We start from the raw sequence: 144,179 nt of genomic DNA on the forward strand, positions 1-144,179 counted from the left end.
GAGGGCTTATAGAGTTTTCTCGTACTATCAACACCTAAGGCCCAATTTTCTGCAGAGTATATAGGGCAGGCTGTATATGTATAGTATATACAGGCGGACCCCTACTTTCAAACATCCGACTTACAAATGACTTCTACTTACAAACGGAGGGTGACAACAGGGAGTGAGAGTAAATCTACCCCTGGGAAGGGAAATTCTCTCCTGTAAAGCCCCATACACACTATCAGTTTTTTTGCAGGTTTTTCTCTTCGGGTTTAACAAAACCATGTAGTGCAAGGGCATGCCTGATTGCATACGAATTGAAACTCATATTAGATGGTTTTGACCTCATATTAGATGGTTTTGGTAAACCTGAAGAGAAAAACCTGCAAGAAAACTGATAGTGTGTATGGAGTTTAAGAGTTAATATGGGAAAAAGTTGTCACCACTGATGCTTTATCACCAATCCTTGTTTCCCTAAAAAAAACAAATTTTCTAAATCCAATTGTCATTGGGAAAGAAAGTGAGGTGAAATCTTCTGAACAGGTGCACAGACAGAAAAACAAATGTTACAGGGGAGTGATAACCCTTCCCTATGATATCCAAAAAGCTTAAAAAGAGATAGTTTGGCTAGAACTACACTTACAAAATATACCTGTTCCAAATTACAAACAGATTCGACTTAAGAACAAACCTACAGTCTCTGTCTTTCTTGTGACCGCCTGTATACTGCTGTTCAGAGTATATAGGGCCTGGGGGCCCCACGCCTTTTCTTTTTTTAATTTGGTTGCGGGGTTCCCTTTAATATACATACAAGACCCAAAGGGCCTGGTAATGGGCTGGGAGCAAGGGGGTACCCATGTCATTGTTCTCAATAATTTGCATCTATATTGTCGGAACCCAACATTACATTAAAGCCGTAAGCAATTTTAAATGACTTTTACTCCTTTAGAAATGTAATTTTGTGCAGGAACTTTTCTAAGCACGAGAAACACGCGCCACTTCACAGGCATACTATAGACATCCCCCCAGGTACAATATTTGTTGTTGAAAAGTACAAATCAGGGTTAGGTTATAAAAAATATCCAAATCTTTGATGATCCAATCCCTAGGAGCACCATCAAATCTATCATAACCAGATGGAAAGAACATGGCACAACAGCAAACCTGCCAAGAGATGGCTGCACACCAAAACTCACAGACCGGGCAAGGAGGGCATTAATCAGAGAGGCAGTACAGAGACCTAAGGTAACCCTGGAGAAGCTGAGTTCTGTACCTAGGATGAAAATATGCCGTACGCTCCATAGAGTTAAGCTTTATAGAACAGTGGCAAGAAGAAAGACATTACTTTCAGCAAAAAACAAAATGGCACGTCTTGAGTTTGCGAAAAGGCATGTGGGAGACTCCCAAAATGTATGAAGGAAGGTGCTCTGGTCTGATGAGACTAAAATGTAACTTTCTGGCCATCAAAGAAAACGTTATGTCTGGCACAAACCCAACACATTACATCACCCAAAGAACACCATCCCCACAGTGAAACATGTGTAACGAATCAGATGAAACGCTGCCTATGAGTATTTGGGAAACACATAAATGCTACCTGAGAGGGGTGCTAATATCATTGGGAGCGCATAGAAAACGTACTCTGAGTGCTAAACTGGATAGTTTGCTGGGGGAAATCCAACTACTGGAAACAGCACATAAGAAATTACAGACGCACCAGACAGGGGAGAAGTTGGCGGGTCTGCGGGAAAAATTTAATCTCATGTTAACGGATAAAGCAAAAGCCAAATTGAGTAGATGTAAAATAACTTTTTATGAATATGGGAATAAACCCAGCAGATTACTGGCGAACGCACTTAGAGATACGAGAGCCCGCAACCAGATCGAAAAAATTAAAACGCAGGGAAATGTGCTGGTGAGCTCAACGCAGCAAATAGCTGAAGCATTTAGAGAATATTATTTAAACTTATACAATTTGGAGAAGCAGTGTGGAAGAACTAATACCTCAGAAAGGGAAGAAAGGGCCAAGGAATATCTAGTGTCTTCAAAAATGCCAAAGATACCCATAGAAAATGCAGAGAAGATAGATGGCCCGATCACAGTTGAAGAATTTTTGGGAGCCCTTGGAGCATTAAAAGCGGGAAAGGCGCCGGGTCCCGACGGATATACATTGCGTTACTACAAAATCTTTGCGGAAAAACTGGCGCCTAGGTTTGTCGCGGCCTTCAACTCGATCCGCGAAGGACAGAGGATGCCAGCTGAAACCTTAATGGCCGAGATCGTAGTGATTCCCAAGGATGGGAAAGATCCTGCCGAGTGTTCAAGCTACCGGCCAATATCTTTGCTAGACGACGACGTAAAGATTCTGGCGAAGATACTGGCAGATAGACTGCTGACGTATGTCCCCGCACTGATACACCCGGATCAAGTGGGTTTCACCCCGGGTAGAGAAGGTAGAGAGAATACTCAAAGGATAATAAGCACAATATATTTAGCTCAACAACGCCACCAGTCTGCAGTTCTGATATCCGCTGATGTGGAAAAAGCCTTTGACAGGGTGGAATGGGGATATCTAAAAGCTATGCTATCACATATTGGTTTGGGGAAGGGCTTACTGAACTGGATCACAAGCTTATACTCCTGCCCATCGGCAAGAGTGAGGATAAATGAGAAAAAATCAGACCCCTTCCCTATCCATAATGGAACTCGACAGGGATGCCCCCTATCCCCAATTATATTTATCCTCTCTTTGGAGCCCTTTTTAAGAACTATTAGAGCAAACAGTGACATACAGGGTATCCGGGTTGGGGAAGACGACTATAAGGTGGCAGCCTATGCTGATGATCTACTGTTCACCTTAACGTCCCCGATAACATCGCTCCCATGCTTACTAGCAGAGATAAAAAGATATGGAAAAATTTCCAATTTCAAAGTTAATTACAACAAATCGGAAGCAATGGGAGTTGAGGTGAACAGTGGATTACGGCATCAATTAGCCGGTAGCTTCTCTTTCAGATGGACAGATTCCCATGTGGAATATTTAGGGACGAAGATACCAAGGAAATTGGGCAGGATCTTTGAATTAAATTTTCTACCCCTAATAAAACAAATAAAGTTAGACTTACTAAAATGGGATAAAGAAATATTCTCATGGTTTGGCCGAATAAATATAATAAAAATGAATACGATGCCAAGGTTACTCTATTTATTGCAGACTCTTCCCATAACATTGCCGATGGGATTTCTGAGAGACATGCGAGCTAAGTTTATGAAGTTCATATGGGCTGGAAAACCGGCCAGAGTCCGGAGAAATATATTGATTCTACCTAAAGAAAAAGGAGGAGTGGGCCTCCCAGATCCAATGGGGTATTATGAGGCCTCTCATTTAGCACGAGTAGTGGATTGGTGCACACACCAGGATGATAAACCCTGGGTCAATCTGGAACAAGAAGTAAGCAATATACCCATAGAAGGTCTGGCGTGGTTAGGGGAGAATAAGATACCTCAGAGTGCAAAGAAACATCCAATGATAAAGGCTACACTCAGAGTTATCAGACGGGTATGTAAGAATACGAATCTGGTGAAATGTATCGGCCCTATGACACCTATTCTGGGAAATCCGAGCTTTGTGCCAGGGATAAAAGACCGATATTTCAATAATTTAAGACGGAAGGGAGCCAGTAGGCTGATACATTTCATGAGAGACAATCACGTAATGCAGAACGAAGACTTAGAACTGGTATATGGAGAAGATATTGATATATGGAGACGTAATCAATTGAGAACATTTTTAGGTTCTCTGAAGATTCATGAGGTAGAAATAGGGACCCCGTCTAAATTTGAGGAAATTTGCCTAAAAAAAGAACCATCGAGACATATGCTATCATACATGTATACTTTATCGATCGAATCAAATGCGCCACAAGAGCTCGTTTTCATACAGGCATGGGAAAGGGATCGGGGTATCAAGCTCTCAGACACTCAGAAAAATAAGATCTTTTCATTTATACATAAAGCCTCAATTGCATCTAGGTACCAGGAGGGGGGATATAAAGTTTTGACAAGGTGGTATAGGACACCTACAATATTGAACCGGTTTTTCCCCAACACGTCTAAAGTTTGCTGGAGATGTCAGAAAGAGGAGGGCACCATGGTACACATATTCTGGGAATGTCTGGTGATAAGAGAATTCTGGAGGATGGTCTCGGAGACAATCCTGGAAATTACCGGGACAAATTTAGGAGACAGACCTGCGGCATTCTTGTTACTCGACATTCCCATATCAATGGAAAACTATAAACAATCCCTACTACGCCATCTTATAACAGCCGCAAAGGCGTGCATACCAATCCTATGGAAGAGTACCGCCTCCCCAACAAAACTGCAATGGCTTAGCAGAATAAATGAGATACAGATGATGGAAAACCTCACAATGGGAATACAGGAACGAGAGGAGATTTATTGGAGGACTTGGACTCCATACATTGAATATAGGGAGCGGAGCTTATAGGGGGGGGGAAGGGGGAGAGACCAGGGCTGAACGGATTTTTTTTTTTTTTTTTTTTGGGGTGGGGAGGGAGGATTCAGGGTGGGTGATTAATATTTCCTCGGGCTCAGGGTACCTCTCCGAGGATGGTAGATGAAGATCGTGGGGCCATGAAGGATAGGGGACCTTGGCCAGTATAGAGGATATTAGAAATAAAATAGGAGGCTGTAACATAGAGTTCATGAGATGTTAAGGTGAAGATTTCAATGAATCTTATAATGGTGAAGATATTGTAAAAGCTGTACCTGTTGTTATATGTTTGTGGAAGGAACAGAGGAAAAGAGAAAAAAGATATATAAAATAAAGAATTATAAAAAAATAAAAAAAACATGTTGGTGGCAGCATCATGCTGTGGGGATATTTTTCAGCAGTCGGGACTGGGAAACTGGTCAGAGTTGAGGGAAAGATGGATGGTGCTAAATACAGGGATATTCTTGGGCAAAACCTGTACCATGCTGTATGTGATTTGAGGCTAGGACGGAGGTTCACCTTCCAGCAGGACAATGCCCCAAACACACTACTAAAGCAACAGTTGAGTGGTTTAAGGGGAACATGTAAATGTACTGGAATGGCCTAGTCAAAGCCCAAACCTCAATCCAAAAGAAAATTTGTGGTCAGACTTGAAGGTTGCTGTTTACAAGCGCAAACCATCCAACTTGAAGGAGCTGGAGCAGTTTTGCAAGGAGGAATGGGCAAAAATCTCAGCGGTAAGATGTGACAAGCTCATAGAGACTTATTCAAAGCAACTTGGAGCTGTTATAGCTGCAAAAGGTGGCTCTACAAAGTATTGACTTTAGGGGTGTTAATAGTTATGCACATTGGCCCAGATTCACAGAGAGCAAGGCGCACATTACGCCGCCGTAGAGCAAACACCGTACGCAAGCCATTCAGCAAGCCAGTGCTCCCAACAATTCGCCAGCGTGGCGTGGATTTCGAAGGTGCACGCCGGCGTAGGTGGAAGTGGGCGTGACCCCATGCAAATGATGGGCCGAGCGACAGACAGGTTCGTATCACGAACTGCGCATGCACCATGACGTGGACACATGCACAGATCCCCCCTGCGCCTGCTCACAACCACGCCGGCACAACTGCCTAAGCTATGCCGGATCACCGTGTACGCCGTGAACATAACATACGCCCAGCCAGACAAACGTCCAAAGCACAATACGCCTGCCTGTGTTCCCTGGTGCAGACCTGTACATGTCTGTTGCCAGGTTGCACCTCATTTATGGGGAATAACTTTACGCCGGATGTACAACTTACGCGCATCTCGCGTAGCATGCGCCAGGGGGCACGCAGGTTCGTGAATCGCTGTATTTCCTGCATTTGCATGTTTGAATGGCTAATCAATGGGAGCAGCCCCATGTATCCAGCCCATATGTGCACCCACCCTACGCCGGCGTGTGCACGCTACGTCGGCGGGGTGTAGCCTGTTTTTAGGCGCATGTTGGTTCGTGGGTCTGCCGCACACATAAGCCGGCGCACATTTGCACTTACGTCGGCGTAACGTGCTATACATCGGCGTAAGTGCTTGGTGAATCTGGGCCATTGACTTTTTCTGTTATTCTGTCCTATGTGTTGTTTGCTTCACAATAAAAATAAAACATCTTCAAAGTTGTGGACATGTTCTGTAAATTAAATTATGCAATCCTCTAACAATCCATGTTAATTCCAGGTTGTGAGGCAACAAAACACGAAAAAAGGCCAAGGGGTGAACACTTTTGCAAGGCACTGTACACTTTAATTGTTTGCATATTTTCACATCATTATTTAGTACTGTACTTTATTATCATTTCTTCATACACAATCTGGGCCAAATCCAAGAAGCAGTTACGCTGGCGTATCTATTGATACGCCGCGTAACTTCTAGGTTGCTCCGGCATATCTTTGTTTTGTATCCACAAAACAAGATACGCCTGAAGCTGGGCTAGATCCGACTGGTGTACGTCTTAGTACGCCGTCGGATCTAAGGTGCATATTTACGCTGGCCGCTAGGTGGCGCTTTCTTCAATTTCCGCGTCGAGTATGCAAATTAGCTATATACGCCAATCTACAAACGTACGTCTGTCCGGCGCATTTTTTTACGTCATTTCTCTAAGGCTTTTTCCGGCGTAAAGTTACCCCTGCTATATGAGGCATAGCCAATGTTAGGTATGGACGTCGGGCCAGCGTCAAATTTTCCGTCGTTCACGTCGTTTGCGTAAAACGTACGCGAATAGGGCTTTGCGTAGAATTACGTTCACGCCGAAAGCATTGGCTTGTTGCGGGTTAATTTGGAGCATGCGCACTGGGATACCCCCACGGACGGCGCATGCGCCGTTCAGAAAAACAGTAATTTACGTGGGGTCAAGACGTATTAACATAAAACACGCCCACAACTTAGTGATTTGAATTGCGTGCCCTTACGCCGACACATTTACACTACGCTGCCGTAACTTACGGCGCAAATTCTTTGTGGATACGGGAAATACGCTGTAAGTTACGGTGGCGTAGTGTATCTATACACTACGCCGGACTTACAAATGCGCCGCGCTACGTGGATCTGGGCCTCTGTCTATTTGAAGTGTTAGCAGCGTTTCTACTTATTTGGTGGCACAGTAATGTTTTAATTCTACATCTATGGCAGTAATACGTTTTGTTTTTATTTCTGCAGATTATTACATAGTTATGTAGTTAGTGTGGTTGGAAAAAGTCTATATAGTTCAACCAATAAAAGAGAAAAACAAAATGTACAATTCTATATACACAATCCTATACCCATAGTTGATCCAGAGGAATTATTATTATTGATGCATTGCCTCGCTGATATTTTGGTAGTACAGAGTTTCTTAACAGATGCATGTGTACAGGTATCTGTACTTAAACAACAAATCAAAATATATTTGACTAATTTGTAATTTGTCAGTTTGTAAGCATAGCCCATAGAAATTTCCAAACAAACAGGTAACTTTGGAAAGTATACATTTAGGCCTCGATCCACAAAGCACTTACGCCGGCGTATCTCGAGATGCACGGCGTAAGTGTATATATGCGCCGGCGTGACTATGCGCCGTATCCACAGAACTAGATACGCCTGAAAATAGGCTTCTTCCGACCAACGTAACTTTCCTACGCCGGTGCAGCATGGGCACATATATACGCTGAATGCATCTTGGGGTTCCCATTGATGTCCTATTCAAATATGCAAATGAGGGAGATACTGCGATCCACGAACGTACGTGCGCCCGACGCAGGCTACGCGCGCCGCGTGTAAGTTGTACGTCCAGCCTAAAGTTACCCCTCATAAAGCAGGGGTAAGTCAGCAGCAGACATGCACAGGTCAGCCGGAGAGCAGCTGCAGCAGCACCGTTACGGACGAGCTGAGCATCCACACTTGCAGGACAACAATCTGTATGCCAACATGCCAGGGGCATCCATGGGCATAGCTATACTATTAGCTTCACAGGCGCGTAGGAGGAGGGCACGGGAAAGGATATACCAACCACGCCTAAACGTCTTTGGCATGGGGGAATCGGAGGTGTATCGCATCTTCAGATTTAGCCCTGATGCCATCCTGAAAATAGCCACAACCCTGCAAGATGACATCACCAGCAAGACAGATCGCTCACAAGCAGTGGAGCCACTGGTCAAGGTAGTGGCAACACTCCATTTCCTTGCCAGTGGCTTGTTCCAGCGTAAAAGTGGAGTTGTGTCTGGGATGGCACAATCCTCCATGAGCAGATGTGTGCACCAGGTTGTCCCCGCAATCCTCAGACGCATGTCCCACCACATCATCAGACCCACCCAGGAGCATCTGCGGCAGAAGGCAATGGGGGATTTCTTCAGAATTGCAGGATTCCCACGCACAGTGGGGGCCATTGATTGCACACATGTGGCACTACGGCCAGCCACGACAGCTAAATATACCGTCAAAGCAACATCCCAACAGAATTTGAACAGAACGTGTACGAGAACAGCTGGCTGGTTGGTGAGTGACATGGGAGTCAGGCATGACTGTCCGACCCCATGATGCAGACATCACGAGGGGCACATGCACGACTAACATCCTCCTGTCTTTTCCCTTCCAGGTGACTCTGCATATGCACTTGGGCCCCATCTCATGACTCCATTCCGGAATCCCCAAACCAGAGGAGAGAGAAAATACAATGCTGCACACATACGTACCCGTGCAGTGGTGGAACGCACATTTGGCATCCTGAAGTCCCATTTCCGATGCCTGGATAAGTCCGGGGGGACCCTGTTGTATTCCCCAAACTTTGTGTGCCAGATCATCTGTGCATGTTGCATGCTGCACAACTTCGTAGTGAGAAAGGGCCTGGAGATTGACATACGTGAGGACCTGACCCCCGAGCCACACAGTCCCCCCCTAACCGAGGCTACCCCGTCTGCTGAGGGAACAGCAGTTAGGAGATGCCTCGTGGAACGCATCTTTGCACGTTAAACACACACATTCATCATGGTACAAGGAGAATGCAAGCATGCACACCACTGTGGTCCCTAGCTCACACACACCACATCCACATCACATTGGATTAGCCCAAGTCCACCATGCAGGACTTGGGAGCAGCAACACCACGCCAAGGCTCCAATTATGTCACTGTCCATTCATACCACATTCACACGGCCGTGGGGATAAATTCTCCCCAACGAGCCAGGGTGACACCCCTTACTGGCAGGAGTGTCACCCCCACATTCACACACCAGTCACACTGTAGCCAGCACTCCTCATCGTGTGCTGGGTCTACAAACCAAAAAAACTCATAACCTGAGTAAACCAAAAAAAATGCACTCATCTGCGCTGTTGTGGCCCACTCCTGGTGCCACGGCCACGGCTCCTCATGGGAGCCTCATGGGGGGGGAATCAGGAGGAGGAGCATCCCCTGGTCTCTCAATAGCTGGCTGCCTGCCCTCCAACGCCAGGGCGATGCGGGTGAGGACCGCATTGGTCTCGGCCTGCAGCAGCCTTGACTGCCTCCCCTCCGCCTGGATGGCAGCAGTGTTTTCCTGTACGGCCTCTGCCAGGGTGTGGACTTCTTCCATGAGGCCTGCTGTGGTGGCCTGCAGATCCCCCAGGCAGGTGACCACAGCAGCACAGTTGGCATTCACATCCTAGACACTCTCATTAATGTTGGCAGAGGAGGCCATGCTGTCTGCCACTCGCCGCATCTGGACGGCAACCTCACCCAGATGGTGGGTCTGGCGGGCCTGTTCCCTCTTGAGATCTTCCGGGAGGAACTCAGACACCCCCCAAGTGTTCCTGCTAGCCTTCCTGGGGCCAGGAGAGGCTTGGGGCCGTCTAGAAGGGGAGACCCTTGAGGGGGTAGAACTGTTGGGGGAGGACCCTGAGGGGCTACCCCTGATGGAGGTGGAGGTCTGAGTGGTCCCGACCAAAGGGGGAGACTCCTCCAAGTAGAGGGAAACCACATTGTCACTGGTCACCGTCTCCTCCTCAACCTCCCCCTGAGCAGAGGTGTGGCTACTCCCCTCCACCGATGACTCACAGCTTCCCAGGGGGTCAGACTCAGACTGATGTTCGGGGGATGGTGTGGAATGGCCACCGGCATCAGATGGCCCAGCTCCCTCCTGCACATCTGTGGATGACACAAAACATTCACATGTTGGTGGAGCCACACACTTGTCACATGTTCCCTTCCACCCCCACACATGCTACACACCATATAAAACACACTTACCTGTCCTCAAGGCATCCTCAATGGAGTCAAAGCCCTCCACTCCCTCCACTTGATGCCTGTGGAGACACTGGGCAACCACCTGCTCATCAGGAGTGAGCATGAGAGTAGTGGCTGGTCCCCCTCCAGTGCCACTGGTATGAGTCCTCATCTTGGCCAGCTTACCTCGGACCAGGCAACGCAGGTCATTTATTTTTTAGGATGTCGTTGGAGGACCTGACCTCATGTCTCAGGGCATTGACCTCTGTCGCAATCTCCATCAGGATCTCCACCTTCCTGGCCTTAGTGGTGTTGCCACTCTCTGCACCATGGAGGTACACATCATACCGGGACATGGCCCTGATGAGCACATCCTTCTCCTGGTCCGAAAAGTTAAGCTTCCTCCTCTTCTTCCCAGAAGCTGGAGAAGACATGGCTCAAAACCAAAGAGCAAAAAGTACCTTGCTTCAGGGGGGGAAACAAGCGGATGTACTTTTGCGCTCGACAGGCGCATGTCTGGGCGTATTTAAGCCCTGGGCGTGTCTCAGGGGCTACGCCGGGCCGAGTTGTGAGCATGCGCAGAGGGGAGCGAGACAGACGTCCACGTCACGGCGCATGCGCCGTTCGTTCGGCCCTTCATTTGCATAGGGTCACGGTTCATTTAAATGGAACACGCCCACTTCCTTCCTACTTTGAATTACGCCGGCTTACATCTACGAATTTACTTTGCGCCGGCGCAAGGTTGGAAGAAAATGCTCTGAGGATACGGTGCTTGCCTCTCTGAGTTGAGCCGGCGTAGCGGAAATGAGATGCGCTACGCCGGCCTATATATGCGCCGATGTACGTGGATCTGGACCTTTGTGTGGAAGCATACAAGGATCCTGACAGGTGCTATTGTATCATATGAGTAGTAATTTGTTATAAATAAATTAGCTATCGTTGAAGAGCTCCAAGCAAATCTTCAAACAAAATTGTTCCAGTACAAATTTTATCATCAAATACATTTAACAGCTCAACCCACACAATAATACAAATAATGAACATGTTCGCTAAGTAATACAATAAATAAAAACCTAGATTGAATTTAGACTGTTTTGAAATTCAATTAGGTAATTTTTAATTGTACTAATTGTTTCATTTAGAAAAGGTAACATGGTAGCATTAAACAACACGTTTTTTACATTTTACAATCTTTATAGCCTTTAACAAACTTCCTGACATAGTGTAGAAAGCTCAATTACTCCAATGAATCTATGGAGAGAGTCATGGTTGTCACTACAAAGCCCTTTTAATGGACAACAAATATTTCTTTCCCACTTCACCTCCTTTGCATAGGGCTGGAGCCTCCAAACTTTCTAAACAAAGGGTAATTTTGTTGTCTTTCAGACGATTAGGGGCTGGATTTGGCAAATGGGGGTGGAAAATAACTCAGGCTTGGTGGTCAGTGGGAGTAAAAAAATTAGATAGTGCCTGTGGTCAGAAGGAGGAGGAATAATGCCCCATCATTGGTATTAGTCTGAGTAATAATGCCCCTTCACTGATGTCAGTGGAAGGAATATTATTATCCTTATTATTATACAGGATTTATATAGTGCAGAGCTTTACAATATAAAGAGAGACAATGCAAAAATAATTCAATACAAGGGGTTTACCTCCTGGGGGCTTGCAATCTAATAGGGAGGGGCTAGTGAAATAAAAGGTAATAACTGTGAGGGATGAACTTGTAGGAGAAAAAAAAGATTCCCTGAAGAGAGTGTTCAGGGATCACCTAAAAGTGGACAGAGTAGAAGATAACCAGACGGATTGGCGTAGGGAGTTCCAGAAGATGGGAGAGGCTGTGGAAGTGGAGAAAGTTAGAAAGTTAAAAGTAAAGAAAAAAAAAACAAAGACAGGATGAAAGAGTATTAACGAGACTGACAAAGTAGACTTGTTTGGCAGCATGGAGGGAGAAATTGTATTTTTAAGTAATCAGATTTATGTAGAGTGAATGCTTGCTGGGATCATCTAAGGATGATGGTGATATCTGCCACCAATGAACACTTCGCTGTAAACATAATTCCCTGTGATTAGTTATGGCTCTGAATAGTACTGAATCCCGGTTTAAAGGAGTTGTAAATGAGAAAAAAATGTCACCTTAATGCAATCTATGCATTAAGGTGAAAAAACATCTGATGTTGCATGCCCCCCTCCCCCCGAGCCCGCGTTTTACTTTCCTGACCCGTTGAAAGTCCTGTGCGGTCCCGAGATCCTCTTCGCCACTCAGCCTGGCCGCTGATTGGCTAGAGCAGATGGATTGAGAGCAGCGCAGCCATTGGCTGGCACTGCTGTCAATCACATCCAGTGACGCAGGGCGGGGCCGAGTGATACAGTGAGCGGCTATGGCCGCTCGCTGTATCACGGGAGCATGCCCGCAATTACTCACCACCATGCGAGCTCTCGCATTACTGTGGTCAGTAATTGTGGGGAGGACCAGAGACAGCCGCCGAGGGACCCCAGCAGACGTGGATCGGGGCCACTCTGTGCAAAACGAACTGCACAGTGGAGGTAAGTATAACATGTTTGTTATTTTAAAGGAAAAAAAAATCCTTTACAACCGCTTTAAGTTCAAATATTCCACCTGATTATCTAAAGAATGAGAAGGCATAGATAAGGATGAAAGATCAAGAAAGCAACTGTGCTTCTTACCCAAAACTTGAAATGGCAAAAACTTTTTTTAGAGTAAGGCACCAGACGCTCACAGATATCCATGCTGGGAAAATTGGTGTGAACTGTGTCATTTCTGGGTTCACGCTAATTGCTTTTACACATCTCTCACCTTTACCTCATTATCTTCTTTCTAGTAGGTATTATTTATTACTGATAACACCTGATGTACACAATTTCAAGCACATTACACATAAAAATATAATACTATAGGGCAGATGAACACTTAAATAGTTATCATCAAAATGCAGTCAAGGCTGGAGAGGAAAATAGAAGTGTATCTATACAATAATAACCACAAATATTTGTAATAATATTTTTGTTTCTATTTATTAGTTCTGATTTTTTTTTAACCTCAGATAGCTACATTTTTGTACATTTCCTTAACAGTAAGGTCCAGTTACATGTATTGTCTAACTGCTGGATAAATCAAAGGGAACAGAGAGAGAAAGAGATGCCTGCTAACCTACCTCACACAATATTTTATAGTGTGAAATGATGATATTTTTTATGCATGGTCACAAAATAATAACGCGATAAACAATAAGAACAATATAAGTTGATCATTAATGAGAATTGTGCAAAGCTTAAATAGGATTAAATGTCTTAATTATGGACAAACCAATGCATTTATGCACTTGTTTACACGGTTGATGTTGGAGAATTGGTTACAAGTCATTCTTAGCTGTCTCTGCCATATCTCAGTGGTCTGCACATAGCACTTAGTACGGTAGTAACATAAAGCAGGGTCACTGACATTATCTAATAGGAATGCATCACACCTAATAATGACTTGTAGCACTTTGTATCCAAAGATCTCAGTGACTCCCTGACAAGTTACACATTTTCCTTGCTACACTATTGGAATTGGTTCTCATTTTCTCCAGAGGATAAGTATATAAATTGACCTTGTCAGAATTTGAACAAGTAAACTGCAGCTTAGACAAATATCAAACGAAAATACCAAGTTTATAGGAGATCTGTCATCGCTTGAACTTCTCATCCTTCTAAAAAAAATGTAAAAAAGAGAGAAAAAAAGAACAATGAAATTACTATTTAATCCTAGTACTGAGCTGCAACATTTCAGTTTAGATAGAGTGTTAAAGATTGTTTTGATGCTTAAGTTGCCACACTGAGTCATTCCATCAAAAACTGACAGGGGCTAAGCTAATGCTACTTGTTGATAAATAATCCATCTGGAGATCATTGCTAACATAGTTATTAAGTGAGCAGGGAAAAACACAGACATAATTATGATCCTGTGTCCTATCTCTAGCATACATTTTCCTCCTTAGCTCTTGTTAAACCCAACGTCAATCAACATGTTAACTGTGCAGTGTTAGAACTCCAAATGAAATATTAAAAAAAAACGTTATATTTCTAAACTTTTCCACATATTTATACACTACTAGTTTGGGCATTATCAGTGAACTTAAAGCGGAGTTCCACCCATAAACACAACTTTTCAGAAATCAACAGCATTATACATTAGCAAAAACATTTACTCACCCCTTTAGCACTGTTGCTTTAGGGTTCCTTGTATTCTGCCACTTCCTCTCTGTTGCATCTGAAGTAATTTCCCTCGGCGCCTGTGCTTGCTTGTGATCCTGGGTGATGCTTTTCATCATTTCCCAGGAGTCAGTGGGCAGCGGCAAGGGCTATTATCGTGTTTCCAGCGATGTGATGTGTCCATACTGCGCATGCACAAGAGCTGGCAGCGGCACCATATCCCGGAAGAATATCCATGTGGGCTTCACCTGCCCACAAGCAAGATGGGAACACACAAGAAGAAAAAATATAAGGTATTTTTTTATAGATAATCTAAACTATAGCGCCGAAAATTAGAAGACAAATGTGTGCCACATTAGAAGACTATGCTGCTAAAGGAAGGATTTCTTATAAAAAGTGCTATATGTCATTGGAACTCCACTTTAACCCAGCTTCAGCTTGTCCCCAGAGGCTCAGTTTTCCCCCACGAGGGTTGTTACAGACAAACTTTTAAGACATCTCAGCTCATCCCATTATAGCCCAAACCCAATTGGCAGATCATAGAGCTGTTACGATATAGCAGTCTTTATCAATCCCTAACATAGGTATTCTATTGCAGCTCATGGTGATTCTAATAACATACACTGCTCAAGCCCAAAGGAAGGGGGAGGCCTTACCCCCAAAATGTGATTTATGTATTTGATGCTCTTAACCAATAAATGTTCAAAAAGACCCTGTGATATAAACTTTTGTACTAGGTGTCCCTCAACATCCACCCCAGGTTTTATTATAGTCATGTGTTACTGATTTCTGCATACTTCGGCAGCCAGGGGCTGAGGATGAAGATGAGGGCATGGCAGCATACTTTTGACAAAGTAAAAATGTACACATTAGTAACAGCTGTCTTTGGTTGGTCTTCTAGCCTGTATGTTTTTAGGAAATTAAAGGCCTCGTACACACGACCGAGGAACTCGTCGTAAATGAAACATCGTTTTCCTCGACGGGTTCCTTGTTAGGCTTGTCGAGAAACTTGACAAGCTTTCTTTGCGTATACACTGTCAAGACAAAATCTCGTCGTTCTCAAACGTGGTGACGTAAAACACGTATGACGGCACTATAAAGGGGAAGTTTGATTCCACTGGCGCCACCCTTCTGAGCATGTGCGGGTTTCTAAGCATACACACGAATGTTTCTCGTCAAAAAACAGCCAGACAAGGAACACGACAAGGAAATTGAGACTCTGTCGGGGAAACCGGTTGTGTGTACGAGGCCATAGACATTTGTTTCATAAAATGGATGTGAGATCATGTGCGGGAGCTCCAAGATGGCCACTTAAGCCCAGAGCTCAGCATCACTCCGCACCCATAGCACACACAGCCCAGCTCAAAACACACCGAAGGGACACCACAGCCCCTGAAATCCCGTGCACACCCCTGGATGTCCAGACCGGCCGCCAGACGAGATCTGAGCCGCAGTTCGACACATCAGCATGGGGTGGGTGTACCAAGATGGCACCACCTCAGCAGCAGCACAGCGACACACGGCATACACAGAGGAATCCCAGGATTAGAGGCAAGTCTTAGCCCTAGCATTCCTCACCTACTCCCAGGTTATCCACGGGAGTCCCCAGCTCCCCCTGGCTCCCTCGCCAGCCTCCACAGAATCCCTGCTGGGCCACACCATGGAGGACTACACACTTTCCCCAGTCGGGCCTTCCCAAACCCACCTGCTAGAGACCCCATTCCCAGGCTTCCCAGGTCAGGACCCAGCTACACCACCAGCGGACCTATTCCTCAAACTCCCTGACCTCCTAAAGAGGAGGCTAGCCAACACGGTGGCAAAAATCACAACAGATATTAAATCTGATTTTCTAAACCTGGGATCCAGAATGGAGGAAATAGAAAACAAACTGGACATTACAGTATCCAGAACCAATCAGAATTCAGCTCACACCCAGGCCCTCCAGGACCAGCTTAAAACAGCCCTTTCCACAATTGATGACTTGGAAAACAGGTCCAGAAGATATAACTTCAGAATTTGGGGCCTTCCTGAGACCATCACGGACATTTCCCCTGCAGTTCAAGAACTTATCAACAATTCAATCCATAATACACCCCTGCACCGCCTGGAGTTGGACAGAGCTCACAGGGCCTTGGGACCCCCCAGAAAAGATGGTACCCCTAAGAAACGAATCGCAAAGCCACACTTCTATGCGGTAAATGAAGAAGTCATGTGACAATCATGCACCAAGCCAAAGGGGACATGCCAGGGGCATCAAATAAAAATATTTGCAGATCTCTCCCCTCAACAATCCAAAAGCAGAGAGATATCAAACCGCCCCTGAAAGTCCTCTCACAACAGGACATTAAATATCGCTGGGCCTTCCCATTTTCTGTGAAATTTACACTCCAGGGCAAGACACACTCTTTCTCAAACTTACCGGATGGCGAAAAGCTTTTCCTAAACCTCAAGCTCACATCGCAGGAAGCACCCATGGACTTTACCATTTAACCTGCTTAGCGGTATCCCCGAGCGTGACTCGGGGTTGTTTTTCTATGCCAAGATCGGTATCCCAGAGTCACGCTCGGGGTAGATGTGCAGAGCGTGCAGCGGCGCGGCTTACCTGCTCGCTGAATCCACAGACAAGTTACTCACCTTGTCCCTGGATCCTGCAATGCATCCCCGCTGTGTGAGTGAGTGGGACCTCGCTCGATTCACAGTGTCCCAGTGTGCCGCCGATCTCCATTCCCTGCGACTTTACGATGCACGGGGGCGGAGAACGGCGCCAAATTAAAAAAAGTAAACAAACACAATACATACAGTATACTGTAATCTTATAGATTACATTACTGTATGTAAAAAATACACACCCCCCTTGTCCCTAGTGGTCTGCCCAGTGTCCTACATGTTCTTTTATATAATAAAAACTGCTCTTTCTGCCTGGAAACTATAGATTGTCCATAGCAACCAAAAGTGTCCCTTTATGTCAAAAATGGTTTTAGAATTATAAATTATAATCACTTGCAGAATTGTGCGATAGCGATTCGTGGGGAAATTCGTCATAAAAAAAAAGTAATGACAGCGACAATTCTGCAACTGAGCAAATTTCAGTGATTTTGAGTTGATTACATTATTGAATACTTTTTATTATAATTATATTATTATTTGTTATAGTTATTTATAATTATTTATTATATTATAATTTATAATTTTGTTTTAAAAAAAAAATCATACCTGGGATGCCTACTAGACTCTTGTTTGGTCAGATTTAAATGAGTTATGGGCCATACAGACGACCAAACATGTCTGCTGAAACTGGTCCGCGGACCAGTTTCAGCAGACATGTTCGGTCGTGTGTAGGCCCGAGCGTGCAGGATTCCAGCAAACATTTGCCCGCCGGGCCTTTTCCCAGCGGGCAAATATTTCTGGACTTGTTTTAAAACAGCCCGCTGGAATCCTGCCCGCTCAGACATGTTCGGTCGTCTGTACAGACCTACCGTACATGTCCGAGCGCCCGCCATCCCTCGCATGCGCCGAATGACTTTGACGCATGCGTGGAAGCATTTAACTGGCAGGGCCGCCCACGTCGCTGCATCATCGTCGCGGCGACGGCGCGGACACGCCCCGCGTATTGTTTACACGCGGATTTCTGTACGATGGTTAGTACAGCCATCGTACAGAAATCCCCGGGCAGACATGTACGGTGAAAACGGTCCGGCGGACCGGTTTCATCATACATGTTTGCCCGTGTGTACGCGGCCTTATTCCTAAGAATTGCAGGCCTACAGTATAAAACGCCAAATTTCCTTGCAAAATAATTGTACCGCTTTTGGTACGTAATTCCAGACAGAATAATACCGCCAGGGAGGTTAGATCGTAGGCTCCAGCAAGCGTCCCCCTCCAGCAAGTCTGGTCTCCCCCACTGGAACAAAGAAAAGAACAAGAGATCCAAAGATCAGGCAGGCCGCCCTAAGACTGCAACTCGAGTCCACAAACACCCTACTCTCATTTGTTCTCCTCTTCCACGATAGTGGTTCTACCTGTTGATGGAGCTACTCGCTTCTAACTTACGTCGCCAAACTGTTTAGCCCCTAGTTTATGCATTTCAAGTTATTTTCCCATTGCTAGTTACAACCAACAGACAGGACATGACAACAAGTGTTTCTATATTTTCTAAAAAACTGTCCTAAGTGCCGTCAATGTTTATATGCTACCTCCAAGGCCATAGATATTGAGAAGTCTAGAGCTCCACTCTGGAGCTTTCCTGATCTCCCTCGAGCACAGATCCAGGGGTGCCGGAAACCTGGATTTTCCCATGGTCTGAAGGATAATGATATTTCTCGCATTCAGAGCCCGAAACAGGCAGTCTCAGTGCCATGAGCACGCTCCGTGCTCTTTAAAGGGGCCCTCCCTCTCCCCCCATGAGAGGGGGATGGGAGACACCCCAGAAGTTCTGGGGCTTTCTCTCCTTTTATTTTTATTTATTTCACCCAATGTTCCATAGATAAGATAATATTAGTTGTGTTTAATTTTTGTTACAGTTTCACATAGAAGTAGGGGTCCGGGGTGACCCCTTGAGCCTCCACCTAACTCATAATAACAGCATCCCTGTTTCTGTGTGATGGGTTGTCAGCCCTCATCATGGGGTAGACGATTTTTTTTGGTAGGAGTTTGGCAGGAGTGTTCTATGCCAAGCCTGATTGGACTTCCTAGAAGACGCTTCTCGTTATTCTGTCTACTTTCCTCTCTCCATCTATCACTAACTCTTCATCTTTTTCTAGCCAATCTACAGGTTGTGATATGTACTTGGTTCTAGACACAGATCGAAACCCACCATACATACAGAACAATTTCCAACGATAGAAGACGGCAATAGGTAAGTGACGGTAGTTTAGACAGCATTCCACCCCTCTGTTCTCATGACTAACTCAAACACAACAGGGAGGAATTATAGGATAGCTACACTTAATGCTCAGGGACTAAACTCCCCCCGGAAACAGAGGAAAGCATTTGAAAACAATGGACATAGTTATGCTCCAAGAGACACACTTCCTGGCCCGATACAACCTCAAATTCCTACACGCCTATTACCCAACATTTTACTTAGCGAATGCAGCAAACAAGACCAAGGGGGTAGCAATATTATTCTCCAAACATAGTAATTTCTTCCCTATCGCGGACTATAGAGACCCGGAGGGAAGATTTCTCCTAGTAAAGGGAACTGAGGAGGAACGGTTATATTCCATAGTATCCTACTATGCCCCCAATAAGGGACAGACTAAATTCTTCCATTCACTCTTCAAAGCCCCGAACCCCCTCTTGGAAGGCATGTCATCTATGGAGAGGACTCAAACATTGCTTTTGACCAGGGACTAGAAAGGTCCAAACCCCCTACAGTTCAGTTGACACTCCCCACTTAGACGAGCCTCAAAATAGCTAGACTTCTTAACTCACAAGGCCTTGTTGACATTTGGAGAGAACTGAACCCCTTGAAACAAGACTATACTCATTACTCCTGCCCCCACCAGTCCAATGCCAGGATCGACCACATCCTAGTTTCCCCAAGCCTAATCCTATCTGCGCAAAAATCGACCATCACGAATACAGTCTGGTCAGATCACTCATTGGTAACACTCTCCTTACATAATACACTTACAAAACTTCCAGGAACGCACTGGCGACTAAATGAGTTGCTCCTTAGTGACCCCATTGTCAGGGCTCGGCTCAGCCCTTCCTTCTCTGAGCTGGCCACTCAGCTGTCAGCTAATTGTTAGCTCTTTTCTCTCCACAGTGACTCACCTGTTGATGACCTGCTTATCAGCCCTGCCTTTAGTAAAGCCTTCCAGCTCACTTCACCTCTGTCTATGCCTTTGTCAACATCACAGAGATTTTCTCCTGCATTCCTGTTGTGGACTTGCTCGGCTGGCGTTCCTTCTGGCTACTGATCCTGCTTGTTGGACTACTATGTTTATCTCTGGCTCTCTGACATTGGCTTGGCTGACTACCTGATCCGGTTACTGAACTCTGGCTAGGTTTTGACTATGCTAACTCTATTTACCTTTTTATTATTATTATTATTAAACAAGTGTACTTCTGTCTTGGTCTGATTCATGGTTTCTGACAGTAGGCGAAGGCCATTAATTCAGAAGATGCAGCCAATCCACTTGTTGATAATATTTTTTCCAGATTTTCCAGATTTTTTCCAGATTGGATGACCTGGATCACTGCATGGATCAGTTTGCCATGGCGTTACAGACGCTCCTGAGTCGCACGGCTCGTCTGGAATCTCTCACTGTGGCTGCTCCGGTAGAACCTGTGTTGCAGGCACCCACCTCGAGTATTACCTCTAAAAGAGGTATGTCTGTTTCCACTCCGCTTTCCCAGCAATTTGGGGGTGATCCAGTTCAGTGCAGAGGGTTTCTCAACCAGGTTGAGATATACTTTGAGATGCTGCCCCAGGCGTTTCCCACGGACAGAAGCAAAGTAGGTTTTGTGATATCTTTGCTTTCTGACAGAGCCTTGGGCTGGGCAAACCCTCTTCCTTCAAAAGGGAATTTGATGTTCCTGCATGCTCCGCTTCTGCTGCCACGATCCTCATGTCCATCAAACAGAGTACGAGGACGGTTGCCAAATACCCCATTGAATTCTGTACTCTGGCAGCAGAGGTTGATTGGAACAATGAGGCCCTCGTGGCTTTTTCTCATGGTCTCTTGGATAACATCAAGGATGAGATAGTAGCCTGAGATATACCCACTGAGCTGGAGAGCTTGATCACATTTGCCATCCTCATTGACTCCAGACTCAGAGAGAGACTCTCTCTTAAGGAGCGCTTGCGGAAGCCTCCTGTATGTTTGTCTCCTACCCTTGTCTCCCTCACCTCCCATGTCTCCTGGTACCGAGTCGGTCTGTGAAGATGAACCCATGCACTTGGGCTTCACGCGTCTCTCTGTGGACGAGAGAGCCCTTAGGAGGAGGGAGAGATTGTGCCTTTATTGTGGCCAGGCTGGTCACTTTTTGAAGTCTTGTCCAGGGAACGCCCAAACCTTGTCACAAACAGACCATCGGTGGCTTCGTTTCGTCTCCAGTTTCCCAGAAGGATAAGCCCCTGGTCTCTGTTACCCTGTCTTGGGCTGAGTCGTCTGTCAAGATACAGGCTCTAATGGACTCCAGGGCTGCAGGCATGTTCATTACTGCTGCCTTTGTATCAAAGCACTTGATTCTGCTGCAGCTGTGTGACACTCAACTTGCCATTGAGGCTCTTGACGGGAGACCTCTACAGCCTGCCCATGTGACTCATGAGACTGTTCCATTGTCCATGGCTGTGAGGGCTCTTTACCATGAGATAATCCAATTCCAAGTTATTTCCTCACCTAAGTTTCCGCTGATTATTGGTTATCCTTGGTTACAGAGGCACAGCCCATCTTTTGATTGGCTCTATGCTGAGGTTCTGTCCTGGTCACCACAATGCAGTTAGAGATGCTTACAGGTCCTGTGCACCGCTTCACTTTCTTCCCTGCCGGAGGAGTAATGCGATTTTAGCGATGTCTTTGACAAAGGTCAAGCCGGTACTTTGCCTCCACACTGGTCGTATGATTGCACAATTGACCTTTAACCTGCCGCCATACCCCCTCGTGGCCGGGTTTACCCTTTTTCGGTCTTGGAGGATAAGGCCATGGAGGAGTATGTTGTAGATGCACTTTATCATGGTTTCATCAGAAAATCCTCATTTTCTGCTGGTGCTGGTTTCTTTTTTGTGAAGAAGAAGAGTGGTAAACTGAGACCTTGCATTGATTATATCGGTCTCAATTGTCTCACCATTAAGAATGCCTATCCGTTCCCATTGATTATGGAGTTATTTGACCACCTCAAGGGAGCAACGATTTTCACAAAGCTTTATTTGAGAGGGGCATACAATCTCATCAGGATTAAGGAGGGTGACGAGTGGAAAACTGCGTTTAACACCAGAACAGATCATTATGAGTATCTCTTAATGCCTTTTGGCCTCTGTAACGCTCCGGCAGTTTTCCAGGAGTTTATTAACGATGTCCTCCGAAATTTTTGCAGTTATGTGTGGTGGTTTATCTCGACGATATCCCCAATATTTTCCAAATCCCTGGAGAGCCACCACACAGATGTCTGTCGAGTGCTTCAGAAAGAGTGAACAATCTCTATTGTAAACTAGAGAAGTGTGAATTCCATCATGAACAGGTCAAATTCCTGGGTTATGTAATTTCCATGGCTTGGTTTTTGATGGACCCAAAGAAACTTTCTGCTGTCCTAAAGTGGCCTTGACCCGTGTGTTTACGTCCTCTGCAGCGTTTTCTTGGCTTTGCCAGCTATTATCAGAAGTTTATTCGTAACTTCGGTAACCCAAAGAGTTGGTCTCCAGACTCCATTAAGGCTTTTGAGAGTCTTAAGGCTTCTGATGATGTGTTGGCGCATCCTGATCCTATGTTGCCTTTTATCCTTGAGGTTGATGTTTCTGAGATTGGAGTTGGCACCCTTCTGTCTAAATGTGTAATCTGTCTAAATAAAATGTGAAAAAAATTATGTGATAAGAGAAAGGGAATGCTGCAGCCTATATAAGTTTAAATACCTAAAACTCAAAAACACATACATACAAAGAATAGGTGCGCAATTCCCAAGCAATTACAAGTACAAGTGATAAGTGCTAATTGAAATAATGTGAGCGTGTGATATACACATAAATAAAAAGTTTGTAAACCAAAAGAAGTCCCAAAAAAACAATGGCCCAGATTCAAGAAGCACTTGCGCGGGAGCAAGTGTGATTTGCGCGGCGCAAGTACTGATTTGCTCCCATGCAAAATTGCGGCTGATTCTGTAAACCAGTTAAGCCTGTTTTGCGGCCATTTTCCCGCGCACGCAGCCTAGTTGCTCCGGCACAATTTGCGTGCAATTTTGGGCGGGGTGTAAGTTGCGCCTTCATGGAATTCCCTCAGCGAATATGCAAATTAGGTACTGCCGATGATTCAGAAACATGCGCGTGTGATGCGCATCTTGCGCTGGAAGCGTGCAAGCTCTTTTCCCCGGGCAAATTTGCTCCTGCTAAAAGCAGGGGCAAGTTAGCAAAAGATGGCCAAATGTCATCTGAAGGAGCGCGCAACTTCAGCAGCACCTAGACAGACGAGCTGAACAAGCAGAGCACCCACATTTTCGGGACCTCACATCTGTGCACCAACATGCCAGGGGCAGCTATGGTTCTTGATATTCTATTGACTGAGCCGACTCGTAGGAGGGAACGGGAGAGGATTTACAGAGGGCGCTACAACCTTTTTCATATGAGTGATAATGAGGTGTATCGCATGTTTCGCTTCAGCCCTGAAGTCATCCTTGAGTTGGTAACAATCCTGCAGGATGACATCAGCAGCCCGACCCATCGGGGACAGGCAGTGCAGCCACTGGTGAAGGTAGTGGCAACCCTTCATTTTTTGTCAAGTGGCTCATTTCAGCGCACAGATGGAATGGTGGCGGGGATGTCCCAATCCAGCATGAGCAGGTGTGTGCACCAAGTGATCCCTGCAATACTCAGACGCATGGGCACACAATTTATCAAACCAACCACGGCTGACCTGCGGCAGAAGGCAATCAGTGATTTTTATGCAATAGCCAGATTTCCACGCACTGTGGGTGCAATAGATTGTACCCATGTGGCACTACGCCCCCCCTGGCTCCTCGAGCATATCTACTGCAACAGGAAGCATTGGCATTCGATAAATGTGCAGATGATTGTGGATGCACATGGCCTCATATGGCATGTCCGTGCCAAACACCCAGGGTCAAGCCATGACAGTTTTATTTACCGACACAGCCCCATCCCAACCGAGTTTGACCAGAACATGTATGGAGACAGCTGGCTGATTGGTGAGTGACATGGGTGTCAGGTATGACTGCCCCCCCCCCATGATGCAGACATCACAAGGGGCACATGCACGACTAACATCCTCCTGTCTTTTCCCTTCCAGGTGACTCTGCATATGCCCTGGGACCTCACATGATGACCCCATTTCGTAACCCTCAAACACCAGGAGAGGAAAGATATAACGAAGCCCATGCACGTACCCGTGCGGTGGTGGAGCGCACATTTGGCATCCCTAAATCTCGATTCAGATGTCTGGATAAATCAGGGGGGACCCTGTTGTATTCACCCAACTTTGTGTGCCAAATCGTCGGGGCATGTAGTATTCTCCACAATTTAGCTCAAAGAAGGGGCATGCACATTGAGCTACGCAATGACCTTACCCCCGAACCACGCAACCCCCCCCCAAGAAACACTACCGGATCTTCTGAGGGAAGAGCAATCCGGAATGGTCTTGTGGAACGTCTCTTTGCACATTAAACACACCCTGATCTTGTCACAAGTATAATGCATGTATGCACACCACTGTAGTCCCTAGCACACACCCGACACATGCACCCCAAATTGGATTAGACCCAACAATACCCCATGGTATTAGGGAGCAGCAACGCCGCGTCAAGGCTCCAATTATGTTGCTGTCCATTCATACACCTTTCACATGGCAGAGGGTGACACCCCTTTTCCAGAAGGAGTGCCACCCCCCCCCATTCACACACCAGTCACACTGTAGTATACACTCCTCACCGTGTGTAGGGACTACAAATAAATATAAAAGCTCATATCCTGAGCATATCTCAACAAAAAAAAAAACATATTCTGTGCATAAAATAAATGTTGAAATTATATTATTTTTTTGTTGTTTTCTTTGGGCCAAGGGTGCCCCGGCTCTGGCTCCTCAATCTCCGTGGTGCGGAGGAGGCATGGGGTGGGGATTGAGGGGGGGGGGAGCATCAACCCCTACTTCCAGACTCCGCGCAGGTGGTGGCTGCATGCCCTCCATGGCGTTGGCCAGGCGGGCGAGGATGGTGTTGGTCTGGGCCAACATCCTCATTTGGCGGGTGGTGGTATCCCGCTGATGACGGCGGGTCATTCTCCCCTCCTCCCGCACTGCAGCGGTGTTGGCCTGCACAGCAGCGGTATTGACCTCCACCGCAGCTGCCATCCTGCTTAATAAAGTGGGTGTGGTCTCCTGAGCCACCAAGCAGGTGACTATGGCCTTAGAGTTGCCACTTATTTCCCCCAGGCTCTGTGAGACATGTTTGTCCCGGTCCGCATGCAGGGTGAGGGCATGCTGCACAGAGGTGGAGGTGGATGCCATGCTGTCCGCCAGATGACGCACCTCTCCCACCATGGCCCCTATATGGCGGGTCTGCAGGGCCTGCTCCTCCAGCAGACCGTCACGGAGGCTGGAGGATAAATGCCTCGTTTTGGACTGAGCCTTCCTGGGAGGAGAGGCTCGGGCATGGACAGAGGGAGAAGGGGAGGGGTCCACAATGGAGGGGCTTGCCCTGGAGGGGGATGACGTGCTGGGCGGGGGGGTGGTGGGTTGCCCAGGGATGGTGGTATCCTCCTGGAGGGAGCCAGAGTCCTCCTGGATGAGGAAAAAGGAATCCTCCTCCAATACCACTTCCTCCTCCATACTTGGCCCTGGTAGGATCTCCTCCTGGACCAGCATAGACAGAATGTCCATGGGGCCTGACTGGACCCCTGGCTCTGGTATGGATGGGCTGGGTCGACCCGCAGCCGAAGACGGCCCAGCTTCATCTTCCTCATCACCACCTGTGGATGACACCAAAACGAAATATTTTGCTGGTGCAACACACTGCTCACATGTTCACTTCTACCCCCTCCCATGATGCACAGCAGATATGAAACAAAAATAATAGTTCCATCTTCACTTCTACCCACAAATATGTTCACTTCTACCCCCTCCGATGATGCACAGCAGATATGAAACAAAAATAATAGTTCCATCTTCACTTCTACCCACAAATATGTTCACTTCTACCCCCTCCCATGATGCACAGCAGATATGAAACAAAAATAACTTACCAGTCCCCAAGTTCCCAACAGTGGAGTCGTACCCTTCAAGTCCCTCCACCTGCTCCTGTACGAAAGTTTGGGCAATAAGCTCCTCCTCATGATTTAGCCGGATCTTACATTGCGGCCCACCTCCCGTGCCACCGGTATATTTTTTGATAAGAGACAGTTTATCCCGGACCCTGCGCCTCATATCGTTGAGTTTTTTTTGGATGTCATCCCAGGTACGCTCTTCATTACCCAGGGCATTGATGTCCAGGGCTATGGCTTCATATATAGCCCTCCTTTGGGCAACGGTGGTGTTTGCCCGCTGGGCACCATATAGAACTTCTTTATGTTGCTGGAGTGCAGCAATTAAGATGTCCATCTCCGCAGCCACAAAGTTGGCCTTCCTTTTTTTAGTGCCTTTGGGAGGTGCCATCTCTTGAAAATGGGCTGAATTTCCTTGCTCAGGGGGGGTAGGAAAAAGCAGGATGAAATTCAGCAAAGAACCTGCGCAAGTCTGCTCCTATTTATTTGCTCAGTGCAAGCAGCTGAGCAGGATTTGCCCTGAAATTATGCTAGGCGCAGTTTGACGCATGCGCAGACGGCAGCGCTCTAACTGCGCATTCGCGCGCCCGGCGCAAACCTCTGCTGAGCTGAAAATTCCTCATTTACATAGGGGCACACCCACTTTGACTTGCACGGCCTTGCGCCCTCAGCTTTGCCTTAAACAGGAGCAAATTAACTGAACAAACGATTCCTGAATCAGGTGGCAATTTGGCAAAATTGCTCCAGCGCAGAGAAATTCAGCTGAGCAGCTCATGTGTAAGTAATGGGCAAATCTACCTGAATCTGGGCCAATGTGTGTACGCTCTCATAAATGAATATATAATATATATTGATCAGGTGAAAAAAGTCCCATAACATATATCCGTGTGAGATAAGATAAGTGGGTTCTGATGACAGAATAATATCCAGAAATCAGTTCAATGATCACTGCACATTTCAGCACGGTATCTGGAAGCAGTTTGATTCTTATTTCTCAGCCCAAAGGGAATGTAAATAGTGACTCTTACCGCAAAAGTTGGACCCCGGTTTTAAGGAGGTCAAAACAGCATGTGCATCACAGCCTGCCAGCCCTGGTAGGAATTCACTCAACTCAGGGAGGGGTGCTTCAATCTTGCAAAGGAAGAGGAGGCCTTCAGATATCTCTTCAGGCTGGATCATGCAGACAAACGGTAATCAAATTCACTTGGGATGATATCAGATACTGGATACTGATTCAGTTCACTCAATGGAAAGAAAAAAGGGGACAAATCCTCATCGTGCAGTATGTCCAAAAACAGTCATTTATTAAAAATCATAAAAAAATCACAGCAGATAAAAAATCAAGAAAATATCTCACAGCAGGTCAAACAATCCACAGCAACAATATTTCTGAAGAGGAGAAAAAAGACCAAAAAAAAAACGCACAAAAAAAAAATATATATATAAAAAATTCATATATATAAAAAACAGCCAAGGATCAAACCATATGGGCTGTATGTATGAGTGTGATGGCGATGGAATTGCTCCACCTGACTAGTTTCCCCAAAACTGTCTTCAACTGGGAATGGAGGCTGATTTCCCATGCCAGCACATCACACTTAAATACTTCCTGGGCAGTCGTGACACCGGAAGTGAGATTTTTCAGTCCCTCCTCTGGGGTCACCAAACAAGCAAAATCAGATTACAAAAAAATAGTACAAATAAATTATAAATAGACCTATGGTATCTTAAAACAATACAATATATATATATATATGCAGTGAAGCATCTGGAATGAAAAATTAGTTATAAAAAAACTATAACATTTTTTTTATATAAAAAACCCCCTCCCCCGTCCATACGGGCAGGAAGAGGAATGATTCATAAAAGATGCTTTAAATATCCCGCAACACACAAATATTTGGACAGAAAAAAAGGACCAACTATACAAAAGTTGGAAATCATAATTGTACCCCAAAAAATATATATAAAAATATATATAAAAATATTTAAAAAATAAAAGTCAGGAATTGTGTCAGAAGGAAGGAAAAAGGCATGTTTAGCTATTGTCAATGTAGCAATTAACATCCCATTCCGCATTTAAGCCAAAGGGTCGGTAACATTGGAGGTCGTATATCCAACAAATTTCACGTCGGGATATATGTCTAACCATGTTATCTCCTCTCCAATGTGGGGTGTATTTCTCAATGGCTATAACTTTTAATACAGAGGGGTCTTTATCATGGTGTAAAAGAAAATGTTTTGAGACACCGTGTTCTCCTATTCTAATGTTTAACGCTCTCTTTGTTCTACCAACATATTGTAGCTCACATGGGCAAATGAGAAGGTATATTACTCCCTTGGTTCCACAGGTAATGAACTCCTTGATTTTATAGGACCTAGATGTTACATGTGAACTAAAAACAGATGTTCTAATAGTTTTAGAACTACTACACACTTTGCAATTTTTGCAAGGAAAAAAACCTTTTAATACAAGATGGCTATCGAACTATCCAGTCTTAATGTTGAGGAAGATGTCCTATTAGTAACGGCGGATGTCACCTCGCTCTATACTAATATTCCTCATGAGTTAGGCTTCCAAGCTGAAAGATATTTTTTAAATAAGAAAGAATCAATGAAGAAGCCACTTATGGAATTTGTTTTGAGATTGCTGAAATTCGCTATGGAGCATAATTTTTTTCTCCATGATGGAAAGTTCTATCTCCAAAAGACTGGTGTGGCGATGGGGGCAAAATTTGCCCCCAGCCTCGCCAATCTCTTTATGGCATTGTGGGAGAATGATCATATTTTTTCCTGGAGATGTCCCCCTCTACTATACTGGAGAAGGTTTATTGATGATGCTTTCTTTCTCTGGAAGGGTGACACTGATTCCCTTAATACCTTTATGGAAATGGTTAATGATAACCAATGGGGGATCAGATTTACCCATGAAGCAAGTATTGCCTCTGTTAACTTCCTGGATCTGGTAATCACAAAGGCAGAGGGAAAGTTAGTCACAAAAACTCTCTTTAAAACCACAGACAGAAATGGGTTGGAAGCTGTCATCATCCCAGGTGGTTGGAAGCAATTCCTAAAGGGCAGTTCCAAACGATAAGAAGGAATTGCTCCAAAATAGAAGATTTTAATGAACAAGCGAATATACTCAAAAATAGCTTCCTAGACAAAGGATACACACTGAAGAATGACCTTATCGAGATCACCAATATCGAAAGGGAAACACTTTTAAACCATAAAGCAAAAAACATACATAATAACAGTAGCTTTGAATGGGCATTTGTCACTACCTTTTCGTCTCATCATTGGTGGGTGAATAAAATCATGAAAAAACATTGGAAAATCCTAAAAGGAGAGGAAATATTGGGGGTACATCTACCCAGTAAGCCCAATGTTATCTATAGGAGAACGGCTACTTTGAAAGATAGATTGGCACCCAGTGCCATTGACATACACCCTGAGATTAGCATGTTTGGCAATTTAAAAGGTTTTTTTCCTTGCAAAAAGTGCAGTGTGTAGTAGTTCTAAAACTATTAGAACATCTGTTTTTAGTTCACATGTGACATCTAGGTCCTATAAATCCAAGGAGTTCATTACCTGTGGATCCAAGGGAGTAATATACCTTCTCATTTGCCCATGTGAGCTACAATATGTTGGTAGAACAAAGAGAGCGTTAAACATTAGAATAGGAGAACACAGTGTCTCAAAACATTTTCTTTTACACCATGATAAAGACCCCTCTGTATTAAAAGTTATAGCCATTGAGAAATACAGCCCACATTGGAGAGGAGATAACATGGTTAGACATATATCCCGACGTGAAACTCATTGGATATACGACCTCCAATGTTACCGACCCTTTGGCTTAAATGTGGAATGAGATGTTAATTGCTACATTGACAAAAGCTAAACATTAGAGTTGAGCGAACCCGAACTGTAAAGTTCGGGTTCGGTACGGACTCTGCGCAAAAAAAATGCGCGGAGGTCCCCGCAAATTCAATAACCAGACCCGCCGACCTCCTCTCACCGCTGGACACAGCCCAGCGAATGATGCGCTGAATCTGTGACATTACTTATATAGGAGAGGCAGGGCCACCCGTCACGTGACCCTGCACCCTCTGACGTACCCTCTGCTACGTCACTGGGTAAGCCCAGTCTTCCCTCTTCCTGGGCTTCCCCAGTGACGTAGCAGAGGGTGCGTCAGAGGGTGCGGGGTCACGTGACGGGTGGCCCTGCCTCCCCTATATAAGTAATGTCACAGCTTCAGCGCGTCATTCGCTGGGCTGTGTCCAGCGGTGAGAGGAGGTCGGCGATGCTGCGCTCTGGATGGATGGATCTTCTCATCGCTAGAGATCACCCGTCGCTGGATCAGGACAACGTTGGAGCAGGAACCCGGGAACGAGTGGATTATCACCGCTGGAGTTTTTTTCTTTTTTTTTTTATTAATAAAGGACTTTATTCTACGGTGTGTGTTTTTTTTTTACAATAATTTACACTTCCTTCGTGAAATGGTAGGGGTACAGTGTACCCCATTACCATTTCACACAGGGGGGTCAGGATCTGGGGGTCCCCTTTGTTAAAGGGGTCTTCCAGATTCTGATAAGCCTCCCGCCCGCATTCCCCCAACACCACCGGGCAAGGGTTGTGGGGATGAGACCCTTGTCCCCATCAACATGGGGACAAGGTGCTTTGGGGGGCACCCCAAAGCACCCTCCCAATGTTGAGGGCATGTGGCCTGGTACGGTTCAGGAGAGGGGGGGCCGCACTCTGTCCCCCCCTCTTTTCTGCGGCCGGCCAGGTCAACGTGCTCGGATAACGGGTCTGGTTATGGATATTTAGGGGGAACCACACGTCATTTTTATTTTTAATTGATGGCTGGGTTCCCCTTAATATCCATACCAAACCCTTTAGGTCTGGTTATGGATATTTAGGGGGAACCGCACGTCATTTTTTTTTTAAATTGATGGCGGGGTTCCCCTTAATATCCATACCAGACCTAAAGGGTCTGGTTATTGAATTTGCCGGGACCTCCGCACATTTTTTTTTTTAAATCCGTGTCCCATTGACTACAATTGGGTTCGGAAGTTTGGGTTCGGGTTCCCGAACCCAAACTTTTTTTTTAAAGTTTGGGTTCGGACCCGAACCCGAACATCCAGGTGTCCGCTCAACTCTACTAAACATGCCTTTTCCTTCCTTCTGACACAATTCCTGATTTTTATTTTTTAAATATTTTTTATATATATTTTTATATATATATTTTTGGGTACAATTATGATTTCCAACTTTTGTATAGTTGGTCCTTTTTTTCTGTCCAAATATTTGTGTGTTGCGGGATATTTAAAGCATCTTTTATGAATCATTCCTCTTCCTGCCCGTATGGACGGGGGAGGGGGTTTTTTATATATAAAAAAAAAAATGTTATAGTTTTTTTATAACTAATTTTTCATTCCAGATGCTTCACCACATATACATATTGTATTGTTTTAAGATACCATAGGTCTATTTATAATTTATTTGTACTATTTTTTTGTAATCTGATTTTTCTTGTTTGGTGACCCCAGAGGAGGGACTGAAAAATTTCACTTCCAGTGTCACGACTGCCCAGGAAGTATTTAAGTGTGATGTGCTGGCGTGGGAAATCAGCCTCCGTTCCCAGTTGAAGCCAGTTTTGGGGAAACTAGTCGGGTGGAGCAATTCTAACGCCATCACACTCATACATACAGCCCATATGGTTTGATCCTTGGCTGTTTTTTTATATATGATTTTTTTATATATATATATTTGTTTTTTTTGTGCGTTTTTTTTTTTGGTCTTTTTTCTCCTCTTCAGAAATATTGTTGCTGTGGATTGTTTGACCTGCTGTGAGATATTTTCTTGATTTTTTTATCTGCTGTGATTTTTTTATGATTTTTAATAAATGACTTTTTTTGGACATACTGCACGATGAGGATTTGTCCCCTTTCTTCTTTCCATTGAGTGAACTGAATCAGTATCCAGTATCTGATATCATCCCAAGTGAATTTGATTACCGTTTGTCTGCATGATCCAGCCTGAAGAGATAGCTGAAGGCCTCCTCTTCCTTTGCAAGATTGAAGCACCCCTCCCTGAGTTGAGTGAATTCCTACCAGGGCCAGCAGGCTGTTTTGACCTCCTTAAAACCGGGGTCCAACTTTTGCGGTAAGAGTCACTATTTACATTCCCTTTGGGCTGAGAAATAAGAATCAAACTGCTTCCAGATACCGTGCTGAAATGTGCAGTGATCATTGAACTGATTTATGGATATTATTCTGTCATCAAAACCCACTTATCTTATCTCACACGGATATATGTTATGGGACTATTTTTAACTTGATCAATATATATTATATATTCATTTATGAGAGCGTACACACATTGGGGCAGATCCTCAAAGAAATTACGCTGGCGTATCTGTTGATACGCCGCGTAATTTAAAATTTTGCGCGTCGTATCTTTGTTTTGGTATCCACCAAACAAGATACGACGGCATCTGTGTTAGATCGAACAGGCGTACGCCTTAGTATGCCGTCGGATCTAAGATGCAATTTTCCGGCGGCCGCTGGGTGGCGTTCACGTCGTAATCCGCGGCGAGTATGCAAATTAGCTATTTCCGACGAACGTATGAGCGGCCGTCGCATTATTTTACGTAGTTTTCGTTCGGCTTTTTCCGGCATATAGTTAAATCTGCTATCTGGTGGCGTACTCAATGTTAAGTATGGTCGTCGTTCCCGCGTCCTTGCGACGTCATTTGGAGCAATGCACCCTGGGAGTTTTGACGGACGGGGCATGCGCAGTTCGTTCGGCGCGGGGACACGCTTCATTTAAATAAAACACACCCCCTACTCGCCGCATTTGAATTCCGCGCCCTTACGCCGCGAGAGATACACTACGCTGCCGTAACTTACGGCGCAAATTCTTTCTGGTTTCAAACCAAAGCCAGGTAATTTACGGTGGCGTAGCGTATCTCAGATACGCTGCGCCGGTGCAGATCTTTGTGAATCTGCCCCCTATTCTTTGTATGTATGGAATTCAGGAAGCCAGTGCTCCCCAAGCTGCGTCGGCGTGGATTAGATTTCGAAGGCGTAAGCCGGCGTAGGTGGAAGTAGGTGTGACCCCATGCAAATGATGGTCTGAGCATGGAGCAGTGTTTTACGCCCGGGGTATATCATGAACGGAGCATGCGCAGTGACGTAGATGTATGACCACACCCCTGTGCACATGCTCACAACTACGCCGGCGCAACTTCCTGGGATACGCCGGCCCACCGGCTTACACCGAGCGCATAAATACGCCCAGCCATACGCCCGTCTGGCGCAAAAGTACATCCTGCTTGTTTCCCCCCGGAAGCAAAGTACTTTTTTGTGCATTTTCTTACATGCTAGCTATGAGTAAGCACTGATTGTAGTGCGAAACATCAGCTGTATGCCCCTGTCTTTGCTGTGATGTGTAGTGTTTGAATACTTTTATCAATAAAAGGCAACCAAGAAGGTTTTTCCAGAGTGCAGCTGTCCAAATATTTCTTTCTACAATTAATTTTTTTGAGCGATGGCAGCTGCTAAGGAGAGGAGGAAGAGGAATTTTTCTAAGGAGGAGAGGGCTATCCTGATTTCGGCAATAGCCAAATTTGATATGTACCTCCATGGTGCCCACAGTGCCAGGACCAGCAGGGCACATAAGAGGGAGATCCTGGAGGAGATCACCCTGGAGGTCAATGCCCTTGGGCATGAGACCAGGACCCCCGACAATGTCAACAAGAAGATTAATGACATGAGACGTCGGGTCCGTTATAAGCTGGCCAGCATGAGGAGGCATGCCAGGGGCACGGGAGGAGGACCAGCTTCTGCTCTGCGGTTGACTGATGAGGAGGAGGTCATCGCCAGCTGTCTGGAGCGGGAGCAGGTGGAGGGCATGGAGGGCTTTGACTCCAGTGACCAGGCCTTGAGGACAGGTAAGTGTGTTTTATCCCCTATCCGGTGTGTAGCATGTGAGGGGATGCAAAGGGAACATGTGACAAGTGTGTGGGTCCACCAACATGTGAATGCTTTGTGTCATCCACAGATGTGCTGGAGGGAGTGGGGCCATCGTCAGCTGCTGGACGACCCACGCCATCCCCGGAGGAGTGTGCCCACACCTCTCCTCTAGAGGAAGTTGAGGAGGAGCATGGTGACCTTGAGGAAGGTGTCTAGCTCGAGGAGGATAACTTTGGGAGGATGGACCCTCCCAAAACTCCTCCCCCATCAGGGGAAGACCCTCACCCTCCCCCCATCAGGGGAAGCCCCTCACCCTCCCCCCCATCAGGGGAAGCCCCTCACCCTCCTCCCCCATCAGGGGAAGCCCCTCAAGGGCCTTCCCGTACAGACGGCCCCAAGCCTCTCCTGCCCCCAGGAAGGCTACGCGGAAGACAAGGGGTGTTCCGGAATCCCTCCAACAAGGGCATGCGAGGGAACAGGCCCGCCAGACGCGCCACATGGGTGCTATTGCCTGTGACCTGAGCCGTGTGGCAGACAACCTGGCCTCTTCAGCCAAGACCCAGGCAGAATGCACAGTGGCTGTGCAGGGCACCGCAGCCACTGTGCAGCAGTGCCTCACACAACAGGCTGAGCAGAGCACCTCAATCTGTGACAGCCTGCAGGATGTGAGTGCCAACTGCGCTGTTATAGTGACCTGCATTGGGGAGCTGCAGGCCACAACATCAGACCTTGTGGCAGAGGTGAAGAGCCTTGGAGTGGCTATACAGGCCAACACGGCTGCCATCGAGGCGGAGGGATGGCAGACCAGGTGCCACCAGCGGCACACCACCACCCGCCAGCTGCGGATGCAGGTGCAGACGAACGATGTGCTCACCCGCATTGCCCTTGCGTTGGAGGGCAGGCATCCAGCATCTCCCAGGAGGGACAGACCAGGGGATGATCCTCCTCCTGATGCCCCACTCCCCCCACCCGAGGCTCCCCCCAGACAACTGAGGAGCCGGATCCGTGGCACCATGCCTGGCCCACGACAGGGCAAATGAGTGCCTTTTTTTTATTTTCTTTGCTCAGATTAAGAGCTTTTTTATTTTTGTTGTGACTGCACACGGTCAGTAGTGCAGGCTACAGTGTGACTGGTGTGTGAATGTGGGTGACATTCCTGCCAGCAAGGTGTGTCACCTTGGGTCGTCGGGGAGAGGTTATCCCCACGACTGTGTAAATGTGGTATGAATGGACAGCAACACCATTGGGGCCTTGGCGTGGCGTTGCTGCTCCCAAGTCCTGCATGGTGGACTTGGGCTAAACCAATGTGAAGTGGATGTGGTGTGTGTGAGCACAGGACCCCAGATGTCAAGTCACCTTTTTTTTTATTTTTTAGAAAACATTTTATTTTTTGGATATTTTTACATTGATTTTTGTATTCTTTTGAGTTCCTTTTTTTATATATATTTTTCTTTTTTTTGTCTTTCTCAATTCGCGGCAGCACCCCCCCAGGCCCATGCCTGAAGCTGTGTAAGGGGCCCCATAGTTCCTGATGGCAGCCCTGCCTGGCATGTTGGCATACAGATGTGTTGTCCTGCAAGTGTGGTTGCTCAGCTCGTCCGTAACGGTGCTGCTGCAGCTGATGTCCAGCTGACCTGTGCACGTCTGGTGCTGAGTTACACCTGCTTTATGAGCAATAACTTTAGGCCGGACGTTGAACTTACGCGCACCGCGTGTAGCCTGTGCCGGGCGCACGTACGTTTGTGAATCACCGTATCTCCCTCATTTGCATATTTGAATAGAAAATTAATGGGAGCGCCACATGCATCCAGCGTAAATATGCGCCCACTATACCCCGGCGTAGACAAGTTACGTCAGTCGGATGAAGCCTATTTTCAGGCATATCTAGTTTTGTGGGCACAGCGCATAGATACGACGGCGCATATTTACACTTACGTGGCGTATCTCGAGATACGTCGGCGTAAGTGCTTTGTGAATCTGGGCCAAAGACTATATAGACTTCAAAAGTGGGTACAATAACAAAGTACCCATTCACATTACAGACACCCTATCAATGTAGACTACCCTTGTGGTCCAAACCCCTGTTAAGATGTTCAATTATCACAAATTTCTTGAAAGTTGTTACATGCTTGAAAGTGGATTGTGTTAGTGTCATGTCTATCCCAAAGCAGGTGGTCAAACACTATAGCTGACTACTGTGTTCTTCACCTATAGCAGCCCCCTTTCCCATAAGGCAAGCAGGCCTACCGGTACTCAGTTTCCCCCAGGACTTATACACAGTGCTATAGTACCTGGCCACCATGCCAGGGCAGACGCAAACTGAGTAAAGCAAAAGGTTCTTGCTGTTGGCAGATAGGCAGAGTGTTTCAATGACAGTCCGGGTAAAAGGCAGGCTAAATTCAGGGAATAGTCCAATACATAGGTGTGCACAGCCTATTGTATTAGGGTGTGCATCCCAAAGCTCAAACACACGTGTGTGTGTGTGTGTGTGTGTGTGTATGTGTGTGTATGTATTTGGCCCTGGCAAATTGCTCTCCCTGCCTTCTATTATGGCAGAGATGGTTAAAGGGAGATCTTTCCCATCTCCCTGTTGCTACACAGAGCAATAATGCTAATGCACACTAGGTGATTAGGGTGTGCCCAGGTCTTTTAAAATCTACTTTATCACAAGTCACACTGATGACTATTTCTGTATTTTGTGTATTAAAAAAAGGATGATATGAGAACATCAAAGCATTTGATTTATACAGTTGATTGATCTTCTGTATCCAGTACTCCAGGGTGTTTTCAAGAGCTCCAACAGGTAAACTGAGAGGAAATGGAGCACAAAGAAGTCAAAGTAGTATGGAATCCTCAGTGCCATTTTGAGTTTTCCCTTTAGGTCAGTGTTTCTCAATTTTTTTTATCTTGCGGCGCACCAAAAAGATCTAAACATTTTCATGGCACACCTGAAAAGATTTAACAATTTTTGTGATGAAGATCCTATCTATTTTTACATATATATTTAATTTTAAATTTAAGTTAAAGGATGTGCCTGCTTTCGAGAGCAAATCAGATTGAAGCAATTGTTATCTTCTTTGTACTTAGGCTTGATTCCTTGCTTTTCATTTAATAGTTTCTCTTTCAGAGTAATCAGAGGACATAACTTGTATGACCTAATAGTCTAAAGAGCCAAGGCTGCTTGGCAATTCCATAAACATAAGTAAAAAAAAGGGGGGGGAAGGAGGGGGGAGGGACTTTCACGGCACTGATAAGAAACCAGGTAAGTGTAAAAAACAAAATGTATTTACATAAAACGGTTTACACGTTAAAAACATTTGGGAACAGACCCCACAAATCAACATTGGGTATACAACCAATTATGACAGATAGGTGGAGCCACAAGGCCTCGACCTGTTTCGCGGCAATGCCGCTTCTTCAGGAGGATTCTAAAAGATAGTAGTGACAAGGAATAAAAAAACAAGCACAAAGAATATATGTATACATATAAAACAATATAAATAAAAATTAGTATTAAACAGCAATGCACTTTTCTGAGGGAGTAGAACTCACCCAAGCTGGTCAGTAGATTCAAGCACCGGGTCTGGCAAGTTACCCCTGGCGCATGAAGGGGGAATAGCTTAGAACGGACTCTGATAAAATGAACAAGGTCATAAATATTAATACTGGTAAGGGTAAATGAACGGTCTGTGATAAAGGGCACCAGGTAGTGAAGTGGGGAAGGTGGATGGGGTGAGAAAGGGAAAGGAAAGGAGGAGAGGGGAAAAGGGGGGGCAATGAGAAAAAGGGTGAATAAAGGATAGGACGGGAGGGGGGGCAAGAGGGGAGGGGATATTAACTGAGGGGGAAAGGAAGGAGGAAGGGAAAGGAGAGGGGGGGGGGAATAGAACAAGTAATGGGATAAAGGCCAGTTATGGCAAGGAGATGACAAGGGACAAGGCAAGGGATAGAGGGAGGGGAGGGGGGAAAGCGGAGGAGGTGTGTTAGAAGGGAAAGGAAGGACTAGGAGAGGGGGGAAAGGAAAGAAGGGGAAAGGGAAAGGAAGGGGTGGAAAAAGGCAAGGGGTGAAAAAAAAGGGGGGGAAAGGGGGGGCAAGGGGAAGGGAAAAAGATGACACAGGAATAGTACAATAGGGGGCAGAGTTGGGGGAGAAAACAGGGGGGGGGAATGGTGAGGAAGTGATAGGTCAAGGGTTATGAGAAATGAAGCAAGGGGAGGAAAATAAAAAGAGGGGGGAGGGGAAAAAAGGGGAGGAGGGGGAAATAATGAGGGATGGGTGTGGCGGGGGTGGCGGGGATGGATTGGGAGGAAAAGAGGTGAAGTGCAGAAGGGGGTGGGGGGGTTTTATTTAGGTGAAATAAGAACGGGGAGGAGAGAAAAGGGGGGGAAGGGGGATGGGGGGCAGGGGCAGCAAGACAGGGGGAACAGGAAGAGGGGATACAAGGTGGGGAAGAAGGAAAGAAGAACAAATAAAGAAGTTGAAGTGAGGTGGTAAAACAAGATATGGCATATAAAGGATAGTGATTCCAGGAAAGGGGGGGGGTGTAGTGAATGGGGTAGAGGATGTGGTGAGGAATTAAGGTGAATGTGATTACAAGCAATGAAAGTTGAAAAACGTGAAGATATAGGATGTGCAATAAATTGGGGAATGTGAAGAGGGCTGATGAACGCCGTGAAAGGATGCAGTGTGACAGCTGTAACCAATTGAGAAGTGAATGAAGATAATTAGACCTGAGAAGGTCCTTACCATAAGAATTGATATGGATCTCATGAGTACTGGGGCACAAAAGAGCAGGCAGAGCAGAGTAATTAACAAGGCAGAGGATAAGCAGGTAATGCTTAATCAGCAAAGGGTGATTTGGTCTGGCTAGAAAGGGAGGATTCAAAGTCAGGACTAAGGATCGTTTTTAACAGCAAGGATATAAAAGTTTCTTATGTAAAAGTTTTGAGAGATACACAGTCAGTCTATAGAGTACTGGCTGGTTTGCTTACCTTTAAACTAATGCTGCACCGCATGTCCCCAGGGAGAGCGTCCACGCTGTCTCACTGAAGGCAGCTGAATGAGCTGCTTAAATGAGAGATCCCAGAACCAGGCCAGACGTCATGTGATCACGACGCTGGCTCGGTCCTCCGTCCCGCCCCCCATGCTCTGATTGGAGTGAGTGGGAGTGCAGCTCTGGCCCAATGGCATGACGCCAGGTCAGAGGCTGCAGACAGGGTGCTGTGATTGGTGCTCCCTGCTCGGGACGGACACTTCATGCACAAATCAGGGGAAGAAGCCAGCACCAGAGCCAGGATCTGACCATGAGAGGAAATAAAAACCTCTCAGAAGTGCACCGCTGCATATAGTACAATTTAACACTTTAGATACCGATATACAACAATAGGTATACTGTATATGTACAGAAAAAAACATTTCTTGTACATATACAGTATACCTATCTTTTTTTTTTTATCTTAATAGCTTCCTTTACCTTAATGCAGTGCTGTTTTCATTGTTTGTTTTTGCTCTCAAGTTGCTGTAATTCTTCTCTAATCTCCACACTTCCTGGTTGTCTGTTTCCTGATAACCACAGTGCTGGGAGCTTTCTCTTTGTAGTCACTAATCAATGAGGTGTGATTACTGTGTGTCTAAAACCCCACAGCACCAATCAGTTTCGTTTTCCAAACCATCACTGCTCTGTATTGGCTCTGTGGCTCTGTACAGCAGAGAGGCAGGAAACAACATGCAAAAACGAAACTAGAAACTACAGGTACATTATATGATTGATTTTTATCTATTTTTAATCATTTTTAAAAGGAATCAGTTAACTATTATGTCTCTATACCCTGTAAACAGTCATTTCAGCATACATTTCTTTTTTATTTACAACTCCTTTAAGTATTTCTCCATCGCTAAATAATTAACAAACTTTATTTATCAGCATTAAAGTTGGAATGGAACGGTTTCTATTACTATAATACAATAAAAGCGATCGAGTTCTCCCGAAATCCCCCACAAGTCTCGCGTTAAGAGAGTAACCAATGAATAATAGACTGACAGAGATTGCGTTTTTGTATATGTTACTTTTTTTAAATTTTGCAACATTGATTTACAGTTTAATTTTTCGCAATGTTAAAGATTTCAAAACGCTAGTAATTTTAAATATTTTTCAAAACTCCCAGGGCACACCTGCAAATCTCACACGGCACACTAGTGTGCCATGGCACACAGTTTGAGAATCACTGCTTTAGGTTCACCAAAGTTAGTGAAACTGTTAATTGCTTCTTCCGTTTATCCTAAAACACTTACTGTTCCATGTTTGAAAAGCTCCTCGCTCAGTATCTTTTAGCGACCCCTCCTCGAACTTCTGGTTGGGGAGCGTGTATCACATCACACTTATGTTTTTGCAGAAGGCACAGTCATGAATTGCTAGCTGCTGTCAATGAAAACCCTGGGAAGAGAAGCAAAGCAGTGGCTTAGAATGTGAGGCTTTGAAACATCTACATGTCACAATGTAGCCCTGATCAGTAGCATTCACAGGTGTCTACATTGGGGACCCCAGAGGGTCCCTATAAGGCACCATAGCCAACCTGGGAGTAGAAACTGAGGACACAGAACTTACCTTTATAATGGTAACACTTTCATTAACTTTTTGCGCCCCCACAATATAGCTACTATGTTAGTTCATCTGCTGTATCAGAACCTGAAAGATAGAAAAATATTTAGTATTTTGTTTATGCTCATTTATATATTTTCTTCAAAATTATTTTCCTAGTTCCCCATGTGTTAGCCAAGTGAAAAAGTCCAAAAACTGATCTAGACATATAAAAATAAGAACTGAAAGCTACAAACTTTGCACAACATTGACTATATTGTGAAGTTTAGACCTTAGATAAAGTTCACATACTCCATGAAGGAATATAAAAATCTATTTGGTATAAAATATTTTAAAACTGCTCCCAGATTGCAAAATACCTTAGAATATTTATCAACCTGTTAAACTGGATATAACAATTTGGTTTACCAATGATGAAACTTATTTTCCATAATTCAACACTTCAGCTTGTCACTCATTCTGACTCTTTTGTGCAATCTATTTTCAGTGTTTGTCCAATAATAGATAATTTGAGAATATGCAATTGAAGAATGTCTATAAAGAGTTTTCTCTTGTCAGCTCATTTCTTGAACCTTTGTGGAATATGGTTCCAGTGGTATCATAAACAATCATCATTGCATTGTAAAACAGGGAAATCTTCACTAAAACAGTGTTTTGATTTGGGTTGCCATAGTAATAAGTTCATGCTCACCTCTTTGGAGGCCTTATTATATAGAGTATCAGTGATTTGTTCAGAATGACTGGAGTTCATCTGTCAAAATGGGTTCTCCTTTTGTAAAATAATGATCTGGTGAATTCCTGAGTGGCAACAAATATTTTACAGCTTTAACGAGAAGAAGTATATACTCAAGCTCCAAAAAATCTATGCCATTATTAAATTAGAATAAATCATTTTGTACAGATATATCACTAAGAAATCTGCAATTCTAATGGGAGCATTTATATTTCATGCAAAGAGAATTATTAACTTTTACTTCAAAAATAAATTACATTAAATTTTTCATGGAAACTCCCCAAAGCAAAAAATAGCTTATATGTTGCAAGCACAGGAAATGTATGGTAGTATTTTTTTCATGTTTCACTTGTAATACCATTACTGGTTATGCAATCACTTACATGCAACAAGAATACATATTTTCTGAAATAGCAAAGGGTATAACATTAATGGATATATATATATATATATATATATATATATATATATATATATATATATATATATATATATATATATATATATATATATATATTGAAGGTAACAAAATATTGGTACAGAGGCAATTATGCAGTATATAATGTCAAATGATTATTATCTATCTATGGGGTGGATAAATAATGGAAGATCCTAATAATATATTAGTATTAATTATCTAATAAAGGACATCATTTGCCTTTAGAACAAGCTTTAACTCTTCTTTAAATGCTGCCATGCAAGTAGTACATTTTATGTAGAAGGATATTGTGCTATTTTTGAAGGGCAAAACTTCAAGTTCATGTAGGATTTAAGTGGGCCAGAAAAAAAATTAAGTTTTGCTATCTCAATAGGGACATGCAAAAATTTTAATTATACCTAAGCGGTACTGTAAAAGATTAAGGTTTAATTCCTCCTAAAAAAATAAAGTGCACTTCTTGTGGCTAGGCATCCCTATGCTGTGAGTGTCATAACTCTATATCTGCAGTGTGAGATCATTTAAGACACTATGCCTGTGGATTTGTCTTTTCTCTATCTCTTTTGCTGCTTCTTAAATATTGTCCCACTAGTTATGAGGTGTCATGAATCAGATGTGACCAGAACTGTGTGGACTGCACATGTGAACCAGACGTATATAGGTGAAGAAAGTAATAATTTATTAATAAAATGTGAATAATATGTAACACAACCACCTCCAATAACACAAAGTGCACAACAAACCAATATTAGACAAGACCCTAAAATAACAATAATCAGACGAATAAATATAGCCAAAAGGGAATACCGGAATCATAGTCTAGCTAAGCCATGGTCATAATGGGAGATCAGCAAATGGGGGACAAGGAGCAATAGACAGGGAGAGGGTGAAAGGGATCAGATAGCAAGGCAGGGAACCAGGGATACAGGACTGACGAGAACAGGTACAAATAGGTTTGGGATCAGGATCAGAGTTAGGTTCAGATAACAGGTTCAGGAACAGGTTCAGGATCAAAGTTCTGATCAGGGCACAAGATGAAGCCAAGGCAAAGTGTGTTGAACTTGCCAGGTTGTTATACCTTGACCTGCTATCAGGTTCAGGTGATTCCTAATTGCAGGAGAGATATCTGCTCCATCCTGCCAGGAACCACCCACTGGTGGACGCCTGTACTGTGGCCCAAAGATCACATAATACCAGCAGGGCAAGGCTCTCCTGACAGTTCCAAACTGCCAGGAGACACCTGCTGGTGGACATCAGTACTGCACGTCAAATATCAGATGGTATTACCAGCAAGCGGAACCTTTCCTGACATGAGGTCTAGGCAACAATTGGGCAGCAGAAATACAGAATCAAAAACCAAGAGCAGAGTCAGAGTCAGGCCAAGGTCAATAATGGGCAAACAGAGGAGGTATGGAAACAGCAGGCAGGAGGCAAGGTGGGGTCACGAGCCAGAGTCATCAACATGGGTTCAGGAACAAGCAGAATCAACAAGCAGGTTAAATATATGGATGTACTCAAGGGATTAGATCACAGGCAAATGGAACTGATGACCACTCAGCAATGATCCTGGGTCCTGTAGGGCTGCCAATGTCCTAACAAACATGCGCGCTTATGTTCATTAGTGCAGGCGGCATGCTAATGCTCACGCACACATGCATGCGCACATGCTCATGCCATTTATGCTTGTATCTGATCATCCGTTGCTGACCAGGCTTGTCTGACCCTGCATCCAGTTATCTGTCTGTCCTGCTCAGCATGATGCCTGGCAATGCTGGTCCTGCATCTACTGTTCCTGCTGGCATCTGCTGCTTTAGCTATCCAGCCCAGCTCTGGTGATGCACCTGACACACACCTCTGTGACAAATGGAAGATTTTGCAGGCACTCTAACCTCACCGTGCTCTCGCTGCCACTGTCACAACACCAGTGGCCCTTGACCCGAGGCTGTAGGAGAGGTCTCCCTCTACACGTCAGGTTTTGCCATAAGGTACGTGACACTCTTATTCAAGCATGTATCTTGGTAAGCCAGGAAGGGGGGCAAGCATGTTCCCACCCTTTACCATACCAGGACACATGATGTTAGCATTGGGGTGGGGGGGTACCTTACCAGAAGCGACCCCCTGGCTAAATACCTTGTCAATATGTTGATGAGGACAAGGACCTCTTCCCAACAACCCAGGTCTGTTATTGAGGGTCTGCAGCCAAGGGGCTTATAAGAGTCTGGCAACTGCCATTAACAAATAGGGGACATTCAGATAACAACCACCCATGTAAATCAATAATGGATACATAGTACCCCTACTCAATCACAAAAAAGCAAGGTATAAATAAAACACAAATAAAATCTTGACAGGTCTCTTCATTTAAAAAAAATCCCATCACGTAGATCCACATCAATCACGATGTCCAATGCCCACCAAAAGAAAAAAAATGTCAACTCCCTGAGCTGTCCGCAGCAATATATGTGAGCGGAGGGAATAGTGACATCATTGATATCATAACCCAAATGGGACCATGTGGCCATATTTAGGCAGTGATGTAACCCCCTTTTCCCGCTCCTTTGCTTGGCTGGGGATTAGCCAAAATAAACTACAGTATGCATGAATGTTTTGTTAACTAAGTAAAATCTTTAAAGGGGTTGTAAAGGTTAGTTTTTTATTTTCTAAATAGGTTCCTTTATGCTAGTGCATTGTTGGTTCACTTACCTTTTCCTTCAATTTCCCTTCTAAATGTTTTTTTTCTTTGTTTTCTTTGTCTGAATTTCTCACTTCCTGTTCCTCCTCAGTAAGGTGTTCAGTAAGCTGTTCTAAATGACTTTCCACCGGTCGGATGATGGTGGAAAGCTTACTGAGGAGAAACAGGAAGTGAGAAATTTATAGCTTAAAGGAACCTATTTAGAAAATAAAAGACGAACCTTTACAACCCCTTTAACAAGATACTATGCTAATTGGAAAACAAGGGTTTTTGTTATTGTCATTTGAAGCCTTGTTAATGACTTTGGCTGCTACTGTTCAAATCTGTAAACAATTTCTGTTTGTTACTAGAAGGTACCAACACAGATCACTATACTATATGTCTTATAATCTAGGGAACAGGTAGCAGGTACAAAGATCCCTGGGATAAGCAGCCTCTCATGCACAGATACCATAAGTCTATATACAGGTGCTGTACAGTGTTTCAGAAAACCAACAGGAACACAATTAGCAAAACAAAAACCTAGCCATGTCTCGGCACTAACTATACAAAATACAGGCCCTAACAGGTTGAGCAAGCCTACAGCTTGTCAGCTTCCACATATACAACTTGTCAGCTTTTACCAACCTCTTGCTCTGACAGACAGGAGTTGTCTGATTTTCCCAGGCTGAGAGCACTGGCTGGCTGTCTCAGGTGAGCATAATTTGGCCTGGGGCAAAGGACCAAGATCCAAACTTCATTGTGGATCAGAGATCCCTGAACGTGTATGAGAGAAGCCTGAGCGATGTATAAACCCCTAAACAGGACTTTCCCTGGATCTCTGGGATGCTCTGCTATAGTCTTAATTTCCTAAGGTCAACCCACTTTTTTTTAGCAGAAATCTCTGAAAGGTTATTAGCTATAAAATGCCCTAGAGTTGAGCACATAAACAGGTAGGGAGAAATACTTGTATATACCTTGGTTTAAAATGATTCTGTGATGAATAAAGTATGGGGGCTTCCACTGATAACCTCTACCTTGAAAATATTAGTTCCATGGCTGTCATGCTGAGCCTTTGGCATTTAAGCTTCCTAAAGCTCCAACCAGGAGCAAGCATCGAGAAACAGTTTTCTGACACTAATTTATAGCATACTTGTTCAAAGTCTGTGACTGAAAAGTATGTAAGCCAGACACAGTCAATATTTTCTTTTCTTTTTTTCAAAAGAAGGATAGTATTGGAAGCCAATAAACTTTTTCTTATGACAGAATATCTTTACCAGCCCTAAGTGTGCAATGACAGCCTGCAGATTGTTAGATGGGGTTCTGTCACACCTACTATATATCTCTTTGACCAGTAGGGACAACCATTTTGGTATGGTATGAGAAAGCTCTGACTTCTATGCTAGAAAGTCAATATGTGCATGCAAACCCCAAGATGAAGCTATATCGATTAAATTGCATTTAAATACACCCACAAAATGATGTCCTCAGCCTCAGTCTTAAAGTCTTGAAGTGAGCACTTACTCCTTTTACAATAATAAGTGGATTAGAAATCAGATTAAACCTAACACCAACGCCTAGTTATTTAACTGTAAATAGTGCGGCTATTGCTTTTCCTTATTATTACTACTTATTATTACTAAATATTTTTTTATAAATATAAATATGTAGAAATTACTCAATCTGTGGGTTTTGCTGGGCCTATTTAGAGTGATATTCAGCAAGGTATTTACACATTTTATTCAAGTTATCTCCTATTTGTGAAGAACCTATAAAATATAATGACCCGTCAGACTGCATATAAACAACTAAATTTATTGTGTTCAAAATTCTGGAAATGTCAATATTCCAAAAGGTAGTTTTACGGTTCATTCAAGCACTGATAAGAAATCATTACACTTTTTAAGAATATTGACAATTGTGAAGCGGCATTTAATGGATAGAGAGCCTTTTATTCAGTTCGTTAGTCTGGGCATAACTAATTGACTCTTCAAGTCTCCAGTGCCCGAATCTCTAAACCAACTTTAGCATCAAACTTTTAAAACCTCTAACTTTGTACTTTAAATATTTTAAATATTTTAAATAAGTAGGAGAATTGTTTATGATGGAATCAAGAAACACTTGTCTCTAACATCTTTTTTGGTGTATTTATAATTTTAAATATTCTACTGGCTATCTATACTAACCTTAAATATATTCTGTCAATTTGTTTTAAATTGGGCAATAATAGTTAACAGTTAATAACAGTTAACAGTATCTGTAGCACAACTTGTTCAGCTAGGTCAATTTTAAAGGCTTAAATTAGCATTTTGTTAAATTGTGAATGTCAAAAAATGCTACAATGGATTTAGGGGAGAGAAAGTTGAATTATAGAATAAGACATTTGACTTTATCGATCTTTTTATGGTCTAAAAATATAGTGGGTAATTATCTGCCTAGACTCATTAATTGATTTAGCTCTCCATGGGAAAGTAAAAATCAAAAATAAATTGGTTCTTTTCCAATAGTTTTTAATGTTTCTGCCAATAGTACATAGTGTTTTGTTAATGGAGGCTTGAGACATTATATGATTTTATGGAAACAATACGATAGCAACTTCTTGAGAAAAAAAAAAATCTAAAGTTTGGCTTATAACTGTACGTAGCAAATTTGATGTACCAACCAAATTCATTCATACTGTATTTATAAATAAATTCTAACACATTTTTTACTACTTTAACTACACAAAAAGGTTAAATTGCCTGTGTAGTATATTATGTTAATCTTTAGTCCTCAAAATGTCTTTTCTTTGTTTCACATGTGTTAAACGGAGATGATAAAACAAGCAGTTTGCAAATTAAAGATATTGAAAAGTTTCTTCTAGAAAGTGGCAGGTGACATCTCTAAGAGATGTTTGCTCTCTCCCACAAAAATATGTTTTTATCGAGATAAGTTTGAAATGCTTGTCCTTTTTATTTCTTTGAATCCTCCTGCTCTGAGCAACTATTTCTTGATCAATAATTAAGGAACATTTGTCTTTCAGATCTATACAAACCTATTGATATTTTTCCTAAAAAACAATCAATAAAGCAGTATAAAACATCTGAGTGAGACCTTTTAATGGCTGTATTTTGACAGTGAGAAGTAAATTAATAGATTAAATCAATAGGTACTATTTTCCCTGTTTCCCCAAATTACCTTTAAACTTACTAATATTAAGTAATACTCATAAACATATAAAGTGCTATTAATTTTTTGGTCATAATTATTTTCTTTCTCTAGTACCAGCAAAAATAATTATACATACCCTGTTTTAGTTACATTACTGACTTGTTGAAACTTTTATGTGAAAATAAATTAATTTGTAATAAAATAGCTGCATATTTTTAATATTTTACAAATATTTTTTCAAATATTATTAATATATTAAGAGACATGCAAAATAAAAATAAGTTGTGCTACGGTAAAAAAAAAGTATATATATATATATATATATATATATTTACATACATACATAATATATATACAGTATATCACAAAAGTGAGTACACCCCTCACATTTTTGTAAATATTTTATTCTATCTTTTTATGTGACAACACTGAAGAAATTACACTTTGCTACAATGTAAAGTAGTGAGTGTACAGCTTGTATAGCAGTGTAAATGAGCTGTCTCCTCAAAATAACTCAACACACAGTCATTAATGTCTAAACCGCTGGCAACAAAAGTGACTACACCCCTTATGTGAAAATGTCCAAAACCGGCCCAATTAGCCATTTTCCCGCCCCAATGTCATGTAACTCATTAGTGTTACAAAGTCTCAGCTGTGAATGGGGAGCAGGTGTGTTAAATTTGGTGTTATTGCTCTCACTCTCTCAAACTGGTCACTGGAAGCTCATGGCAAAGAAATCTCTGAGGAACTGAAAAATAAAATGTTGCTCTACATAAAGATAGCATAACCCCTGAAACTGAGCTGCAGCATGGTGGTCAAGACCATACAGCGGTTTAACAGGACAGGTTCCACTCAGAACAGGCCTCACCATGGTCCACCAAAGAAGTTGATTGCACGTGCTCAGTGTCATATCCAGAAGTTGTCTTTGGGAAATAGATGTGTGAGTGCTGCCAGCATTGCTGCAGAGGTTGACACTTTGGGCCCAGTTTGGACATTTTCACTTATTTATTTTGAGGGGACAGCAAATTTACACTATTATACAAGCTGTACACTCACTGCTTCACATTGTAGCAAAGTGTAATTTCTTCAGTGTTGTCACATAATAAAATATTTACAAAAATGTGAGGGGTGTATTCACTTTTGTGAGAATCTGTATATATATATATATATATATATATATATATATATATATATATATATATATATATATATATATATATATATATATATATATATATATATATATATATATTTATATATATAAACTGTACATATATGTACATATATATATTAAACTATCTTTATTTGCATTACTGACTTGATGAAGCTTTTATGTAAAAATAAAATCATGTGGGGTGCATGCGTGGAGCTGACGGAGCAAGACAAGCTTGCCTAGTGCTTTGCTTTTACTGGGCTAAAGACTCTGGCAGCTCTCAAGACCAAGGCCAAAAAGTGTCAGACCCCATGCCATCTTTAGCCAAACAAGGTCATGTGTGACAATAGAATTTTTTTTACATTGCCTTACTATTTGTCTAGCCCAAATGCTGCATGTGTCGAAACGAACAGGGGTCCATTCGGCCCATCCCTAGTCTTGATATACTGGACACTGAGGGCTCAACAGCAGTAGGTAGAAAATGATTTGGGGCTGTTTCAGGACTAGCAGGATCCTTTACAGGTAAAACACGAAAAATTTGAATATCGTGCAAAAGTTCATTTATTTCACTAATGCAACTTAAAAGGTGAAACTAATATATGAGATAGGCACATTACATGCAAAGCAAGATAGTTCAAACCATGATTTGTCATAATTGTGATGATTATGGCTTACAGCTCATGAAAACCCCAAATCCACAAACTCAGAAAATTAGAATACTGTGAAAAGGTGCAATATTCTAGGCTCAGAGGCCCAGATTCTCAAAGGGCTTACGACGGCGCAACGCCATGTACGACGTCGTAAGTCCTAATCTGGGCCATCGTATCTATGCGACTGATTCTTAGAATCAGTTACGCATAGATATCCATTAGATCCGACAGGCGTAAGGCTCTTACGCCGTCGGATCCTAACTGCAATTTTTTTTTGCCCGCTAGGTGGCGCATCCGTCCTTTTCCCCGTCGAATATGCAAATTAGCTAGATACGCGAATTCCCGAACGTACGCGAGGCCGTAAAGTTACGACGTTTACGTTAGGCTTTTTCCAGCGAAAAGTTGCCCCTGGGTCTATGAGGCGCAACCAATGTTAAGTATGGCCGTCGTCCCCGCGTCGAAATGTATAAATTTACATTGTTTGCATAAGTCGTCCGTGAATGGGGCTGGACGCCATTTACGTTCACGTCGAATCCAATGACGTCCTTCTGACGTCATTTAGAGCAATGCACACCGGGATATTTTAGGGACGGTGCATGCGCAGTTTGTTCGGCGTGGGGAAGCGCTTCATTTAAATGAAACACGCCCCCTACCCGCCTAATTTGAATTAGACGGGCTTACGCCGGGTGATTTACGCTACGCCGCTGCAACTTTACACGGAAGTGCTTTGTGAATGCTTTGTGAACACTTGCATGAAAAACTTGCGGCGGCGTAACGTAAATGAGATACGTTACGCCCGCCCAAATTTACTCCATTCTACGAGAATCTGGGCCAAAGTGTCCCACTCTAATCAGCTATTTAAGCCAAAACACCTGCAAAGGGTCCATAAGCCTTTAAATGGTCTTTCAGTCTGATTCAGTAGGAATCACAATCATGGGAAAGACTGCTGACCTGACAGTTGTGCAGAAAATCATCATTGACACCCTCCATAAGGATTGGAAATCTTAAAGGGTAATTACAAAAGAAATTGGATGTTCCCAAAGTGCTGTATCAAAGCACATTAATAGAAAGTTATGTGGAAGGGAAAAGTGTGGAAGAAAAAGGTGCACAAGCAGCAGGGATGACTGCAGCCTGGGTAAGATTTGTCAGGAAAAGGCCATTTAAAAGTGTTGGGGACTTTCACAAGGAGTGGACTGAGGCTGGAGTCAGTGCATCAAGAGCCACCACACACAGACGGATCCTGGACATAGGCTTCAAATGTCGTATTCCTCTTGTCAAGCCGCTCCTGAACAACAAATAACGTCAGAAGCATCTTACCTGGGCTAAAGAAAAACAGACCTGGTCTGTTGCTCAGTGGTCCAAAGTCCTCTTTTCTGATGAGAGAAAATTTGTCATTTCATTTGGAAACCAAGGACCCAGAGTATGGAGGAAGAATGGAGAGGCACACACTGCAAGATGCTTGAAGTCCAGTGTGAAGTTTCCACAGTCTGTGTTGATTTGGGGAGCCATGTCATCTGCTGGTGTTGCTCCACTGTGCTTCATTAAGTCCAGGGTCAATGCAGCCGTCTACCAGTAGATTTTGGAGCACTTCATGCTTCCTTCAGCAGACGAGCTCTATGGGGATGCTGACTTCATTTTCCAGCAGGACTTGGCACCTGCCCACACTGCCAAAAACATCAAAACCTGGTTCAATGACCGTGGGATTACTGTGCTTGATTGGCCAGCAAACTCGCCTGACCTTGCCCCCATAGATAATCTATGGGGCATTGCCAGGAGCAAGATGAGAGACAAGAGACCGAACAATGCAGAAGAGCTGAAGGCTGCTATTGAAGCATCCTGGTCTTCCATAACACCTCAGCAGTGCCACAGGCTGATAGCTTCCATGCCACACTGCATTGAGGTAGTAATTGCTGCAAAAGGGGCCCAAACCAAGTACTGAGTACATATGCATGCTTATACTTTTCAGAGGTCTGATATTGTTCTATGTACAATCCTTGTTTTATTGATTGCATGTAATATTCTAATTTTCTGAGATTGTGGATTTGGGGTTTTCATGAGCTGTAAGCCATAATCATCACAATTATGACAAATCACGGCTTGAATTATCTTGCTTTTTGAGGACACTGTCCCCGGACCAAGTCTGTCCCTGGTTTTGTCCCCAGATTGGATTTAATAGGGGGCAGGGGCAATTTCAAAGACAGTCAGTGCAGAATTAAAATAAAAAAAATAGAATTACACACCCGCTCCGCCGTGCCTTCTAGCATAGGGGGGTTGTATTTTCCCATTATCTGTGCCCCTTTCTGATGATCATGTGCTGGTCGGAGTGGAGGGAATATTTCTTCAGTTTCGGGTGCATGCCCATTCTGCTTCGCTCGCATGTTCTTCTGCCTTGGCTCAAATCCTGGCCAGCCACCTGCCTATCTCCTTGCCTTCCCTGGCAGAGTGATCTTCCTCCGCTCCCCACCCAGTAGTAGCCGAGGCCCGAAGAGTAAGACTTGAGAGGCTGTGAGGCGGGCTGCGACGGGCAGAGAGTCGCTGATTGCCGCCATTACTAGTAAAGAAAAAATATGTCCCCGGATTTCATTTAAAAAATCTGGTCACCTTACTTTAAGTGTCCAGCCGTGGGTCGCGGGCGCGCGCCAGCTGAAGCTCTGTGACCACGGCCGCGGGACCTGCGGACTCGATCACCGCCGGAGTCTCGCGATCGGTCCCCGGAGCTGAAGAACGGGGAGAGCTGTGTGTAAACACAGCTTCCCCGTTCTTCTCTGTGGCGCTGTCATTGATCGTCTGTTCCCTGATATAGGGAAAGGCGATCAATGACATCACACATCCAGCCCCGCCCCCCTACAGTTGGAAAAACATATGAGGTCACACTTAACCCCTTCAGCGCCCCCTAGTGGTTAACTCCCAAACTGTAATTGTCATTTTCACAGTAAACAATGCTTTTTTATAGAATTTTTTTGCTGTGAAAATGACAATGTCCGATGTATCCTCCATAATACCGCAGTCACGAAAAAAATCGCTGATCACCGCCATTAGTAGTAAAAAAAAAAATATTAATAAAAATGCAATAAAACTATCCCCTATTTTGTAAACGCTATAAATTTTGCGCAAACCAATCGATAAACGCTTATGTGATTTTTTTTTACCAAAAATATGTAGGAGAATACGTATCGGCCTAAACTTAGAAAAAAAAATGTTTTTTATATCATTTTGGGGGTATTTATTATAGCAAAAAGTAAAAAATATTGGTTTTTTTTTTAAATTGTCGCTCAATTTTTGTTTATAGCGCAAAAAAAAATGCAGAGGGGATCAAATAGCACCAAAAGAAAGCTCTATTTGTGGGAAAAAAAGGACGCCAATTTTGTTTGGGAGCCACATTGCACGACCGCGCAATTGTCAGTTAAAGCGACGCAGTGCAGAATCGCAAAAACTGGCCAGGTCCTTTACCTGCGTAATGGTCCGGGCTTTAAGTGGTTAAGTTGCATTAGTGAAAAAAATTAACTTTTGCACGATATTCTAATTTTTCGAGTTTCACCTGTACTTTTTGCCTTTATACCTTTAAAGGCAAAGGCTCTAGAAAGCAGAGGAGAAATTAAATGAGGGGGAGGTTTCAGGTGCTGGTGGTGGGGAGGATGAAATGGGATGGCTTCAAGGTCGAGATTTTACCTTTCCGAAACTCTTGCAGGTGAAGTTATTGAGGACAGTGTTGTCCTCAATGACACAGAGGACTTCGCTGCAGATAATTGTGTGATGAATGGGATATTTTCAGCCCAAATGCCTTCACAAAGATTCTGGCCATCAAAGAGAGGGACTATTGGTTGATCACCCAATTAATTCCCTGAATCAAAGGAAAATTATCAGCCTACTGCTGCTATCCTAGAGGGAGCCCAAAATGCAGCACTTTAAGTAGGTTCTGCATAACAGTCTTGTTGATGCATTTCCTGATGGTGGCAGGATCCCTCCTGATGGCCAACATGCCTCTGGTCTTCTGATCAATGAAAATAGAATCAGCAGTGACAGGCTTCCGCACCATTTTTTAGTTATTTTTTTTCTTTTAAACAGATGGGCCCAGATTCAGGCAATACTTACAGGAAGCTCTTGGACCACATGATTGGTTAATACATTAGGTCCAAGTCTGAGGTGTAAACTCTCAGAAGTGAGGATCTCATGGACTATTGAGCAGGAACGTTCCAAAAAACAATACAATCAACTACTACCTTTCCTGGACTGCGACTTTGTGGTGGACAAATGTGACCCACAATCACTGGGAACAGTAGATCTCTGTCATGTCTTCTGTCAGAATGGGAATCCGCCTTGGTTACAAATCTTAGTATGCCTGTGAAGTAGTGCATCTGTATAGAACATGACACAGCAATAATGACATTTTCTAAAGGGTTCTGGTATGGATTTTAGGGGAACCACATGGACTTTTTTATTTTTTAAAGCGGCATGGGGTCCCCCCAAAACCATACAAGACCCTTATAAAATCATGCAGCCTGCAAGTCAGGAAAAGGGGGGACGAGCGAGCACCCCCCTCCTGAACCATACCAGGCCACATTCCCTCAACATGGGGGGTTGGTGCTTTGGGATAGGGGGGCTCTGCACCCCCCACCCCAAAGCACCCTGTCCCCAATTTTATGGGGACAAGGTCCTCATATAGACAACCATTGGCTGTAGTTGTCGGGGTCTACGCACATCACATGGCATCAGAAGGAGGAAGGGACCCCCGGTTATGGGGGGGCAGGATCTTAGGCCCATTCCAGATTCCGATAAGCCCTCTGCACGCAGACCCTTACAACCACAGCCCAGGGTTGTCAGGAAGGTTGGGGACACTCCAAAGCACCCTCCCCATGTCGAGGGCAAGCAGCCTGGTATGGTTGCATGCTCGGATAAGGGTCTGGTATATATTTTTTTTGCATGGCGTTCCCCTTAAAATTCCTTACCAGACCCTTAATTATGTCATAGGATTCCCCTTAACTTCTTCAATACACTGTATTATATAATCTGCCCTTCTCTATATACTCTGCATTATATACGCTGCACTGTATTATATACTCTGCACTGCACTATATACTCTGCACTTTACTGCATTATATACTCTGCATTACGCAGTAATATATACTCTGCACTGCGTTATATACACTACACAAACTGCACTATATACTCGGCACTACGTTATATAAACTACACGGACTGCACTATATACTCTGCACTGCATTATATACACTATACTGACTGCACTATATACTCTGCACTCTGTTACATACACTATATTGACTGCACGCTCAATCCACTAACTACCCTGCCTAGTTTCTCTCTATTAATGCACACTAAACACGGTCGCCTTTGAAAACAGCCTTATATAGTGTGAGACACCCTGCCTTCAGTCAATCATGGCTCTCACTTTACATCATGCTGTGATTGGCCAAAGCATACAGGTCAGGTGCATGCTTTGGTCAATCAGCAGCCACCAATGCACTGCTCCAGGATTTTTTTAACATTTGCTGCTCAGTCAGGTGGAGTGACCTCCTTTCTTAGCATGAGCACTACAAGGTTTCAACAGAGGAAGGCAGGAGCCTCTGCATCCTGCACTGCTGCATCCCATCTCTCTGCCAGTTTCTGCAGGATCCTCTCCAACCCTTAGACCTCTTTCACACGGGCAGATAGAATTCAGCTTTTAGCTGCGGAGAGATCAAGTTATCAACCCAGCTAAACTCAGAGAATTCTTTCCTATGGCCCCATTCACTGCATTTAGCAATGGTTTTGTTACATGGGGTTTGGTGCGGTTAGAAAAAAAATATTTGACTGCGTCCAGGACCGATTTATTGCAGCTATAACTGTAGGTCATTGCAGTGTACTATTTCACTTGCAGATAGCAGTGGCAACAAGGAAAGAAAAACAACAGGAAGCACGTCAGAATTGTCCAGAATGTAAATGCAAGTAGACACAGCTAATCACAATGCACAAAATGCAAGTGATCGCTGTGCCTGGAGTCTTGGAATTTCAAAATAAAAAAACATGCTTTTAACAGCATCAGAGCAGATGCCAATGTGAAAGGGGCCTTGTAACAAGCCCCTGCTCACTTGGTTCCACTCTCCCGACACTCCTCTGCTGCTATTGGATCAGATTACAGATCGAAACGTCTGATAGTTTGGTTGTCTGATGCTCCAGGATTCGAGCTACAGCTATGTGCCCTTTGAATCCAGTTGTTATAGCTCTGAACAAACACCAGGCAGGCTGTATGTAAGTTCAAACAGGAATCTCACCTTTATTTGATGCACACAACACACTTTAATACACAGCAGTTTGAACACCCCACCCAAACTACCACCTATTGGTAAATTGTAAAGTACACTCTAGTCTTCACTTAGGTCCTCTTGGTCATGCAAATGAGGACTTGAAACAGGGTCAGTAGGGATTGGTCCGATAGTTTGAATAGGAGGGCTGATATGTGTAATGGCATAGAGAAGTCCCAGGGGATAATTAAGGTACATAAACAAACGGTCAAACACAGAACAATGCCTTCCTTCCAGACCACGGAGCCCTCTGGAGGGGGTTAGCTTTAAGACAGGGTGGAGGACCCACCACTGTGTAAAACAATCAGGGAGAAATACTTCAGTATTCCAAGGATCATAACAGGCCTTATTCTCACTATAGAATACTTGATGCATTGATGCTGCTCTGGTGTTCCTACTAACAATGCTGTATAGAAACGTTCCCCTCAGCACACCCAGTCCCCTTGCATCCTGATGGCCTATTTCAAGCTGCTCACTATTCTGCTGTACCTGGGGGGGAGGCTGCTGATCATCTACCTCTTACTTTAAGCAGCAGTAGCACCCCATTAGGACTCCAGTCCTGTCTGCCCAGAGCAGCCCTTTACTCCTGCACACTAGGGATGAGCCGAACACCCCCCTGGTTCGGTTCACAGCAGAACATGCGAACAGGCCAAAAATGTGTTAAAACATGTGAACACCGTTAAAGTCTATGGGACAGGAACATGAAAAGTCAAAAGTGCTAATTTAAAGGCTAATATGCAAGTTATTGTCATAAAAAGTGTTTGAGGACCAGGGTCCTGCCCCAGGGGACACGTATCAATGCAAAAAAGTTTTAAAAACTGCCATTTTTTAGGAACAGTGATTTTAATAATGCTTAATGTAAAATAATAAAAGTGAAATATTCCTTTAAATTTTGTACCTGGGAGTGTTTATAGTATGCCTGTAAAGTAGCGCATGTTTCCCATGTTTATAACAGTCCCTGCACAAAATGACATTTCTAAAGGAAAAAAAGTAATTTAAAACTGTTGTCGGGTTCCGGCAATACAGATAAAAGTTCATTAGGGTCTGGTATGAATATTAAGGGGAACCCCGAACCAAAAAAAATGCGTGGGGGTCACTGCAAATTCCATTACCAGGCCCTTCAGGTCTGGTATAGATATTAAGGGGAACCCTGCGCTAAATTTAAAAAAAAAATGGCGTGGGGTTCCCCCCAAAAATCCATACCAGACCCTTATCCGAGCATGCAACCCTGCAGGCCACAGGAAAAAAGGGGGGAGGCCTCATCACAACAACCCTTGCCCGGTTGTTGTGAGTGTCTGTGGATGGGGGGCTTATCAGAATCTGGAAGCCCCTTTAACAAAGGGGACATCCAGATCCCAGCCCCCCCATGTGAACTGGTAACGGGGTACATTGTACCCCTACCATTTCACCCAAAAAAGAAAAAAAAACACACACACACAAAGTTGGGACATTTAATTTAAAAAAATAATAATTCCATTGCCGTAATTCTTCTATGAGTCTGACCCACCGCTACAAACAAAACCACCTCCATATAAGGCTCCTGGCCGAATGACGTGCGACCCATCTGACAGCTCTTTTATAACCGAGGGCGGGGCCACCCGTGATGTGGACGGGTGACCCCATCCCCTCTGACACAACAGGGGTTTACAGTGATGCATCAGAGGGGGCGGGGTCACCCGTGACACCACGGGGAAACCGCTGGAAACCCTGTTGCGTCAGAGGGGGCGGGGTCACCCGTCCACATTTCGGGTGGCCCGCCCTCAGTTATAAAAGAGCTGTCAGACGGGTCATGCATCATTTGGCTGGGAGCCTCCTGTGGAGGCAGTATCGTTTGTCAAGATTTTTTGTTTTTTGGGGTTTTTTTCACAACATTTTTCATATTAGCAGGTTATTTCTCACACACAGCATATGTATACCACAAATTATACCCCAAAACACATTTTGCTATTCCTCCCTAGTATGGCGATACCAAATGTGTGAGACTTTTACACAGCGTGGCCACATACAGAGGCCCAACATTCAGGGAGCACCATCAGGCGTTCTGGAACACCCAGACCAATTCTGACATTCCTCTCCTACATGTAAAAATCATCATTTATTTGCTAGAAAATTACATAGAACCCCAAAACATTATATATGCTTTTTTAGAAAAGACCCTAGAGAATACAATGGCGGTCGTTGCAACTTTTTATCGCGCATGGTATTTGCACAGCAATTTTTCGAACGCTTTTTTTTTGGAAATAAAACAGTTTTGTGCTTTTAAAAAAAAAAAGATTAAAGTTAGCCCAATGTTTTTGCATAATATGAAAGATGAAGTTACGCCGAGTAAATAGATGTCATGTCACCCTTCAAAATTGCACAAGTTTGTGGAATGGCGCCAAACTTCGCTCCTTAAAAATCCCCATATGTGACGCTTTAAATATTTTTACTGGTTACATCCTTTTAGTTGGAGAAGAGGTCTAGGGCCAAAATTATTGCTCTCGCTCTAACATTCGCAGCGATACCTCACATGTGTGGTTTGAACACCGTTTTCATATGTGGGCGGGACTTACGTGTGCGGTTGCTTCTGTATACGAGCACACGGGAACAGGGGCGCTTTACATTTTTTAGTTTTTTTTAATTGTTAATTTTACTTTATTTTAGTTTGACACGTTTTTCCCCAAAAATAAATGTTTTGATCACTTTTATTCCTATTACAAGGAATGTAAACATGCCTTGTAATAGGAATATAGCATGACAGGTCCTCTTTACAGTGAGATATGGGGTCAATAAGACCCCACATCTCCCCTCTAGGCTGGGAAGCCTGAAAAAAAACAAAAAAAACGATCCTGGCTTTGATCGTAGCGGTGAGTCGGAAGAAGCACTGGAGGGCGAAGGGAGGGGGGATGTCCCCGTTTGCCTCCTGTAAGAACGATCAAGAGGCGGAACATGATGGTTCTTATGGTGTAGGGAATCGCCGGCTGAAAAAGATGATATCTGAATGATGCCTGTAGCTGCAGGCATCATTCAGATATCCCTTCACAAAGTCAAGGACGTCATATGCGGGCGGGAAGTGGTTAAAACGCATTTTTTTTCCCAGAGTATTTTCCAGGTATTGCAGAGTATTGTGCGGGGGTATTGCAGAGTATTGGCCGGGTATTACAGAGTATTTTCCGGGTATTGCAGAGTATTGTGCGGGGATATTGCAGAGTATTGTGCGGGGGTATTGCAGAGTATTTTCCAGGTATTGCAGAGTATTGTGCAGGGGTATTGCAGAGTATTGTGCGGGGGTATTGCAGAGTATTGTGCGGGGGTATTGCAGAGTATTGGCCGGGTATTACAGAGTATTTTCCCGGGTATTGCAGAGTATTGTGCGGGGGGTAATGCAGAGAATTGCGCAGGGGTATTGCGCAGGGGGTATTGCAGAGTATTGCGCAGGGGGTATTGCAGAGAATTGCGTGGGGGTATTGCAGAGTACTGCGCAGGGGGTATTGCAGAGTACTGCGCAGGGGGGTATTGCAGAGTATTGTGCAGGGGTATTGCAGAGTATTGCACAGGGGGTAGGGGTATTGCAGAGTATTGTGCAGGGGGTAGGGGTATTGCAGAGTATTGTGCAGGGGGTATTGCAGAGTATTGCGCAGGGGGTATTGCAGAGTACTGCGGAGTACTGCGCAGGGGGTATTGCAGAGTATTGCGCAGGGGGTATTGCAGAGAATTGCGCGGGGGTATTGCAGAGTATTGCGCAGGGGGTATTGCAGAGTATTGCGCAGGGGGTATTGCAGAGTATTGCACAGGGGGTAGGGGTATTGCAGAGTATTGCGCAGGGGGTAGGGGTATTGCAGAGTATTGCCCAGGGGGTAGGAGTATTGCAGAGTATTGCACAGGGGTAGGGGTATTGCAGAGTATTGCAGGGATGGCTTGATCTGTGGCTGCAATAGTCACAGATCCAGCCACAGCGTTGCTGACACCCGCTCTCCCCCTCTCCTACTGTACCGATCGGTACAGAGAGAGGAGGGAGGAACCGGTGTCATCAAATGACGCCGGTTTGTTTACATGTGATCGCTCTGTCATTGGACGGAGCGATCACGTGGTAAACCACCGCTATCAGCGGCGATTTACAGTGATCCGTGATCCCCCGGGTCCTCCAGACCCGGCGGTCATGGACATTCCCGTGTGCGTGCCCCAGGCACCGCGATTCTGGGAGGATGTCCCTGCACAAAATGACATTTCTAAAGTTACTCATTCATCCCTTAAAGAAAAAAAAGTAATTGAAAACTACTCGCGGCTATAATGAATTGTCGGGTTCTGGCAATAGAGATAAAAGTCCATAGACGTCCTCCCAGAGTTAAGGAACCGCCTTGTAGCCGTAATTCGGCTATGAGGCGGTGATTAAGTGGTTAAAGGACTTGTCCCAACTTTATGTGTGTGTTTTTTTCTCTCACTTTTTTGGGTGAGATGGTAGGGGTACAATCTACCCCATTACCAATTCACATAAGGGGGGCTGGGATCTGGAGGCCCCTTTTGTTAAAGGGGGCTTCCAGATTCCGATAAGCCCCCCGCCTGCAGACCCCCGCAACCACCGGGCAAGGATTGTGGGGATGAGGCCCTTGTCCCCATCAACATGGGGACATCATCCCCATGTTGAAGGCATGTGGCCTGGTACGGTTCAGGAGGGGGGTGCTCTCTTGTCCCCCTCTTTTCCTGCGGCCTGCCAGGTTGCATGCTTGGATAAGGGTCTGGTATGGCATTTTTTTTTATTTGGTGCAGGGTTCCCCTTAATATCCACACCAGACCTGAAGGGCCTGGTAATGGAATTTGGGGGGACCCTCACGCATTTTTTTTTTTTTTTTAGTTCGGGCTTCCCCTTAATATTCATACCAGACCCAAAGGGCCTGGAAATGGACTGGGGGGGACCCATGTCGTTTTTTTTACAATGACTTTTATCTCTATTGCCGGGACCCGACAATTCATTATAGCCGCGAGTAGTTTTCAATTACTTTTTTTCCTTTAATGAATGAATGAGTAACTTTAGAAATGTCATTTTGTGCAGGGACTGTTATAAACACAGGAAATATGCACTACTTTAAGGCATAATATAGACACCCCCAGGTACGAAATATAAAGGAATATTTCACTTTTATTATTTCACTTTAAGCATTATTAAAATCACTGCTCCGGAAAAAACTGCCGTTTTTAAAAATTTATTTTTGCATTGATACATGTCCCCTGGGGTAGGACCCGGGTCCCCAAACACTTTTTATGACAATAATTTGTATATTAACCTTTAAATTTATCACTTTTCATTTCTCCCATAGACTTTTATAGGGTGTTCCGTGGCTTTCGAATTTTCCGCAAACACCCCAAATTGGTCGCTATTCAGCGAACAGGCGAACAGCCAATGTTCGAGTCGAACATAAAGCTCATCCCTACTGCACACTATAAATTCATAGAGGAGCATGAAGCTCAGAAAGAGCCCAGGCTAAGGGAAAAAAAGAGCAATGTCAAAATAATTAAGATAATAATAATGCTTTGAATGACAATTCTTTGCAAAGGAGCAGCTGCTGCAGAATCTCTTAGGAGAGTCAATTAATATAGAACATCTTGGCATCTGGCTGAGAGTCATTCAATGATTGACAAACATGATTTTCTGCCTTTAAATTTGTGGCTTCTGCAGAACAGTTCAGCAATTGCGTGGGCAGCTGTAGTCTCGCACAGGGTCAGTCAGTGGGGACCTTAGATGTCAGGTCAGCAGAAGTGCCGGGGGACACCAGGGCTGGACTGGGACAGAAATTTGGCCCTGGACTTCATCCAGACTGGCCCACTTTGACAGGTCTCTTCCATGGCAGCTGGGCAACTCCCGCACCCCCCCCCCAGCCACCCAAGCCCCCTCTCCCCCTTCACTAGCTACTAGCCGTTCTACTTGTATTAGAGTAGAACGGCTGGTACTGGTCCTCTTATAGGCAGTACCACTGGGGAAGCTAGACATTATTTAACCCAGGGCGAAGAATCAGTTCCGTGCCCCCCTTATTGGACAAGATTAGGCAGAAGTGAGAAACTCCCAGGCCATAGCTGTTGAGTCAGCTGTCTGTCCCCTCCCCCATGCTCCTCTGTCGTCCCCTCTGGTTCTCCTCCTGCTTCTCTGTTCCCCCCAAGTGAACGCTGCGGGGAGGGAGAGGAGGTGAGAGCTGTGGGAATGGAGAGACAGAGGAGCAGAGGGGGGCGGCAGTCCGCTGTCACTGAAGCCGGCCCACTGAGCCATCGGCCCACCGGGAAACTCCTTGTAGTCTCAATGGCCAGTCCATCCCTGGGGTACACAGAGTGTGGAGTAAGTAACCTAGCACAGCGTGTTTATGTATAGCTATGTATACCTCCCAGCAGTCCCAAATTCAATCAGACTGTCCCAGGTTTTTAATAGAATCCCAACAGTGTCCCATTGGTATCACCTCATTATTCTTTCTCTCTCCCTCTCGCTTTCTCATGGTGCTAGTGGAAGACAAGCAGCTTTGTGTTTTTGTGCAAGTTCATAAGAGGGCACTCTCCCTGTGCTGTGCTTCCAGGCTCAGGTTAGCTGTGTGTGCATGCAGCCACTCTTCATTTGCTGCTGCTGTCTATGCACAGAGACTGGCACTGGGCTTTCTCCTCTCCCCCACCAGCAATGGGAAGTGTTATCATTACTGCTGGGAACCAATATGAGAGCTATCTGTGTTCATCTCACATGCCGTATTTGCCGGCGTATAAGACGACTGGGCGTATAAGACGACCCCCTAATTTTCCAGCTAAAAGGTTGGTTCTGGGATATACTCGCCGTATAAGATGACCCCTTTCATACTAGTCTGTCTGGAAGCTGAGGGATAGCCAGAACAACCGCTGACAGGAACAACCGCTGACAGAAACAGGCTTTTTTCAGATCTCACTGTGCCATTACATTACACTACATGCCTCACTGTGCCATTACATGTCTCACTGTGCCATTATACATGCCTCACTGTGCCATTAGTAACATGCCTCACTGTGCCATGCCTCACTGTGCCATTAGTAACATGCCTCACTGTGCCATTAGTAACATGCCTCACTGTGCCATTAGTAACATGCCTCACTGTGCCATGCCTCACTGTGCCATTAGTAACATGCCTCACTGTGCCATCAGTAACATGCCTCACTGTGCCATTAGTAACATGCCTCACTGTGCCATTCCATTCCCTGCCTCGACGATCTCCCTACCTTCTCCTGTTTGCAGAGTATGTCAGACGGCGGGCATCCATGATTCAAAAGCCGCGCCTCCTCCTCAGGCTGTTCCGTGATAGGCGGAACACTCAATTTCCCAGCAGATCCTATCACGGATGTCCTCTCTCTCTCAAAGGCTGAGAATGAGAAGGCATCCGTGATAGGCGGAACACTGAACAGAGGGTCTGCTGGGAAAATGAGTGTTCCACCTATCACGGAACAGCCTGGAGGAGTAGGTGCGGCTTTTGAATCATGGATGGCCGCCATCTGACAGACAGGTACCCGGCGTATAAGACGACCCCCGACTTTTTTGGCATTATTTTACATGCAAAAGGTTGTCTTATATGCCGGAAAATATGGTAAATAGGCTGGTATTGTAATACTACTAATCTACTGCTTAGCAAGAGTAACAATGCCCCTCTCCCCTCCACAGAGTTTTAGTGTTCATGTTTTTAAATTTTGCACAGAGAGGGTGCAAAGTAAAGGCTGCCATGGACTAGGTACTGTAAATGAGAGATAGGCACATTTGGATGGCTTGGGCAGAAAATACATTAGAAAATGCTTTTTTGTTTATAATGATATATGAAATTCTGCCTGAACAGGTGAACTTAGCATTTAAGGTGGTGCTTTTTTTCACTCTTGAAGCTGCATTTAAAGGACCTGAGTTCACATTCTATATCTTTTTGTTATGTGTCCCACATGGCAGTGCCAAGCTTCCCATGCCCTCCCCACACAAAGACACACAGACACAAAGGCTTCAATGGGCAATGTTCAGGTTTGCAAACTTTGGACTAGATGCACCAAATCCTCTATGAATCAAGCCCAAGCAGATTCACTCATCAATGGTAAATAGATGTGTTTCCAAGATTTAAATACACGCAGAGCACTATAATTGGTATGATGGCCTGAAAGATTGGCTCAATGATGATCATATGACAATAGTTTATGCGGTTTTGGACTCCTTAGTTATATAGAAACTCATTTTATCCAATACCCAAAAACTCCTAACCCCTAGTAATGATAAATCATACCTTCTGTCTACCATTGTTTGTCTTTCTGTTTCCATACATTAAGACCCCATTCACACCACCGTATTGTGTTTGCTGCATTTTTTGCACGGTTTTTATATAACACCCGGTGGGTGTAGGCATATGCGGGCGGGAGGCTTATCAGAATCTGGAAGACCCCTTTAACAAAGGGGACCCCCAGATCCTGACCCCCCCTGTGTAAAATGGTAATGGGGTACACTGTACCCCTACCATTTCACGAAGGAAGTGTAAAGTATTGTAAAGAAACACACTGACACCATAGAATAAAGTCCTTTATTAAAAAAAAAAAACCTCCAGCGGTGAGAAATCCACTCGAACCCGGCTTCCTGCGTTGTCCTGATCCAGCGACGGGTACGGGTGATCTCCAGCGAAGAGAAGATCCTGCGTCGGGTGATCTCCGCTCCAGCGATGAGAAGATCCATCCATCCGGCGCAGCAGCATCCCCGACCTCCTCTCAGCGCTGGACACAGCCCAGCGAATGACGCGCTGCAGCTGTGACATTTCTTATATAGAGGAGGCAGGGCCACCCATCACGTGACCCCGCCCCCTCTGACGTACCCTCTGCTACATCACTGGGGAAGCCTAGGAAGAGGGAAGCCGGGCTTACCCAGTGACGTAGCAGAGGGTACGTCAGAGGGGGCGGCGTCACGTGACGGGTGGCTCTGCCTCCTCTATATAATTAATGTCACAGCTGCAGCGCGTCATTCGCTGGGCTGTGTCCAGCGCTGAGAGGAGGTCGGGGATGCTGCTGCGCCAGATGGATGGATCTTCTCATCGCCGGAGCGGAGATCACCCGATGCAGGATCTTCTCATCGCTGGAGATCACCCGCAGCCGTCGCAGGATCAGGACAACGCAGGAAGCCGGGAACGAGTGGATTTCTCACCACTGGAGTTTTTTTTTTTTTTTTTTTTTAATAAAGGACTTTATTCAATGGTGTCAGTGTGTTTTTTTACAATACTTTACACTTCCTTCGTGAAATGGTAGGGGTACAGTGTACCCCATTACCATTTCACACAGGGGGGGTCAGGATCTGGGGGTCCCCTTTGTTAAAGGGGTCTTCCAGATTCTGATAAGCCTCCCGCCCGCATACCCCCACAACCACCGGGCAAGGGTTGTGGGGATGAGACCCTTGTCCCCATCAACATGTGGACATCCTCCCCATGTTGAGGGCATGTGGCCTGGTGCAGTTCAGGAGAGGGGGGCCGCACTCTGTCCCCCCCTCTTTTCTGCGGCCGGCCAGGTCAACTTGCTCGGATTACGGGTCTGGTTATGGATATTTAGGGGGAACCGCACGTCATTTTTGTTTTAAATTGACGGCGGGGTTCCCCTGAATATCCATACCAGACCTGAAGGGTCTGGTTTTGGATATTTAGGGGGAACCGCACGTAATTTTTGTTTTAAATTGACGGCAGGGTTCCCCTGAATATCCATATCAGACCTAAAGGGTCTGGTTATTGAATTTGCGGGGACCTCCGCACATTTTTTTTCCCCCGAACTCCGATCCCGGACCCAAACTTTTTTCAATTATTCGGGTTCGGGTCCGGGTTCGGGAAAAACCCAAAGTCTGTACCGAACCCGAACTTTACAGTTCGGGTTCGCTCAACCCTATCCAGGACCTTTTCCATGTTGAGTTTTGCCCTTTTTTGGCCACATGACAAAACATGTGTTTGTTAGTCGTGTTTGGGGGTACAAGTAGTGGTAATGTAAGAAAAACATGTGTGTTCTGCACATGTTCATGAAACACATTGGCTTGAATTGCAGTCTTATGCTGCGTACAGACGGTCGTTTTTTGTGATGAAAAAAAAAACGACGTTTTAAATCATGAAATAAAACGACTTTATTTTCAAAAACGACATTTCCTACACACCATCGTTTTTTCAAAATGCTCTAGCAAAGCGCGGTTACGTTCAGCACTTTTTTCCATTGAAGCTCGCTTCATAACTTGCTTCTGAGCATGCGCGGGTTTAAAAATGTCGTTTTTAACGTCGCTTTGCCCACACACTATCATTTTAATTCACACAAAAAACTACGTTTTGAAAAACGACACAAAAAATTCAAGCATGTTCGATTTTTTTTTTGTCGTTTTTCAGAAGACATAAAACAACGTTTTCCCCACACACGGTCATTTTAAATTACTTTTTTAAAAACAACGTTTTTTTTTTCATCACAAAAAACGACCGTCTGTACGCGGCATTAGGCCCAATTCACACCTCCAGTTTTCATTTCTTGATTATGTTTTGTGCATTTTTTGCACTTTTTGTACATTTTTCACACAACAGTATAGAGTAGCTCATTCATTAAAATGACATCTGCGCCAAAAGAAGCTCCAGGATCTTTTCCAGCTTTGAGCTTCATGCTTTTTGGTGCATATTTGCTGCGAAGCTCCAGGATCTTTTCCAGCTTTGAGCTTCACGCTTTTTGGTGCATATTTGCTGTGTGACAAAATGCACATTTGCTAGCTGCTTTTGGACTTGCATGTCTTGCACATTTTCAGAGCATACCTAGAATGCACAGGTTTGAATGCAGCCTTAGGCCACGTACACACGATCAGTCCATCCGACGAGAACAGTCCTAAGGACCGTTTTCATCGGTTAACCGATGAAGCTGACTGATGGTCTGATGTGCCTACATACTATCAGTTTAAAAACCGATCGTGTCAGAACGCGGACACGTAAACCACGTACGACGGCACTATAAAGGGGAAGTTCAAATCCAATGGCGCCACCCTTGGGGCTGCTTTAGCTGATTTTGTGTTAGTAAAAGACGATTCGCACTTTTCTGTCTGTTACAGCGTGATGAATGTGCTATCTCCAAAACTAACGCTAGTTTTACAAGAACGAGTGCTCCCGTCCCCTCATTTAGTCTGAGCATGCGTGGATTTTGAACCAATGGTCATGCGTACTAACGACCGGTTTTGACCTATCGGTTAGGCGTCCATCGGTTTAATTTTAAAGCAAGTTCTCTTTTTTTGGACCAAAGAACAACTGACTGATGGGGCCCACACACGGTCGGTTTGGACCGATGAAACTGAACTTCAGTCCCTTAAAGGGTTAGTAAAGGAAAAAAAAAATTATTTTAAAATAACAAACATGTTATACTTACCTCCACTGTGCAGTTGGTTTTGCACAGAGTGGCCCTGATCCACATCTTCTGGGGTCCCTCGGCGGCTGTCTCTGGTCCTCCCCGCAAGTACTGACCACAGTCATGCGAGAGAGCTCGCATGGTGGTGAGTAATTGCGGGCGCGCTCCCGTGATACAGCGAGCGGCCATAGCCGCTCACTGTATCACTCGGTCCCGCCCCCTGGCGCGCCGCGTCACTGGATGTGATTGACAGCAGCGCCAGCCAATGGCTGCGCTGCTCTCAATCCATCCACTCTAGCAAATCAGCTGCCAGGCTGAGCAGCGAAGAGGATCTCGGGACCGCGCGTGGGACTTTCGAGGAGTCAGGTAAGTATAACAGGGGCTCGGGGGGGGGGGGGGGGCGGCAGCATAAGATGTTTTTTCACCTTAATGCATAGATTGCATTAAGGTGAAACAATTTTTAACTTTACAACTTCTTTAACCACTTAACCCCCGGACCATATTGCTGGTCAAAGACCAGAGTACTTTTTGCGATTCGGCACTGCATCGATTTAACTGACAATTGCGCGGTCGTGCGACGTGGCTCCCAAACAAAATTGGCGTCCTTTTTTTCCCACAAATAGAGCTTTCTTTTGGTGGTATTTGATCACCTCTGCGGTTTTTAGTTTTTGCGCTATAAACAAAAATAGAGTGACAATTTTTAAAAAAATGAATATTTTTTACTTTTTGCTATAATAAATATCCCCAAAAAATATATAAAAAAAACTATTTTTTTTCTCAGTTTAGGCCGATACGTTTTCTTCTACATATTTTTCGTAAAAAAAATCGCAATAAGCGTTTATTGATTGGTTTGCGCAAAAGTTATAGCGTTTACAAAATAGGGGGTATTTTTATGGCATTTTTATTAATATTTTTTTTTTACTAGAAATGGCGGCGATCATCGATTTTTTTCAGTACTGCGACATTATGGCGGACACTTTGGACACTTTTGACACATTTTTGGGACCATTGGCATTTTTATAGCGATCAGTGCTATAAAAATGCATTGGATTACTATAAAAATGCCACTGGCAGTGAAGGGGTTAACACTAGGGGGCTGGGAAGGGGTTAAGTATGTCCCTGGGTGTGTTCTAACTGTGGGGGGGGGGCCTCACTAGGGGAAATCACTGATCTTCTGTTCATACATTGTATGAACAGAGGATTATCATTCCCCCCCCCCTGACAGGACCGGGATCACACACAGCTCCCAGTCCCCGCTCTGTAATGAGCGATCACGTGTGCCCGGCGGCGATCGCGCCTGCCGAGCACGCTCACGGGAGTCGGGGCGAGCGCGCACCCTGGTTACCGGTGAGAGAGCCGACGTAGAGCTACAGGGTTCTTGCGCAGGAGAGCCAACCTGCCGCCGTAGAATGACAGCGGCAGGTCGGCAAGTAGTTAAATAAATAAAATGGCAGATGGGCAGTGACCCTGAATAATAAATTAAGAACCGCAATTGAAAAATAAGGAATTGTCAGATGGTCACTTTTATAATGTAATTATTTGTACATTAACCACTTCCCGTCTGCGCTATAGCCAAATGACAGCCACAGCGCGGACCTACAATGCATGGAGGCTGTCAATAGACGTCCTCCTCTTTCCTCGTTCAGAGACCGCTTGTGAGGAGGGAGAGTGACCTGTGCTTACTGTGAGTGAATACTGTGAAGTAAAAAAGCTAAACAGTGCCCAAACAGTGCCCAATCAACCCACTTCCTGATGGTGTGTTCTGGAACACGAAATGCATAGAAGCTAGGTGTGACACGCACTTTACGTCACTTTTGCTGGGGGGTTGCCTAATGCACAGCATTAGGCAACAGCACAGCTTAATCAGTGCACATCTGTGCAATCAATTAGTGCACATCTGTGCCAACTCATCAGTGCACATCTGTGTGATCAATCAGTGCCCATCAGTTTTGCCTCATCAGTGCACATCTGTGCCCATAAGTGCCCATAAGTGCAAGCTTAGCATCTGTGCCACCTCATCAGTGCAGGGTTATTAGCAAACATCTGTGCAGGCTCATCAGTGCCCATCAGTGCAGGCTTAGCGCACACATGTGTAGTCGCATCACCGCCATCAACCATGTCCAAAAGATGCTTTTCCACAGAGGAGGCATACCAAATACTTTCCACGCCCGACGAGAGCAACGAGGATTTCTCTTTTTCGGATTCGCTTTCAAATTCAGAGCCAGATGTAAATTATGAGCCAGTCCTCAGTAGTGGAACACTGACAGACTCAGAGGAGGAAGATCTGCCCGCCAAACGAGGGCATTCTGGTGAGGAGGCAGTGGCATCCACCAGCACCACAGTGCCATCCACCAGCACCGCAGTACCAACATTCCCACTTTCACTGCCCAGCCAGGAGTCCAGGTGGACACGGATAATTTTTCCCCAATACATTTTTTTTATTTCATTTTTACTGAGGACATGCTATCTACAATTGCGGCCCAGTGCAACCTGTATGCACAGCAATTTATTTTGAATAATCCAACATCCTATTATGCCCTTCCCTAAAAAGTCTTTTCATTTTTTTCCACATTTTCCAAAAACTTCTGTAAAAAAATTAACCGTTAAAAAAACAAAAGACTCAATATGCCTCATAGATTATACGTTGGGGTGTTAGCTTTCCAAAATGGAGTCAATGGGGTCAAAGTGTAATAGGTGGTTGAGAAATAAGATGTATAATTTATGCTCCTAGAACGCCTAAAGGTGATACTTCAATGTTGGACCTCTGTATGTGGCCAGGCTGTGTAAAAGTATCACACATGTGGTATCGTTAAACTCAGAAAGAGGTGTAGACTGTATTTTGGGGTGTAGTTTTTGCTATGTAAATGCTATGTGTTAGAAATATCTTATAAACAGACAACTTTGTGTAAAAAAAAGTGCATTTTAATTTGTATTCCACATTTTCCAAAAACTTCTGGAAAAAATGAATCGTTCAAAAGTCTCAATATGCCTCATAGATTATACGTTGGGGTGTTAGCTTTCCAAAACTGGGTCATTTTGTGGGCGTTTCTATTGTCCTGGTGCTCCAGGGCCTTCAAAAATGCAATAGGTGTTTGAGAAATTAGATGTGTAATTTATTCTCCTAGAACGCCTAAAGGTGCTACTGTAATGTTGGGCCTCTGTATGTGGCCAAGCTGTGTAAAAGTCTCACACATGTGGTATTGTTATACTCAGGAGGAGTAGCAGAATGTATTTTGGGGTGTAATTTTTGCTATGTAAATGCTATGTGTTGGAAATATATTATAAACAGACAACTTTGTGTAAAAAAATGCATTTTCATTTTTTTCTCCACATTTTCCAAAAACTTCTGGAAAAAAATTAACCATTCAAAAGTCTCAATATGCCTCATAGATTATACGTTGGGGTGTTAGCTTTCCAAAATTGGGTCATTTTGTGGGTGTTTCCATTGTCTTGGTGCTCCAGGGCCTTCAAAAGTGTAATAGGTGGTTGAGAAATTAGATGTGTAATTTATGCTCCTAGAACGCCTAAAGGTGCTACTTCAATGTTGGGCCTCTGTATGTGGCCAGGCAGTGAAATAGTCCCACACATGTGGTATTGTTATACTCAGGAGGGTTTGCAGAATGTATTTTGGGGTGTCATTTGTGGTATGCACATGCCATGTGAGAGAAATAAGCTATTACAATGACAATTTTGTGAAAAAAAATCTTAATTTTGCAAAGAATTGTGGGAAAAAATTACAACTTCAAATAACTCACCATGCCTCTTACTAAATACCTTGGAATGTCTACTTTCCAAAAAGGTGTCATTTGGGGGCATTTGTACATTCCTGACTTGTTAGGGTTTCAAGAAATGAGATCAATGTGATCAATTTGTTATGATTTTCACTATAGCTTGTAGACTCTACAACAGACAAAAAAATATCCACTAATGTGGGTTATTTTTACCATAGATATGTAGCAGTATAAATTGTGGCCAAAATTTATGAAGAAAAATTTGTAATTTGCTAAATTTTATCACAGAATCAAAGAAATTTGTTTTTCTAAATTGTCAGTCTTTTTTTATTTATAGCGCAAAAAAAATAGAGGTGATCAAATACCACCAAAAGAAAGCTCTATTTGTATGAAAAAAAAAGACAAAAAAATAATTTGTGTACAGTGTTGCATGACTGAGTAATTGTCATTAAAAGTGTGTGAGCACTGAAAGCTGAAAATTGGTCTGGACAGGAGGGGGGTTTAAGTGCCCGGTAAGCAAGTGGTTAAGTTCCCTATTTTGCATGAAAAAAAAAAATATTATTCTTGTATGTCCCTCCCTTTTCATCTTTTACTTTCATATTCCCTTCTATGTCCCCAACCCCGCCATTATATTATTGTTAACTGTAATTATTATAATTGCAGAGAAATTTCAGCAGAGTTGACAGTCACATCTTCCTTCCATACATCATTAGTACAAATGTTTCAAATATAGCTCACATGTTATTGTTATATGTCATGATTTATAACTAAAATTTCATTTATTTATTTTTGTTTAGATCAATAGCTGCAAAAAGCTTTTTTTGGATTTATTTTATTAATTGTGTTCCAAAATGTCCACACATCTGTCAGTGTCTATAATGATTGCCAATGTTTTTGAACTTGGAGGTAAACCTATAATAACACAAGATGTTCTGTCACAGTGTTCTTAAAAGAAATAGATATTTTTGTTAATAATGAGCATCCAAGGCCATATGATGTTTCCATATTGTTAATTCATAGAAAACAATCCATCTGACATGTGTCATATTATTGTTTCTCTTAAATCATATTTTTCTGTAATCAGGTAAAGGTTTCGTTGGCAAATATATCCCGACATATGATTGCCCATATGGTGAATCAAATGTTATGATATAAAATTATTAGCATGCAGTGTTATTCATTTGTTGTTTTGTTTTTGAAGAAAAACAGATGTGAAATGTATCAGTGAATCAAAACTGAAAATGTAATGAGGTCAGTTGTATAAATATATACCTATTTATATACAGTAGCTCCATACATTGTAAGCATTATCTTATTGTATAAAGATTTTTTTTTATAAAATACCAGTATTACAATAAAATATAAAATAGTAAATATTTACACTAAACATATTTCAATCTTGCTACTGAAAAACTTGAACCATTAGGCCCCTTTCACACGGACGGCTGTTTTGTCGCAGCTAAAAGCATGTTTATGTTTTGCTGGAATTCAAGACTCCAGGCACAGTGATTAGCTGCATTTGTACAGTGCTTTTAGCTGCCGTTGCGTTTAGCCGCGGCACGATATTGAATGGGGATCCGACTTGGATCCCTGCCAATACCAAGCACCGTGTTTGGTATGAATCTTGAGGGGGAACTCCATACCAAATTTCAAATAAAAAATCGGCATGGGTTCCCCCTACAGGAGCATACCAGGCCCTTGGGTCTGCTATGGATTTTAAGGAGAACCCCCGTACGCCGAAAAAACGGCGTGGGGTTCACCCCAAAATCCATACCAGACCCGTATCCGAGCAGCATACCGCCCCCCTGCCCCAATGCACCTACCCCCCCATGTTGAGGGCATGCGGACTGGCACGGTTAAGGAGGGGGGGGGGGGCTCGCTTGTCCCCACCCCTTTCCTGACCGGCCGGGCTGCTGCTCGGATACAGGTCTGGTATGGATTTTGGGGGGGACCCATGCCGGTTTTTTATTTGAAATTTGGCGTGGAGTTCTCCCTCAAGATTCATACCAAACGCAGCTGACAGTGCACTGCAGTTACCTGCGGTTATGTGGAATTTCGCAGCTGGACGCATCCAGTTCTATTTTTTCTATCCGCACAAAACCGCAGGTAACAAAACCGCAGGAAACCGTAGTGTGTGAATGATGTCATAGGAAAGCATTGTGTGCTTCTAGCTGCGGTAAAATCCGCAGCTAAAAGCACCATTCTATCCGTCCATGTGAAAGGGGCCTTAGTATAGGTACAATATTTAATATGTGATTTACTAAAAAATTCTTACTAACCAGTTTTCTTGATTTGTGGCCATTGTTTCTTGAATTGCAGTACATCATTAAAAATGGACAACTTTATATTCCTCTGGCATGAATTTTTTAAGCTTTAATGTAAGCTGCATCGTGCTGTTTGTATCAATCCGTGGGTCTGCTTGAGTGCCCAATTTTTGGGGAAAACTCACTTTTTAACGGGTTCAGATACTTTATAGTGCGGCAGAATGGCTCTCCTGGGCGAAATCCCGTACATATTCAGCTTCGCCCAGGAGATCCACCAGAGCACGCACAAAGCGCCGCTGGCCACGTGCGATCTTGTGCACGAGCAGCAGCACGGGGTTTGTGTGTGTAAACACACAAATCCCCATGTTGTCATGTTGTCAGAGGAGAGATGACAGAGCGTGTGTTTCTACAAAGTAGAAACCACAAATTGTCATCTCTCCTAGTTAGTCCCATCCCCCCCACAGTTAGAACACACAATAGGGAACACAGTTAACCCCTTAATCGCCCCCTAGTGTTAAGCCCTTCCATGCCAGTGACATTTACACAGTAATCAGTGCATATTTACAGCACTGATCGCTCTGTAAATGTCAATGGTCCCAAAAATGTGTCAAAAGTGTCCGACCTGTTGGCCGCAATGTCGTAATACCCCAAAAAATCGCAGATTACTGCCATTACTAGTAAAAATAAATAAAAAAAACATATAAATGACATAAATCTTTCCCATAGTTTGTAGACGCTATAACTTTTGCGCAAACCAATCAATATACTCTTATTGCGATTTATTTTACCAAAAATATGTATAAGAAGAATACATATCGGCCTAAACTGAGGATTTTTTTTTTTTATTGGGATATTTACTATAGCAAAAAGTAAAAGATATTGTTTTTTTTTTTAATTGTTGCTCTTTTTTTGTTTATAGTGCAAAAAATAAAAGCCGTAGAGGTGATCGAATACAACCAAAAGAAATCTCTATTTGTGGGGAAAAAAAGTCTAAAAAGGATTAAAAGTTGTGCAACAAATCTGTAAAGTTTGTCTCAGTCCGTGAAATAGGAATCAGTTTTTTTTTTTGCACAATGCAATCTGCTTACTGTCTCCCTAGTAAATTGCAGCCTTGTTGATCGAGGCTTCAAAGTTGTGGTGCAAATCTGTACGCTTTTGAATCTTGAGTGCCCAAAAAATACACCTAATTTTATTTCTAGATGTATCCATGCCTGCTTAGTCCCTTATGCCCCGTACACACGGTCGGACAAAATGGATGAGAATGGTCCGACGGACCGTTTTCATCGGTTCACCGCTGAAGTGGCCTGATGGTCTGATGTGTGTACACACCATCAGTTCAAAATCTGATCTGGTCAGAACGCGGTGACGTAAAACACACGACGTGCTGAAAAAAACGAAGTTCAATGCTTCCAAGCATGCGTCGACTTGATTCTGAGCATGCGCGTGTTTTGAACCGATGCTTTTCTGTACTAACCATCGGTTTGGTCCGATGGGGCAGCGGTCCATCGGTTCGGTTTTGAAGCATGTTTTAAAAATGTAAACCGAAGGAAGACAGACCAATAGCCTATACACACGGTCAGTTTGGTCCGATGAAAATTAACTTTGGTTCATTCTCATCGGACCAAACCGACCGCGTGTACGGGGCCTTAGAGGTAACCTGACAAAAAAGGCTTACTAGCTGTGGTGCACAGCTGTATGCTTTTTCTATTTTCAGAGTCCAAACAATAAACACATTTTTTATTCACAGATGTAGTTTGCCTGCCCGATCCCTCATAAATTGTAACCTGTCAAAAATGTTTACAGGTTCTAATGCAAACTTGTGTAAAGCATTATAGTTTTTTTGCAATCTTGAGTATGCCTAAAAAGAAACTTTTGCATTCTGGATGTAATATGCCTGCTCAATTCCTCAGAAATTGTGGCTGGTTAAATTTAGCGTCCAGAAAAGACACTAATATATTATTTCCATATGTATCATGCATGTGGTGGCCTGTAAAAAAAAGCTTACTAGCTGTGGTAAAGAGCTGTATGATTTTTCCATATTCAGTGTCCAGAAATGATGTCCTGTCCATAACTGCAATGTAAAACTATTACATATTTTCAGTCTTCAAATGAAGACGCAAATTTTTTATTTCTGGGTGCAATTGGATTTCTTTCTTCTTTTTATTTTATGATAAAAAATGCCAAGTCTCTTCTTCTTACATTGTGGCCTAGTATACATGTTTATATGGTGTTCACCACAATCATTAAATATTTCTGGCTCTTGACTGTGACTTTATAAACTGACTTTTTTCACAATAAATTATCTCTTCCCCTACCATAGTGGCCAAGTGCAAATGCATGTATAATGTGATGAGAACCTCTAAAATGTTATGGCTGCTGTACTATACTAAATATCATACTTTAACTGTTGCTATGAAAAAATGCACTCTTCTTTTTATTCCTTGTTTAAACTGATGACATGTTTTGCTATCCAGAAAATAAAACTCAAAGAAGGGGAATGTGGCGCTGTTCTACGAGACTCCAATCTAATAAAATAATGAAAATGTGTAAATAATAATAATAATAAGTGCCCTGATTGGGCAGGTAAAAACCTAAAGTGTGATACGTCCAGCAAAAAACAGTGAGAAAATATACAAGTGTAATAATACGTATGTACAAAAATACTTAAAAGTGCAAAAAAGTCCAACAAATTATGTATATATATATGTCCGATGTAAAGATAAAATAAAATAAAATAATTAATTTAATGCATGTTCAAAAATCAGTTTTCCAAAAGGTGACAAGTGCAAACTCAAGAAGTGTCAGGGCTGGGCTCAGCCCTTCCTTCTCTGAGCTGGCCGCTCAGCTGTCCGCTAATTGCCAGCTCTTTTCTCTCCACAGTGACTCACCTGTTGATGATCTGCTACTCAGCCCTGCTTACTTAAAGCCTTCCAGCTCACTTCATCTCTGCCTTTGCCTTTGTAAACATCACAGAAACTTTCTCCTGCATGTATCGCAGGATAAACCCAGTGGCTTACTCATTGGACCTTCCTTCAAGTATGCGTATCTCTAATGTGTTTCATGTCTCCTTCACCACCTCGGTGCCACGTCCTCACCCTGTACAGGTTGAGAACCATGAACCATGGTCTCATCCTCGGATGTACATGCCCCTGTCCTCCTTAGTGATTTCCATAGATGTTTTCCTTTCAAACCCGGTGGTCCTCTGAGGGGGAGGGGTCATTGAGGAGGGGGTACTGTCAGGGCTGAGCTCAGTCCTTCCTTCTCTAAGCTGGTCCGCTCAGCTGTCGGCTAATTGCCAGCTCCTTTCTCTCCACAGTGACTCACCTGTTGATGATCTGCTCCTCAGCCCTGCCTACTTAAAGCCTCCCAGCTCACTTCATCTCTGCCTTCACCTTTGTCAACATCACAGAGACTTTCTCCTGTGTTGCTGTTGTGGACTTGCTTGGCTGGCATTCCTTCTGGCTACTGATCCTGCTTGTTGGACTACTATGTTTATCTCTGGCTCTCTGACATTGGTTTTGCCGACCACGCGATCTGGTTACTGAACTCTGGCTATGTTTTGACTACGCTTACTCTGTTTACCTTTTCATTATTGTTATTAAACAAATGTGATTTAACTGTACTTCTTTCTCAGTCTGATTCATGGTTTCTGACAAGAAGTTTTTCTTGTGACAGTCTAAGAAGATTCCAGTGGCAAACATATCCTACGAACCGGAATCCACTGCCCCTCTACTGACTGATTAAGGTGATCGGATATCCACCTGTGAGCTTGATCCCTCCTGGGATATGTAGTGAACTTGTGCTCAGGCTAATACTCCTCCACTAGTGAGAATATCATCCTGAAGCTGCGAAGAGGGGACCAGTACCCAAGATTCTAATGTTTGGCCAAAACAATGCAGTCCCAGGAGAAGGAGACAAGTGTTAAAGACTCTGTCTTGTTTTTTGACAGGACAAGGTGTTTGCAGAAGCTTGCCAGGCATTTCCAGGTTTTGCTATCCAGCCACTGTTTAAATCACAGGTGTCAAACACAAGGCCCACGGGCCGAATAAGGCCCTCCAGACCATTTCATGTGGCCCTCGTACCTCTCCTGTAACTGCAGGAGAGCTCCAGCCCTCCTCTGGTCCTACTCCAGACCCCTACTTTCTGCTTTCAAGCAATGCATCCAGCAGTAGTATAAGGAAAGGGGGGTGCACTGTGATGTAAGGGAGAGTGGGGGACTCAACTTCTGATGGTTGGGTGGCTCTTGACATCTAATGTAAGGAAAGGGGATGCGCTGGACATCTAATTTTACAGATACAACCGGCCCTTTTAAGGGCAACCATAATGCTAATGTGGCCCACAATTAAATTTTCGCTTTTCTCTCTGAGACATGGCACTCTGGAATTTTTTTTCAGAACTGCCTCAGCTCTGCAATGTGAGCCAATAGTTTGGAGTTGTTTTGGTGCACTTTGGGTTCACATTTTGTAACACTTTGAACACATTTGTAGTCTGTGTACATAATACAGTGTATTACTGAAAAGCAGATCTCAACAAGCTGTGCTATATAACTTATTTTGCCCTGTTTGGCGATCTGTATGACATTGATAGCCTTAGCTATTTCTTCAAAGTATACACTATCCCATATATTTTAACCGTATTGATTCAGCTGTTTTCACCTTTCAATTGTAAGCTATTACTGCTACACAAAAAAAAATAAGAAAAACTCTTATTTTTGCAAAAACTACCTAATACAATTTTTTGTTGGGCTATAAATCAATCATATTTGGTTGCTGCTGCTCCATGCTCCATGTTATAATGAATAATATACAATTAAAATAAATTACTACTAATGCACTTTAGGTGATGCAAGAATACAGTGTCGCTGATGCTATCCCTGAGAATCCAAGTACAGCTTTATGGTATCCCTTGAGCATGTAATTTAAATGAATTGTGTATTTTTGAGTCACTTAAAAATAGTCTCTCCTTGCTAAACAATATTTTTTTACATTTTGTTTTGTATTGGTACATTCCCCCAGGTCAGTTCTAGCTCCCCTTGCCCTTAGTTTTACATTGTACAATCCATTTAGCCCAGAAAATGACCATTACTGATAACAAATGTTCAGCTACCATTGATTTCAACTGGGTTTGGATACAGGAACTGAACTTTGGTATTGTTCACTGATTGTTCACTGAACCGAGGTATGTTTGGCTAATATCTTTTTATCAGTATTTTTGAGAAAAATAGAACTTTCTTTTGTTGGTATTTAACTTTTTGCTATATAAATAAAAAAAATTAAAATAAAACTTTTTTGTTTGCAAATAAATAATCTTTGTTCATAAATATATGCCAAAAGATGTTCTGCAAATTTTTTGGGGAAAAATTAACCCAAACCAGTGTATATTATTTTGTGTGACAGTTATACAGTCTACAAACTATGAGGGTTCTTTAAAAGGTTAACACACTTTTTTTAACTCTTTAACTGCTTGCCGATCGCCCACTTTAGTTTTACAGCGGCAGGTCGGCACGGCTGCGCAAAATCACTTAATATAACATGATTTTGCATTGCAGCCACCTGCTCGTCCCTGGTGCTGATGCGAGTGCCCGGAGGGCGCAATCACCGCCGGGCACCCGCGATCGCTCGTGACAGAGCGAGAACCGGGATCTGTGTGTGTAAACACACAGCTCCCGGTTCTTTCAGGGGGAGAAATGACTGATCGTATGTTCATACAATGTATGAACAGTGATTTGTAATTTCCCCTAGTCAGTCCCATCCCCTCAGTTAGAACACAATAAGGGAACATAATTAACCCCTTGATCGCCCCCTAGTGTTAATCCCTTCCCTGCCAGTGACATTTTTACAGCAATCAATGCATTTTTATAGCAATGATCGCTATAAAAATGCCAATGGTCCCAAAATTGTGTCCGATGTGTCCACTATAAGGTCGCAGTACCGATAAAAAACACAGATCACCGTCATTACTAGTAAAAAAAAATATTAATAAAAATGCCATAAAACTATCCCCTATTTTGTAGACGCTATAACTTTTGTGCAAAACAATTAATAAATCTTATTGCGATTTTATTTCCAAAAAATATGTAGAAGAATATGTATCGGCCTAAACTGAGGAAAAAATCGTTTTTTATATATATTTTTGGGGGGATATATATTATAGCAAAAACTAAAACATTTATTTTTTTTCAAAATTGCAGCTCTATTTTTGTTCATAGCACAAAAAATGAAAACCACAGAGGTGATCAAATACCACCAAAATAAAGCTCTATTTGTGAGAAAAAAAGGACATAAATTTTGTTTGGGTGCCACGTCGCACGACAGTGCAATTGTCAGTTAAAGTGACGCAGTGCTGTATCGCAAAAAGTGGCCCGGTCATTGACCAAGAAAATGGTCCGGGGCTGAAGTGGTTAATAAGAAATGGTGTGAAAACTTTTTGAAGACCTCTCAAATATTTAAAAAATGTATCAGTCCTGATGTAATTTCTTGAGACTCTAAAATGCCAGGACAGTACATATACACCTCCCTCAAATGGCCCACTCCTTTTTGGAAAGCAGACAGTCCAGTATTTGGCATGGTGAATTCGTAGTTTTTTTGTCACAGTTTTTTGAAAAATGAAAGTGTGGCAATACATGTGTGAGTTTTTTTTTACAATCTAGCGACACAGAGGGGCCCAAATCCAAAGGAGCACATTCAGGCTTTTTAGGGAAATACCGTATTTATAGGCGTATAACACGCACAGGCGTATAACACGCACCCTAACTTTAAGATGGGAGTTTCAGGGAAAAAACTTTCCGCAGCCCCCTGCGTATAACACGCATGCACAGTTTACCCTCTATTTTCAGGGTAAAAAAGTGAGTGTTATACGCCAATAAATACAGTACATTACACATCTAATTTCCTTACTACCTATTACATTTTTGGAGCCCATCGAGCACTTGGCCTTCTTTTGGAGAGTAAAAACCACAAGGTATTTTTTAAGAGGCATCGGGGGTCTTTTGAAGACTATGGCCCGGATTCACATACATTGGCGCATATTTATGCCAGCGCAGCGTATCCAATATACGCTACACTGACGTAGCGCAGAGAGGCAAGCACCGAATTCACAAAGCACTTGCCTCCCAAACTGCGCTGGATTCCCTCGGCGTAAGCCGTCGTAGGTGGAAGTGGGCGTGAGCCATGCTAATGAGGCGTGACCCCATGCAAATGATGGGCCGAGTGCCATACAAGTACTTAAAACGAATGGCGCATGCGCCGTCCCGTGGACGTATCCCAGTGCGCATGCTCAGAATCACGTCGGAACTACTCCCTAAGATACGACCGATCACTGCCTACGACGTGAACGTAACCTATTCACGTACTACGTAAACAACGTAAAATACGACGGCTGTGTACCCTGGTCCATACCTTAGCATGAGTTGTGCCTCATATATGGGGAATAAATTTACACCAGACGTACGACTTACGCAAACCGCGTATATTATGCGCCGGGCACAAGTACGTTCGTGAATCGACGTATCTCCCTTATTTCCATATTTGAGTAGGAAATCAATGGGAGCACAACTTGCGGCCAGCGTAAATATGCGCCAACGATACGCCGGCGTAGGAAAGTTACGTCGGTCGAATGAAGCCTATTTTCAGGCATATCTCAGTTTATGGGCACGGCGCATAGATACGACGGCGCATACTTACACTTATGCGGCGTATCTCGAGATACGTCGGCGTAAGTGCTTTGTGAATCCGGGCCTTCATTTTTTCAAGAATTTGGAAAATGTGGTAAGAAAATTAAAATATTTTTATTTACACAAAGTTATAACTTTAACCACTTCCATACCAGGCACTTACGCAGCTTCCTGTTTACATTTCTTGTAATATAAATAAAAGTGATACCATTTTTTTTTTGTAAAAGAACAGTTTAAAAAATAAAACTAAAAGGTAAAATAAATAAGATTTATTTTTTTAATGTGCCCTTCCCGCCAAGCTCTTGTGCAAGCGAGAGCAATAATTCTAGCCCAGGACCTCCTCTGTAACGCAAAAAATGCAACCTATAGAAGATTTTTAAGGGTGAAATTTTGTCGCCATTCAGTCAGGCGCAATTTAAAAGTGTGACATGTTGAGTATCAATTTACTCAGCTTAACATTATCTTTCACAATATAAAAAAATTGTGTTAACTTTACTATTGTCTTACATTTTAGTTCAAAAAAGTGTATTTTTTACCCAAAAATGTGCACTTGTAAGACCTCTGCGCAAATACGGTGTGACATAAAATATTGTAACGACCACCATTTTATTCTCTAGGGTGAAAAAAAAATAATGTTTGGGGGGTTCTAAGTAATTTTCTAGCAAAGAAAATGTTTTTAACTTGTAAACAACAAATCTCAGAAAGAGGCTTGTTCCTTAAGTGGTTAAAATCCTTTACAGGTTACAGTTAAGGGTTACGCAGGAGGTCTGGAGCTAGAATTATTGCTCTCACTCTGACATTTGTGGAAATACCTCATGAGTGTGGTATGATCACCGATTACATATGCGTGCGGAAGGGAGTGTGCGTTCGCATTTGTGTGTGAGCACGGGTGGACGGGGACACTCTAAAAAATGTTTTATTGTATTACTTATTTTATTTAAAAAATGTATTTTATCCTGTCTTTAATTATTTTTTTATCAACTTTATTGCGATCAAAAGGGATGAACAACATTATTTATCAAATTTTTTAGGTTCTGGAGTATCCCAGTGGAAACACTTGGGGACCCTGGTACTGGTATGGTGGTGATAATGACACTGGTATGGAAATATTTAAGACACTGTTATGGGGTATGGCAGTGATCAAGATGCTGATAGGGGGTATTATGGGGATCAGGACACAAGTATGGTGTATGTTGGTGATCGTAGCAATGGTATGGCGGTAATCAAGAAGCTGGTATGAAGTATGGTGGTGATGAGGACACTGGTATGTGGTATGGCAGTGATCAGGATGCTCTTATGGTGTATGACAGTGATGGCGAACCTTGGCACCCCAGATGTTTTGGAACTACATTTTCCATAATGCTCTTGCACTCTGCAGTGTAGTTGAGCATCATGGGAAATGTAGTTCCAAAACTTCTGGGGTGCCAAGGTTCACCATCACTGGTGTATGATGAGAACCAGGGTACTGCAGTGATCAGGATACTGGATCGAGGTATGGCAGTGATCTGGACGCTGGTATTGCATATGACAATCAGGATGCTGATGCCGATTAAACAAACAAATAAACAAGAATTAGCTTTTTTCATACTTGGATAATTGAAATGACTCTACTCCTTTTTTGTTTGAACATTCCCAACTTAATTAGTAAATCAGCCTCATTGCATGAATATTTCTTTCAATTATCAAATTATCTAAAAAGCAAATTCCTGTTTCCTTTTTCATCTGCACATGATTGGATAATTGAATATTCACACAATTTGTAATTTGAAGATTCTCATTCTTTAGTCAGCCTAGATGTTTAAAAGTGATTAGAATTTTGCTATATCACAAAATTGTACTTATTTTGTAAGCCATTTAAAGAATTTTCGGAATAAACAATTGTGAAAATAACAGCAGGAGATGAGCATTTTTGTAGGCTGAAAACCAGGAAATGCAAAACAAATAGGAGATAAGGGAAGTGCATACATCGTGTGCAATAATTCACTTTATCCATTTAAAACAAATAGAAATAAAAGGTTGCACTCACATTTATGTAGTATAGTGTGGCCTTGTACAAGACGCATTTATGATACAAAAAGTGCAACTTTTTATTTTCATTTGTTTTAAACTGCAAGCATTCTGGCAGATCTTTACTACTTTTAAGACATGCATATTTTAAAGGCTAGGAGATTAAGGGGTCTATTGAACCTTATTCAGTGCAGATGCTCGAGTATTGTGTTTTTTTTTTGACAACCAAGAAATGTCTGTGTACTTATGCAATATGCAATTTAGCAAATTTTTATCTTACAGAAATACAAAGTACCGTATTTATCGGCGTACAACACGCACAGGTGTATAACACGCACCCTAACTTTAAGAGGGACGTTTCAGGGGAAAAAACTTTCCACAGCCCCCTGCGTATAACACGCAGGCACAGTTTACCCTCTATTTTCAGGGTAAAAAAGTGAGTGTTATATGCTAATAAATACAGTATACGAAAAAGAGCTTTTGTTCAAACCTTACACAGACATATATAAATATGCATTTCAATAAAACACAATTCAGAAAATACACATACAAATAAACATTGATTGTTTTTTTGTTTGTTTTTTAAGCTTTTCAGTGTTAAAAAATATATCTTTTTCTGTCCTTGCCATTATTTCATCGAGCAGTGTCACTTATTGTAATTAGTGGATGGCACGAGATCTGGCCATCATCATTAAAACGAAAGCCACTACCACAGACTCAAGCAATGTTTGACTGTAATATATGTGCACTGCAAAGGTATTTCATATTTCTATGAAAATATATTAGAAAGTATGTCAATGACAACAAGTACTACTAATACTTGCTTGCAAAATCATCTACAGGTAATATGTAGACATAATAAAAATAACAAGCTCATTCATTTAAAAGTGCAGTAACATATAGCAACCACTGTATTGCATGCTTATTGCTCACCAGTGAAATGCAAAATTTTACCCTTTGCTGCTAGCAATGTACCTTGCTTCTACTTTGCAAAGGACATGGGCTGAACATTGCTTCAATAGTTTTTAGAGAAATAGATTTTTACATTTAATGGAAAAGGGCTTTTTAAAAACTATTATTAGTACCCCGTGTAGCACTTTAACATTTATAATACAACTATAATAATGGAAATCTGAAACCTTAATGTTTCTTTTTTATTTGGATAGAGTAGGGAGTGGGTAAAACTGCTGTCAGCTTTTTTTTTGCCATCTGTGTCCCACATAAGTTCATAAACATTCCCTTGTCCCTTCACTTCCTGTCATGCCAAAGTAAATCTTTCCCATGAGGTAAATCCATTTTTAGAAAGTTTTTCTTAGCACAAGTATCCCCACTGGGTGTTTTACCCTCTTTTACTGTCCTTTTCATTTTCAATTTTAGTCCCGGTAACAGTGGTAATGGCGTGGAACTTGTTAAATCTGTTTGTGAGGGGCTGGATCCTGGGCTAATTGATTTCCAATATCACATACCAGAATCTAATTGGTAAAACTCAATGGCTTTGGTGAAATAACTCGTGTGGATCTTACGAGGCATTCTGGGTACAATCCTATGGTGAAGGAAGTACGATAATTATAGTGCCACATCATTGGTTCTTGGAGTCTACAGGAAAATTATTTTAATTTATAAACAAGATGAATCCTTTAATTCATAAACAAGATGATATAGAACAAAAAAGTCAATGCATTTTCCAGGTTATAATAAGTAGCACCTTACAAGGGCATTCAGATTTTTTTAAAGAGCTTTGAGCCTTTTCACACATTTTGCATGACTAGCCTTGATTAACAGGGACTTCATTTGACCCCAATTTTTTTTTCGTTTTTATATTTTATGTAATCATATTTATGAATTAATTTGTTATTCCAAGAAACAGTGGTGTGGTGCTAACATTACCCTTTTTCACCTTTAAACAAGTACAACTGGGTCAGGGAGCAGATCCTTCCTTGATAGGGGAAAAGTTGCTTGTGATAGAAACTGGCCAGTGACCAATTTCCCTAAATTACTGGTTTATTGCTTTCCCATAAAAATAATCATTTGCACATAACTGCAGGCAGATAAAAATGTAAAATATGTTGCTGTTTACGTGCAATGCTTGAGTTTTTATAAATCACTTTTAATGTCCAAAAGATGTAATAAATTGCATCTAATCATTCCTTTGTAGCTCTATGATTTGTTTTGCTATAAAAATGCCTAAATTCCACTAGAGAGAGCCCTCTGAACTCTGAAACTTCTTCTTATCCCTCTGATCAATATTCAATAAGCTGCATTTTCTAACTAGGTCTGGATGAAACAGGTACAAATTCAGCAGAAATTAGTATTTGCTTCAGAAACACTCTCTGAATATTTAACTTTTGTAAAGTAAGGTAGACGACATGCATTAAACATTGCATTCCTAATGTCTGGTTTCTATATCCCACTGTACTCTGTCTTCCCAGACAAACAGAACATGTATTTTTCATATTTTTTTAAATGTTTGTTGAATGAAAGACTGTTCTAGGAACTATCTGTAAATTCAATGTCCAGAGTCTGATTTATGTTGTTGAGTTCCAACAAAGAAGGAAAAGGCTTAGATTTAATTTCAGGACTTCCTGATAGACTGTAAACTACCGTTGTATGTACGTTTGTACCTTTGTTCTTTTTTTTCTACACCATCACCATTATGCCATCACCATTATGCCATTAAAAAGGTTGAGACTCGCTCTTTACGTTCCTCCTTGCCCTTTGTGAAAATGCATTCCCCCTGCGGTGCAGAAATTCAAAAGTACCCACTTATGTGCTGTCTGGACTTATACAGTATGGGGTAGGCCGATGTTTGACCTCCAAATGTTGCACTTTTTTTTATTTTTGGCCCTACAATCCAATTTTTAAATTTAGTTTTATTACTAAATGTTGACTTTTTAGGATTTTCATAATACTTATTTACGTATATACTAAATTGGGTAATTGTTAATTTTTCAGGAAATAGTTAAAAAATGTATTTATATTAAAAGAATAAATAAAGCAAATATAGAATATACTGTGTAAATATTACAAATGGCTGTTAGAACTGTAAATAAGTATTCTATCTAGCATTAAGAATTCTTGAATTAATAATGTGAAGTAGACTTCATGCAAATGTAAAAGACTTCTTAATACAGCTATCTTTAAATGTACATTTCTTTTAAATATGATTAATATATATAACTGCAATTCGTATTTTTATTTTTTTTGTTAATTCTTTGGACAGCAGATTTAGATCTGGAAGAGGTAGGGCTGCAATTAATCAGTCTCTACTGCTTTGCACAATGCACTCACTGCGGTCACACTAAAACACTAAGGACTTGTTGATAGAAGAATTTTTGTGATACTCCAGCATCCATGACAAAGCTGTATTGCTTAACTGCAGTTAAAAATAGGGTATCTAACCTGGCTATGGTGTCTGGCATGGGCTCCTTTGTCCAATATTTTGGCTGGTAAGACTGTTTTCATAAAGGTATTTATATAGCGTAGGTAACTGATTGCTTGAATTGTAGATTTAAGTTTTGAATATGTTTAATCTACTGTAAACAGTTTAGGTTCATGATTTAGGTAAATTATTTGGCTTTTGAAAAGTTATATTTTTTACGTTAATTTTTACAATAATCCTCTGCACTACCATCACTTTGGATACAAAGATTTTAAATAAAAATCTAAAATTAAAATGTATAAAGTTGAAAATTATTGATTGCTGTAAAACACTGTTATTTGTTCCCACATTACATATCATACAAATATACCAAAAGGTAGCATAACCCAAAAATCCTCAACAATTGCTTTAAACTGTCCTCCTCCACTGCAAATTTAAAATAAAATCATTAAAAAAATAAAATTCTCACAAATACCAAATCATAAATTTAATAAAAATGATCACAATTATTTATGTGTCCATGTGTATTTTATTGTAAATAAAGTCCAAAGTTATAATTAATCCCTGTTGACGATGCAAGTGCTCATTCTTTTATGTTCTGTTTGTCACTTCAACACTGGGCTCCAGACAAAAACTGACGCTTTACATAGACCATGTAATTCAAAAATAACAATAGAAGGCCATCATTGTTCAAATATCTCAAAAGAACCACTCTTTTTTTAAATGAGAGCAAAACCACTCACAATAAAAGTGATATTAAAGTGAATTTTTTTAAATAACAAACATGATATGCTTACCTGCTCTGTGGAGTGTTTTTTGCACAAAGCAGCCTTGATCCCCCTCTTCTCATTTACCCCGCCAATGCTTCTTGTCCCTCCCTCCTGCTAAGTGCCCTCAGAGCAATCAGCTTGCATTGGGGGCACCCAAGAATTCTTGCTACCAAGCCACTGCCTTGCATGTCCATTCACACACAGATCCGTAGCCCCACCACAGCCCAATCCCCTCTCTCTCTTCATTGGCTCACTGGCTGTGATTGACAATGGCTCCTGATGCTGTCCAAAGAGGATGGAAAGTCCCAGGAGAGACAAGGATCTTGTGCACATGCCTGCATCACAATGGGGCTCAGGTAAGAATTAGGGTGGGCTGGGGGGGCTGCTGCACACAGAAGGTTTTTTGCCTTCATGCATATAACCAAAAGCATTTGCAAACACTTCAATGTATTTCTTTTTTGTTACCCCAGTTAACTTACACTCACACTAAATAAGAAAAAAAGCTCTAACTGGAACTTAATAACTAACAGCAGAGCTTTTCCCTTGAATAGTTCAGATAGCATGAATGATCTAAACACACAGAGGCAGACTCACAAAGATCTGCACCCGCGCAGCGTATCTGAGATACGCTACACCGCCGTAACTTACCTGGCTTTGGTTTGAATCCTGAAAGAATTTGCGCCGTAAGTTACGGCGGCGTAGTGTATCTCTCGTGGCGTAAGGGCGCTGAATTGAAATGAGGCGAGTAGGGGGCGTGTTTCATTTAAAAGAAAGCGCCGTCCCTAAATTTCCCGCCGTGCATTGCGCTAAATGACGTCGCATGACGTCATTGGTTTTGACGTGGACGTAAATTACGTCCAGCCCCATTCACGGACGACTTACGCAAACTAAATAAAAAAAATTCAAATTTGACGTGGGAACGACGGCCCCCAAATAGCAGCTTTAACTATACGCCGAAAAAAGCCGAACGGAAACGGCGTAAAAGAATGGATCGTCGGAAATAGCTAATTTGCATACTCGACGCGGAATGCCACCCAGCGGACGCCGAAGAATTGCATCTAAGATCTGAAGGCGTACGAAGACGTACGCCTGTTGGATCTAACCCAGATGCCGTCGTATCTTGTTTTGAGGATTTAAAACAAAGATATGACGCGGGAAATTTGAAATTACGCCGGCGTATCAGTAGATACGCCGGTGTACTTCCTTTGTGGATCTGCCCCAGAGCTGTTAAATGGAACACATATTAAACCTATTAAAGCTAAAGTCCAAGCAGATATTTAAAACACATGGAAATGCACATCTTATGCAGGTGAAAAACACAAAGTGCGGGTAGGAAGGTTTTAATGCTTTTAAGTGAGAGAAAAAGGAACACACTCTCAAAAATGTTTCTGACACAAAGGGTTTGAGAAGGTTTAGGGGGTATTTTGCATGCAGACATACTATTAATAGACAACAAATATTGACAGTTTTACATCCACTACTACAGGGAAAACATTTAAGGCACAACGCATTTTGACTTGTGATAACCAAAATGTGATTTACCTTCTTGAATGTGCATATGTTACAGTATGTAGGATTCACTCTTGTACATAACATTAACCTCCCTGGCGGTATGATTATGTCTGGAATTTTGTACCAAAAGCGGTACATTTTTTTGCATGGAAATTTGGTGTTTTATACTGTAGGCCTGCAATTCTTAGGAATAACACACTTCAATCTGTCCAAACAAGAGTCTAGTAGACATCCTGGGTATGATAAAGTTTGAAACACAAAATTATAAATTATAATATAATAAATAACTATAAATAATTATAACAAATATTAATGTAATTATAATAAAAATTATTCAATAATGTAATCAAATCAAAAACACTGAAATGTGCTCAGTTGCAGAACTGTCGCTGTCATTATTTTTAATGTTTGATGACGAATTTCCCCAAAAATCAATATCACGCAATTCTGCAAGTGATTCTAATTTATTATCGCTGTTTTCTAGCTGGTCTAAAAGCACTTTTGACATAAAGGGACACTTTTTGGTTGCTATGGACAATCTCCAGTTTTCAGGCAGAAAGAACAGTTTGTATTATATAAAACTGCATGCAGAACACTGGACAGACCACTAGGGACAAAGGAGGTGTGTATTTATTTCATAAAGTACTGTAATCTATAAGATTACAGTATACTGTATGTGTATTGTGTTTTTCACTTTTTGAATTTGGCGCCGAACTCCGTCCCCGTGCATCGTAACGTCGCAGGGAACGGAGCTCGGTGGCACTGGGAATCGAGCGAGGAGACACAGCGGAGGACCCTCACACACACACAGCGGGGACACATGACAGGATCCAGGGACAAGGTAAGTAACTTCCCCCTGTATCCTGCAATGCAATCCCGAGGCTGAGGACTCTGGCTCGGGGATACCGCTTTTGGTATAAAAAATTCACCCCAAGCCAAACTCGGGAATACCACTAAGGAGGTTAAGAAACCATAAGATGATCACAGTGTACTCTTCCATTTATACAAAATGTCTCAAGAGGGATTCCAAACACGTTTGACCATTCAAAAAGTACAGGCCAATTAGTGGGGTGGTGTGCATGTAAATTACAGTATGTAGGGTTCACTCTTGCAAAGAGAGAGGAGGAAAATGTACGTAACATTAAGAAAGGATAAGAAGATCACATTGTACTCTCCAATTTATACAAAATGTCTCAAGAGGGATCCAAGAAGCTAAAGAGGTTTGGCTATTCTGCATCAGCAAATACAGGCTAATTAGAGTGGTGGTGGACTGTAAAGAGGGAGCGTGACTGTTCAGGTTGGGAATGTACAGTATATGTACCCAAGAGGTCTGAATATGTTTTTTAGTGTTAACTGTTATCTCTGATTATAATAGAAGTTGCTGTAAGTGTCTAGCTTGATAAATTAATTGAGGGTATTTTTGGGGTACTTCCTTTTGAATGGTGTAGGGTTTCAGGTGTGGTGGTCACCTTGGCCAAAAGGGTCCTGAAGAGCTTGCCTGGAAACTTTTGTACAGCTCATTTTGTCCACTGAAAAGAAAATAGGGAGACAGATAAACCCTTATAGTGTAGCAGGTAATTTAAAAAAACAGGGTAAGTTGTTTCAAACAGGGCCAAAAAAATTGGAGAGTAGTTCCATAGAGGAAATATAAAGGTAGACTCTATTCCCAGTGAGAGTAGTCTGGCAAAACACAGCTAATCTGTGATCTGATCAGCAGATGCGACTGAAAGGTTAGTCTAATTATAGGCAGGGGTCATTGCTGGCAAAAAAGCCTTTTGGGTGCCTCTGCTAAACGTCCAACTGATGGGCTGTTTTTTTGCCAGACTACTCTTACTGATCTGGAATGGTGTATACTTTTCCCTCTTGCACTTTATATGTTGGGGGCATAGGTAATTATAATTATTCTTTTCTAATAACCATCAGGAGTGCTTTATTGAAGGAAAAACATACACAATAATATATCAGCAATACAGACATTCCATCAAGCAAGAATACTGCAATACAAGAGTGTGCCAAACATACATTTCACATATTATGCTATTGCGACAGTGCAATCAGGATAGCAACCCGGACCAAAGGGTATGGAAGGGGAGAAAGAACAAGACTGAAAGATCTGTGCCAAAAGTTCACAGCCCCGGAGAAGAGAGGGGAAAGGGGGCAAAAAATAGAAGAGAGAAGAAGGAGGGATAGAGATGAGAGAGGTAGAGAAAGAACAGGGAGTGGAGGAGGAAGACAGACCACAATGCACCTCCACCGGGGCAGTCAGAGTTCGGTCCACGGCAGCCAGACCTTATTATACTTCCAGGGACATCCATGACTAATATAAGTTAATTAATACAAAGGCAGAGCTGCAGTGACCTTGCTTTCCCAGGAAGACACAGAAGGGGGGACAGAAGAGGTCCAGTTAACTAATATTTATTTTTTAGAGTAAAACAGTAGATATGAGATCAACAACTTACTATGGTGGGACCTCTGGTCATCGTCAATGACAACCAGTAAAGCCAGTGCGGGCGTCATGGGGACGGAAAGCTCCATGCGAACATTCAAGTGGTCAAATACACCCGACCAGAAGGGCACCAGAGTCGGACACGTCCAAAACATATGCATGAAAGTGCCCCGGTCTGTCCGACACCGCGGGCACTGCGGGTCCCTGTCAGGGTAAATCCTGGAGAGGCGCTTAGGGGTAAAGAAAACTTTATGTAAGAATTTCGTCTGCACGAGCTTGTCGCCCGTGGATATAACCAATTTTGGGCCACGCTCCAGACACTCCTCCCAGTCCTCACTCTCCAGAGCCGAAATGTCCGACTTCCAGGAGTCCCAAAGCCTATTCATTTTGAGGGAGTCAATAGGAAGCAATACACCATATAGCTCAGAAAGAGGTTTTGACAGGGCACTACAAGACAAGAGGTCCTCCACCGGGTCCAACCTAAGCTCCAGAGGGGTGGGAAATTGGGCCCTAGTAGCGTGACGAAGCTGAGCATACCGGAAGAACATTCAGCCAGGTAACTTATGAGTCTGGGTCAATTGCGAGAATGACAGCAAAGTACCCGACTGCATAATATCTTTTAAGGTCTTAATACCAAATCTCGCCAAGACCTGAGGATCAAGTATGGACCGAAAATGAGGCAGGTTAGGATTCCCCCATAGAGGTTGTACCGGGGACCAACATCCTGCCTGAAGGAACCTACGTCGCGCCGCCACCCACACCCTAAGTGTCACCCTAGTCAGGTCCGGAAGACCCTCGTAGGCCCTTATACCTCTATAGGCCAAGTTCTGCAGTGCCTGCAGGGAGCCCAGCCAAGCCGCATCCACACAAACCGCGGCATTAGAGCACTTGGCCCCAAACCACCAGTACACTGTGACCAACATAGCAGCCCAGCAGTAGATTTTAAAGTTTGGAAGTGCTAGACCCCAAGATGCGTAGGGAGATGCAGCGTGGATTTTGCCAATCGGGGGACAGACCCGTTCCAGATAAAGGAGATAATGCACCTATCTACCTCCCGAAAGAAGGCCGCATTGATCCAAGCCGGTCTGTTCCTGAAAAAGGTAAGTAAATTTGGGCAAGAGAATCATCTTTAAGATGTTAATTCGTCCAATTAGGTTCAACGGAAGGCCAGACCAGGATCGACAGCGTTCCCTGAGGAGCTGGAGCAGAGGGAGCATGTTAAGTGCGTAGTTTTGGGAAAGGGACGTAGCCACCCTAACGTGAGATACTTGAACTCTGTAACCCATTGCAGTGGCATCGGGCTGGATAAGGCAACAGTTTGTGGGTCCAGAGGGAAGAGCACCGATTTTGACCAATTCATACGGATACCGGACAGGGATCCAAACTTGTCATACAAAATTATAATTATTCTTAGTCATTTTTTTTTTTTTAAGGATGAGGTATTAGATTTGTTTAGTCTTCAAGAAACTGGAGGTTATACAACGCTGTGCATGTGGTAATGCTTATTGGATGCCTTGATTGCCTTGGTACCGATGCTACTTCTGTGAATTTCATGTTGCCATTTTAAATAATAGTAAATATCTGAGTAAATGACATCTGTTAAGACTTATTACTAGCATCAAATTAAATTTGGCGTTTTTACAATCAGTATTATCTATACTGTCTATACTTACAAACCCAATACCCCATCCCCATCATATATGTTTTCTTTTCCTAACTGGTCACCTGTATACTGTATATTGGAAAGAAATATTGAATTACTGCAAACCCTGATATATATTATTTTTTTTTTATAAACGTGCAGCAACTTGTCTTCAGTAATCAAAATATTCCTCAAAATAAAGTGCACATAGATGTTGGGATCTCCATATGGTTTGGTAGAAAATACCACTGCACAGATGACAATTTCTTGTCCAATATAAATTGAATATTCATTGTTATGTATAAAGTTGAATCTACTTATCCTTACAAACGTGCAATGCATTTTTTTGTTCTCCTGCTTCAGTTACTGTAGTTATGCTGAAACTACATCTAAAGATACCCCTTATATGTCCGTTTGGAATGTTAGTTCATAAGTGATAGAACATAGTAAAAGCTACAAAATGAGAATGATTTAATAAAATATGAATACATAGGACAGATCTGACGGACAGAGCAAGAAATGGACAGACATTTAATGCAACTTGTTTTAACATATTTTGGGGTGTACAGATCTTTGGAGTTGGAGGTACAGAGTTCAAGCTTGAAATTAGAAAAGCAACTATATATGGTCTTATATATACAGTTGGCCACTATGAAACAATGCCATTGCGCTCAGTCATTGTGCTATTGTAACAGGCGCTTTGTGCGCCTGTTACTTTTACTAATAGACAGGCGCTTCAGCGCCGTAATGCATTCCATGCTGGAGCGCATACGGTGCTCACGCCATGACGTCATCGCCCGACGCCGCTCTGCGTCCCAGCGTGGAACGCGGAAGTGCACCGTATACTATGGCGGTGCTTTCAAATCACTACTACCGCCTACAGCTGTTCACTGCCTATAAAGACATTTAGGAAACACATGAACAGCGTTCTATTATTGTCAGCTGTAGCTCGGCCTACGCTACAGACGTGGATGTCTTTACTTCCCATGCCGGAACAACGCTCCAGCCTCAACTACTACTTTTGATTACCATCTACAGCTACTTGGAGCCATTGCTGGGAACAACTTTAACAGACTGCCATACTGAACATCCTACACCACAGGATCCCTAGTACCTATACTGAAGCCTGCAAAACGGATATGTCACATTTCTGTTACTTGTAGTACTACCGCAATACCTGCTACTTATATACCAGTTATACAATTGCTTTTGCCTATCATATCTTCTACTGCTCAACATCTAGGATACTGTTGTGTTATAGGACTGTCTGCTAAGGACTATGTTAAAGGCACATCTATACGCTATTACCCTCTCACATAAAACTATTAGTTATATTAACCACTTAAGGACCGCCTCCTGCACATTTACATCGGCTGAATGGCACGGCTGGGCACAGGCATGTACCTGTAAGTCCCCTTTAAGTGCCCAGCCATGGGCGCGTGCGACCTGGTCCGAAGCTTCGTGACCGCGATCGCTGCCGGTGTCACACGATTGGTCACATGAGCTGAAGAGCGGTGAGAGGTGTGTGTCGTGGATCGTCTGTTCCCTGATTCAGGGAAAGGCGATCAGTGACCTCACACGTGCAGCCCCGCCTCCCTACAGTTAGAAACACATATGAGGTCACACATAACTCCTACAGCGCCCCATAGTGGTTAACTCCTAAACTGCAATTGTAATTTTCACAGTAAACAATGCATTTTTATAGCATTTTTTGCTCTGAAAATGACAATGATCCCAAAAATGTGTCAAAATTGTCTGATGTGTCCGCCATAATGTCGCAGTCACGAAAAAAATTGCTGATCGCTCCAATTAGTAGTAAAAAAAAAAAATATTTATAAAAATGCCATAAAACGATCCCATATTTTGTAAACGCTATAAATTTTGCGCAAACCAATCGCTAAACGCTTATTGTGATTTTTTTTACCAAAAATATGTAGAAGAATACGTATCGGCCTAAACTGAGGGGAAAAAATTTTTTTTTTATGTCTTTTTTGGGGGTATTTATTATAGAAAAAAGTAAAAAGTATTGATATTTTTTCAAAATTGTCGCTTTATTTTTGTTTATAGCGCAAAAAATAAAAACTGCAGAGGTGATCAAATACCACCAAAAGAAAGCTCTATTTGTGGGAAAAAAAGGACGCCAATTTTGTTTGGGATCCACATTGCACGACCGCGCAATTGTCCGTTAAAGTGACGCAGTGCCGAATCGCAAAAACTGGCCAGGTCCTTTACCTGCATAATGGCCCGGGTCTTAAGTGGTTAAAGCTCTTAGTTACCATATGTACTCTCAAAGTACCTGAGCTGTATTTTCCCTTCAAATATAACTATAGTTATACTACAGCTCTTAGTAACTATATGTACTCTCAAAGTACCTGAACTATTATTGCCTCTCTCATGCAATTACCATTGTGCTATATTGCCTCACATACGTTTCTATTAGTTGCCAGTACAACTTGTATATTATTCTGTATACTCTCAAGTACCTGAGCTATATTGCCTCTCATACACAAATAATACTTGTTACTACAAATACAATTTACTACGTGCTTGACAGAAGTACAAATGTCTTGTAGGCCTTGGCCTAATTGTTGAACATGTTTACCTTAACTTTTCTTGGCTAAGGGTTGATGTTATCTCATAGCATCTCCCTTAGTAACCTAATACATCCCTACATGCTGTAGTTGATATGATGTAGAGAACCTCCAAACTCCTGTTGCTAGTAGCGACGCCTGGGGTCCATTACTGATAATCACTCGCATGTAGAGGTGTATTGGAATATTGTCCTTGAAGTAATTATAATCTTTAATTCGCTAAGCTCTGGTCACATGTTGTAATGCTTCCAACCTAAGTAAATCAACGCCCTTCTTTATGTGACAGAAACATGATGTAGAGACCCCCCAAACTCCTGTTGCTAGGAGTGACGCCTGGGGCCAATACTGAGTTGTCTCATAGAGAAGCTCATTAAAGTCCTTGCTAACTGCAGTTGTGGTTCACTCCATTCACCAGTGCTGTTACAGCTATACAGGTATGCAAATATGCCAGTGTATCCTATGCCTGCTGCTCCACTATTGTAGTGATCAAACTATGAACATTTAAAGTGACTGTCAAGGCAGAAGTTTTTTTTATCTTAATGCATTCTATGAGAAAGAGGGCGGGGCTGGGCCGAAGCTCCGTGAATGGTCACAGGAAGCTGTAAACCCGGCTTGGGTGACTACAAAGCAATCTGCTTGCTGTGGGGGAACTCAACAGGACGGAGGGCCAGGAGCACTGAAGAGGGACCCGAGAAGAGGAGTATCAGGGAAATCGTATGCATAAGATGTGTACTTGCTAATAAGAACTCTTGAGTGACAACTAGAGGTTCCGTAAATCACGCTCATGCGCAAAAGAATTTGCAAGTGACAACTAGGCATTCCTGGCTCGCCAACGTATCTGTGCATGTGGGCATGCGTGAGTACTTGGCACCATCTTGCCTATTTAAACTGGCTCCATAGACCACAAGATTCCTGAGTCAGCTTCTACCGTCTGTGACCTGATCCTGTGCTTGTTCCTGTGTATACCTGGCCTGTTTGACTCTGCTTGTCCCTGATACCTGATTGCTGACCCGGCTTGTGACCCGACTATTTTTTCTTCTCTTCCAGTGCCTTCTCTGCTCGCTTGATACCAACCCTGACTTAGCCCTAACTCTTCTCTGGATCCGATTCGAAACCTCTGCTGCTTGGTAGTTACTGACTTCTGCCTGCATGACCACCCAAGACCCTGAATCCGCCTGCTCTCCAGCTTGGTTGCTGTCTGCTGTCCTGCACCTGCTGCTGTGTACCTGCACCTGCCAGTCCACCAATTGGTCTGCTGTTCTGCATCTATGCTGTGTACCTGCACCTGCCAGTCCACCAGTCTGCCTGCTGTCCTGCACCTGTTTGCGTGTATCCGCTTCGGGCAGTCCACAAGCCTGCCGGCCACTTGGCACCTGCTGCAAATACCTTCTGTCCAGGATCTCCAACCAGGCTCCCATGCCACCCTGTGATATCCTTTCACCACCTTCAGGAGAAACAGGACAGGAGGTGTAAGGTAAAGCCCTCCCGTCAGCTCGGCCTCAACCAGGTACAAGACAAGGAGGATCTGTGCTGCTCTGTGCAAAACCATTTTAAAGGGCAGGTAAGTATAACATGTTTGTTATTTTTGACAAAAAAATACTTTATATACTGGGAACTGGGGTCACTTCAAGAGCCAATACAGGTAAAATGAATCAACATAGCTATTAAAGACAATATGAAATGGCAGGCACATCGCTACCTCTGAAAAATTCTCTGGGGCATCTTTGGGCACTCCAAGGAGAGTAGTAGTGCTGCGCGCAAAACATGCCAGTGGGTGTCTCTGAATTTTGGTACCAGTGGGAGGGGCTTAAAGGGGTATGACTAAATAAAACCCAAGCCCAATTTCTATCCATAAAATATGCTTTGGCCACAAGCAAGAGTCTAATGCCGTGTACACATGGTCGGAATTTCCGACAACAGATTTTCGATGTGAGCTTGTTGTCGGAAAATCAGACCATGTGTATGCTACATCGGACATTTGCTGTCGGAATTTCAGTTGGACAGTTTGGAAAAATCATCTGTCTTTTACACTAAATAAAATGGCCAGAAGCCGGCTTCAGAACTGTGCATGCGCAGTTCTAAAGCTATCTGATTGGTGTTCTGACTTTGGGCAGACTCAGGCTTAGAATGGGCTCAGGAAGGCTCGTGCAGGCTTGGGGCGGGCTCATTTATGTTCACGATGGGCTCATGCCAGCTTGAAGTGGGCTCTGGAAGGCTTGTGAAGACTCAGGTAGGCTTGTGTGAACTTATGCTGGCGGGCGCAGTGATGTCATGGTGCCTCACTGAGTGCAGCTGCAACTAAACTGCAGCAACCGTCTTGACATTTATGAGACAGCCCAACTCCAGGTCAGTGCCATGTGCCTCATAATGACCAGAGGGACCATTATATTATACTTTTTATACAGCAGTAACTGGGCACCTGTTTTAAACTAGGTACAAGCTGGGCACCTGTTATATACTGGTCATAATATAATATTTACCACAGCTGGACACCCGTTGTTTCTATACTGGGCATAATATATTATATATAGCACAGCTGGACACCTGTTATATATCTGGTACAATAAATTGGGGGTCAGGTTACTGATGTAAGGGGGAAGTGAATACACTATAGTAAGGGGGGGACACTGTTATAAAGGTTCCCCCGTATATCAGTATCTCCCCTTACCTTACTGTATTCCCTCTGCAGAAGGTGTTTTCATCAGAGTTCCCCCTTAAATTAATATTGTCAGAGCTTCCCTTTACATCAAAGTCTGCAGGATTTTCCCCTACAGTGCAAAGGGGGAAATTCTGAGGACCCTGATGTAAAGAGAAACTCTAATGTAAGGGCAATTCTGTGGACTGTGATGTAATGGGGGGCTCTGGAAACCTTACATCAAAGTCCTTAGAGTTCCTTTTTACATTAAAGTCCACAGTGTTCTCCCTTACATCAGGGTCCCCCTTTTCACTGTAAAGGGCAACCCTGCAGAATCTGATGTAAGGGGACCTATGTGCTGAGTTATATTCACCTAACCTTTATGTAAATGGAGAATATATATTTTTTTATCTTTTTATTATACTTAATCACATTGCTAATCACATGATGTTCTAAATCGGGGGTAAGTGTGTGGAGATGTGGTAGTGTATTAAATGCACTCTTTGCATATGGATCATGTTAGCATATATTTGCACACTGATATTTATCTGTATTTCAAATTGACCATTGCTCCCCCTGATTAAGATTTGTTTGAAATTGAAAAGCGTTGGCGTCTATTAGAAATATTGGGGCACATATAAATAGCTATTTATAACCAATCAAGGATTGTATCTGTATAATATTGTGTCATCTATCATCTGCCTTTTTTTTTTTTTTTTAACATGATTGGATTATGCTTTTATGTGAAGCTTAAGGGAGATTTGTAAGGTTTTATATATATCTTTGTATGTGTTAGTGCCTAAAAAATCCCAATCAAAAGTTCCTATTCATTGTAAAATTACTGGGGACGTGGCACTCTTTTGCTGATCAAATAAGGTTGTTAGCTACTAATGTTAAAATGTTATTTACTGATTTTAGTTTTGTCTTCAATACAGCATTTTCCTAGTGGTGTAGAAGCTTAACAGCCTGGGTCTAGACTCCACATTCTGTTAATGAATTCTGAATTTCTTAACAGAAAAAAAATTGTGAGTGTAATGCCGCGTACACACGACCGTTTTTCATGACGAGAAAACTGCCATTTTCTAAATTGGTCGTGAAAAACGGTCGTGTGTAGGCTCCAGAGCATTTTTTGCAATGAGAAAAATGGGCATTAAAAATTTAGAACCTGCTCTATTTTTTCTCATCGTTTTTCACGTTGTTGTAGGCTTTAACGATGGGGAAAAAAATGCACATGCTCAGAAGCAAGTTATGAAAAGGGAAATTTGCATAATCAGCCCAAAGGGTGGCGCAATTCGAATGGAACTCCCCTTTATAGTGTCGTCGTACGTGTTGTACGTCACCACGCTTTGCTCGAGCATTTTTTATCACGATTGTGTGTATGCAAGGCAGGCTTGAGAGGAATCACGTCGAGAAAAACGTAATTTTTTCCATGACATGAATAATGGTCGTGTGTACGCGGCATAAGGAACCAACTCTCCTCCACTCTTATTGGGAGAAAAAGAGTACCACAGGGCTGTGTGTTCAGCCCAGCCCTGCTTACTTTGTTTAAACATGATTGCATCCCTATTCATGCCTCTAATACTATAGTGAAATTTGCAGATAATACCACTGTAATCGGACTTATACATGACGAATATGGCACAGCCTATAGAGAGGAAGTTAAACATCTGGTTGAGTGGTGCACAGACAATAAGCTGATTGGAAATACTACAAAAACTAAGGAGATAATAGTGACCTACAGAAGATCCAGGAAGACCACCAATTTTCCTCTGCAAATAAATAGAGAGGAGGTAGAGGATCGTGAATAACATCAAATTCATGTGTATATAACAGAGGATATGTCAGGGTCCCTTAACACTTCCTGTCTGGTAAAGAAGGCACAGGTTGTCCTCTCCTATGCCTCGTACACACGATCAGTTTTTCCGACAGGAAAAAAACAAGTTTTCTTTAAGCAGGAAAACGGCTGAAATTTGTCTGCCATAAACACGGTCACGCTAATCTTGGCTGAAATTCTGAACGTCAAGAACGCGGTGACGTACAACACCTATGACGAGCAAAGATCAATGAAGTTCAATAGGCAGTTCGGCTCTTCTGCTTTATTCTAAGCATGTGCGTTTTTTGTTCATGGTGTAATTGCATACAGACAACCGCGATTCCAAATAGGAGAAAAGGGAATAGCCGCTCCAGGTGGGAACCCAGATGAATATCCCCTGTTGCAGACAACTCAGGTGCAGGCAATGCACTTAGCAAAGCAGGAACCAAGCACTAGTTTCAGTGTGAAATGCATCAACAGTCAGGTTTTTTATTTTGCTGTGACTTGTAGTGCTGCCCTTCTTTTAATAAAAGGCTACAAATTTGTTCAGAGTGCGGCTGTCCAGAGACAATCTTTGTTCCCGTGATTCCCAATAGGAATTTTTCCTGTCACGAAAATTAAGATCCTGCTCTCAATCTTTTTTGGCAGGAAAACTGACAGAAAAAGTGTGATGGAGCATACACACGGTTGGAATTCCTGACAAAAACCTCACATCGCACTTTTCTTGTCAGGAAAACTGATGGTGTGTACGAGGCATAAGGCTCCATGCACACTAGGGATGAGTCAAACACCCCCGGTTTTGTTCCCACCAGAGCATGCAAACAGAAAAATCATTTGTGCGTACATGTGAACACCGTTAAAGTCTATGGGACACAGACGTGAAAAATCGTGAAAAATCAAAAGTGTCAATTTTAAAGGCTTACTGTATATGCAAGTTATTGCCATAAAAAGTAGTTGGGGACCCAGATACTGCCCCAGGGGACATAAAAACATTTTTAAAAGCCATTTTTTTCAGGAGCAGTGATTTTAATAATACTTAAAGTGAAACAATAAAAATTAAATATTTCTTTAAATATCGTGCCTTGGGGTCCCCTTAGTCTACCTGTAAAGTAGCGCACCTTTCCTATGTTTATACCAGCACCACAGCAAAATTCAATTTCTAAAGGGAAAAATGTCCCCCTCCGCCCAGTCCATACCAGGCCCTTTGGGTCTGGAATGGATATTATGGGGAACTCCACGTCAAAATAAAAAAATGCCGTGGGAGTGCCCCCAAAGTCCATACCAAGCCCTTCAGGACGAGATAGCACCCCCCCTGAGCCATACCAGGCTATATTCCTTCTAAATGTTGATGGGGACAAGGGACTCATCCCCAAAACCCTTGCCCAGTGGCTGTGGGGGTCTGCGGGCAGGGGCTTATTTGAATCTGGAAGCCCCCTTTAACAAGGGGGCCCCCAGATCCTTCCCCCATGTGAATGGGTATCAAGTTCATTGTATCCCTACCCATTCACCAAAAAGCATAAAAAAAGTAAAAATTACAGAAGACCGTTTTTGACAATTCCCGGGGGGAAAAAAATGAAAAACTCCACCTCCATGGAAGGCCTACCAGCGACTGCTGTCTTTTCACTTTGACAGCTGTTATATAGGCAAGAGCGGGGCCATCCGTGGATGTAAACGGGTGACCCCACTCCCCTCTGAGGTCACATGATGTCATAAGGGGCGGGGTCACCCGGGTGGCCCTGCCCTTGCCTATATAACAGCTGTCACCGCAAAAAGACAGCAGTCGGCAGGATATCTCCCATTGAGGCAGAGCTTTTTTTTCTATTTTTGGGTCCACCGGCGCAGTTATTGAAGATGGATGGACACTTTTTTGGTGGATGGGTAGGCGAATAATGTACCCAATACCCATTCACATGGGGGGGGCTGAGATCTGGGGGTCCCTTTGTTAAAGGGGGCTTCCACATTCCGATAAGTTCCCCACCTGTAGACCCCCACTCACCTCACATTGAAGCCCCCACATCGGTCCTCATACCCCCTCCGGTCGGTGACATCTCTCCCGGGGGTTACTTCCGGGTATCGTGGCTCCATCACTGTGATTGGTCGGAGCTGCAATGACGTCACTTCTGCACATGTGCGCGGGAGCTGCCGGTAACGGCACACTGACTGAAGCAACGGCACATACGTGTCATTGCTTCAGTTTGCTCTAGTGCGCATGTGCTTATGACATTGGCACATGCAGGGGACAGGGGATGTCTCCTAAACTACAGTATTGGTATGTCTGTGTGGATATGCATGTATTTATTTCTGTTATAAAATGTCATTGTATTGCATTTAAGAATCTAATCCAATTTAATTGGGTTGTTGCATTTCATGCCCCTACCACCAGTAAGGGCTCCATTAAATTTTCCTTATGGGGCCATGTGATTTTCAGTCACACACCTGCAATACTAGTTTCAGATGAATACACAAGAAAGGGGAATATTAAATGACAAATTTCCACAAAGCAATTCCCAACTATTTTATACAGCCCATAAATGTTAATTCTAACATCTAGTGTGGAATTTTGCCATCTGGACTTTCCCATGAGTGCCAGGAATGCAGTCACTAACAGTTTTTTCACAGAAAATGTATTTATTTTTTATTGCATATCCTTGTGTCACATGAGACTAATAATTAAGAGGTTTTTTTTGCCAAACATCTCAGAACATATGGTTTAAGGTCAAGTGTATATTTACAGGTCCTAACACACTGTGTAATTTACAGACACCCTCAAAATGTTTGTTGCATCTTGTGCCAATGACTTTCACCTTTCTTGTAGCTACAATGTCCCAGTCACTTCACCTGCTGATAGAGCAGATGCAGAAACAGCAAACAGCTGTAAATTATTACTCATTCTGCTAATCAAAATGACTTTCAGCTAAATAAACCATGAAAAAGCTTTTCTACTATCAGTGCAATAGTGTGGAAGTAAAAAAAAAAGTACTGCAAAGAATCCCCCCGCTTATGATACAACGAGAGATTGCATTATGCTCCCATAATAAGTATATAGCCAATGATGTTACACCATTAAAGACTGTTAAAGAATTTCTTCTTTGTCTCTAAAGAAGGGGACATGTAGCTACACAAATGTCCCTTCAGGTATTTTACACAATGCCTCTAGTTACAAGGATCTTTGGAGAACTGTTCTGTGTTTCCCTACTTAAATACTGGATGAAGTTATCTGTCTGTACCAGTTATTTCAAGCAGTGCTTATATGCACATAACAGAGTAGTTACTGCACATTCAGATGATCATTTAAGCCTAAGTGCCATTAATAATAAAACATAAAAGGTCACCCTCTTCACATGAAAATGAGGAGGTATTATGGAAATCTTAACTTAAGAAAGTAATCTGTAAAACGAGATTAAAAGAAGTAGCTAACCTTCTCAAGTTCATTGTTAACAGAAGGTTCCAGGAAAAAAATCACATCATATACAATTTGAACATATGTCATTTGCTTTCTTAAAGAGCAGAGTAGGGAGCAGACATGCCACTTTCATTCTCAACTCCCTCTTGGTGATTAAGAGATGGAGTTTCACAGTGATGAATGCAAAGGTAATGTGCATTCTCTTATAATGGTTAATAATACTACTTGAGACAAAATAGGATCTTTATTAATGCTGTTTCTCTTTCATCTGGCTAAAAATGAGAGTTAAGGTTTGATTCAGTGATGCTTGGACTACCACATTAGGAATTTAAAGATGTAACTTACTACATTAATTTCAACCCTTACGTCTTGTCAGTTTGAGGTTCTAAGACCTTCATCCACCCAGTTGGATGTATTATAGGAGGGCAAAGTAGGGATAGTAAATATTTAATATGCATAAGTTAGGCACACACACGACAACACGGATGGATATAAGAAATTGTTTTCGACATGAATAATGTGTTGGAAAAATATGCCTAATTAGGTTTGGATCTTGATGTTTGATGTCTCTTTATCTGGAATAGCTAGCAGAAGCTTCTGATAAGCTCTAGAGTCGATTTAAAGATGATTAGGGAAAGGTTATAGCAGCTCAAGTTTAATGCTAGTTTTCTTTGGAAGAAAATACAAATGTGAAACCTAGCATAAATGTTTTCCTTCATAATTCCTCCATAAGTAATCCATGAGTGAGGTCAGTAATAGTTGATTGGGATGAGTGCCCAGTCTTCAGGTATGCTCCTTCCTAGGTTTTACAGATTTTGTGTCACAGATGGTAGTGCCTACCAGCCTGCCTTTAACTGAGAACAACACAAGCTCCAGGCAAAGGTATACTTTTGTTTTTCTTAAGCTTTTCCAACACTTTGCTGATTGCATTTTACCGACCTTGCAATTACTGAAATTATGAGGCTGATATAATAAAGGATTTGAAAATGCTCATACAATAAAATGTGTAAACATTTATGTGTGTAAATGCTTCCTCAAACTCAATCTATCCAAAACTTATAATTTTTCCTCCACCACTCGCCCCTTCTCCTGATCTCTCTGTAAAATCAATGGCACAGCTATCAGCCCATCCCCACATGCCAAGGTCCAAGGTGTAGTCCTGGACTCTGAACTCTCCTTTAAGTCCCATGTCCAGTCACTGTCCAAATATTGCCACCTCAACCTCCGCAACATCTCCAAAATACGCCCCTTTCTAACCAATATGGGTTAAAGAAAAAAACAAAACATTGTATTGTTTCTTTTAGAAAAGATGGACTTTATAGGCACATAAAGATAAAAAATTGTTTTAATAATGCATAAATTAAATACAGAGATGCATCTACAAAAGTTGTATCAAAATATACAAAAACAGAGACATAAGGGGGCTTTCCAGGGAATTACTCAATAGCCTCAAAGCTTGATATACAGCTGTACCACAGTACAGATCTCACGCTGGGTGGAGTAGTGAATCCTGGATAAACCCGATTGAGTCCTTGGAACATTAAAAAGCAGCTCTACATGTTTCGTGATTTTTAATATATCGCTTCTTCAGGAGCTTCTAGATGACAGTTAGCGGAGCATGGTACGAGATACCTCTAGAGAGGATCACAGCAGAGACCATTCTCCGCAAAAGAGCAGAGGAGGCAAAAGCCAAGTCTATGAGGGTCCGATAAGTGGTAGAGAGGCAGGTATCATTTTTATCCAAGGGGTGAAAATGGTGCCAGACATCAGTCAAATGAAAGGAAGACGCCCACTGGGAGAGACCCGATTGGATAGGACCAGAGGGGAGGAGCCTATCTAGTTCCCTGGACATTACCAAAGTCCCCAAAAATAAGTACATTGTCAACATTATACTGAGTAATATCATGCATGAACAAGTGGAGTATGGTAACATCCACTGGGGTAGGCAAATAGATACCCACAAACACATAGGGAACCTCTGCAATTATTGCATGTATGATCACATATCTACCCCTGGGTCAGTCTTTACCGCCATGAGCCAAAATGGCAGGGATCTGTGCACCAGTATGCTAACACCCTTAGCATAGTTAGAATAGGAAGCATGTTAGTGTGCACAGACCCAGGCCTTCTTTAAGCTCAGGATTTGGGACCCCATGAGGTGAGATTCCTGCAGAATGCACAACTGGGGGTTGTGTTTCCACAAATAGTTAAATACCAGTGAACGTTTAATAGCAGAATTGAGACCTCTAACATTCCAGGACAATACTGTGAACTTAGCCATATTTGAGATTCTATGAAGCCCTGAACCCCCCTTATTAGGGAAGTACCCTATGTCTGTATGCCCACAGTGAACAACTAAACTGCTGGAATGGGAGATAGTGGCACACCTGAACATTGGACTGATGGCATTGAGTGAGAGTAAAAAAAGACCAACAAAATATAGAAAAAAAACATGAAAACATTGAACAAGTCCAACCATGGTCAGCAACGGTCGATTAACCCCACCCCCACCCCATGCACCCCCAAACATTGAGAGGCACTTAAATCTCAAACTTAGTTAAAGGACTAACAAATATATGATGGAGTCGTGTAACCAGACTAGGACATTCTCAAGCCTCAGATACGTGAAGTAGATATGTAGTATAAGGGCACAGAAGTGAACCGCCCCAGAGATGCTGGAGTCCTGTGTATACAAGCAGTTTTTGTTTTTCCTTTTTTTCTCCTGGATGAACAGGGGCACATACTTAGAGTATGTTGCAATAAAACAGGGAACATAAAAAACAGTAAGGCTTGCGGTAAGGGTAAGTTCTTCCAAGAGTCACAGTGATCACATAGTATAACATCAGTGCAGGAGGTAAAGTCCCAGCCTCCCTCTTAACTCCCCCATCCAGCAACAGTGCTCAAGGAAAAACAAAATCCATGAGGCAGGGAACTTGTCAGAACTCACCCGTCCTCTGCAGCGGCCCAGGAAGTGTTTCCCCTAAAGACAGGGGAAGATGAGAATGGCATAAAGTTCTCAAACACCGAAACCACAATGAAGGTAGTGCAATCTTACTGTCACCCAGGTGCCAATGATATTCCAGATTCCACTCCAGCATAGCTCAGAAATAACGTCTGCTCAGTCCGCCATCTTGGCCACACCCCTACCTATGGAACTCCTTACCCCAACCTGTCCAATTATCTCCTACTCTATTAGCTTTTAGACAATCCATGAAAACCCTAGTCTTCAGAGAAGCCTATCCTACCCCCACCTAACAACTGAGCTTTCATTTTCTCCATCAGTTCATCCCCCATAGTTATTACCTTTTGTTTTACTTGACCCTCCTTTCTAGACTCTAAGCTCTAACGAGCAGGGCTCTCTGATTCCTCCTGTATAGAATTGTATTGTAACTGTACTGTCTGTCCTCATGTTGTAAAGCGCTGCGCAAACTGTTGGCTCTATATAAATCCATAATAATAATAATACTTGCATTATCCAATCATGTGCAGATGAAGTCAGTAAATAGGGATTTTCTTTTTATATGATTAGATAATTAGAGTAAATATTCACACATTTTATTGTCAAGTTCTTTAGTAAATTAGAATCTATGACTCCAGACACAACATTACTATTAGACATGTGCACTGCCGAAAAATGTGTTAGTTTTCGTTTCATTCTTTTTTTGCTTTTTTTTCCGTTTTTCAGGTCATTCCTTATGATCGAAATTCGTAAATTTGCAAATTTGAAAAAAGCTGGTCCTCCATGATGCCTAAACAACTCTGTGCAAAGCAGCATTATAACACAGGGACATTAATGCATTTTGCTCACGTGAAATGCATTGACGTCCCCATGTCATCTGACCGGGTCTCCAGACTATACACATGCGGCTCCAACTTCCGCATCATGCTGCTTTGCACAGAGTTATTTAGGCATCATGGAGAACCATTGTAAAGCCCCAGCTTTGAAGAGTTTGGATGAGCATCAAGTAACACGCACTTGGATGTCTGTCTAATCTGTTAAATTGACTCAGAGACCTGCTGATTGAAGACTTAGGGAGCTCTATAGTGTTTACATCCTATGGTCACAGACAGACTGCAGAAGCAAGCTGCGCTGTGGGTGAAATCTTTCCATGGGACGGTGAAGTCCTGCTATTTTCCCTCTATATTATGTAATATGCCAGTTTTCATGTGACTTAATTGTTGCGGCTTCATCTATAAGAAGCAACACTTCTCTAACCATAAATGCTCCCCTACAACCAGTTCATCTGCTTGCAGTATCCCCATTCTTTATCAATCTGCATGTGCATCTGTAAATGTCTTTGGACAGTATGCTGTTGCTCTCCCCACTTTGCTGCTATTATTAAGGCTTCATTTCCATGGACGTTTTTACAGCCACTTTTTTTTAGCCTTTTTTACAGCTTAAAAAACGCCTGTCCATGTTTTTTATTTTTTTGAGCTGGAGCTCAAAAACGCAGCGGTATCGTTTTTGCGTGTTTTTTGAGCGTTTTTGAGCGTTTTTTAACGTCTGGCGTTTTTACAGCTCTAGGGCCTTGTACACACGTGGAGACATGTCCGCGGACCGTTTTCATCGGACATGTCTCCTGGGAGCTTTTGATCTGATGTGTGTACACACCATCAGACCAAAATTCCCACGGACAGAGAACGCGGTGACGTAGAAGACACCGACGTTCTCAAACACGGAAGTTCAATGCTTCCACGCATGCGTCGAATCAATTCGACGCATGCGTGGGATTTCGGTCCGCTGGTTAGACGTACTAACCAGCGGACATGTCCGACGGACAGGTTTCCAGCGGACAAGTTTCTTAGCATGCTAAGAAACTTTTGTCCGCTGTAAACCTGTCCGCTAGGCCAGGAAACCTGTCCGATAGGCCGTACACACGACCGAACATGTCCGATGAAACTGGTCCGCAGTTTCATTGGACATGTTCGGTCGTGTGTACGGGGCCTTAGGCTGGAGCTTCAGAACGCACTGGTGTTTTTTTTGCAGCTTAAAAACGGCTCAGCCATCTACAGCTCAAAAACATCATGGTGAGCATGAGGCCATAGACTAACATGGAGAGCCGTTTTTAAGCTGCAAAAAAAGCTCAGAAAAGTGGCTGTAAAAACGTCCAAAAACGTCCATGGAAATTAAGCCTTTATCATTTGAGTTAAGGGAATCCTTTGAACTGCATGCTCCCAAAGAATTGGGTGCCACCGGATGCTTATATCTTGGTTTCATTACCTGGTCACCCCTGTGAGTGTGAGGAGTTTGTATGCCTGTGAGCCCGAGCTGTTTTCATTTATTTTTGACAACGTTGTCATAATGTTTTATGATCATTGGTGAAGGTTTTCATACACAATGGCTCACTGGATCCCCTTTTTAAATTTGAGTGGGACCACCTGACACTGTTCAGAGTCGGTATGCTTCCTTGATCTATCAAAGCTAGTGTGCATCTCAGAATTTTCAGTATTAGCTGAAGCCAATATACACCTCAGACAGAGAATATGTATAGAAAAAGAGAAAAACAATTGGGACTTTATTGGCACCACACTACAAGTAGATATTTTTTTAAAAGACATATATTTATTGATTTTATTTTTTAAAACATATATAAAAATATCAGATCTTTGTGATCCTCTGTGGATGACAGTGAGTCTACTGTTTGGCTTTAAGCATACTACCACATATTATTTTGTGTTCCACAAAAGGAGGATTCTGGTAATGAAACTCCTACATTTTGATATCTGATGCCATTCCTCAGGACTCCACAGGTAGAAATCTATCTGCCCCAAGGGGGATGATTACTAACCCTTTATGTTACATCGTTATTGTAGACTGTTATAGATTAATGAAGGTAAGGAAGAGTGGTTATATATATATATATATATATATATATATATATATATACTCTTACTAAGTGCTAGTTTAGTTGTGTTTTTATTTAATTAACAAACCTGTGGACTTACTTGGGATATTATGTTTAATCTAGGACAACTTATCCATATTCAGAGTGTAGTTAACATACCTACTCCCTTCCCACTTTTTCTCTCCATGGGTGGTAACACCATTGCTTTACCAGTAAGTGTGATGCTTTATATATTTCTGTTTTGCTTTTTCATTTTTTGTAGCCTTTCTACTTTTGTATCAGTATCATGTTCACAGCTCATACATACTATACACTGTTGGGTTAGATTCACGTAGAAATGGGCTACGCTGCGGTGGCGTAATGTATACCATTTACGTTACACCGCCGCAAGTTTACAGCGTAAGTGCCTGATTCACAAAGCACTTACCTGTAAACTTGCAGCGGCGTAGCGTAATTTAAATGGGCGGGGACCATTTAAATTAGGCGCGTTCCCACGCCGAACCTACTGCGCATGCTCCGTCCCTAAAATTTCCCGACGTGCATTGCGCTAAATGACGTCGCAAGGACGTCATTGGTTTCAACGTTAACGTAAATGGCGTCCAGCGCCATTCACGGACGACTTACGCATACGACGTGAAATTCTCTTTTGTGAATCTGGCCCTGTTATCTTTAGGTATGTCCCCATATCTACCAACAGGGGAGTTTGACCTAGCCGTCCCGCCATCCCCCTACTTGATCACCACTGTTTTTTGTAAGTGCTGTTATTTTGAGAGATCATTCTTGTTTGTACTGTATATAATATTATATTCTAAGAGGTTTTTGACTACTTTGTTTTTATTCCAATTTAGACCTACACCATATAATAACTTTTTATCTCCTGAAGAAGTGTACATCACACAAAACTTGTCGAGCAATGATAGCAATGAGCCAATTATATAGCGGAATACCACCATTCCTTCAGTAGCCACCATTTTGGATACCTGACTTACATAAGATTATGATTATATATTTAATGTCTTTTGTTTTGTATCTTTTTGGAGGCTCCCTACCTATATACTAAAGGTTAATGGTGATATTAGCTTCATTTTTTTTTTTTGTACTGTTCTAAACATAAGATGTACATAGATATTTCTATATCTGTTTAAAAAAAAATCCAACAAATATATTTATTTTTTTAAATATCGACTTAGTAGAGTGGTGCCAATAAAGTCCCAATACTTTTTATCTATTTATATACATATTCTGATATCCAGAGATGTAGCACAGTATATCTGCATATGTCCACAGCACCACTCTGCGCTGACATAAATGTCCTTATTTAATTAATATACACCACAGCATTACAGCCCAATGCTTTGCAGCACCTACAGTCTTCACTGAACCACCACTGTACCTCAGCTATATCTGCAGACTCTGTACCATCACCACTGCATTGGCAGCCCCTGCAGCACCTTCATTCTCTGCTGATTTCCCAGTCTGACTGACACCTCTGCACCCACAGTCTTCATGGCATCCACAGCCAGTACCCCTGATGGATCATTGGGGCACAACCTCAGTTCCTACTTCATTCCCAGTCTACAACCCAGCTGCACAACATCCCTGCATTCAAAGTCTACATGGCATGCACAATCTGCTGTGCCTTCTCTGTACCCACAGCCTCAAGCCTCCTCTGTACCTCTCTACGTCTGAAGCATTAAGCCTCCCAGCTATTCAGTGCTTTATACCTCTCTTAAGCTCCAATTCCTCATTACCAGACACTTACCTTCCTCTACCTCTGTTGCGTGATCTGGTGGTAGCCAGCTAAGCTCAAACAGTCCCGAAGTGGGATCTTGGGTAAAAAAGAGGAAACAAGTCTACCTCTTTTCTGTGCATTAAGCTAATGCAATTTGTGTGGCCTTTTTCTGTTAAACAACACATTCTTTACTAAATATTGGCCATGACCTAAAGGGGTTGTAAAGGTACAATTTTTTTCCTAAATAGCTTCCTTTACCTTAGTGCAGTCCTCCTTCACTTACCTCATCCGTTGATTTTGCTTTTAAATTACATAATTTCTTCTGATAAATCCTCACTTCCTGTTCTTCTGTCTATAACTCCACACAATGCGAGGCTTTCTCCTTGGTGTGGAGTGTTGTGTTTGCGCCCTCCCTTGGACTACTGGAGAGTCAGAACGCTCAATACGTTGACTCTCCTGTAGTCCAAGGGAGGGGGCGAGCACGACACTCCACACCAGGGAGAAAGCCTTGCATTACTGTGTGGAGTTACAGACAGAAGAACAGGAAGTGAGGATTTCTCAGAAGAAATAAAAACATTTAAAAGCAAATTCAAAGGATGAGGTAAGTGAAGGAGGACTGCACTAAGGTAAAGGAAGCTATTTAGGGGAAAAAATTGTACCTTTACAACCCCTTTAACCTCTTGAGCTTCAGAAGGTTTACCCTTCTTCCTGACCAAAGCATTTTTTATGAAAAGGCACTGCATTACTGTAACTGACAAGTGCGTGGCCATGCGACACTGTACCCAAATACAATTGTTGTCTTTTTTTTGATTGATTGATTGATTGATTTTTGAGCTTAATTAGGCGCCAAATGCCCACTGTGAAGTGAGCCTCCACAAATAGAGCTTTCTTTTGGTGGTATTGGATAATTTTGATGCAAAACATTTTTTTTTTCTGCCATACAACATACCAAATAAAAAAATGTAAAAAATAGAATTTCTTCATAAATTTAGGCCAAAATGTATTCTGCTACATATTTTTTGGTAAAAAAATCCCAATAAGCATATATTGATTGACATGCGCAAAAGTTATAGCGTCTACAAACTATGGGGTATTATTTTTCTAGTAATGGCGATGATCAGTGACTTATAGCAGGACTGCAATATTGCGGCAGACAAATCAGACACCTAACTGATATTTTTGACACATTTTGGGGACCAGTGACACGAATACAGTGAGCAGTGCTAGAAAATATGCACTGTCACTGTACTAATGGCACTGGCAGGGAAGGGGTTAACATCAGGGGTGATCAAAGGATTAAATGTATGCCTAAATTGTGCTTACTAACTGTGGGAGAGGTGCCTCGACTGGTGGAAGGCAAAGATATGTGTACCTGCTTAGCAAAAACACAGGATCAGTACCTTCCCCTCTGACAGAACGACAATCTGCCTTGTTTGCATAGGCAGATTGTCTTTCTGCCTCTGTACTGTCTAATCAGCAGGTGCCACTGGACATTGAGTCTGCGGTACCCACTACTGGGCTCCTGCTGTGTATAATCACAGCTTGAACAGGTCGCCGGCAGCGCACGTGCCTCAGACCTGGAAGTGTCAGATCCTGTACTAGGTACAAGATCTGGCACAGAGCGGCGCCCAGCCACAGTAAATGTATGTGGATCGGTCGCTAAGCGGTTAATAAGGTATGGGTAATTTAATTAGACTCTGATAAAATTTGCCTAGTATAGCAGCACACAGAATGATTCAGCTCAGAAAAGGAAATGTGAAGCAGCATACAGAACGAGGTGGTATGGAATAGAAAATCTTCAGTGCAGAGTACATAATTAGGAGGTGTGGAATAGGGATTGTACAGCGTAGTATACAGAGTCGGCATGGAAGAGAAAATATACAGCAGAATAATAAAACACATGCATTGTGGTGTAAATTACCTCTTAATACATAAAAGGACACTGGTCAGCCAGTCTCAGCCAGGATACAGAGCCCTTGTAGAGTAACAGCCAAACTAAAGCATGTAGCAGCTGTTCTCTCATCTATCAGTGTACCACTGTGGACAGTGGTTGTGTATTTAAAGCGGAGGACCCGCCAATTTTTTTTTTAAATCCAGCAGCTACAAATACTGCAGCTATTGACTTTAAAAAAATGAACACTTACCTGTCCAGCATTCCCACAAAGTCAGCAGACAAGGATGAGCAATTGCTCGCTCCTCAGATGCTGCCGCCGCCATGCTTCACTGCCCGGTTGCCTACTGCGCATGCGCAAGCGCGCGGCGCACCGTCACTGGTTCCCGCTCTCTCCTGGGAACACTGTATTTCCCATCTGCACCCCTTCCCCCCTGAAAGGTGTCAAATGTGACACCGGAGGGGGGGAGGGTTCTGAAAAGCGGAAGTACCACTTTTGGGTGGAACTCTGCTTTAAGGCTTTCTGAAAACATGCACGATAAGATCAATGTTTTACAATCACCCTTGATCAAATCAGTACATTGAGGTTCTAGTGTTTGTGAAAAAAGTGCAGCGGCATTAAAATTTTGGCACCCAAACATGTGAAAACCCATGTAAACACATGCAAATACACTGGAATGCATATAAACCTATTTTTCACGTGAAAAAGGTAAAATGCACTGAAATGCATTTCAATTGTTTTAAATGTTTTAAAAATGTGTGAAAACGTGTTGGTGGAAACAGACACTGAACGCAAGTATGATAGTATAAACTAGCCCCCAAAAGACAATTCCATGCACATGGAGTACATGGAAGGCTATTCCAGTACCACAGAGAGTGAATGTTGTGTGTGCCCTCACTGTGCTGACAGTAGAAGGGGCATATTTAAATAGAACCTGCACCAAAGACCCCTTTCACACTGAGGCAGTTTTCAGGCATTTTAGCGCTAGAAATATGTTCCCGTCGGAAATCCCAAGGGGAAAGCCAAGAACCTGCTCAGTTCAGTCTTTCCCCTACACACAGGAAAACTGCAATGGAGCTTTGGCCGGGAATCCCAGCTGTGTGTATGCTTCATCACAGTTTCTCCCATAGGAAAACTGCCAAAAACGTCCGGGTAAAAGTTGCGAAAAAAGAGAACTGGTCTGGCAGTTTTTGGGCAGTTTTCCCATTGGAAAAACTTCGAGGAGCATACACACGGCCGGGATTCCCGGCCAAAAGCTCTCCTCACAGTTTTCCCGTCGGGAAAACTGATCATGTGTACGAGTTAATAGTCCCATTCTTTGCAAAGGGTGCTTTCACATTCGGATGGTGCGCTTGCGGGACGTTAGGAATATGGCAGCGATCATGGCGCTGGTATGAGGTATGGCTGAGATTAGGGCACTGGTATTGTGGTGATCAGGACGTTGGTATGGTGAATAGCAGTGTTATTGTGAGCACTGGGACAGGTGAGAGGTTCTGGCTGAAATGTTTATTATGACTACACTGGGGCAGTGTTTAGGAACACTGAGCAGACTGGCACTGCAGTCTTTAAGTGCATATACAGCCTGACAGTGAGAGCAGAAAGAACTAAATCTTACTTTCAGTTTCATTGTTTCCTTTGTGATTATTACGATTGGACACAGAGGTGACGATCCACATAGTGATCACGGAATTCTTCTATCACATAGTGGTGTTGCATTATTGGATTAGGATCATAATTTTTTATTATATGCACTCAAAGTGGACTTTATATATTTTTTTATTTTATTTTTTTACTTTTTTCTATATTTCACTACAGCACTAAATTGGTGTGTTCTACACATTCTTATTGATAGCACAACAAATTATTTTTAGATATTTTGTTGCACAGTGTGTCTGACATTTTTTTGCCAGCAGCTTTGTTTGTACCTGCCAGCGCTTTAAAACACCATGGAATCACCTAGATAGAGTGATAATGTGATCGACTGTGTCCCGGTGACACACAGATCGGCGGGCTCCTGGGTGCGCGTTCTGTGAGCCGCACAGGAGCCGCTGTTGCAAGGGTGACGAATGGGTTTGTTAACCCGCATCCGCGCTGCTTGCCATCCACCATCTATTGGCTATGGACAGACAGGAAGCAGTAAAACATCAGTACAAATATTCATAACTGAATCTAAATACAGTACAGTGCCTTGCAAAAGTATTCACCCCCTTGGCATTTTTCATGTTTTGTTGCCTCACAACCTGGAATTAACATGGATTGTTTGAGGATTTGCATCATTTAATTTACAGAACATGCACACAACTTTAAAGATGTTTTTTTTTTTATGAATCAAACAACAAATAGGACAAAATAACAGAAAACGTCAATGTGCATATTTATTCACTCCCTAAAGTCAATACTTTGTAGAGCTCCCTTTTGAGGCTATCACAGCTCAGTGTCACTTTGCATAAGCTTGCCACATCTTACCACTAAGATTTTGCCCATTTCACCTTGCAAAACGGCTCCAGCTCCTTCAAGTTGGATGGTTTGTGCTTGTGAACAGCAATCTTTAAGTCTGACCACAGATTTTCTGTTGGATTGAGGTCTGGGCTTTGACTAGGCCATTCCAACATATTTACATGTTTGCCCTTAATCCACTCAAGTGTTGCTTTAGCAGTGTGTTTGGGGTCATTGTTCTGCTGGAAGGTGAACCTCTGTCCTAGCCTCAAATCACACACAGAGTGGTACATGTTTTGCTCAAGAATATCCCTGTGTTTAGCACAATCCATCTTTCTCTCAACTCTGACCAGTTTCCGGCGTAAGACACTTACGCCGGTCGGATCTTAGGGAAATCTATGCGTAACTGATTCTCTGAATCAGGCGCATAGATATGACGGCCCGCACTCAGAGATACGACGGCGTATCTGGAGATACGCCGTAGTATCTCCTATCTGAATCCGGCCCACTGTGCCTATGATGATCTTATATCTAATATTGTCATAGGACGTGAAGCACCATTTAGAGATGTCACTGCTATGCTGTAAAGTTATTCTAAAGTCTTTAAAAAAATTATAATAAACATGTCATACTTGCCTGCTCTGTAGCCCTGAACCTCCTCTTCTGGGGTCTCTCACTGGTGCTCCTGGTTCCTCGCCCTTCTGAGTGCCCCCACACCAAGCCTCTTCAGGTGGGCTCCATTGACACACACAGCGTAGCTTGGTCCCTTCCCCACTCTTTCCTCATAGGCTGTGGTTCCAAGCAGCAGGAGCCATCCCTCCATGTCCAGTTAGGAGAGACAATGCAGAGAGAGCTGTTGCTCTCGAGCACAGCTGTGGATCGAGATTGGGCTCAAGTAAGTATTGAGGCTGGAAGAGGGAAGCTACACAGAAGGTTTTTTTCCTTAATGCACAAAATGCATTAGGGTAAAAAAAAACTGCCTTTACAACTACTTTCACTGTTTTCCCTGCTGAAGAGAAAGCTGTACCTGGGGACCCGCAGTGCAAGAAGCCTCCTACTTTTTCTTCATTCATTCTGTGGATCTTGTGCCTTCTCCACCTCTCCTGCTACTTCTTTATCATTACCCCACAAGTCATCAAATAATCAGCCATCAGGGAGTCAGCTCTAACAGGAGGAAGCAAAGCCTTAACTACACCCTTCTACCAAGTTTGCTGCCTCCATCCTGAGATAACAGTACAGAAGGTATGATAAGTCAGTAATGCAGAAAAGATAAGATGCAGAGAGCTTCTTTTTTTAGTTTTTTGGCACAGCTTTGACAGAACAGGTTCTCTTTACATAAAAATAACAAACACTAATGAGATTTATATTAAACTGTTTGCATGTACATGTAAAACAAAACTTTAAAAAAGACTGTACATTGAGTTTAATTTAAAATGACAGAAAATAAAATAAACATGATGTAATATATATGCATTGTGCACCATCCTTGACATTTACTGTATTTTACCATCATTCTTCAATTCATAAAAGCATCTGAAAGAGATATTAGTCATATTTTTACCATACTTTGCATCTATTCCCATATGCCACTTATGCACTTACAGTTTTGGGCCACTGTTTGGGAATGAAGTGAAGCTTGCCTTATTTCTATCATCTCCTTGGGTCACATCCAGCATGGAAGTAACCAATCCTCTCTCCGAGATTTTCGTTAAGTGACTTCCTGGGAGCGATGCTGAAGATTTTAATAACGATCTTTTATCTCTATACATAGTAAATGGCCAGGAGGTCTTTCAGCTCTCTTTGTGAATAAATCGTGTTTTTTTTTTTTTCAACAAGACTCTAACTATATTTTTTATTATGCATCTATTCTAGAGCATATTGAGGCAGTGGAGCATATTCTAAAGAAGTTGCTAAGCTTTAAGTAATGTGCCAATAATGACATAGATATTATACATTTAGCAGCTTGCAAATTAAATCCAGAGCATGTATAATTAAACTCAAATAATAACTGTGTAATCAATGTTAACTCTGTGTGCAATTTACAAAAGACTATTCATGTGTTTATTTTAATGTTGTTTTAATGTAACACATTATAAAGAGAGCATCATAGTAGTGTGAACAGAATTTTCAGCCGTAATGAATGTTACAAAGTTAACCTTCTGAGTTTAAATAGGCTTCTGTGGCTTAGGGAAAATGTAAGAAAATTATTTGATAAAGGTGACAGTTTTTCACACCTGAAATAATGTTTTTCTTCAAGCCTATTTTGATCAGCAGTCAGCAGCAACACATTGCGGATATAATCCAGAGACCTTATGGCATGTACTTGTCACTACATGCATAACTTACTATGGACACCATCGCGCGGAGAGCTTGAACATAATTTCCCACACTACAGGAGATTAAATAGACTGCATTTGTGAGAAGCAAGACAAATCTCTATCTGCTGATTACAAGAAATGAACAGTGTTAGGTTTCTCCAAGAGAAAACACTTTGAACGTTACCTTATGCTGATTTATAAAAGGTATTTTTGTTTAGTCGCTTATGATATTATTTATTAGCTAAAGCCATAAGTAAATTCTCTTAAGTTAATTAATAGTGTAATGTCAAAGTTCATGGCAAATCAGAATGTTTTGCTGAATGCTTGTGGGTAATGAGCGATCCATGGCATTTTTAGGTATGTGTGTATTTGTTATCACATTAGTGGGCCTCCCCATAGCATCACCCTAACCTAGAAAACAGAATTCTAGTCTTATACGGCAGCTGGTCAGAAGGGGTAAATTGCAAAGACAGTCCTTTCATGTAAAAACCCTTCATACAAGTGTAGGCTTCCATGTCTTGTGCCCTATGGAGAAGGGAGAGAGGAAAAAATACTTTCCAGCCTTCTAAGATGGAATGAGAAACACAATTGTGGAGATTTACTAAAACTGGAGCACTCAGAATCTAGTGCAGCTATTCCAAGGTAGCCAATCAGCTTCTAACTTCAGCTTTGACAATAAAACCTGGAAACTGATTGGTTTCTATGCAGAGCTGCACCAGATTTTTCACACTCCCGTTTTAGTAAATAACTCCCATTATAATACAAAGTACCGTATATACTTGAGTATAAGCAGAGTTTTTCAGCACATTTTTTTGTGCTGAAAATGCCCCCCTTGGCTTATATTCGAGTCACCTTTTTGCGTCTGATCGCCTGGACTTTGAGGACCCCGTACCAGCCCACATGTATCTCCACTCTTCCTCTACAAGTGTGCAAAGTTTGTTGTCCGGGGGACCTACGGCCGGGGAGCACTGATTTTTCAAAGCCGGGCACCCCTTCCATAGACTCCCATGTTAAATGGGTTGTAAAGGTTCGTTTTTTATTTTCTAAATGGGTTACTTTAAGCTAGTGCACTGTTGGTTCACTTACGTTTTCCTTTAATTTCCCTTCTAAATGTTTTTTTTCTTTGTTTTCTTTGTCTGAATTTCTCACTTCCTGTTCCTCCTCAGTAAGGTGTTCAGTAAGCCGTTCTAAATTACTTTCCACCGCTCGGATGATGGTGGAAAGCTTACTGAGGAGAAACAGGAAGTGAGAAATTCAAACAAAGAAAAAAAACATTAAGAAGGGAAATCGAAGGAAAAGGTAAGTGAACCAACAATGCACTAGCTTAAAGGAACCTATTTAGAAAATAAAAGACGAACCTTTACAATCCCTTTAACCTCCCTGGCGGTATGATTCTTTCTGGTTTTAGGTGCTGAAAGCGGTACAATTATTTTGCATGAAAATTTGGCATTTTATATTGTAGGCCTGTAATTCTTAGGAATTACTCACTTAAATCTTACCGAACAAGAGTCTAGTAGACATCTCAGGTATGATAAAGTTTGAAACACAAAATCATAAATTATAATTTAATAAATAACTGTAAATAATTATAACAAATACAAATATAATTATAATAAAAATTATTCAAGAATGTAATCAAATCAAAAACACTGAAATTTGCTCAGTTGCAGAATTGTCGCTGTCATTACTTTTATTGTTTGATGACGAATTTCCCCACAAATCGCTATCGCTCAATTCTGCAAGTGATTCTAATTTATTATTGCTGTTTTCTAGCTGGTCTAAAACCACTTTTGACATACAGGGACACTTTTTGGTTGCTATGGACAATCTACAGTTTCCAGGCAGAAAGAACAGTTTTTATTATATAAAAGTGCATGTAGGACACTGGACAGACCACTAGGGACAAAGGGGGTGTGTATTTATTTCATACAGTATGCTGTATGTATTGTGTTTATTTACTTTTTTGAATTTTGCGCCGATCTCCGCCCCCATGCGTCGTAACGTCGCAGGGAACGAAGCTCGGCGGCACACAGGCACTGTGCGAATCGAGTGAGGCGGCAGCTCGATCACACAGCGGTGAGGCATCGCAGGATCTAGGGACAAGGTAAGAAACTCTGCCTGCCTGGATACTGCGAGCGATCCCGAGTCTGGCTCAGGGATACTGCTAATGGTACAGGATTTCCACCCCGAGCCAGACTCGGGAATACCGCCAGGGGGGTTAAACGGTAATTTCTCTGGTAAATTTGGGGACCTGGTAACGGCCGGTTGTAGGTTCCCTGGACCCACAATTCCAGAACTTGGCACACATGTAGCCCCATTTCTTCTCTACAAGTGTGCAAAGTTTGTTGTCTGGTGGACCTACATCTGGGGAGCACCAATTTTTCAAATCCGGGCACCCCTCCCATAGATTCCCATGTTAAACGTCAGTCTAGTCATGGACACAGCGAGGCATGGGCACAATGAGGCATGGACACAGTGAGGCATAGGCACAGTAAGGCATGGGCACAGTGAGGCAAAGTGAGGCACAGTGAGGCATGCAGATGGACACCCTAGGCTTATACTCGATTCGAGAAGTTTTCCCAGTTTTTTGTGGTAAAATTAGGTGCCTCGGTTAATACTTGAGTATATACAGTATGTAGCCCAAGAGCATTCCATTGCTATGCCCCTATTTACACAGATAATGAAGAATTAGGACTCCAATCATGATTGGTTAAACCCCCAAAAAAATTCACTTCTATTTTTCATATACTAACTTTTCAATGTATCAAATGTAAACATATATTGTTTGGATGAATTGTTCAGCATAGTATCATACCTTTGGTGCTAAATTGCCCACATTTTCTGATCAGTTTATAAATCAGATTTGGTTTTAAAAAAAAGGGACAGTCACTCCAAATAAGGGATATTTCTGAGCTATGGGGCAGCATGTTGCTTTTGTTAGGTAGGTGGAGTGGAAATAATTCCAGTGCAGGAGAATTTGATTGTTGTTTAACTGTGTCTGTTTTTTTAACCTGCAAGTTGCATTCAGCATTAAATGATTACAATGCCTCTGCTTTTTTTCTTTCTTCCTTGGCAAAAAAGCTGATATTCTTTAAATTTTTTAAGTCGTTAAAATGTCAATTTGCTAAGAGAAGTGTACCAGTTTGTTTCAGATGTGTTTTGGTTCTTGGTTTAAAACCTAAAGGCTACTTTTGAATTATAGATCCACATTTGTGCACAGACATTTTATGCTCGTAGCAATCGCAATTATCAAGCTTATCTAGGTGATTGTGCATTCAAGTTGTATGATGCACAAGTATTCTGTGCTTGTTGAACATTAAAATAATGTTACCTTTATTCCTTCTACTCTTTTTTTCTTATCTGCTATTCAGAATAAAAAAAATCTGAAAAAAATAGAAAAAAACAATTGGTTTAATTGGGTTAATTTACTAAAAATGGGTGCAAAATATGGTGCAGCTTTGCATAGAAACAAATGCGCTTCCAGATTTTTTGTCAAAGCTTAAAGCCCGATTCACACGAGCTCATGAGAATCTGATGTGATGCAAAATTCATAGATTTGCATGTCATCTGAAAATACATAGTTTTCTATGAAGGCCATTCACATGGATGCAATGCAGTTTTGATCTGGTTAAAAAAGTGTCCTGTGTGAGTTTAATGTGGGTGCAGGGCAAATTTTATCTTCAACTATGCCAAGTCCCTTCAAAATTGCATTCAATTCACACCTGTCGAAAAACAAATGGCACTGTAATATCACACAATGAAATCACGTCAGATTCCCACTGCATTACTGTGAACCTGGATTTATTGAACAAGCTGAAGTTAGAAGATGATTGGCTACCATGAACAGCTGCACCAGATTTTGCACTCTTCAGTTCTAGTAAATCAACCACAATCGCCAGGATTCATAAAGCACTTGCGCCAACGTATTGCCAGATACGCCGTGTAAGTGCAAATATGTGCCGTTGTATCTTTGCGCCGTACCCACAAACTAAGATACGCCTAAAAACAGGCTTCATTCCACCGACGTAACTTGCCTAAGCCGGTGTAGAGTGGGCGCATATTTATGCTGGACGCATGTGGCGCTCCCATTGATTTTCGATTCAAATATGCAAATGAGGGAGATACACCGATTCACGAATGTATGTGTGGCCGACGCAGGCTACGAGTGGTGCGCATAAGTTGCACGTCCGGCCTAAAGTTAAGCCCCATAAAGGAGGTGTAACTCAGCAACAGACATGCAAAGGGCTGCACCAAGGAATACAAGCCGGCGTATTTTCCGTAGTTTACATTGGACGTGAATATGACTAGGTGTAGGTTACATTCACGCCGTAGGCAGTGATCCGGCGTATCTTAGGCAGTTGTTCCGACGTGTTTGTGAGCATGCGCACTGGGATGCGTCCACGGGACGGCACATGCGCCGTTCGTTATACGTATCTGTCTGGCGCTCGGCCCATCATTTGCATGGGGTCACGCCTCATTTGCATGGCTCACGCCCACTTCCACCTACGCGGGCTTACGCCTAGGAAACGCAGCACAGTTTTGGGAGCAAGTGCTCTGTGAATTCCATGCTTGCCTCTCTGCGCTGCGTGGGCATAGCGTACAGGAGATACGCTACGGCGGCATAAATGTGCGCCGCTGTCTGTGAATCCGGGCCATAGTGTCCAGCTCACTGAGCAATGAAATGCATATGCACAAAATTAACAGCAATTTTATCCTAAGAAAGCATATGAATATTTATCACTGGAACCTGTATTCATTTTATGCAATCTTTAACGCCAGTTAGTGCTTGGACATTTGCACAGGTATGCATACAATAGATCAATATGCAACCAGCACAAAATTCCTCCATGGACTTTTTTTTTTACAAATTCATTGTTTTCTGTCTCCTTTAACCACTTTGGCCACTTTGGCCCCGGACCATTTGGCTGGCCAAAGACCAGGCCACTTTTTGCGATTCGCCACTGCGAAAAAATTTTTTCCCACAAATAGAGCTTTCTTTTGGTGGTATTTGATCACCTCTGCGGTTTTTATTTCTTGCCCTATAAACAAAAATATAGTGACAATATTGAAAACAAAGCAATATTTTTTACTTTTTGCTATAATAAATATCCCCAAAAAATAAATAAAAAATAAGCAATACGCGTTTATTAAATGGTTTGCGCAAAAGTTATAGCGTCTACAAAATAGGGGATAGTTTTACGGCATTTTTATTAATATATATTTTTTACTAGTAATGGCGGTGATCAGCGATTTTTATCATGACTGCGACATTATGGCAGACACATCGGACACTTTTGGTGCCATTTTGGGACCATTCACATTTATACAGCAATCAGTGCTATAAAAATGCACTGATTGCTGTGTAAATGTGACTGGCAGTGAAGGGGTTAACCTTTAGGGGGCGCTCAAGGGGTTAAGTGTGACCTAGGGATGTGTTTTAACTGTGGGGGCGGGCTACGCGTGACACGACACTGATCACCGCTCCCGATCACAGGGAGCTGTGATCATTGTCCTGTAACTAGGCAGAACGAGGAAATGCTTGTTTACATTAGCATTTCCCCTTTCTTCCTCTCCGTAAGATGATCGCGGGACTCCCAGCAGACATCGAATCTGCGAGACCTACGGTCAGACTCAACGTACAAACCCAAAAACAACATCTTCCCAGCTGTATCATCAACCTCATCTACAGATATCACCCAAATCGTCCTTTCTGCTCTTCCCAGGACGTATTTTGCTCTCTAGCTGCCCTGTTACCTACTCCTACACCCAACCCCAGGACTTTTCCAGAACCTTTACCATCCTCTGGAGTCATTAGTTGTAACAGTGCACCATAGCAGCCAATGCTGATGTACATAAACAACATGAGGTTCTCCCCAAAATCCATACCAGGCCTTTATCTCAGATAGGGGTCTAGTATGGGTTTTAAGGGGAGACCCTTGCAAAATAAAAAAAGGTTGGTGTCCTTTGCAGACCCTTATTCATGCATGCATTCCCCATCTTCCCCAATCCACATCAGGCCACAAAATTGAAAGGGTCCCTTGCAAGGGGAAACTGGTGCTGCCAAGACTATGTCACCACTGCCTTCAAGAAGACTATGACATAGAATGAAAAAACAGTAGGTACGGAGATGGGAGCTTTTGAACAACTTTCACAATTCTTTAGTGGACATAAATGTTGTGCCTTTATCCATTAATACTTCTTTTGGAATACCCACATGACTAAATACCCAGACAAGCTCTTTGACAATAGTCTTAGCTGAGGTATTATGCAGGGGAATGGCTTCAGGATACTGTGTGGTATAGTCCAGTATTACCAGTATGTGCTGATGGCCCCAGGCTGACTTTACTACTGGTCTTACCAGATCCATGTAAATTCTTTCAAAAGGCACTTCAATTATCCGTAACGGTACCAGCGGACTGCGAAAATGGGGCGATGACACAGAATAGTGACACTCTGGGTAAGACTCACAATATTCGTTGACATCTGCATACAACCTAGGTCAAAGGAATATCTGGGGTATTGGCTGAATCGGCTTGGCTTCCGTTTCCGGGGGGAGTGGCTTAGGCATGGCGGAGTGAGGAGGTGAGAGAGGAGCCCCCAGCGAGAACGCCGCGCGTATCCATCAGAAGGACTGGCTAAAGCAGGCTGTACATACCCCTTCTCGATCAGCTGATGTCGCGTAGAGGGAAGAGCGCAGGAAGGAGTGCAGGCGCAACGAACTTAGCAACCCACGCGTACATCACCCGGTACCTCAAGGCTAAGAAAGAACCGCTGCTGCAAACGGACGCTGTGGGTGCGGTGAGCGCTGAACATACCACAGATACCGTTGCTGCTACAGACATCGCGGACGCAGCACCTGACATGGCTGGGAGGCGGGACTCATTATCGGAAGTTTTATCGGATGTTTCATCCCAAGCCCCAGCAGTGAAGCCCACGCAGGCTGGAGGTATGTCTAGAGGGAGAGGGGGAGGGCAGCCTGAACCCGATGCTGAAACACCCACAATGAAGGCAGGGGAAACAAAGGTATGTCTCTTGAGCACGAAAGACACACAGACCATGGAGAGTGAAAATGAAGCTGTACTAGACCTCAGGAAGCTCAGTGCACTTATACAGGCACTCCCCACGAAGGAGGACATACTGATACTGACGGACAGTATAACGGGGGCACTGAGGGGTGAAATAGAGGAGGTACGCTCTGGAGTGGAGAGGGGGGAGCTCAGAATAAACAGTTTGGAAGAGCAGAGTTGTATATTTGGGCACAGAATGACGAATATGGAGGAAGAATTAAAGAGACAGTACCAGCAGTTAGCCATATTACAATTACGTACGGAAGAAGCTGAGGACAGAAGCAGAAGGAACAATATTCGAATTAAGGGGGTCCCTGAAGGTCTGGAGGGATCCGATTTGCGTGAAATGGTTACAGGCATGCTAAATCATGTTTTGAAAAATCCCCCAGAAACACCGATCGAGCTAGATCGGGTTCACAAGATGCCTATCGCGCGACATTTGGCCCAGCTGAGTCCCAGAGACGTAGTATGTAGGATACATTTTTTCAGGATCAAAGAGGAAATAATGCGAATTGCATGGAAAGAAGGAGTAATAAAATGGGAGGGCAGTAACATACAGATTTTTCCTGATCTCTGTGGACAAACAAAATGGAGGCGACGGTTGTTAAAACCTTTATTGGAACTAATACGGTCTAAGGAAGCAACATACAGATGGGGCTACCCTTTGGCAGTTATTGTAAAGAAAGAAGGTCAGAGTTTTAATTTGAGGTCCCCAGCCCAATTAGCAGAACTCTTCCAGTTCCTAAGAACAGAGCCTATTGACATCCCTAACTGGCTAGAGTTACCCACGACAATGGACAGAGCCCCCATATAGACTTCCCATAATGGGAACACATATAAATACTATGAGAGTCATGGGAGGCATAGGGGCATAAGGGAACAGAAGAAAAGAAAGAAAGGACAGAAGTAGAAGTCGGATCTAAGGAAAGCGTCTGAAGAGATAATAAATCCCCAAGGACAATGGATAGCTTTTTTTTTTATTTTTTTTTTTCAGAAGGACTTTTTTTTTCTGAGAGCGGACGATTTTTTTTTTTGGTCTCTGATGGAAGAACGCCCCCCTTCTTCCTTGTTTTTTTTTTTTTTTTTTTTTTTTCTTTTCCTTCCCAGGGAGGGAAGGGGGAGGGGAGGGGAGAGGGAGGTATTGGGGAGGAGGTCAAGGTTGATTAGGGAGACCAGGGGCACAGGTGAAACAAAAAGGGTAGCACTAAAGGTATACAAGAAAAAAAAAAAAATATATACAGTAGAGCAGCAAAATGGCAAAAATACTAAATCAATAAACACTAAATTGTTGATTACGGATTAATGAATTATGTTAATAATTATGGAATGACCAAACAGAGGATAGTAGCTTAGTATGGAGCTGGATGTTCCCCTCCATGTTCCCCTCACCCTTGACCTCCCTGGGGTGGGTGGTATTTTTCTTTTTAGGGGAGCTTCTTTTTTTATTTTTTTTCTATATAATATGATATGATATGAAAATGGTTCTGAAAATTGCTGTGAAATTGGTGGCAAAGTTTGTTTTTGTCTTTTTATTTATTTTTTCTCTCCTTGTGCTGAGGACCAATAGAGGGATAAGGGAGGGGTTCGTATTGCTGTGAGGGGGTACTATATATTTTTTTTTTTTTTTAGAGTGGGGCAAATGAATTAAATTGGGGAAGGAGGGGGGGAGGGGGGGTAGAGACATGATAGGGAAAATACATCACAGATTCAATACACAAAAAAACACAATACACTTGAATGTGGAGGCAATAGTCCCATATATTTTTTTTTTTTTTTTTGAGAGAGTGGAGAGCAAAAATTCTTTTTTCCTTTTTGCTTAAAATTATATGTTCACATATACGTATACTATACTAAACATGTATACTAATCACACCTACACACCAATGTGGATAAGTAGACACAATAAGGGTGGGGGGTAAGGTAATGGGGGATAAAGGGTTTAGGGGTAAGAGGGTCCTCGGTTCAAGGAAAGGAATTATGTATAGGAACCAGGTATGATACAAATACAGGGGTATTGTATCGTATACTTTTTTGGATATTCTGTATTTAGATTTTTTTTTAAAAAGGCATAAGTCAAAACAAGGAGCGTCCTACGGTCGTCCCCCACCCCCTGGTAGGGAATTTCCCTCGGGGATGATGGACGACGATGGACAACAGGTATAATGTCAAGCAGTCTGTTAGGCACTCATTATCGCACAGTACACTAGTAGAGATATTTGAACTGAGAAGGAGATATGAGACAGATTAGGGAACGGACTGGTTAAAGGGGAGGGAAGACTTATACTTATTATTTTTTTTTTTTTTTTTTTTTTTTTTTTTTTTTTTTCCTCTTTTCTTTTTTTTTTTTTTTGGGGGTGTGCCCTCTGTGGGTACTTCTGTGCATCCGCTCAATGAATGTACTATGTATTAATATTAATAAGGATGTTCCAGATTCATATCCGTGGGACACTATACCCGCTAAACTAGGGGGGTCTGGAAATTATATGATATTCGGTTTAAATGCATAACTTGACTAAAAGCTATCTTTACAAATGTTTAACAGTGAATAGGCATGGGATCCCGTGTGTCTTTTTTTTTTTTTTTTTTTTTTCTGTCTTTTTCTCTTTTTTCTCGTGTTTCTTTGGGAAGGGGTGAGTAAGGGGTGAGTAAGCCCAAGATAAAGTAATTTAGGAAGGATGCGCGCGGATAAGCGTGGGGGGGGCTCCAGAGGCACCTCACACTTAGCACTGCATATACACTCTCCCCATTTGTAAGCGCCTCTCCTCCAAGAGGAGGAAAGCCGGAGGCGTTTAAGGGGTGGGGTTTTTTTTTCTTGTTTTTTTTTTTTTTTTTTTTTTGTTGTTGTTGTGTTTTTTTTTTTTTTTTTTTTTTTTTTTTTTTTTTTTTTTCTCACTTTTCTTTTTTTTTCCTCTTCTTCTTTGTCTCCTTTACCACTGCGGGTCAATAGATCATTAGGGACTGACTGGTTGGAGACAAGAAGGGAAAAAAAAAGAGAAGGAAATAAACTACTCGGGAACTCGGACGAGGGACCAGCTCCCGAGGGACGGGATAGGGGTTTTCTTTTTTTTTTTTTTTTTTTTTTTTTTCTTTCCCCCTCTCCTCCGTGAGGCTCTCTCCTCCTTTCTCCTCCCACCCCCCCTCTCCCTCTTGCCTCTCCCCCTCCTGGGGACCCCAGACCCTCCTTACGGAATTTCTGGGAGTCTTGGCCTACGCACTCGGACAATAGAGGAGGGACTGGACTCGGAGTGGGGCGGGGGGAGGTAGGGGGAGGAGAGGGGGAAGAAGGGGAAGGGAAGAGATTAATATAAAAAATTAAAATGGATACAACTAATTTTACCTCATACAACGTAAAGGGCCTAAATAGCCCAGAAAAACGCTCAAAATTAATGGCGGAACTTTACAGAATTAAGGCTCAAGTAATTTTTTTGCAAGAGACTCATTTCAGAAAGGATAAGATCCCAAAATTGGGAAACCATAGGTTTCCAACAGTTTATCATGGCGCCTCACAGACATCTAAGGCAAATGGAGTGACAATCATGCTCTCAAAACAAATGACATGGAAGGTATCCGATGTAATAACGGATGAAGAAGGGCGGATGTTGATAGTAAAGGGAGTTATGGGGGAGCAAAAGGTTACCATGGTAAACCTATACTTACCTAATGACAACCCCATCTCCGCTTTAGAAAGATACTTGGAAATTATACAACAAAACAAAGAAGGGGCTCTAATCTTAGGGGGAGACCTAAATATAGCTCTGGAACCGACACTCGATGTATCAAAGGGTATATCCCATATATCCAATATAAAACTACGTAAAGCAAAACGTATGTTACATGATGCGCAGTTAGTGGACAGCTGGAGGACTATGCATGTACACGACAAAGATTACAGTTTCTTTTCTGCTAAACATAAGACATATACGAGAATCGACTACATTTTTGTTGACCAGAATATCCTCTCGCGTTTGCGAGATGCCTCAATAGGGTCATTCACCATATCTGACCATGCGCCCATTAACTGTTGCATAGAATGGGGAGAGAGGAGTCCGTGTGGGTGGAACTGGAAAATAAATGAGACTCTTTTAAAAGACCCAGCATATGAGAAGCAGCTAGCACGGGAGATAGATACCTTCTTCGCTATCAATGATCGGGAGGAAACAAGACCAATGTATACATGGGAAGCACATAAGTGTTATCTGAGAGGTGTGCTCATATCATTAGGAACACATAGAAAACGCTCTTTGGGTGCCAAACTTGATACTCTGCTGGGAGAGATCCGAACGTTGGAAGTAGCACATAAAAAAACGCAGACACAGCAGCTGGAGGAAAAGCTGACCAGTCTTCGAGAAAAACTGAACCTTATGCTAACAGAAAAGGCGAAAGCTAAATTGAGTAGATGTAAAAGAGCATACTATGAGTATGGGAATAAACCCAGCAGACTGTTGGCAAATGCACTCAAAGAGACAAAAGCTAGGAATCGTATTGAAAAAATTAAAATTCAAGGGGATGAGGTGGTCAGATCTACACAACATATAGTGGGAGCATTTAGAGACTACTACCTAAATCTCTATCAACTGGATAAACAAATACCAAGGACAAAAATCTCTGACAGAGAAGAAAAGATAAAAGAATATTTAAAGGCATCAGGGATGCCTAGTATAACAACAGAGAATGCAGAGAAAATAGATGGCCCGATTACAACAGAGGAGTTTCTAGGAGCCCTTAGATCTTTAAAATTAGGAAAGGCACCAGGCCCTGACGGGTACACATTACGGTATTATAAAACCTTTGCTGAAAAGCTGGCTCCGAACTTTATTGCGGCCTATAACTCAATCCGCGATGGACAGAGGATGTTGGTGGAAACTTTAATGGCAGAAATAGCAGTAATCCCCAAGGAAGGGAAGGATCCAGCTCAATGCGCAAGCTATCGCCCAATATCCTTGCTAAATGTGGATGTAAAAATCCTGGCGAGGATATTGGCCGATAGAATACTGACGTACATACCCACTCTGATACATGCGGACCAGGTTGGGTTCACGCCGGGCAGGGAAGGCAGAGAAAATACTCAAAGAATCGTAAGTACAATACACCTAGCCCAACAACTTAATAAACCACTAACTCTCATATCGGCAGATGCGGAAAAAGCCTTTGACAGGGTGGATTGGGGATTTATAAAAGCCATACTGCAACACATAGGACTAGGGAGGGGGTTACAGAACTGGATCACAAGTCTTTACTCTTGCCCTACGGCTAGGGTGAAAGTAAACGGGATAAAATCAGATACTTTCCCCATCCAGAATGGAACCCGACAGGGCTGTCCTCTCTCCCCTATTATATTTATTCTTTCTTTGGAACCATTTCTGAGAGTAATCAGAGCAAACACAGACATAAAGGGGTTACGAGGTAAGGGGGAAGAATACAAGGTGGCTGCATACGCCGACGATCTACTGTTTACAATAACCGCCTCAACAACATCGTTACCATGCTTATTAGCAGAAATAAAAAGATACGGGGAAATATCTAATTTTAAAATCAATTACAATAAGTCGGAGGCGATGGGAGTGGAGGTAGATAGTCGGCTGAAACAGCAACTAGTAGCTAACTTCCCTTTCAAATGGACAGACTCCCATGTAAATTATCTAGGAACTAAGATACCAAAGAAGTTAAGTAGGATCTTCGAACTAAATTTTGCTCCTCTGATAAAACAAATAAAACTTGATCTGCAAAAGTGGGACAAAGAAATTTTCTCTTGGTTCGGCAGAATAAACATAGTAAAAATGAACGTGATGCCAAGAATACTCTATCTGTTTCAGACCTTACCAATAAAAATACCGCCAGGATTTCTGAGAGAAATGAGAACCAGATTTATGAAGTTTATATGGGCAGGAAAACATCCAAGAGTGCGGAGGAACATATTGAGCCTAACTAAAGAAAAGGGGGGAGTTGGACTCCCCGACCCAATGGGCTACTACGAGGCCTCGCACTTAGCCCGTATAGCGGACTGGTGCACACAACAGGAAGACAAACCATGGGTTAATATGGAACGTGAGGTGTGTTGTATCCCATTGGAGGGGCTGGCATGGATAGCAGAAAGCAAAACACCTCAGGGCGTAAAAAAACACCCAATGATAAATGCTACACTTAGAGTGATTAGAAAGATCGCTAAGAAAACAAAACTGTTGAAATACATGGGTCCCTTGACACCCATTCTGGGTAACCCGAGCTTTGAGCCTGGTCTGAAAGACCGATGTTTTAAAAACTTGAGACGGAAGGGAATCAGTAGATTGACACACTTTATGATAGACAATCATGTGATGAATAACGAAGAGATGGAGCAGGCATACGGGGAGGATATAGATTTATGGAGACGAAATCAGCTGAGAGCCTTTTTAGGATCGTTAAAAATCCGAGAGGAAGATATAGGAGCACCGTCGAAATTCGAAGAAATCTGTTTAAAAAAAGAACCAAAGCGACACATGCTATCATATATGTACAATCTACTGATTGAATCAAGCGCGCCTCAAGAACTAATCTTCATACAGGCATGGGAAAGGGAGCTGGGCATAAAGTTTTCAGAGAAACAGAAAAACAAGATCTTTTTATTCACACACAAAGCGTCAATTGCATCAAGATACCAGGAGGGGGGATATAAAGTATTGACCAGGTGGTACAGGACACCAATGTTATTGAATCGGATCTTCCCTAACACATCGAAAACTTGTTGGAGATGTCAGAGAGAAGAAGGCACCATGATACACATTTTTTGGAGTTGCCAAAAATTAAAAGAATTTTGGGAGATGGTATCAGACACTATTCGGGAGATCACTGGGGTAAATTTGGGAGACAGACCCTCAGCATTCTTGCTCTTTGACATCCCACAGTCACTGGAAAATTACAGGCATTCGTTGCTGAGACATTTATTAACAGCAGCGAAGGCCTGTATACCAATCCTATGGAAGAGCATGGTCCCCCCAACAAAGGCACAATGGCTTAGCAGAGTAAATGAGATCCAGCTGATGGAAAATCTCACTATGGGTCTTAGAGAGCGTGAGGAGGAGTATTGGAGGACGTGGACTCCATACATTGAATATGGGGGGCGTGGAGATTAGGGGGGGGAGGGGAGAGACGGGGAGAGAGGGGAGAAATTGTCTTTGTTTTTTTTTTTTTTTTTTGTTTTTTTTTTTTTGTTTTTTTTGGGGGGGGGGGGGGTGGACGGGGGGGGGGTGGGAGAGAAACGTAGGGTTAAGATATCCTCTTGAAAGGCGGCAGCTGTGTGTAGTGAGTATAAGTATAGACTGTACCAGAGCCAAGGAAGGGGAGAACTGTTTTGATATAGAGTGTAAATATTTAGAAGACGGAGCATTAGCCATCTAGTTAAAGACAAAAAAAAAAGGTTGTCAGGTCATAAGATGAAACTGAAATGGCTGTATTTTACTTTCTGTATATGGTAAAAGATATATAAAATAAAGAATTATAAAAAAAAAAAAAAAAAAAAAGGAATATCTGGGTTATTCTCTCCTTAGTTTTCTCTATACCCAGGTGTCCACCCATTATATGACCATGGGCCAAATCCAATACCATCCGACAATAGGGTTTGGGAAAAACTAGCTGCTCTATCTCCTCCCCTTGCTTTACCACTTGATACAGGAAGTTATTTTTAAGAGCCATGTAAGGAAAATACACCCCTATATTAGGTTCAGTAGGTTCCCCATCAATCATTTTAATGTTTTCTCTGGCTATTGAGTTTGGAGTCTCTTAGTTGCTCCCTTCAAAAGTCATCTTTCCTGACTTCTAAGTCTGAGGCCCCATACTCACGACCAAACATGTCTGCTGAAACTGGTCCGCGGACCAGTTTCAGCGGACATGTTCGTTCGTGTGTAGGCAGTAACGGACAGGATTCCAGCAAACATTCGTCGGCCAGACCGTTTTCCAACGAACAACTGTTTCCTGGTCTTGCTTTAAAACAGTCTGCTGGAATCGTGTCCGTCAGACATGTTCGGTCGTCTGTACACAAAAGCAGCGTACAAAAACCCCGCGCATGCTCAGTCCAAATGAGGAGACGGGAGCGCTCGTTCAGGTAAAACTCGCGTTTGTTTGGGATATGGCACATTCGTCATTAGAAACCTTTTATTCTAGCAAGAGAACAATGTCTTAAAAAGGCGCACTAAACCACATTTTCTTGCCTCGTTTTATTAATTCTTCTCTTGCTAGAATAACCCCGTTCTCTTGCTGATGCAATTTCAATAGAGTTGTCCCATACTGAAATGTCACATTTCTTGCTTGTGATGTAATCCTTTAATAATGTTTTCTATGCCAGACGTGTGTTTTGGTTGGTGGTCCTCCATAATTTATAGTAGTCATTTTTGTAAAGGAATGTGCATCTTTTTTTGTTTTTTGTTGTTTCTAGTTATGTCACCATTTAGTTTAATTTTTTTTAACATGTTTTTTTCTTTTTAATTTTTTTTTTTTTTTTGTGTTTCATTTGAGAATATTAAACCATGTTGGCACACCAAATGTCCCCCCCCCCCAAGGAGTGTGTCCTTTGTAAATGACCCATTGTATATTTATTAAAGGTTTGCTGCCTAATAATCCCCACAGTATAACAAACAATAGACATGTTTTCAAATGAAAGCAAAAAGCCTTTTATTTAGGCAAATGTCATCACAAAAAATAAACAGAACGGCAGCACTAGAATAGATAGCAAACTATATGCAAACTTGCATTTCCAACATGGTGAAGGATAAACTTCCAAGCCTCAGGAGCCAAACCCAAAAATATGAAGCAGCAGCACAGAAACAAAGGAACCCAAACTGTGGTAGTCCAAACAATATGTCCTTTATGTGGAAGGAAATGGAAGGCAGAGAATCAACGTTTCCTCCTCTTTCCAGCCTTCCCTCCAGGCAGCCTTCCAGCGGATCTAACACGGGGTCTTGCAGGTGGGGTCGATGTGGCAGCAGGAGGATGGTGTTCCGCAAGCCGGGCCGGGTCACATAGCCCAGTGTCTAGGGTCAGCAGGCCCTTCTGCATCCACCAAAGGACCTGGTTCATCAGGGCCTTTGCCAGTCTTCTCTGGTCCTCCTCCCCTTCATTCAAATCGTGGGCCAATGAGGCACTGAAGGCCTCTGTGGGGTTGAGGGGGGCCCTCATGATGGCGCTTGCCTCCTGTATCATGCGGAGGCTTGCCTCCTCCACAGGCCTCAACTGCCTCCTTCGGCCTGATGGCCTCACCTGGGGGGGAGAAGACTGGCTGGTGGTGGTTCTCCTGGCCGGGGGGACCTGCTGCAGGCCACTGGGCCCAGCCTCCTCCTGGCTGCCACTGACCCCGGCCTCCTCCTGGCTGCCACTGACCCCGGCCTCCTCCTGGCTGACAGACACCTGAGGATCTGCCACCTCCTGGCTGATCTCTTCTTCCTGTGTGGAAAAAAAAGGACATTTTTTACAATTTCGCTAAATAAAACCACACTCATTTTCATGTTTTTCGTTTAGTATTTTCTGTTCATTATTACTTGAATACACTCTACTTCTGACCCCTGCAGTTGTCATCCCTGACACCTATTTGTCTGTACACCTTTTTTTTTGCTTTTTCCCAGCTTGGCTTTTCTTTTACAATATCAAATCATTAATCCACCAAGAATTATTTACGCCAGAAATATAGAGGAAACTACTATACCTCCTCATCGAAGGGTGGCAGATCTGCATCTCTGTCAGCCAGGCCCTCTTCCTCCGACTCTGCAGGGCTGTGGTCATCTGGGGAATGTCCGCTGGAAGGTAGCATGGAGGAAAGGTTGGAAGAAAGACTCGACATCGTTTTCCTGCCTTCCATTTCGTCCCGCAAAAAAGCCATCTGTTTATAATACCACAGTTTGGGTTCCTTTGCTTGTGTTGCTGCTGCTCCCGATTTTTTGCTTTTATTAGCTTTGTATGCTCTCCTGTATGTGCTTCTGAGGTTGGCAAGTTTATCCTTCACCGTGTTGGCAGTGCATCCTGGCACCCATGTTTGCATATAGTTTGCTAGCTCTTCTAGTGCTGCCGCTCGTACATCTTTATTACAATATAAAGAGTGCTTGGAATTCCACAGGATGGGCGTGTCCTGATATTTTTGAAGTAAGGCCTCTATAGCTTCCTTTGTTTGTAGGAGGTCCATTTCACTTTTTGAAAAATGATATTTCTTTTTGAGTCTAGATTCGCAAAACATAAACCAAAGAAAAATAAATATTCAAAAGGATCAGCGTTGACCTTGATATAATATGTGTCTTCAAATTTATTACCTATATCTAATTACAAACACAGTCTCTCTTGTTTAAACAATGATTGGCAGCTCGGCCGCATTGGTTGTACCAAACATTGATTTGCTAGATGCAGAGCCATTGTTAACATTGCAGTAAATATTTTTAATATAGAAAAATAAACAATGCTTACAAATGACAGTATTCATCTAGGCACTCTTTCATGTGTAAATCTCATGCCCCTGACAATGGATGACATAAAAGACACTTCCTAATGACCTCTGTACAACCAACACTTGAACAATACTTTGCCTGATCTGAATACACCATTCAAAAACTTGTCAATGTGGTACAGCATTGTTCACATCTCTATTTTGTGAGTTGTCCAAAAGCATTTGGATACCAAAATAACATTGTGGTACCCCATAGACAGAATAGCTTAAAAAGGGTGAAACCAACAGCCCAAACCCCCATCCCATGTGTCTACATTTTCCAGGCCTCTGCTGATCCCATTTTTAATTTCCTTACCTTCCTGTCTCTCGCTCCTCGTTTCTCACGCTCGCCTAATTACCGCGTAAGATGCGTAATCACGGCGTGCACCTTTTAAACACTCCGTGTATTTATTAAACCCCGCCCTCGTCACCTTTGCTAGGCCCCTAATCAATGAGTTTAGGAAATATGGCGTTAACTGTGTATGTTCAGGATGCGATCGAAGATTCTACGCGTAACCTACGTAAACACGTTGTTTGCATTCTCTACACTCCGCGTATGTATTAAACGCCGTCCTCTTCTCCGCCCATGGCGTAAGAATTCATCTTTTCCACGCCCATAATCTCTGTGGGAAAGGAAAGATGGCGATGTCACACGAGCGGGCACGATGCTCTCATGCCACAAGTGAAGGGACAGAGGCAGGGACGTCCCGATCAAGGCCAAGAAGATACAAAGCCACTAATATGCGGTTCCAGGAAATGGTGGAGTTAGTTTACATCATGCGAAAGAAGGACTATGATGGTGAATTAGGGCCATACAAGACCCCTAACCGCCGAAAGGCACATATTATGGACAAGGTGGCGAGGAGAATGCAGAGGATGTTTGGGATCACCAGGTCCAAGGAACAGCTGAGGAAACGCTGGTCAGACTTAAAATTGAGGGAGCCACATCAGATGAAGAAAATACTTAAAATTCTGCGTAAAAGTAAGTAAATATATATTGGGGATGGGGGGGGGTGGGTGATTGTCTGCAATAATGTGTTGCCATGTATATTTCACCATCTGCCTCCTTGGCCTGCTTGTAATTTTAAAGACATGTTGTCATTTATTTTTTATGACATAAATACCTACATATTTACAAATAGTGTTCTTAGTAAACCACGTAACATCACATAGTTTCTCAGAAAGGCTCGGTTATTCCAGGAACAACACACCTGGACATGGCTCACTGGCCAAAAACTTTGTTTGTAAACATTGTGTAAAAGCTAGTTCTAAAAAATAAAATTAGGAGAATGGGAAAGGCAAACAGGATTCATTCTAAAAACAGTGGTAATAAAGCAGATGTTTTCACATCTGCAATGCAGAGCACCTGTGTCTCCCCAAATCAAAAATGGGTTTTGGTAGGGTCTCCCAGAAATACTGTTTAGGGGGGACATCCATGTGTGTCACTTTGCTAAAAAGGGGCAGGATCAGAGCTTGCCATAGAAGTAATTCCAAAATGTAGGTTTGGTGAAAGATAAAAGTAACTAAATGAAAGCATCTTCTAAGCAATGTATGCGATTTATGCTCTCCAATATCTGTGTGCTGATGAGTCTACATTTTTTTTTTTTTATTTCAGGGGAAAGAAGTCGCCAGCATTTGGAGGAGGCAGAGAGGGCCAGACAAGGCCAAAATCTTCCATCTCAACATGTGGAGGAGGAGGAGGATGTGGAAGGAGAAGAGGATGTGGAAGGAGAAGAGGATGTGGAAGGAGAAGAGGATGTGGAAGGAGAAGAGGATGTGGAAGGAGAGGAGGAAGGAAGAAAGGAGGAAGGAAGAGAGGAGGAAGAAGTAATTTTGGACTTAGAATTTATAGCAGATGAAGGGCAAGTGGCGGAAGAACAATTTGGCGAATTGAAAGAAGGTGGATTGATGGATGAAGGAGGAGTCCAAGATGATGGGGAAGTGGTGGAAGAAGGAGGAGTGATAGAAGATGATGGGGAGGTGGTGGAAGAAGGAGGAGTGATAGAAGATGTCGAAGAGGTGGAAAGGAGAAGCCCATCAGGTCAGTGTCACCCTAGCTTGATTAAAAAAAACATATGTAGATAGGCCTCATCGAAAACTAATTTTGGAAATGACCATTTTTTTTTTTTTTAGGGGAGGAGGATGGTGTGTCAATATTTTCACGTGCAAGTGCTGCTATAATTATTCAGCAGGTAATGGAGTGCAGCACTGAAATGCACAATATGCGTGAAAGGATGGTTGTCATGGAACAGAATGTAACAAATGTCCTTTTGGAATGCAGCACGGAAATGGACAATATGCGGCAAAGAATGATGGTCATCGAATCTAATTTTAAAAATATTATTGACATGATGGGCCGTGTCAAAGACTGAAACACCCCCCGCCCATCCCCCGCCCCCACAAACATTTTTACTGTTTTAATAATGAATACGCCAAAATTTGAAGATACACACACAGTGTGCCAACATGTGCTATCTGCCATCACAGAATATCTAGTGTCTGTGCTTTGTGGGTCCAACCCCCTCCTCCATCCTCAAGTAGTTGAGAGGAAGGGTTTGCTCCCACAAAACACAGACATTGATCACCCATGATGTCAGATAGCACATGTGGCCATTTGTCTGTTGAACCAATGACATTTGGCGAATTTGCACTGAATGTGTGTATCTTCAAATTTTGGCGTGTTCCAGTGTGAAAGCACACCATGACTGACTGCTGTTGTGAGTTTTTATATTTTTATAATTTTATTTTTTTACTTTTTGACCATGTTGTACATTTTTGGATACTATAAAGTTTAGAACATAAAGAATAAACACCGAAAAAAAATTATAAAGATATATATATAGAATTATAAATCTCTCTAATCACTGAATTTAGTGAAGTCGAGATTTGACTCCTAAATCTCCACAACAAATATTCGTATTTAAAAACACACCAAAAAAAAAAAAAAAAAATATAAAAAAATTTTTAATAAATATTGGTTTTGGTGCATAAAAAATATGCCGAGAATAAAAAATACTAAGGCGGTAAACACCCCACCAAAAATATTCTATATATATATATATATATATATATATATGTCAACAATAAATCGAACTATATTTGATAAACAAAACTGTGAACTTGTTAAAAAATGTATAATCTTCATAATATTTTTTGTTGAATTACCTGAAAAAAAAAAAAAAAAAAAATGTTTGTAGACTCCTAAGTACAAAAGCAGGGAGTAATGAAAAAAATATAAAATAATTTTTGGGGTCATGAACAAGCAAAAATTAAAAAACTTGACCTCAAAATTTACAAATGGAGTTGCTTCTTATTTCTAGACTCAATACCCTGTTTGTAGATGAGTGAATACTGTGCAAAATGTGGTTATTTACTAAAAGTGGAGAAATCAATTATGCAGTAAAATTGAAGAAGTTAGTTAGAGAACCAGGAAGACAGATAAAAAGAGAAAAAGCATTAATGACAAACAACTGTATAAAGTCCAATGGTCTAATTATTTATTATTTGTGAGAATATTCCTTTCTTTGGGGGCCGAATTAGAAAGAAATATGATCTGGCATAGCAATGGCCCCCCGACCCATGAAGTACTCAACATATTTGTCGCGTACCTCACGAGCTGATTGGGGGGCCAAGCCAGCGCGACCAGTGTCCAGCCCGGGAAGGGGATCTGAGGGTAGTCTTGCCTCAGAACCGATGTCGGGTAGGTACGTCTGGGAGAGCCTGCGTAAAAAGTTGTGCAAAATGCAGCAGGCAAATACAACGGTGTCCAATTTATATTCCGCCAGATGTATCGATGTCCTGAACAGGCGGAACCGGTTGGTGAGTATCCCAAAGGCATTCTCGACTACCCTCCGAGCCCTGCCCAACCAAAAATTAAACACACTCCTCTCTGAGGTGAGGGTCCTCTGGGGAAAAGGCCGCATGAGGTGAGGACCAAGCCCGAAAGCCTCGTCCGCTAGGAACACAAACGGAAGTCCTTCCACATTCTCTTCATCTGGTGGCAATGCCAGACCACCAGCTTGGAGACGATCATAGAAATCAGTCCGTGCGAACACTCCCCCATCAGACATCCGGCCATTCTTCCCCACGTCCACATATAGAAACTCATACTGTGCCGACACCACCGCCATCAACACAATACTATGATAACCCTTGTAATTATAATAGTAGGACCCCGAGTGGGGTGGGGGCACAATGCGGACGTGTTTCCCATCTATTGCTCCACCGCAGTTTGGAAAATCCCACCGCTGGGCAAATTGGGAAGCCACAGACTGCCATTCCTGTGGTGTGGAGGGTAGCTGTGGGGACAAACAAAAAAAGAGATTTAGTACTTTGGAACAAAAACATCCTACAAGCATCCTTGTGACACTTCAAAGTATTAAAATTGCATTAGAAAAATGTGCATGGAGAATTTGGGAAATGAAATATATAGGGCCACTTCATTAAGAGACTCCACAGCCCTCTGATGGGGACAATAAAAGTTTGAAGGGGGGGGGGACACAAAAACCAAAAAGTCCTGTTTTAAAAAATGGCAAGGTGGGTTTGTCCCTAGGATAGCATGCTGGACAGGTTAATATTGGGTAAGGGACAAATATGCAGGTAGGTCAAGAATAAAACATGTAAAGCTTATATCAACATGCATAGGGAGAAAAGGGAACGTTAGTTAAACACACAGCATATCTGGGAAATTAAAAATAAAGTTAGTTGGCAACATTATTACAGCCAGGAAACTTACCTTAATATACTCCTCATGCAGAACTTTGATGATGGCAGCACACGTGTCCGGTATGATGACCCCAAGCGCCTGCGGAGAGATGCCTGTCGAGAACTTGAGGTCCTGCAGGCTCCTCCCAGTCGCCAGGTACCGCAACGTGGCAATAAGCCTCTGCTCGGCCGTGATGGCTTGGCGCATCACAGTGTCCTGCCTCGTGATATAGGGGGACAGAAGTTCCAGCAGACTGTTGAATACGGGGTCCGTCATGCGGAGAAAATTCCTAAAGTCATTAGGATTATTCTCCTGGAGTTCCCTAAGCAGAGGCATATGTGAGAACTGGTCACGCTGGCGCAACCAATTCTTGGTCCAGAAACGCCTCCGCCCCCTGTTTCTGGCCAAAGTACTGGAAAAATGAACATATCCAGCAGCCATCCCATAAACAGCACCAACTCGCGAAAATTTACGCTGCTGATCCATCATGGCTTCAAACCGGCCGGCTGGTCAGTCAAGAACACACTCAAACAGAAAGCACTCGCAAATCCAGCACTACCTGCGACAAACGCGTGACAAACAGATACGAGCGCACAGGATGCAACTGCTAAAGCAGAAACAACCTGCTAGCCTATAGCCGAATGACAACTACGTTACCGCAAGCACACGCACTGAACCCGTGAATACACGCTGTCAAAGCCTGGAGACCGAGAAGCGCGAATCAGCTCTAACCAAACCTTCACTAACACGAGCAAACCCGTAACTAGCAAAAGAGGAACAGAGGGCGGCGCCATTAAGTTTGGTCTTCCCCTTTATAGTGACGTCGTACGTAGTTTACGTGCACGCGTTCCGGTACGACGGTAATTTGGTCCGCTGGTGTGTACAAGCCAGCGGAACCAAACAAAAATCAGCCTTGTACGCCGGAAACTGTCCGGCAGACAGTTTCCAGCGCACAGATCCGGTCGTGAGTACAAGGCCTAAGACACCACATTCTGTCCACTCTCATTATTAGAGTCAGAGATAATTTCTTGTTCATTATCCTAAAGCTGGGGCCTGGATTCCAGCTCATACTACTCCCCAGCCATAAGAGAAAAAGGAAAAGGATCTACCCAATCATTGGACACACCAACAGTTTCCCTTTCAATTTTGCAATAAAAAGGGTCTGGAGTGAGTTCCGGTGTTTCCTCAGTAGGAGGAGCTCTCTCCTCCTGACTCCTTTTGATTTCCCACAAACTCCAAAAGTGTGGAAAATCAATTCCCACTAGGGCTTCATGACGCAGTGAGGGTACCATCCCCCTGAATGTGTCACTATGCCCCATGGAGTATCAATCTCAACCACAGCAGTCTGGCAGTCACATGTGTCACCATGTATGCAAATTACTCAAATAGTGCTAGGGTGTAACTTTGCAGGATTTACACAATCACTTTTGACTAATGTCACAACACTACCAGAATCAAACATCGTGACTGGTTTTCAATCCACTGAACTCACACACATTTGTTTTTCCATGCGTCCCTGACATGATGCAGTACAGGCCACCTGTACAAAAATAGACATGCGTTTTTTTCAAATTAGCATTACCACATTGCATTAGTTCATCATTTAGGGAACAGTTAGCAGCAATATGACCTAACGCATGGCAGCGATAAAATTTTATGTGTTCTCTACCCATTTCTCTAAATGGCCTCAGAGGCCTGTCTGGTCTGTAATTTTTTCCCATGCCCTTGAACCCTGGAACAGTCTTACCAGATCCTCCAGGCAGTTTTTCACCCCTAGAGACTTTGGGGTGGGGCACGGATGGGTTCAACAAGTCCTCAGCAGCAGTAAATCTCTCCGCCCATTGCTGACCCTCTTCCTAAAAGTGTCAGGGAGCATGCGTAAATAACGGTCCATGACAAAATCTTAGGGCCTGACAGACTCTCTGGCTGCAGAGTCTCTTCTTGAGGTGTATCAAATCAAACATTTGGCAGCAGGGTGGCTTTTCAGTACTGTATGACCACCGATGCACCCGTTGAGCTTAAACTGCAAGGGTGACACTCAGATGTGCAAGCATCTCAGCCTTCAGTGTTTCATAATCCTGGGCAATATCTGGTTCCAGGTCATAATAGGCCTTTTGGGGTTCTTCTGTCAGAAAGGCTGCTAGCAGTCCTGTCTTTTTCTTATTTTGCCATCCTTTCCAAATAGCAACTCTTTTAAACATTGTAAGGTAAGCTTCCACATCACCTGCAGGTGACGTCTTCTGCAGGTAATAGCTGGCTTGTACCATGTTCTGTTTCACTGACAAAGGACCTGTGGACCCCTTCTTTAACTTCACCAGGGTCTCCGCAAACTGGCGGTTAGCTTCTTGCTGCTGGCAATTGGTTTCCTGCTGGGTTTCAGTGGTCGGCATCATTGCTCCTAACACATCCCCCATTTTTCCACTTGTTCAGGAAGATGCCTGCCCAAATCCACATGTAAGGGGTTATCTCAGTGGGGATCACCTTCCCTGGGAAAAAGTTAGTCCAAACAAGGTTTTTCCTTAAAATCTGACTTATAGCCAGTTTTATTTAAAAAGTTGCAGGAAAATCAAGTAAACAAAACAGAAATAAATCCTTGCCAACCAGGTACTAACTAAACATATCAGGTTCCTAACTCAGAGGTGAAGGGCTTCTCCCAGTCACCCACAAAACAACCATTTTCTTTCTCTCACAAAGCAAACTTCCCATCAGCAGCTCTCAGGTTTGGCTTTCCCAGAACAAGAGCAATCTTTTACTCCAGTCCTGCTTTATTTATACCACCTGCGGGTGGACACAAGAGGACTGTAAAATCTGGTCCGGTGATCTGCCGTGCTGGTTCCAGGTGTCCTGGAAGTTCCAGCGCATGCGCGAACTGATGCGGGAAAGTTCCTTCAAGCACTGCGCAGGTGCAAACTTGCTGACGGAAATCCCCGAACGGCGGGCGGCATCCAGGGCGACGTGGATTTTGAGGTAAGTGGCCAGTCGGCCTCACGTCCTCACTGCGCTCGGACGGCTCGCTTCGCTCGGCCTCCTGGCTCTTTTTTTAACATCTTCCAATCCACGGGGATGTTAAACAATGAGCCTGGATGCCGGGCGAGGTTCGGGAATTTCTGTCGGGAAGTTTGCGCCTGCGCAGTCAGTGAAGGAACTTTCCCCACAGTGGAACATTGAGGACAAGTCACAATGAACTTAAATAAAGCCATCACAAAATCCCAAAAAGTTGAAAAAATCTTTATTGAATATCAAAAAAACTAATTAGGTCCAAAAAAATGATATACAGTAAAACCTTGGTTTGAGAGTAACTTGGTTTGAGAGTGTTTTGCAAGACAAGCTAAATTTGATGATTAAAACAGGCACACCACCATTGATGTTGGTCCTTTCCACGCTGCACTCCATGTGTGGTTCAAACCTTGCTTTCAGATCGCTCTACTGCAGGGTAGTCTTCCCGGTCACAAATACAAACTGACAGCAGTAAGAGCCGGAGGTGAGAAGTATGGTCTATGTGGATCGCTTTACCCAGGATGCCTGCATACTTAGATGTGCCTCATTTAATCATCAACCATGTGAGTTGCTAAATGTTGTACCTTTGTTAAAGCGGGGGTTCACCCGTACATAACACTTTTTCCCCTTAGATGGATGCTCGTTTTGTCTAGGGGAATCGGCTAGTTGTTTTAAAATATGAGCTGTACTTACCGTTTACGAGATGCATCTTCTCCGCCGCTTCCGGGTATGGGCTGCGGGACTGGGCGTTCCTATTTTGATTGACAGTCTTCCGAGAGGCTTCCGACGGTCGCATCCATCGCGTCACGATTTTCCGAAAGAAGCCGAACGTCGGTGCGCAGGCGCAGTATAGAGCCGCACCGACGTTCGGCTTCTTTCGGCTACTAGTGATGCGATGGATGCGACCGTCGGAAGCCTCTCGGAAGACTGTCAATCAAGAAGGAACGCCCAGTCCCGCAGCCCATACCCGGAAGCGGCGGAGAAGATGCATCTCGTAAATGGTAAGTACAGCTCATATTTTAAAACAACTAGCCGATTCCCCTAGACAAAACGAGCATCCATCTAAGGGGAAAAATTGTTTTATGGGTGAACTCCCGCTTTAAATGTAACCATACACTTAGAGGCACCTTCCTTCTCTTTTATATTCTGTAGCTCTTGCTAGATTTTGCTTCTAATCCCCTTGTGGAGGCTTAGGCTGCGTACACATGATCGGTCAAAACCGATGAAAACGGACTGAAGGACCTTTTCATCGGATGGACCGAGCGTGTTTACGCGGCCTTACATTTGTGGATGGACATTTTATGGTTACACAACCTTGCTATAATCTTTTTATATGGATTATAGATTGAAGGACCTATGAATAAATGGTTGTGGAACGAATCATTTAAGTTTCCATTATTTCTTATGGGAAAATTCACTTTGATATACAACTGCATTGGATTACAAGCATGCTTCCGGAATTAATTATGCTTGCAATCCAAGGTTCTACTGTATCTATAAATCACCTTCCACCACCAAAAAAAAAGACAACATCGTCTTGT

This window comes from Rana temporaria, chromosome 7 (assembly GCF_905171775.1).
Source record: "Rana temporaria chromosome 7, aRanTem1.1, whole genome shotgun sequence".
NCBI classification, from domain to species: domain Eukaryota; kingdom Metazoa; phylum Chordata; class Amphibia; order Anura; family Ranidae; genus Rana; species Rana temporaria.